General features: G+C 34.8%; 1 long non-coding RNA gene and 1 pseudogene across 2 annotated transcripts; one reads left to right on the top strand and one right to left on the bottom strand.

Annotated features, from left to right (window-relative positions):
* Positions 1-38,183: 38,183 nt before the first annotated feature.
* On the top strand, positions 38,184-91,760 carry LOC149542905 (large ribosomal subunit protein uL3m-like; annotated as a pseudogene).
* Positions 91,761-98,716: 6,956 nt separating this feature from the next.
* LOC149542904 (uncharacterized) lies at positions 98,717-128,199 on the bottom strand. 2 transcript variants are annotated; one of them, XR_016355556.1, is made up of 4 exons: positions 128,132-128,199; positions 116,087-116,167; positions 114,918-114,960; positions 98,717-99,813 (listed from the first exon to the last, which is right to left on the bottom strand). It is a non-coding gene; the product is annotated as an uncharacterized LOC149542904 (long non-coding RNA). The 2 variants fall into 2 exon arrangements; XR_016355555.1 differs by lacking the exon at positions 128,132-128,199 and having other exon boundaries at positions 116,087-116,787.
* Between the last annotated feature and the right edge of the window lie 15,980 nt (positions 128,200-144,179).

Here is a 144,179-nt window from a genome sequence, read left to right as displayed (position 1 = left end):
TAATGTTTCCATATTAAAATGAATGATTGGAGGCCACTTAATTACTTAGGGAAAACTCTAAATAGCATTCATTCTATAGAAAACTTGCCAAGATATTAGAAAAGGAAATCAACTATGTCAAAACACAAATGATGTTGAAGAATGATGATTGTTGCTGAAATGAGCACTACCTACAAATAACAATGTCCTTCAAGGATTGATGAGAACAAACCTAGAAAAACCCAAAGACTAGTGTTAAAATGAGTGCTTACTATAATTAGAAATTTTCTCTATGAGTAGAGAATAAAATTGGAAAAGTCTATAAGACTAGTGCCAAAATAGACACTAACTATAAATAGAAATGTTCTTCAAGGGTCGAGGAGGAAGATTAACCCAAAACACTTTAAAGACTATTGTCACCATCTAGAGTAAGATTTCAATTCCAGCTATCATCAAGTGCAAAGAAAACCCTCAAAATTGAATCAACTCCATTAGAACAAGAATGTGTTGAAATGGGAATATTCCAAAGGTAGTATTGGAGGTTAAGGAACATAGTATCACATAATATTTGATTAATTGGAAATACTTATCACTAGATGATGCCACATGGGAGGGTTAAGTAATTATACAACATTTGAATTTTCAATTGCTTGAAGACAAGCAATCTCAAGAAGGGTGGAATGTGATTCCCCCTTTCATTGAATAGTCAAAACTGACCCTTTTGGCTGATATCATTCTTTAGGATAATTTTGACGTTTATTAGGGAATAATTGATTAATTAAATAAGATTGTCCAATAATGCATATGTTCCAATGACTTTAATTTAGTTAACTTAATAAAGTGACTTAAGTGATGTAAAAGATAAATATTATACTATTAATTTATAAGAGTATTTTAAATAGTATTTGAGCAGTAAATTGATAGATCTTGAGGAGTATTTGCATAAGCTTGATATTATTTTTTCCTTGGTGGAATCTTGGCTCTTTTAATGAGAGAAAATCCAAGGATTAAAAACTTAAGGAAATTGGTTGTGGTGGCAAGACATCTATGCTAGCCAATATGCAGCTATAATTGCATAGGAGCTGAATGATTGAAGACTATAATTTTTCAGAGGTTGCAGGCAATCAAAAAGAATTGTTTCTCCAAGTTTTGGATAAAAGGTTCATCTTTTTTATTATGTTTCAAAAGTTACACTAGGTAGAGGACATGAGAATTTTGGACACCATGGAATGATGACATCATGCTAGATGTGAATAATAGATCTTTTTGGGTATGGCTAAGAGATTTTTTTGATTTCTAAATTTCTCAATTGCTCGATGGGGGAAGATTTGGTGATTTTGAGCGATTTAAAAACCTATTTCTAGCCGCCCTTTCCAAAGGTAAGTGGGGTGTGATATTCTTTTGTGGATGGTTGTATACCTTTTATCTTGTTGGGCATTTAAAAACCTTGTTAGGCTTGAAGATGTAAATAGATTAAGGTAATTTGGAGTATCCTTGGTTGTTGTTTTCCTAGCTACACTTGCAAGGCATGATTTACAAGACAAATTCTAAGGCTTGAAATGAGATTTTGGTAGCTAATAACATTGATAAGTAGGAGATAATTTCCACAACAAGTCAAATTGTGATATTGCTATCAGGATTTAACTGTTTGATTTTTGAGTCAAACTCATTGACTCATATTTCATGAGTAGTGATTCAACATGAATCCATCTCTTATGAGAATAAATTGAACACTTAGCACTCATTGGATCTAGGTGATGCTCACAGGGGTGAAGCACTGGGATTTCCTGGGAGGTCACCCATCCTAGTACTACTCTAGCCTAAGTGCACTTAAGTACAGAGTTTCCTCCATGGTTAAACCCAAAGCTTGCAACCCCATTTGCAAAACCTTCACCAAGTATTGTGCCTTATGAAGTACTGGGATGGGTGACCTCCCGAGAAGTCCTAGTGCTTCACCCCTATGAGCATCACCTAGATCCAATGAGTGCTAAGTGTTCCATTTATTCTCATGAGAGATGGATTTATGTTGAGTCACTACTCATGAAGCATGGGTCAATGAGTTTGATTCAAAAATCACACAGTTAAATCCTGATAGCAATATCACAAGCTAATAACATGTTGTTGAAGGTCTAAAACTCATTCAATTTTTTGGTGCAGTTCTGGAATAGATTCTATATGTGATTGAAGGTGTGGTGTTGAATTTGGAAGGCCCTTCACTTTTGAGGATGGGAGTTTGGTGTTTAGATGCACATATTTAGTTATATTGCATGTTGTGAAAGGTCAAAAAAGTCAATTTATTTCTGTAACTAGCTATTGAACAAAAAACTACAATCTTTAGTTCTCTCTATTGTGCATAATGATTGTATGGCAAACATTTGTTGTAATGTTTTAACACTTAATAAATATGAGTCGTCATGGGCAATGAATTATGTTGCAAAAACTTTGTTAAACCATTAAATAGTAGCAAATATATATTGAATAAAATTTCATTGTATTTAAACTATTTGACAAATTATCTATACATGGGCAAAATACAAATTTTTGGTACATAAATTTGCATTATTTCATTACAGTATAATCTCAATTGGATTACACCTCACTAGAATTTTTTGTATCTATTTTCACTGTATAACTGAGGAGATTTTGTTTTGAATTAAGGTTGACCAAGGAGATTATGTTTGACATTTGCTCATGTTCCTAAGTTTTTTTATTGCCAAATGCTTTTAAAATGTAGTTTATTTCAAAGTCCTTGCTCAGAACATTGAGTTACTAGTGCGAAGAACTAAGTACTCACATATCACTAATTTAGTTTTTTTCCTTAGGGTGCCAATCATTTCAATGAATCATTTTTAGTGAGCAACATAATGTTTTAATGAATGATAGTATTATCTTCCATTTTGTCTATATCAGAAATGTAGTTATTTTTTTCTAGAATTTTTGTTTATACCAAGATTATGCATGGCATTGAAAGTTTACAAAAATGAAGAGTTTGATAGAAGTGTGGATGTTTTCTCTTTTGGTTTGGTAGTTTATGAGGTATTTTAAACATTAAGGAACAACTACTTCATGTTAAATGATTATTAAGTTGAGTAACTAAGGCAGCATTGTGTATCAAGTGTTTAAATTCTCCTAATTAGGATAGAGATAAGGCATTAAATGCCAAGTGATTACAACCTTTCTATTATGTTCATTGAATGATTTTTTCCTACTGTTGGATTGTCTTATGAAACTCAAACATGAGATAATACATGCATTTTGGGAAATGAGTGGAGACACATGAATGCCTTGTTATTTTAAGATAATTGCATATATCACAGGCCATGCTTGTGGTAGAGTCCTAAGCTTCATAGAAGAAGAAGTGTTACATGCCATTAACTAGGAGGTTAAAACCTTTAATCTTTTTATATGTTGATTTTCTGCTCTATACATCTTTTAGGTTTAATATGACAATGTGTCACTAATGCTACAATTTGATCATTGATGATGTTAGTAATACCTTTAGTTGCAAAAATTGGGTTTGAAATGTAATAATCCACACCCAAATCCTTACTAGGTTACATGTTTATAGAAGGATGAACCAATAATTACTAAACTATAGAATGCAAATTTGCACATTGGAAAGTACTAAGATGAGGCAATGTATGGTGAAGTAACTATGGATGCCTACCAGGTTTTGCCAAGTAAACATTAGAAATATGAAAAAAAATATCAGTGAATGATGGGAGAAATAATACGTTCATGTTCTCTGAGGATAAGGATGTTTGAGTTATTTTGCTTGCAAGAAGTGGGAGAATGTAGTAAGTGCTTATTTTTAGTAAAGAAATCTGAAGTGGAATTTGAAATTGAAGGTTAATTGCAAGGAAGGGAAGTCTACAATGTAGAAGAGACTCCATAAGAGGAGGATTCCTTTAATGGATGACCTTCATCAAAAAATGAAGGTACTTAAGTGCAACACGTGAATTTGAGATATGAATTAGTATGAAGGGTGTAGTAGCCATATAGACCCATTTGAAATTTTGAAATTTTGGTTTTCCCTTGAATCCATGGATCCAATTAGTTCACATTATATTTAGTTTGGTTCAATAACGGGCCTTGAACTGCTTTGGGCAAGTTCAAAAGTGGTTCCCTACAATGTAGAAGAGACTCCATAAGAGGAGGATTCCTTTAATGGATGACCTTCATCAAAAAATGAAGGTACTTAAGTGCAACACATGAATTTGAGATATGAATTAGTATGAAGGGTGTTAGTAGCCATATAGACCCATTTGAAAATTTGAAATTTTGGTTTTCCCTTGAATCCATGGATCCAATTAGTTCACATTATATTTAGTTTGGTTCAATAACGGGCCTTGAACTGCTTTGGGCAAGTTCAAAAGTGGTTCTACAAGTACAAAGGATTCACAAGTTCATCGAGTTCAATTGTTTCAAAGGTTCAAAATGCATGGTTTGAGTTGAAAGTTCACTAGTTTTGTGCAGAGGTTTAGTGAGTTAGAGTTTGGGTTCGAAGGCCAAGTGTAGTGGTTCAATGGGTACAATGTAGTTCATCTAGATTAAAGAGATTCACAAGTTCATCTAGTTCAAATATGTCTAGGTTCAGATCACAAGGTTCAAAGGTTCAAATATATGGATGGTTTGTTGGCTTAATAAATCTAGCTAGTCCTTGACCTACATAAGAGTTCAAATAGTCTTGCCAATTCCAGAGTTAGGTATCGAAAGGCATTTGATTAATCTTGAGCCCTACCTTAATCCAAGAACTCTGATCCTTATGGCTCTTGATTTTAAGAAATAATGCCAAAACTAGATACTTTAATTGTGATTTTTGGGGCATAAAGTATGAACTTACAATTCGTATCTTACTCTTCCAAACTCTCATAATCACTTCATGCCGAGCATAAGAAGTAAGTTAGATTATTAAAAGATGTATCTACCTCCCCCTCAACAATCTATGAGCTCTCACAGCCATGATATTCATAGAAATGTAAAAGTAAAGGGATGAAATTGTGATAGGTTCTCTAATTAATAACAACAGTTTGTATTTGGATTATAGAGTTTCGTAAACAGGTTCATGAAGTGCTATGAGATAGATAATGACCCAACATGCTCAAATGAGAATAGTTAATGTGATTGCATCAATTTGCACAAAATCTTTATATCCTATGCATTTTCTCATTGCCAAAGTACAAAGATAAATGAGAACCATAAATTCCCTTTCCAATTGGGATATGCAAGAAATGTTTGAAATGAATTTGGTTAGGCATTTCAAAACCAAATGGTCAACATGAGATGTGTCCTGCAAGATTGATGAACTTGGGAACTTGAAAAATCGGTGCCCAACAAGTGTTTTCTCCTCATGGCACTCGGGTAGTATGGATGGAGAACCAAGCTATTAATATGTTCAGGAAGCAAATCTTATGAACCTTAGCATCAACCAGGCCACACAACCTTCGTGGGAGATAGATTGAACCTAAATGTAAAGGGAAAGTCATGAAGCCCAAAAAATGGTGGAGCCCATGTTTTTGTTAATTCACGAGGATGTGTGCAATCTGCTCCACATAATGCCAAAAGAACATCATGTAGAGATCAACACAAGCATCATATTCCATCAAAGCCAATGGTAGAGCTATTATCATCATGGAATCATCCTTCAGTGGTATACATCTCAAACACTAAAGATAATGATATATAAAGGCATGAGTCTCATCTATAGGTCAAATTATGGAGGAAGGGAAATTAAAATATCAAAATATAAGTGTGAGCCACCATTATCATTATTGGTATAAGAGAAATCATGGTAATGACCAATTGAACCTATTAATGTAGACCTATGCATAGATTGCACTTTGTTGAAAAGCCAACACCATGAACTTGAAAAGATAACTCCAAGCACATGAGGAATTGCTCAATAGAAGATTGATATGCAACTAGTTTGATTAATGTTAGAGATGATCATAGACCAAGTGAAAGAGGTGTATGCAAAATGTTTGACATAATGGTCATTGTGCCAATCAAAACTTACCGCCAACAATACCCTATGTTTTTGCCCCTATGTCTGTGCCCATGCATTGCTCAAGGGAATACTCAGTGATCCATTAGGGCGTCTAGCTTCTTAGTGTCCCTTTTTAAAAAATTGAAATTTAATTAGACCGTGAATCTTCAAAGTGATCCCACCACTTCCTAGATTCCACGATCTTGCACACTCTAGAATACTAGAGTCATTAATCATCAAAAACTAGGAATGATACCACACCTTTGTTTACAAAGACACGTACTAGAAGATTCAAAGGAATCTTGGACTAATGTCAAGACACATCATAATACATTAGTTAAATCATGAATCCATATTCCTAATATGTTGCATGTTCATACGAGAAGCAAAATGGAATGAAAAGGGAGGCTCAATAACGAAAAAGGTTCGAGTAAGGCAAAAACCTAAAAATTTATCCAATTACATGACCAAGTTCTCATCATTAGTGTTAAAGGAAGCATATCGATAAGGATCATATCCTTGCATACACTGCTACCATAGGGTCAGACATGGGGGATAAAAGATCCCCTTAATAGGACACAAGGAAACTTTTAATATGCCACATGTTAGCAAATGTTGGGATCGACCTCCTAGGATAGATATTGCCTTGCCTACAAGAATGTTTTAAAAGATATGTGATAATCAAAATTGATGATAATATTATTGTGTAAAGTTTAGTCATGATAAAGGGGATCAAACATTACAATTGTGGAAGAGATATGATTTTAAAACAGTTTTTGAGATTCAGTTATGGAATTGAATAACAACTTCTCTAGGCTATTTATTGTAAATATCTTTTAGAATCTTGCTTATGCTCTTTGCCAATGAGAGAGGGAGGATTTTTATGGAAAGACAAGATAGGAGATAGATTTTTCATTTTTGTTTTCACATGTAATATTGATGCAAAGAAATTTTGCCTTTGATGTCAATTTATTTTGTATCTTATTCAAAGGGAAGAATTCATTTAATCTAGAAATTATAATGTTTTCATTAAAGTGAGGATTGGTCTTTGAACTATTTTGATTGTCTTTGAATACACATTGATTATATATATTATTTGTGTAAATCTTTTGATTTTCTCCATTTGTATTTTCGAAGGGAAAGTTTTGAATCTGTTTCTTCTTCTTTGTAGTAGAAAGTTGATCGAGTGGTCTTTGTGTCTTTTGGTCTCTCCTCCATCTCATATTTTCCTTTACAAGTTTTACCTACATTAGCATCATGGGTATGAGTGGATTTTAATTTCCTTTATTGCTTTTGGGTCAAAAGCATTTTAGTTTATAGTTTAGTCAATTCATTGCAAATAATGCACAGGGAGTTGTACCCAGTAAAATTTTGAGGAAGGTTAGCAATTCAATGATAACTTATCCAACTATTAGTGAGGATTGCAATTACATTTGGGCATAAGGAGTTATTCTAAAGTGCAAATCCATTGACTAATAGATTTTTGGCGACACTACTAGGTAAAGAAACCAAAGTTCCAATGCTTTCTTTTTCTTAGAAATCTAAAAGTGCCTCCTTGAGGATGGAGGTTGGTGACTCTATCTTTATCTGGTAGAATAAGTCTAGTGTAGATCATGGCCTTGATTGTGGCCTATTCATGGTAGTCACATTTGGGCCTTTTTGGTCTGCCTTATTACACGACCATACCTGCAGGATTAAAGCTGTACTTTCAAAAGTTTGTCAAAAGAAGTGACCAAAATCTTGAGTCACATCCGAGAATTTAACATAGCTCATGGGATTCTTGGGGTTTTGGAGGAAGGTATCTATGTCTATTTGTTTTTTAAGTCTCTTATTGGTGATGCCATTACATGGTTTCAACATCTGGAAGATAGGTGTATCACAAGTTGGAATGTGCTGGAGGAAACATTTCTTTCTAGATTCAAGACATCAATCGATATGGGCTCACTCTTGTGCCAATTTTTTCAAATCCAAAAAGAGGAGAGTGAGGAAATAAGAGGGTTCATGGAAAGATTCAATCAGACCTTGGCAAAAATTCCATAGTTGATTAGCCCAGCCAAGCTAACTTGCTATCAGCCTTTATTGCAACATTACATCCTGAGGTTAGATTCTATCTTAAAAAGAATGAGGTATGTGACTTTGAATTTGCTAAACAAGAGGATGTCCAAATTGAAGATGCTCAATTATTATCAGAATTAATTGAGAAAAACAAGTTACCAAGTCCTCCAATAAAGAAAGTGCAAGTAGTTATTATCTTGAATTAGAGAGTCGTGCCTTTTTATCTAACACAACTGAAAGATCAAGTCTAACAAATCTTAGCCAAGAGCATTCTCATAATGATAGAACAAATCATTTAAATGATAAATTTGAAACAATCAAAATATTAAATCTTGTTTCTAATTATGACTATGATAGCTGAAGTGATGAAGAGGAAGTTGATAATACTGCCCCATTGATCATGTCAACAACATCTACCAGCATCTCAAATTGTAAGAGAGAAGAAAAACTAGTTGAAGTAATTGTTGATGTAGAGAAATCTACTTCAGGTATGACCTCAAATTTTGAAGTCTCAATTTGTAAGTGTATAAATGTTGCTACTACTAAAAGCAATGCAAATGCAAGTACTTTTCCTTTGACAATAGAAAATAAAATTGGTATATCATTTAATGAAAATGATCGGGTGGAAGATAGTGTAACCATGGATGAAAAATCTGGGTATATGTTACCTCTTGTTAATCCACTTTTCTCACTAGAAAACCTTTGTGAAGCTTTTGAAATAAGGGATAACCCTCTCTTTGAATTATATGTTGATGAAGATGTGAAGGAGGTAGAAAGATATGGCCTTCAAACTAATTTTGTGGAAGATAACAATGCTAAAACAATATGCTATGAATGAGATGAGGAAGGTCATATAGATATTAAACTGAAAGCTTCCAACCTCTAGGGAAAAGACTATTCAGGTGACATCTAAAATAGATCAACAAGCTGAATTTATTATTGTGAGTGAGTCATCCCCTTCTCCAATCAATATTGATCCTATGATTGGTGAATCTGAAACAAGTTGTAATTCCTTTGATCTTAATCAAGATAAAGATAATTTAGACCAGGCCTCACAAGCTGGAGTGATTAAAGATGAAAATTCACTACCTCTTCTGCTTAAGGGTGATTCCACATTTGAAAAAGTTAAGAAAACTTGCAGCATTTTAGATTTTGATCAAGATGAAGTTTATTTAGATCATGTTATGCTAGCAAATTATCTATAGATGAATGGCTTAGGTTTATATGAAATCAAATGTGGACTTGTAACAAGCCATAACTAGAGAATATATGGTAAAAAGGAGATCCTAGATAAATACTTTGTTCGCCAAGGATTCTTGCATATAGTGAGCCTTTGGTGGGTCCTCCTACTAAGCCTAAGTGCACAAATATACTATGAAGGAACACATCTCTCTCGTAGTACATACTTCTCCCAGCCAGTGAATAGTTTCATGTGAATTTCTTTTTGGCTCATATCATAAAGTAGGTTTTCCTACCTGTACATATTTTAAAATATTTTATTTTGGCTTGTTGAGTTTTGTTGTGCATTGTGTTAGTTTGAATAACTCTTGGTCTTTGGGCTTGCCACTAGTTTGGCTGGTTTGTTGGTTAGTTTTCCTTGCTTTTAGTTTTGGCTTGTAGTTGCCTTGCTCCCCTTTGCCTACTTTGTAAACAACTCCCTGCACTATACTTTTTATTGCTTTGATGAATCTATTGCCCAATATTAGGAACCCATTTTTTCAATAAGAGATGTTGGAGTTGTTTGTTTTTGATAAAAAATAGTTCCCCTCTAAAGAAAATGTTGGTAGCCCTATGGACCCATTTGGAATTTTGAAATTTTGGTTTCCCCTTGATTCCTTTGATCCAATTAGTTAACATTATATTGAGTTTGTTTAAATAATGGGCCTTACTTTGGGCAAGTTCAAAAGTGATTCCACAAGTACAAAGGATTCATAGGTTCATCGAGTTAAATTGGTTGAAAGATTCAAAATGCATGGTTTGAGTTTGAAGTTCACTAGTTCTGTGCAAAGGTTTAGTGAGTCAAAGTTTGGATTTGTAGACCAAGTTTAGTGGTTCAATGGGCATGATGCAATTCATCTGGTTCAAAGAGATTCATAGGTTCATCTAGTTCAAATATAGTTAGGTTCAGATCACAAGGTTTAGAGGTTCAAATATATGGATGGTTTGCTAGTTCAATAAATCCAGCTAGTCCCTGACCCACACAAGAATTCAAATAGTCTTTCCAATTCTAGAGTCAGGTATTGAAAGGCATGTGGTTAATCTTGAGCCCTACTTTAATCCAAGAACTCTCATACTTGTGGTTCTTGATTTAAGGAAATAATGACAAAACTGGATGCTTTTATTGTGATTTTGTGAGGCATAAAGTATGAACTTACAATTCATATCTTACTCTTCCAAACTCTCACAAAAACTTCATGCTGAGCATAAGAAGTAAGTAGATTATTAAAAGATGTACCTACCCTACCCTCAGCAATCTATGAGCTTTCACAGTTTTCCTTTTGGAAATCCCATGATATTCATAGAAATGTAAAAGTAAAGGAATGTCATTGTGATGGGTTCTCTAATCAATGACAATAGTTTGTATTTGGATTTTGGAGTTTCATAAATAGGTTCAGGAAGTGCTATGAGATAGATAATGACTTGACATGCTCAAATGAGAATAGTTAATGTAATTGCATTGTTATGCACAAAATCATTATATCCTATGCATTCTCTCACTGCCAAACTACAGAGATAAATGGGAACCATAAATTCTATTTCCAATTGGGATGTGCAAGAAATGTTCAAAATGAATTTGGTTAGGCATTTCAAAACCAAATTGTCAACATGAGATGTGTCATGCAAGATTGATGAGCCTGCGATCTTGAAAAATTGGTGCCCAATAAGTGTTTTCTCCTCATGGTACTTGGGCAGTATGGATAGAGAATCAAGCTATTAATATGACTGGGAAAAAAATCTTATGAACCCTAGAGTAAGCTTGACCATGCAACCTTATGGAGATAGATTGAACCTAAATATAAAGGGAAACTCATGAAGCTGAAAAATAAGGATATCAAGATTAAGCCCATGTTTTTGTTAATTCATGAGGGTGTGTGCAATATGCTCCACACAATGCAAAAAGAAAATTACATGGAGATCAATGTATGCATCATATTCCATCAAAGCTAATGAAAGAGCTATTATCATCATGGAATCATCCTTTAGTCGTATGTGTTCTCTTGCATTTTGTCACCACAAAATGTAGGTAATAGTAGGAAACTTTTTCAACTTAGTTTCATTTTTTCTTTAAGTTTTAGTTTTTTATTTAATTGGTTAGCATTGATCAACCTATCAGTTCTAATTGATATAATGAATAATTTTACTGAAGGCTTTTGTCAAGTCTTTTTCATTTTTCTATTTGTCGAGTCTATGATTGATTTTTTAAAGTATGACAAGGTAGGCAACTTGCCTAGTCGTTAGGTCATTTTCCTCAAGGACTTTCTTGGGCTTTCTCTTACCCAATTAGGGTTCCATTTGATACCCTAATCCCTAGGGGATCTCTTCCCTATCCCCAAACTACTTCCTACCTAGATACACTGATGGAATTGATTCTTGGACTCATCAATGCCTGTTCAAGCCACTTTGCCATTTGCCATTTTTTAATATTTCTTTACCATTCCTACCACTATAAGGAGTGAGGGGTTCCCTTATGAGTTTTTGGACATAATTCAACCTTCTAGACTCAAAACCATTACGGTTCCTATTGATTCTTGCAAAATTACCCAAATTGTACCAACTAGGCCTAATTGAATTAGCCCTCCTACTTGGGTTTTTGGGTTTTAAATCCTATTTTCTTTGAACAAGATGGAAAAAAAACTTTATATTTAAGTACCCTTTTGGAAAACCTCAAGTATTATATGGGTATCAGGTCTCCAAGCCATCTATACACTGGAGAGAAAATTTTATACCTATAATTAAGGGTTTCACAATAAGGATGATTGGTCTGACTAGGGCTTGATCTTTCCGTCAAAAAAACTTGTCATGAAACCTTCCCCTTTGGAATATGATGAAATTACTGACCCCTCCTTTTGAAACCATTGGTTTGAAGTATCCTACACATTGAAACCCCAGAAACTCTCTACCAAAACTGTGATCACCTAACCAAGTATCAAAGACTTTCCTAGGGCATCACATTTGAATAGCTTAGCCAACTTACTAGGGCCCCAAAAACTATGTATAGTATGTGCACTAGATCCTCTCTCATTTCCCCTAAAGCCATGAAGAATTCATAGTAGGAACTCATGGGAGAGCCATTCTTGCATAGAGGGTTAAGACTGGATTAGTACATAGGGAATTTACAAATGAATTTCAAAACCTAGTCTATTGAACACCTACAAGCTTGTAAATTGAAAGGAAAAGTACTATAATAACACAAAAAATAAGGATCTGACACAAGAATTAATAGTTCAATCCATTATTCCATACATACATCCAACAAAGCTCCAAAAATGTTGAAACTGTAGTGTAATTCATGGATTCACTTGCACAAAATTGTTGTTTACAAATACCAACCATTGGGATGTGATTATTTCATGGTTTTATAAGCTCCCAAAGATGTGGCAGGAAATTGGACTAACCATCAACCTCTTTCCTACATTTTGCAACTTTTTTTGTTAAAAAGTTGTCAAGCAACTTTTCCAAAAATTGCACAACTTTTAGAAATTTTTGAATCTTTGAGCAACTTTTCTTTCCTTTTCTTGGGAAATTCCAAACCTATATATTTTGATCCATTACTGATGTCTAGGCATGATTTAGCCTCTAGGACATCAATTTGCATGATTTTTTTCCATTTTTGCCTTCTTAACAACTTTTGCACAATTGTTGCACAATTGACATCCTTTTGACATCTTCTCCCTTTCTTGCTCCAAAGGACATGTTAGGAGCTCCAATCCATGCAAGAGGATGTAAAAGCATGATAGAGGATAAGATGGGTTAACAGTTGTACCTTCCTCATGCTTTCATGGTCTTAGACCCACAACCCCTAACACAAATAACACTAAACAAGCACACCATCTCCTAGAATGGAAACTTCACCTAGGAATAAACTCAAACAAAGAGATGACCTGTAAAGGTCCAAACTGATACTTCTAACTTGGGTAGAGTCTGTACATGCCAAAAATCCAACTAGAAACCAAAATGAGAGGATTTGAATAGGTGCTCCTACACTATTTTTGACACGTTCAAAGTCCTTTTTCTCATTTTTGAGTGTGTGTTTATTGGTTTTTGGCCCTTTTTTTTTTCTCAAGTCATTTCTTTTGGTTTTCCCTTCGATTCGGTCTATCTTAGGTCTTAATCGGAGTTGGCAATCAAAAGATATGACCAATTTAGTTCCCAAAAAGTGGACTTTTTAGGTGCAACTGGACGAATTAAAAATATCATGTTATATTTTTAAATTACTTTATCATTTTGATTTTTCACTTAAAGTAACTATAGTGCACTTTATGTTATATTTTTTTAATCAAATATTACTTTTAAAATGATATTTACGCATTATATTTTAAATATGACAGTGTAAATATTATTTATGGCCCATTTAAGTAAATATTTGATCAAAAATTATATTGTCATGTGCTTTTTCAAGTCACTTAACTTATGCATCTCATTCTCTAGACCCAATTGCATTATTTTAAAACATGCAAAAGCATTTGGAGAATGAGCTTTTGAACTAAAGGCATGTGAATGCCTCTTATTCAAAATATGCAATGATGTCTCAAGAATGAGCTACACATAAAGTACATTCTAAAAATATGTATATGCACTCTAAGAGTGCGTCCAACATGGGAAAGCACATATGCATGTTTAAAATATGAATACACATCTTTAGAACCCGTTTTTGATCAAGATGCATATTTTTAAAATGTGTATATGCACCCCAAGAGTGTGTTTTGGCTTGGAAAGGCCAAATGCATATTTTTAAATAAGTAATAACATCTAGAGAATGTGTTTTTAAATTAAATCCATGCATTGGCCTTTTAAGAACCTGTTTTTGGCTCCTAGGGCAAAAACATTTATGTTATTGGCCCTCAAGAACCCATTTTTGGTGATTTCTCTTAGATTTTTCCATGGAATGACTTGAAATATTTCCCTCAAGAGGTGTTTTTGCATTCCTGTGCATTTGGCAACCTCATTCATGCAATTTAAAAAAAAATTTCAGCCCATTTGAAGCCACATTTTGAAGAAAAATGCCCAGATTTGAGCCTTCAAAATTCATGTTTTGGCTAATTAAGGAGTTGTTTTGGAGTCTTAACCATTGTAGATTACATTGGAGGGCACATTTTTACATTCTAAGGTAAAAATTGATCCATGTAATGCCCTTTTTGAACCACCTTTTTGACAAAAAAGGGTTTCTTTTCTTGCATTTTGTCAAAGACGTTGTGTGTTTTGGTATTTATTGGTCATGTTTTTGGGCACATACATGGAAAATGCCTCTTTAGATGCTCATTTTGAATTCATCATTGCAAAGTTGAAAAGGTCCAAGTTTGTTTGAGAAATTTTCAACATTGGAGTTTCTTTCTCCTTTATTTTTGGCACACAATCATTAGGTAAGTGGACATTTTCCTTCTTGCTAATTAAATTGGTTCATTTTCATGTTTTTGGTTTTTTCCCAAACTCCAAATTTTAATTTTCATATTGGAGTAGCTTGCTTGTTGACATGTTTGAGTCTTTTGCGAAAGGTATATTTTTCTTTTGTGTTTGTTTTTGTGCTTTTCTTGTTTGCATTTTGGTTTTTCTTCATTTTGAAGAAGTTGCAAGTTCTTTCCCAAGAACAAGACCGTCATTTCTTTCCACCTCCATCATTCCATGGCATAATGCTTTGCATCTCATTGTTCACATGCAATTATATGTATTTCCATCCATCATTCACACGTACATGTAATCTCATTCTCCAACTATGATTACATGTGATCTCATCATTTTCCCATATACCTTTACATGATATCCATCTTTCTAAGTCCCATTTTAGCCCTCTACATGTACTTTCCATATCACATCCAATTTATCACATATGTTCCATGAGTATCTAAACAATACTCAAAATATACTGTTCCTTAAAGATCCATTTCTTTTAATCGCAATAGATTTCTTTATCTAAGCACTTGCAAATACAAACAAAATTTCTAACGATATATTGAATTATTATATTTCTAATAGACATAAACCAAATAAACTCTAACTTAGTGTTGTCTTTCAAACTAAATCTTACCTTTCATGAGATTTATATCGGTGTAGTCTGAAGTTGCTAGCCCCCACTTAACTACTAGTTCTTTGATATATTAGTAGATTGTAGAGTTTTAAGTTGTTGAATGGATGATAGATTGTTGGTTTCATACGGCCCTCCTATCTTTCATTCAAGAAATCAACTATAATTCTCAAAATATTTGACCTTTTTTGTCTTGATGTTTCAACTACATGTAGAATAGAGTTGTTGGTATTGATGTTAATTATGAGGAAAGAACCTGCAACATAAAAGTGCTTCTAATGAAGTTTAGGTAATATAGTAGTTCTTGTGAAATATTTTTCTTTTTCATTTGCATTCTTTATTTTACTTTATACATTATCTTTACTTGATTTTAAACTGCATGCAGAGAAATCATATGAAAGAAAAATGAGAAAGAGAAGATATTGTTGATAGTGATTATGTTGAACATGAAGACATCTTGCATGATATTCATAGTAGTAGCCATTCTAAACTTGAGGTGAGGTATATATTTTTTTTTCAGTTTTACAAAAAAAATTCATCATTCTTATTTTACTGTAATGATCCTTATCTTCTCTTTTGACTATATTTATGAAATTATAATAGTTTGATACCATCTGTGATGTCTATTACTTTGCATAAAACCACACCGTTTCAAGTTTTAATTAATTTTTCATTATTTGATTATAAAACCATTAAAACTTGTCACTATTCTCCTCACACTCAATTATTAGAATCACCATGAATAATATATTTATCAATATCTTCTCCAACTACTAACTTTATCTTTGAAAATAAAATAATCTTATTATTTATATATCCATCTGTTTGAAGTTGTAACTTTTCAAATAATAACTCACTTCATTTGAACAAGTTGTAAAACCAACAACACCTCTTGCAAACCTTAACCACAATCCTGCAACCCTTCTTGACCTCCAGTTTTTTAAAACCTAAATGATGATAGGAGGAAACAAAAAACAATATACCCTTGGATATGTTGTGCTCTTCTTGATGTTGTTGAAGTGCAAGAAGAGCACCAAAGATGGTCCTGCACTAGCATATAATATGAATAAGCTATTAAAAACCTAGATTTCAGAGTAATATATTGCAATTGAGTGATTATAGGTCTGAAATGGTAAAGTATGTGTTCAAGAGTTAATATTTTTAATGACTTTTGCAATAAAAAAAATAAAAATTCCTCTACCACATTATTCTCTACTCATTAATACCAAATATAAATCTCTGTAGACCTGTTGAATTCTCATAGTTAATAACTCAATAGTACCATTATTACTCACAATTCACCTCTTAGGATAATGATCATATCACTTTGCCCCATATATATATTATTAACAATTTGACATGAAGCCAAATCTGCACATGATATAGCATTTCCTGAAAAAGTGTAAAAATTAAGGTCTCTTGTTTTCCATTTATTTTTAATGTCAAACAAAGTAAATTAGTAAAATGTTGGGTTTAGAAGAATCCATGTAAAACATAGAAATCTCATAAACAACTATGATACCAAATTCTAATAGAACTAAATGTCAGTGAAAGTTCTTAAACATCCTTGTAGCAAAACTTCATCAACTCTAACTAGAGAGCATAAGGGATTAGCGCTAGAATAGTTAACCATTGTATTTGGTATAGAAATTTGGATCCTTGAGCTTTGCTCAAACTTCAAACTTTTGAAGATTATAGCTATGATAGGGATCTTTACCTATGATATGCTAGAGAAGAGATTTGTGATGATATTTCTTTATAACTAAGTAAGCGTAATGTGGTATTCAAGGTGTGCTAGGTGTCTCATCCTAAATATCTAACATTTTAAAATATGAAGAGACATGCATTAGTACTAGAAAGTTTTTTTATATGCAACTACTTTAGAGAAGTGTTTATGTTATACTTCTATGTGGTTTGTTCCTTTGGTGACTCAAAGATGACTCATCAATGACTTGATTCCTAGAATTACATTTTATGCTAGCTCATGTTCAAAAACCATCAAACAACTATGAATAGTTATAATCTATCATTTGTGATTGCTTGACACTCTTTATAAGGTGTTGGTTCATTCCTTAGCCAAATTGTATATTCATAATGGAAGAAATTCTTTAGATGAAGTTTTTTCTTAATGGATTCATATTACTTGATCTTACCTTTTATGCAAGCTCTCTAGGTGTATGTTCATGTGTCTAATAGTACATATTTTTTTGGGAAAATATTGAAGGCTCTAATCAGTTATTATATTCTTTGAGTGTGTCTCAAGCTTCTATATGTGTCTCATGTCATGTTTCCTAAGAGTGCTTCAAATATAAGTTTTGAAATTATTCATTTATGTATCATCTATTGTACCTATGCTTATGATCATTAGCAATCAAGCATAGTTGATTTTGTTTTAGGGAGGACTCAAAATCTTATTGACTGTCTAGCAATGGCATCAGTAAGAAAGCAAGTTCTTGTATTTGGCCAAATATAGGTGAAGAACTTATGTTGTCTTATTGTCGACCAAGTAATTATGTGGTCCATCTCAACTTTTATAGCAATTCTACAATCTTCCTTGTACATCATGGTTGTTGCTAGTATTATCTAGTTGTCAATGTAGAAGAGTTTTTAATGTTAAGATGCTTTGGGAGTTTTCATGTCTGTCATCAAGAGTTTTTTATTATATCCTATGATCATTCACTCTATTTGTGCATATTCCTTTTATGGTTTGTGATTTAGTTATGATATGGCATCCAAAAAACATTACATATCCTTGCTAGTAGGCTCTCATATTTTGGTGGTTGTTTTGTATGGAAGTCATTGGTTATGGAAAAGATGTCATTTGAGTTTGATTAAATATTTATTATGACTATTCCTTGTTCCTTTATCCTCAAACTTCATATTTTGTCAAGTGAGGTTGTTCAATGTTTGGCAGACTACAATTTGATTTGATACATACATTGACTATTCAACCTATAAGTTTCATTTACACTATTTTATTATCCTTCTATCTTTATTATCGTTGCCACACACACATTAAGGATAACTCACTCTTTATGATTAATCAAGCTCCATCACTCTATGCATATATAAGATTACCTTATGACATGAGACCATCTCAATATTGTTTCTAATACCATTTTTTTCATGTTTTTAATTGTTGCCTTTGTATTTATGTGTTCCTTGTATTGGCTTATACATTTATCTTGGTTTAGTTGTAAAGTGGGTTACAATAAGATTAATTGAAATGATAAAAAGGACAACTAGTTTTGTGAATAATAGTGATTCAACCCCCTCTCAATACTGATTGGGACCAACAATTGGTATTAGAGTGCAGATCCTTGTTACAACAAGTCTAACAACTTGCAGGGAGATCTAATGGCATCATTAAGAGGACAATAGGACATGTTGGGAGAGTCTTTAACTAAGAGGAAGAAGTTGATGTAAAAGATCAGTTAAATCCATGAAATCATCAAACACTATCACAACATCTTTGAGGAATTAGAGGAAGTTATTTATGACTTAATGGCTAGAATAGAGTAGCTGAAAGGAATTAAGCAAAGAAAAAGAATAGTTGGCCAAAGAGGTTGTTAAAGCTTGAGTTGAATGAGATGTTTCCATCCTAACAAGAGATGAATCCATTTTAGTACAAAGGGGAGCGGGTGAGATAAAGACTGAGGAAAGAAGCCATCCCAAGATGGAATAGTTCACAGAACTAATCCAACAAGTTTTCAAGCTTATTGAAGAGCCAAGAAGCACAAATGAATGAAATGAAAAGTTGAGAAGATTTAATAAAAGATCCAAAAAGATTGATGAGCAACTGCATGCTCAAAGAAGAAATAAGAGCATAGTTGGTCTTGGTTACCAAGGTGATAATAAAATTGAATCCCCAGAGTAAAGAACTTGAAATTGACACATTACACTATGTGTCTCCAAAAGGTAAGGGTATTGCTAAACATACATATAGACTTTGTGGTAAGAAAGGGCACACATATGGTGTGTGTTTGTGTAAGGAGATTATGCCTATTTAGTAGTGTACCTATGAAGGGTAATGCAATAATTTTCATCTCTACATCCATACTACATAATAGTGTATATCTCATTTTAATGAGAAAAGAATAGATGAACATTTCTACTATTGCAACAAGTATGGGCATAGAGAAGAAGACTCGAACAAGAGCCAAAGATAATCAAAGGTCTCCCAAGGTATTGAGTCCTATTGAAAGGGATAGGTTTCCCATCTTGGTATGTTTGACATGTAGAAATGAAGGTCATCATGTGACTCAATGCAAGTTGAGGATGAAACTAGGGAACAACACAAGACTATGGAAAGGCACTAGAATGACCTATTACATCTGCCACAAGATAGGTCATCTTGCAAGGGACTATATATGCAATAGAAGACAAGGAAATAAATTCCCATACAGATAGGAGAAGAAAAAAATCATCAATCACTCAGAGAAGGACTTTTCTATGTAGTGGATGAAGAAGAGCGAAGTGGCTGAAAGAAAGCCAAGTAAGGTAGAAAACTCACTAGTTAGTGGTGAGACCGAAAAACATGCTAAACTCACAAATCTTAGAGGGGTTAGATGATAAAGAAAATAATCATAAAATGGCCCCCCCAGTCTAAAGCCAGTAGTCATATAGATGAAGATAAGAAATATTGACATTGAAAGAAAGTGTAACCTTATATTGATGGAAGATCAAGATGCCAAAAAAAAATCATTGTAGAATGATCAAAAGTATTAATGAAATGTCCTCTTGTAGGTAAAGTATTTTTCTAACCATTGTAACCCTAATGTTATAATTTTGTGTCATAAATACAAATGACACTTTTGTAACCCTGATTGAGAGTCATTTGACACTTTTCTTTATTTAAATCACTTGTGCTCTCATACTACAAAACCTTAAGAGCTCATAAGAAAAGTTGTAAAAGTATCACTTGCGGGGAAAATTCCTCAGAGTTCTTCTTCGTGTATAATCTTGAATCAAGTGAACATAAGGGCTGAAGAAATTAACAAAGTGAATCTAATCAATAGTAGAAAAAAGAATGTTAAAGATGAATATGTACTATCATTGTTGAATGACAATGCCTTGCTCATAGAAGATGTAAGTGCATATCTAGAAGTCAAGATACAAGATATTGGAAACAAAAATATGAGAGATTTGTATCACAATTTTCTCAGAAGGATCCCTAAAAGAGGAACATAAAGATCTAGTGAATTCCATGCTAAGCAGAGAAGTGGACATACCCAATTTCTTTCATGAGAAATTGGTAAAATTTGTTCTATGCAGAATTCATGAGAAATAGTATGGTTGGATAAACCATACATAATCACAAAGGTCCTAATTGAAAGAGTAACTAGGTTAAATGCATCTAGCTTTGATCTATCAATAAATGTGATCTTAGTGAGGCAAGAAGCTTTGTTGACTAGAGAGAAGATGACATAAGACATAATGGGTTGTAATGTATATGATATTCTAAACCCTAATTTGAGGTTTGTGGTCATGGTGTTGAGATATAAGCTGTGCCACACCAATTGAGAGAAGTATGTTCCAAGAAACATAGCATATGTAGTGGTTCATATCATGCACAACAAGTCAAAGGTTTATCTATGTGGTTATTTGCATAGGAAGATAATGGAAAGCATGGAAATTCTAATTTGTGGCTTTTTCATGGGCTTCAATTTGTGGCAAACTCCATCCTTTGTTAGAGAGTATGTGTTTGCATGCCCATCATGTATTGCATGTCTATCAAACTGCCATGGTCTACCCAACAATAGATGGAAAACATCCATTGGAATAACATCACAGAGAACTTCATCATGGTAACTCCCAATTTTGAATTTCACTAAACATTGTTCACTTACCAGGACCTTATGATCATCTTTTACCCAAGCAATCCGATAGGGCTGGGGATGTTTCTCCCTCTTGAGCTTCAGCTTAGAGACCATCTCTTCTGATACCAAGTTATCAATGCTACCACCATCAATAATCACGTCACAACATTTATCTTCACACTTGCATCTGGTACGAAAAAAAATCCTCTGTTGTCCTGGTTCAATCTCACCACTTAGTAGGACTCTTTCATTTACCAAGGTCTCTCATCTTTCTGCATCCTCTGAATGTGATGATTGTGCATCCTCATCCACATGAGCAACCCTAGCTTGGCCCTCAGCTCTCTTATCTGTCCTTCCTTGTCGTAGAGGGAATTCAAAGGCACGATGACCTTCTTCATTGCAATGAAAATAGGTACCACGTCCTCTACCTCTTCCTCTCTGATTTCCAAAGTCTTGATCATGAGAGCGGTTGAAACCCTCATTCCTCTGGTTCTTGCTAGTACCCACATCTTCATTTTTCTTTTGGGTTTCATTTCGGCCTCCAGATGATCTACCGCTTCCCCTTCCTCCTTGACTATGCCCTCTTTGTCTTTCTTCAAACCTTTTATTCAGCTTCTCTTCAACTCGCAGGGCAAACTGGTATGCCTCTTCAATGCTAGTCATTCTTACCAGACTTAATTCCTCCTGGATGCTAGGTCGCAACCCACTAATATAACGAGCAACCTTCTCCTTATTTTCTTCTACATGCCTCTCTCTAATCAAGAGTTGGTAAAATTCCTCTATATATTCTTGGACTATTCTTCCTGCTTGCTTTAACCCATGCATCTTCTTAAACAAATCAAGCTTGTAGTCCACAGGAATGAACTGCTTCTTCAATTTGTCCACCATGTGATCCCATCTTGTGATCTTCTCCTTTCCTCTTCTGTTTCTTTCCAATTGGACCTCTTGCCACTAGATTTTGGTATGGCCTTTCAGTTTGGCCTTTGCAAACTTAACCCTATTTGGGTCCCTGATATCCTCATACTCAAAGTATTCTTCCAGTTCATTGATCCAATCGATCAACTCATCTAGTTTCAGATTTCCTGAAAATACACCCACTTCAATTGTAGGTCTTTTCCCAAACTTAGTAATGGCCCTAAAAAGCCTTTCCTCTGCATGATTTGGAACTTCCCTATCAAATTCCCCTTCTGGTCCAATTTCATCTTCTTCGTTGTCATCTTCACTTTCATCACTTGCGGCCACAGTTGCTCCTCTACAGAGCTCCTCCTGCAATGCTTGTACCTACCTTTGGAGGGCTCTAACCTCCTCAGGATTAATAGCTCTGGCCCTTCTACCATGCTCTCTTCATGGAGGCATCTTCTTAACTCAAACCCATAACCACACAGTCTTGGTGCAAACTTCCTCACAGTCGGCGCTCTGTCTACAAGCTCAGGAAAACCAGCTCTGATACCACTTGATGGAGACACAACCCAAGAAAAAAATGGACACAATAGAAAAGGGAAATTATATTAACTAAAAAATAAACTAGTACATTCATTACAGAGAAAATAAACTTCAAAACATGCCCTAAGGGCTTACAATAGCATAAATGTGGAGATAATTTCTCCTTTCAGTACCTCCTCTCAAACTCCACTTCGAACTGCCTTTTACAATGCTAGAAATCTCCTTAAATAGACCCTAGAGGGTTAAGAACTAGGAGTACATTCTAGAAAGTGCTAGTAGGCATCCACCGCCCAAATAGAAGGTTCCAGAAGTTGCGTTAGAAATCGATGCAAATCTAGAAGAATCTAGAAATGGTAACCAAACTTCTAGGAGGCATAACTTTTGAACCGTAGCTCCGATTGACAAACCATTTACATTTTCGAAAAGCTCTCAAAGTGCTCTATAGCCCTATTGGTAGCTTAGCTTGTCCCTCATTTTTTGACCCTTTTTGAGGTCATTTAATGCCCCTAACCTAACTTTGAAGCATTCTTAGGAGGTCTCCACAACCCAAAAAATTGCAATAACTCTCAAACCGTGGGGCCTTTTGACCTGATTCTTTTTCTAGAATGCTCTAAATTACAATTACATTCATCTACCCAATTTACACCTCCTAGTTCACCAAAATGTTGGCTCAATTACATACTCCTATTTTTTCAAGATTTACACGAACACTGATGGTGTAACTGTGAGAGTTGGAACCTTTATTTGACCCAAATGGGTATCCAAAAATGAAAACACATGAAATAGAAACTAAGTGTAAGTATTTTTTTTCGGTGACACAGGATTGCCCTTATACCTCTGGATGCTCTTGCATCAGATCATTAGGATCAAAGCCTGAGGTTTAGATCCATACTTGTACGTATTTTCTTCTACCTAAGGGGAGAATATCCTAGATCCCCAAATATCAAGTGGGGTGAAGAACAACCAATCATGGCCCAAATAGGAGAATTGTTCAAGAAATTGGAAGGCAAGGGAAATATCTTGTTATGAGAATACTTCAAAGGATTCAAGAAGGAGATGAATCATAGAGAAAAGAGACAAGTTTTTTGGAAAGCTACAAAGACAATTTTCTTTTTAGAGAGCACAAATAAATGTATTGTCTATTCAACTCAACCAAGAGCTCTATGGTTGACACCCTTTAGATATGAAGTGAAAGACAAGGAATCTTGATCCTATATAGAAAATTTAATAGCATGAGATGAAATCTTCATAATACCAAGGTTTGGTACTTGCATAGAGATAGGAAACATGCTTCTCTTGAAACAAAAGGAAGCTCAAAAGACAACTCCACAAAGAGTGATAAGGAGTTAGGAACCTAGGTTGTTTAGAGAAATGTAATTCAAGGTTATGAGAAAGAAATGGAAGAAGAATTAGCAATGATCCCCCCTCATAGAACTCGAGCACCAGAGAAAATAGAACCATCCCCAAAGCAACCAGAGGTTGAGGAAACTAAATCTGAAGATAAAGGAAAATTCTATGAGAAGGATGCTAGAGTGGTCAAAGGAAAGGAGAAACTTGATGCACTCATAGCTACAAAGAAAGAAATGATTAAGGACATGGACCTTGAAGAAATTAATGAGTATAAGTAGTAATTCAAAAGGAAGGATCAACTCAAGAAGTAGCAATGAGAAAGATCACTATTAATTACCAAAAACATTGTTATAGAGTTAGCTTAAGATCTCCAATATGATCCTAATATGGATTTCATCAACCAACTCTCCACATTGGTTGACAAGGTAAAGGATGGTCAAGGAAGTGTAGAATCACTGGTAGAGAAGAAGCATGAAGCCAAAACCATGAACACATTGCAAAATCTGGTAGAACAACATAGGACCACCCTATAGGATGTAAAGGACAAACTGAAAAAAACTTTTTAGGCTTCAACCCTGGTCATAAAGAAATCATCCAATCCATGAGAGCTTTCATAGGATCTAGAACATAAGATCTACAAGCTTAACATGAGCTACAAAATCTGAAGGATAATTTCAATGTTGTGATTGACTCTATAGCTGACTATTTGTCCAAGACTCAAGGGACACTAAATTTGATTCATTAGTTCAAAGATGAGTAGGAGAAGAGAGCCATAAGACTAATTAAAGTACAATGTAAACTATCCCCAATGAAAAACATCATCAAAATGCACATTACACATATAGATTTACTTATTAGCAAAGTTTTGGGCAACACCATGAATGACCTTGAAGCACTCTTGGGCAAGGTAAAGAGTGAGATCATTGCTCTCATAAATATAGAGGCATCATGAATATACATCATGCCACCATACATGGTCAATAAAAAGACATATTCAATAACATGTAGCCACCCCACAAAACCCTTTATCATTGATGACAAAAAGTGGGAGAATATATACTAGGGGAGAATGTACTAGGAGGAAAATTAACAAAGGAAAGGAAAGAAATGGGGAGAATACACAAATAATTCAAAGGACAATTCAATCCCAAAAGAACAAGAACACCATCAAAAGGATACAAAGAAAAAAGAGAAATGAGGCAAGATAGGCACATTGTTAGGGGGAGTCTCTAACAAATCTTGGCCAAGTCCATCTACCAGAAAACATGATTCTCTCTGATACAGGTGAAGGATTGACAACAAAATTTTCCATCAAAGGAATTTAAAAAATAGGGAGAATGTTGGTAAACAATGTTTTCCCATCAATGCTAAAGGGGGAGATTGTTGATCCTATAAGTATCTTTGGCATGGAGAATGAAAGAAGAATAATTTTTTTTCATTAATGGTCAAAATTATTTAATTGGTAAAATGTGTCAAAACTAGACTACTAAGGAAGAAGAAGGAGAAGGAAGTTGACGATACTGGTTGTGAGATGCATACACTTTGATATATCCACATTGGTACGAGAAGTTATAAGTAAGTAATAGTTTATCTAAGTCATCATCATAATGAGTCACCAGTAAAGTGATTAAAGGTAAGAGAAAAGTGGTGAAAGAAAGAAAGCATGAAAGGCCACCATTGGTTCACAAAAGGATAGGTGGGGCTACCAATCTAGCCCCTAGGCATAGGGACCACTAGTCTTCTATGAATAAAAAGGAATGTAATTCAAGAATGAATGGGATACTCTAGTCATGGGTAATTGTGCCTTGAAATCAAATAGGATATAGACAAATCAATGAGTCATAGTTGAGAGTAGTTGTTGAAGATTGTTTCCACTGAAAGATGACAAAGAAATAACTGATAACAAAGAACTCATAAAGAAGGAAACTAGAAAAATTAGCTATTATAGAAGGAGAAGGAATAATGACAAGTTGTTATAGACAACCAAGGGAGAGGTAAGAAAAGAGTACTCACCAACCAAGTAGGAAAATCAATGAATTTTTGAGATACAAAGCATAGATCTACATGGAAAACTAGTGCCACATTTGAGATCAAAACACTTAGTATGCTTTCTTACCATTGTATCTATTTGTAATCTCTTAACATGGAAAGCTTCATTGACAAAATTATTGTAAAATCATCTAACAAGGTGTCTCTAAGAAGAAAATTTTAAATCCCATAACCTTATAGCTTTCACAAGATTTTGTAACCCTAATTAGTTATAGGCATTCCTAATAGGATGCACTTCCAGAAGAAGCACTTGTAGTTCTTAACGGGGAACCCCTATACATGCATTATAAGGGCTAGTGGGGATCTTATCCCCACTGTGGTTTTCATCCTCTCATCAAGGGTTTCCACATACAAAATGTGTGTGTCAGTTTGATGGATGCTTTTGTGTGTGAAATTTTTTTTTATCTTATTGCATTTATCTTATTTTTAGCTATAAAGTGGGTTATGATAAGATTAGTTGAAATAGTTAAAAGGACAATCAGTTTTGTGAATAGTAATGATTAACCCCCCCACCATCCTAAGTACTAGTTAGGACCAACATCATGTTCATCACACCTCAAAGAGATATGATGCCTAATTCATATTAGATAGCATTTGACTATACAAACAACATAGAAGAATATGAGTCCCTTATAACATAATTAAAGTTAGCTCTCTAATGTAGCATAGAACATCTAAAAGTGTATGGTGGTTCATAGCTAGTCATCTAAGAAATCAATGATGACTATGAAACTAAAGATGAGAATTGCTACCATATAATAAAATGATGGATATCCTAAAGTATAAATTTGTCACAATCAATTTCCATTAGTTTTCAAGGATACATAATAAGCAAGTTGACATTATGGACCCAATTACTTCAATGATTGGTATGTCACACAATGTTGAACATTGTGAGTTCTTAGTAGAGGAAATCTCACTCCCTCTATGTGAGCTCTCTCAATCAAAGTTCATGTGTGAAATCATTTGTCCTAATTGTCCCTGGTACCAAGAAATCTATGACCTATCTAAAAATAGACACAAATCCTTTATCCGACAAGATGCTAGATATGTCATCATTGGTGACACCCTTTATAAGAGATGCTTTGACCAAAATCTCCTCATATACCTTGATTTGAAAGAAGCTGACATTACCTTACATGAGGTAACTTCACATTACATCAGGTGCATGGAGGTATATGTGGAGGCCATTTCAATGGTTTGAATCTAGCCAACAAGTTGGTCAGAGATGAATAATGCTGACCCATTATGGAACAAGATGTTCATAATTTTACAAAGACATGTCATAAGTGACCAACACATAGTAATCTAATTTACACATCAATACAAGAGTTTAGCCAATTATTTCTTCATGGACCTTCTCTTAGTGAGCATTTGATCTCATAGGGTTGATTACTCCTACTTCATCTGATGGTCATAATTATATTCTCATTGCAACTGATATTTTACCAAGTGGGTTGAGGTCATCCCTATAACTTATACTACCAGCAATCAGATTTCTAAATTTATCTTCAATTATATCATATACTACTATGGAGTCCCTCTAGTCATTATTACTAATTGTGGTAGTCCATTTCAGAATAAGGAAGTTGATAAGCTTTGTGATAAGTACAAAATCTACCATGGATTATTTAGTATTTACCATCCACATGGTAATGGTCAAGCTAAAGCATCTAATAAGACCATCATCAAGGTACTCCAAAAGATTGTCAATAACTCTAGGTGAGACTGTCACTTACAACTAAATCCAGATATTTGGGCCTACAGAATAAGTATTTATGCTCCCACTAGTGCAACAACATACTCTCTAGTAAATGGCACTAAGGTCATCCTAGCTATTGAAGTCAAAATTCCATCATTGAGAGTATCCCTAATGACATCATGGATGATGAAAACTAAAGAGTTTCTTAACTTCATGAAATTGAAATGCTAGATGAGCAAAGAAGAGCCACCTTAGTTCACTTGCAAGATTAGCAAAATGGACTCAAAAGAAACTATAATAAGAAATTTAAAAGACATCATTTTGAGATTAGAGTCTTGGTTATGAAAATGAATTATAAAACTTGGTAGCATAGAGAAAAACTAGTCAAGTTTGAACCAAATTGGTAAGGACCCTATGTAGTCATTACAACATTTGTCTCTACACTCTATCAACTTGCAATGATAGAGGGTGAATCTCTGCCAATAACATGCACCTTTGCAAGTATCACACATGATTTTTTTTTTTTCAATTTTCACCTCTTTTTCATAGCAATTAGCTTTGCTTGTTGCGTATTTAAGCCTTTTTGGGCACCAATATAACTCTAGGACCCTATTTAATCCCTTTTGACCTCCCTAGAGACCTAAAAATGTGTAAAATGCATAAAATACATAGAGTCCTAGAATTACTCACTTGTGGTCCTACACTTTCTTGTCTTTGGTAGTTGTGCATTCATTCTCCATGATGCTTCTCTGTAGGTAATCCATTTTTATTGCTCCAAAGCTCTTTTATTTAAAATGAAAGGGTAAAAATGACCTCCAAACCACTTTTTAATCCATTTTCTATCCCATTTTCTACCTACATAGATGTGTAAGAGGGATTTTCTATGTTGGCCACGATGTTTTTTGTAATTGAGCCTCATAACTTTTGCATTGTAACTCTAATTTTTTATTCATTAGTTGTTATCAATTCATCTCTTTTTTTTCAACAAATTGACCTATTATTTGCATTTCTTGATCAATTTCTAGAGGGGGGACCCATATATTCTTCCCTTATTGGGGAATATTTACGTGTCTTTTTCATTATTATTCTTTGACACAATGTTCAGAATTGCACATTGTATCAAAGAGGAGCAAAATGTAGATGCTCAAAAATTATTTGTGCCTACTCTTTCATTACCTTTACATGCTAACACATCTCATTTTCTCAATTCACTAACTTTAATCTTTTTACCAATTTGATCATCATTTCAACCTATTTCTTAATGTTCTTTAAACATATTTTGACGTGTTTTTCATCATCTTTAACCCTTTTTAGTCAAATGCAGATCATCTTTGAATCTATTCATATCTAATATAAAACTTTCAAAACCAATTCAAACCCATTGCAATGTCATCAAAATTACTTGAAACTAACCCTAATCAATCATCATCAAACTTCTAGGCACCTTATCCACAATCATCAATTCATGCCATGTGCTCTTGGCATGTCATCATCTTAGCATCATCAATCCTTAAAGAAAGTCCTTAAGTTCCCTATCAAAAATTATTAATTTATGTCATGTGTCCTTGGCATGTCATCATTTTCATCAATTTGATACTTGGAATTTTCATGTCCCTTGGTGCTTTATCATCCTATCCTATCATTATTTTTCATTAGCTTGATGATTGACATTTTTGCATCCCTCAATATCTGGTCATGTCCTTATCCATCTAATTCAATAACATTGATTGTGTATGTTGATGTTATTATGATCAATCATATCATTCAATTCCAATCAACCTATGGCATTTACAATATCTATTAAACGTCATATGTTGTCAATCCTTGTCATGTATCCTTGACAAGTCATAAATTTTTGTCATTCATCTAACATCATTTATTGCACCAATTTGATTACTAATTAGTTCCAATCCAATATCATTTCTTTTGGTCTGCATTTTCATTATGACCCTTCAATAAGAAAATCTTGCATTTATTTAATCATTTTGGCCAAACAATTCACTAATTTTTCCTATAGAATTATATAACCCATTGCCTATTCCTATGTCTTAATCATTTACTATTAGTTCACTTTATTAATTATTCCTCTTTAATAACTTTCTCAATTACTTGTTCCCTTTTCTTGAATTATAGGAATTTCATATTTTCCTAATTCCTAATTTCTTATTTCGTTAATTCTATTTTCCCATTTCCTAATTCTTTTAATTTCTTGATTTCTAATATCTATTTGTGATGGAATTATGAGCTTTTAAAATTTAAAATTCAACTCTTACACCCTCTTATTTTGTATCTTTCACTCTCTTACACTTTCTATGCATTTTTCTTATGCCTTCTTCTATTTTTCTTACACAATTCTATGACAATTTCTTACACTTTGTCATAATTTTCCAATTCTCACCTCTTTGTCATATAAATTTTCCATATTTCACACCTAAGTATGACATATTTCCAATTTCTCACATTTCCTTCCATTCTTGCATTTGGCTCTCAAATCCTATAAATTGAGCTCTTATGCACTTGTTTTGGTTAACCACACTCCTAGTATTATCATTATTATCTTGCCATATTGCTATCACTTTGTCATCATATCATTTTTTTTTCAAGATCATAGGTACTTCATTTAAAATTGAAGAGCTACATGAACTTTAATTATGGAGAAGAAAGGAGAACATAGTAACTGAACTTGAAATGAGCTTCTTGTGTTTAATCTCTTTCATTTCAAGTTACTTTTACTATATGTTAGATTGGTTTGCATATATTTTATGTGATTTTTGGTTCTTTCATTTATGTATTCTGGCCTATTTCTAGTTCCATAGTATTATTCAATGAAATATACATGCCAATTTTCTTGTGTTCTTTCCACAGTACTCTCAAATTTCACAATGTTGTCTTAAATTTGTAACATTCTCAACCAATACTCAACTATTCCCTATTCATTATATAATGTTGTTAATTAGTACATCACAAAACTAATTGTGCATTTTTCTTAATTACTTAGGTGATGTAATCGCTAATGACATGTAGTTAAATAACTCTCCAAAGAGCATAGTTAGTTATCTAATGTATTCACATTGTTATCAATGACTACATTACAAAACAAACTATGTATAGTGCACAAAAAGTTTTCTTGTGTCATCAATGCATTCATTTACTTGTTAATCTAGCTAAGTTGTGATCATTGTACTCTATGATTTCACATTTCTCTTTTTTTTTTTCATGTTTCTCAATGAATACCCAAGAATTCCCTATTCATTTATATAATGTTGTCACTGTTGTCAATGAATACATTATACATCTATCATACCATTTTTTTTGATCGATTTTGTAATGGTCTAGAGAAATACATTATGAAATTAACTAAACCAATTTGTATTATTGTTTTCTAATGTATTCATTGAAACATAATAATCAATAATAAAATGAATTTATCCAATTAGTAATTTCTTTTATGTCAATGAATGTTTACTTTATAATGCAAACCTTCCCCTAAGTAGAAAGGTGGCAAAGGGGCCATTTTAATTTAAAAACATTGCCCCTAGCATTAATCAAAACCCAATTTTATTACGCTTATTTGAGAAACCCTCTTAACCACAACCAAGCTAAAACATGTTTACCAAATGCTATGTTACCACCTGCAGTTAACCTAATTACTAAGGCAAAGGAGCCATGAACTGATTTATTTTTTTCTTGTAGAAGACACTCATAGATCTCACACCATCACTTCTTGCCCTTTCTCTCTCTAGAAATTTTTCTCAAGCTTGTTGTTGTTCTTCTTCTTTGAGGTGATAAATCATGAAATAACAATATCTCATCATTATTTATCATTCACTTAGTATTTTTATTGACACTCTTGTGTTATTTATAATGGTTCTCCTATGTTCATAGTTGTATGTTTCAATCTTTCCACCTTCAAATCATTGCAAGTAATGTGATAGAAATAAATGATTACAGGAAATGATAAATAACTAGTGTACATTATTGATTTAATCATCACTTGGTGTTGTATTATTTGTGAATATCTATAGTTTGTTCCAGTCTTGTGTTCAAAATATGGGGATTTATTTGTGTTCATCATTGTCTTCCACATACTATAATTGTGAAAACTTCAGCATCCATTATGCTTTTGACCACTCACATTTACAATACTTACCTTATCTTTGACCTTTCTTAAATTTTCATTCATTTGTTAACACCCCAAATATACTCATTTGGATACCTCTATGTAATTGCATTGCCTCATTCAAATAACTATTGCATTATTAGGTTTCCATTAGTGTATGCATTGTCCACTTAACATTGACTATGTGGATTGTTAAGTTGACATTAACTATTTAAATTTTTAAGTTGATATTGACTATATGCACTATAACCTTGACATTAACTATACAATTTTCTAGGTTGACATTGATTGTACTCATTCCTCAAAGTACATTTACTTGTATGTATTTTTTAGTTTGCATCTAGTGTATGCATATGTATAAGAATGTATCTATTATTCAACTTACATGCATTGTATGCATTACTCTAGCTTCTAATCTACTAGTTCCCATTCTTCATCTAACATTCTTTCCATAACAAGTTTACATTGACTTGATGTGACAAAAATCTATGACAATTCAAGCATTCTTGTCTATAGTTAAGTGATAAGCATGACATAGAAAAAGAAATCAAAGGATAAAAGTACACTAAATAAAAAAAGTACATTAAAGGAAACAAGTAGAGCAAAAGGAACAAGGACAACAAAGGGATCTCATAGACCTATAATAGTGTCACCTAGTGTTATATTCATAGACACAGATCCAGATATGCATAGGCAAAGAAGTGGGGAATACCTACATCTAGTTTTAGGGTGTGGTTATTATTCATTACAACAACAAAGGTAAAGGGACCCAAAATGGTGCAAAGAAATGTCTCAAGTGGGCATAGTTGTACAAGTTCTGGACTTGCAACAAATGGTTTTCTAAATCAAAGTAGGGAAGGGTTAGCCCTTTTACGAATGGACTATCAGGAAGATCATGGTGGCTTGGATTTAAACATCTCCATAACTACATGAGCCTTAGAACAATAGAAGAGGTGGACATTGATAGAGCTATTATGCTTCATCCCACTATTTTTGTCTTCATTTATAATAACCTAGAAACAATGTACAACCTCTACAATTATAAATCATGAAGAATATGGAAGCGTGATCAAATATGAGTGCAAGTAGGCTATAACTATGGAATGAAAGTTATTGCATAATATGGTGATAGAAACATTCCCTAGATCATTTCAAAAAGTATAGAATGGATCATTTTTATGGCATGTGTCACAAAACTCATGTTGGTCAAAGCATACCACATTTTTATTTTTTCAAGGGCAAGATGCATATAAAAACCTACATTGTCAAGTCTAAGCCTAGGGCCTACATGGGAGTACAAGAATATGCATGGATGATGAAAGAATTGTTCTTGAATTGACCATAACAATTTTCAAGAACAATTTTTGATGGGGTATCGTCCTCAAATAGATGTCTTCTAGTATTTGACAATCAGGACAACCATATGACATGGCAAAAAATTGATAAAGCAAAGCAGTTGGACTTAGATTTTGTTACACTTGTCATGCATACCAGCCATAGGTGTCTATTAGAGTAATAAAATATTTTCTTATTAATTAAATCATATTGATTTAATTATTAAGTCACTTATTATCTCTAGTTTGCTTAAGCTGAACTTTAGGCATATAATAATTAATTCTTTTATTAATCATTATCATTCAACCTAGGTTTGTTACGTATTAGGGTTTTGATCTCCTTCATTAGGATGATCTCTCTTTGTAATTTATTAACTCACTTATGATAATAGCAATCTCTTTTTTTGCTTATCAAGAATATCTCATCTATGGATCTGGGAATTTTAGCCTCCATAACTTTTGCTTCTCTCTTTCTGTGATAGCTGTTTGTGTGCAGGTGATTCTTGGGAGATGTGGGGTTGACCTTTCATCAACTTCAACATGGTTTCAGAGCTCTAGATCTTCATACCCCTATTTTATTTATGAGAGGTTTGGCTTGGCTTTCAGATCTATGATTTTTCTTTCAGATGGTTTCATTTTTCAAAGAATTTTTGTATTGGATCTGGGGGTCACCTTTTTTCGGTATATTTTGAGCCCAAACAAACCTCACTCTTGAGCTCAGAGAACCCAAAAACCTTTATTTTCATATTAAATTTATTCATTTTGGACACACTTAGAATTTGAGGCAAAAACATATTGCTCCCATATTGGACATGTTTCCTGAGACAACAATTTGATGATTTATTAGCATGGAAATCAAGATTTTTGGCACGAAAAATCAAATTTTTTTGGCACAAAATTAGACTTTTTTTCGGTATGAAAATCAAGAATTTTGGCATGCAAATTGATATTTTTGGCGCAACAAATCAAGAATTTTGGTACACAAATTGAGACACTTTGGTGTGAAAATTACTAAGGTTTGGCATGAATCCTGAGGTAATTTATGGTATTGGTTAGCATGCTTCCCAAGGCATTCTGGCACAGATCTTGAGGTAGTGATTTTTTCCCCTTCCAGCTTTTTTTTGACCCACTTGTGGTTTTTTGGCCATAACATGCTCATCTGGATTCCGTGTTTTGCAAACAAGATATCGTCAAAAAATTGGTTCCAAGCCTATTCCAGTGATACATGTTATTTTAAGTTTTGGTGCTCTTTTGATGGTTGTTTTGGTTGTCAAAGTTAGGATATCTATGTTATAGATTTACCTCCAATAGGATATCTATGTTATAGATTTACCTCCATGCCTGTCCTAATTTTGCCATCCAGCAGGATATCTATGTTATGGATTTGCCTCCATACTTTGCCATCTGTTTGTCTAGAGATTTCACAACAAAGATTGGTGGTTACCTATCATCTGATTGGTCCCACATGCTTTTAGGACTAGATATGGCACAAAAGTAACGATTAAATCTGAGTTACTTGCAAAAAACCACATAGAGCCTTATGTTCCTAGTGCTGTCAATGCAAACCTGCTTGCATTTGACCAAGCAGAGTGTTATACAGCTGTTGAAAATTGAACCCAGCTAGACGATGTACCAGATATTCTTCTTGATGAATGGGCATCAAGTCAAACGTATGAAAACCAATTTTATCAGATGACGAGTGCCGACTTGGGGACCTATATTATACATGAGAAAAATAAAGTTGTTCCCAATCTGGTCAAACCTGCCAATCAGTTGGGGGAGTCCCAAGATTAGCTATGGAGCATGTTTTTTGATGGTTCAAGGGGTAAACAAGGTACTAATCAAGGCATCATGCTAGTTTCACCTGACAATGATAGGTACTATGCTGCTTTCAGATTCAATTTTTCTTGTACCAATAATACAACAAAGTACAAAGGGTTAATTCAGGGATTAGAATGGGCAAGAAAATGTGGTATTAAGTGCTTGAGGGTATATGGTGATAGTAAACTGGTAGTAAATCAAATCAGATGTCTGAATGCTGCCAAAAATGAAATTTTAAAGTCTTATAGACATCGTGTTTGGGATTTACTTAAAAATTTTGATGCATTTAATATACTAGTTGTGCCTAGAAAAGAAAACCAGCATGCTGACAGACTGGCAGCTGTAGGAGCTCAGTATGATATTGTTAAAAGTGTTTTAGCGCATACTGATCAGCAGCATATTAGAATTATTACCAAGCCTTCCATTCCTGATAATGATGTTAGTTGGCAAGTTTTTGACAGTGATGAACAAATTTTGCAATTTTTGCTGGAAGAAGATGTTTTTTCCAATTCTAACCAGTAGAGATATAAAGATCAATATGGTGATCAGGTGATGCAATTGAAGAACAAGAAGTTGCCAAAGGGTCTAGTAACACTGGAAAGCATTTTCAATTCAGATGATCAGCTGAAACTTGGAAAAGCCAACTTTCTAGTCAAAGAAAACCAGTATGCAGATCTGGAAATTGCACCCGGTAAATGCCTAAAATTTGGCAAAGTAAATTCAGCTGAAGAAAAGGAGGCTTTTCTTCATTTTTTCCAAGAATTTAGTGATGTCTTCACTATGCAATACAACGACTTAAAAGGATTTGATCCAGGACTTGTACAACATACGATAGAGCTAGAACTAGCAGTTAAACCAATTCGGCAAAAGCAAAGGCTAATCAATCCTAAGGTGGAACCTTTGATGCAAAAGGAAGTGTTCAGGTTGATTGAAAGTAAGATAATTTTCCCTATAAAACACACGAGCTGGGTTGCTAACTTGGTCCTGGTAAGGAAGAAAAATGGAGAGTTACGACTGTGTGTGGATTTCAGAGACTTGAATAGAGTCTCATTGAAGGATAGACACCCACTTCCATCCATGGAGAAGATATTATAGTGTGTATTAGGGGCTAAAAGGTTCTCTTTGCTGGATGGATACTCAGGTTATAATCAAATCCTAGTGAAGGAGGAAGATCAGTTCAAGATAGTGTTTACAACAAAATGGGGAACAATGGCATACAAGAGAATGCCATTTGGATTGTCCAATGCTGGAGAAACATTTTAGAAAGCCATGGAAATGGCATTTAGTAATCTAATGTATAGATTCATCTTGGTTTATTTAGATGATGTCACTGTTTATTCATAGAAAGCAGTAGATCATATTGATCACTTGAGACAGATTTTTGAGCACTGTAGAAAGTTTGGCATCTCATTAAATCCCAAAAAGAGTATATTTTCTGTGCATGAGGGAAAATTACTTGGATATATTGTATCTAAGTCAGGCATTACAGTAGACCCTGAACGAGTTGCAGCAATTTTGGAGCTGCCTCTACCACAACACAAAAAAGGCCTTCAAAGTTTCATCGGCTGTATTAATTTTGTGCAAAATTTTTTGCTTGATATCGCAACTCTTCTCAAGCCATTAAAAACCATGCTTAAAAAGAATGCAGTTTTTACATGGACAAGGGAGGCCAAGGAGAATTTTTAGGCCATTAAAGATGCATTGGCAGCAACACCTATTCTAATCAATCCTAATTTTGGTAAGGATTTCATTCTTTATGCATATGGTGGTCATGATGTGATTTTAGCCATGTTGGTACAAAAAAATGTAGAGGGATTGGAGCAGCCAATCACATTCTTCAGCAAAGGACTAGAAAAATATGAGAAAAGGTACAATTTTGTTGAGAAACATGTCCTTGCTATTGTAAAATGCCTTAAAAGATTTAGGCACTTGTTGACGCATAATAAGGTCATTTTGCATGTTGCGCATCCAAGTGTCAAAGAATTCCTTGCGCATCCAAGTGTCAAAGAATTCCTCTTGAGTAAAGACTTGAATGAGAAAAGAGCAAGTTGGATCATACGCATCATGGAATGTGACGTAGATATCCAGATAACCAAGTTGTTTCGAGGAAAGGGGTTGTGTGAGAAAATTGCAAATAAAGACATTTTAGAGCTTGAGGAGCAAGCAAATGCTATTTTACTCATCGGTGTTGCTGGAAGAAATGATGGAACAACGAGCTGGTTATAGGATATGATCCATTTTTTGAAAACCAGTCAATGTCCAGCCACCTTAGATTGAGCAAAGCGAAGGTATTATTGCTTGCAATCAGCCCCTTTTGTGCTAATAAATGACATTTTATATCGAAAATATTTCAATGGAGTCCTTCTTAGATGCATAGATTCAGATCAGACTGCTCAAGTGTTGCATGAATTCCATGATGGGCATTCAAGAGGACATTTTTCTCCTAGAACAACAACCTATAAGATTCTTTGAGCTGGTTATTATTGGCCTAATTTATTTAAATACTGTCATGCACATATTAGAAAATGTGCTAAATGCACCATGTTTGCAGGAAAAGAGAGGCTGCCAACTTTTCCCTTGCAACGAATTAAGACTGAACAACCCTTTCAAAAGTGCAACATTGATTTTATAGGGGCCATTAGTCCTCCATCAAGTGTGGGTCACAAGTGGATCATTATAGCCACTGATTATTTCACGCGTTGGACTGAGGCAGTAGCGTTAAAGGACACAAATGAATCAACAATCTTAAGCTTTTATGATGACATTGTGAATAGATTTGGAGTACTAGATTCCATTATCTCTGATAATGCACTTGCTTTCATTGGAATGAAAGTCACTAATTGGGCTTTTCATCATGGAATATATCTCAGTATGAGCTCTAATTATTACTCGCAAGCTAATGGATTAGCGGACTCTTCCAACAAGAACTTGATAAGGATCATCAAGTGCAATTTTCAAGAGAATTAGAGAGATTGGCATTCAAAATTGAAGGCCACCTTATGGGTTGACAGGATCACCCCAAAGAAAATCATTGGAACCTTTCCTTATAGGCTGGTTTATGGGAAAGAGGCTAGATTGTCAATTGAGACAAAATTACCAGCGCTTGATCTTGCTACACAGCTGGTTTTATTTGAGGAAGGTGACCCTATGCTAGTGCGGTGTGCCCAGTTGATGGAGCTGGAAGAAACTAGGAAAAAGGCCATGGAAATCATGGAATATCAGCAAATTTAGATAAAGAGGAGCTTTGATAAGAGAGCTCAAGCTTGAGAATTCCATGTTGGCGACATGGTACTGAAGTGGGATGTTCTCAAGAGCAGACCCAGCCAGCACAATAAATTTGATCACATGTGGGCTAGGCCATTTCAAATTGCTGAGTGTAAACAACACAATGCTTACCAACTAGCTACCATGGAAGGAGACATCCTACTGATCCCTGTGAATGGGATCCATCTCAAACCATGTTTTGAGGTATGATTTTCAGTCCTGCCTTGTACATAATAAGTTAGTTTCCCTTGTTTTCAATAAGTGTGTCTGCATTTTAGTTTAGTTTAGTTTTTGTTCTAGGTTAGCTTCCTATTTTGTTTGTAGTTTAGTTCAGTTAAGTTTCTAATTTATGTTGTGGAGCCATCATATCCACTCATTTCATTCATGCATGCATAAATATGTGTGCTTAAACACATACACATATCCAACATACACATACATACACACATATATATCGCTGCAAATAAATGTCTAGCTGCAAGCCATACATATCTGCATACCCATGCATACGCTACATACATGCATTCATCCAAACCCACACGTCCACCCATGCATCAACCAAATGGTCGACTATGACGGTTTCGACTCCTAAAGTTGATACTTGAGTTCTGACCTTGCATACCTGTCAATCCAATAAGAGTTTTTGGTCTTACTGAACTCACATGCATGTATTCAAAATTGAACCAGCAACTTTAAAAGTAGCTTTTTGTCAGGTCTAAGTGCTAGGAATGCATAATCAGACTATGTGCCTGATGAATAAGAGCAAACTAGTCAAATGTCAAGCAGGCAGACATACAGCAGAAGTCACCAAAAATGTTACCAAAATTTCACACATGCTGAATTTTACTTTAAGTAACATCACTAAAAGAATTTTGTAGGAAGAAAAATTCACTTTCTATTCACATTTCATCATTTTGCAGTCATATATGAAACCATGTGCAAAAGAGATACAATGTTCATTGTATAGATCATCAACTGATACGTACAATTTTCATTTTTACAATATGAAATGAATTAATGTGCTGAATGGAGAAAATCTCACACAATCCATGAGGATAACTAATTAATTTTCTTTCATCTAGAAATACACTAATAGATAAATATATACATGAAAGAAATAGGAATAGAGATAACTAGTCATTGCTTGTTGCTTTGACTGGTTATGGTTTCTTTTCCTGCTGCACCTATCTAGCTCTAAGCTCCATGATCCCCAGCAGCTGCAAAAAACATAAAAACAACTGATGTTAGATCTTGAGGGATCTAAGCAATGACTACCTATCTCTACGACTACATATTCTATCTATCAATGCATTCCATCATGAAAGAAAACAAACAATGATATTGGCATTTAGTGCTAAAAGAAATAAAACCATTTATGAGTGTCATGAGCCCGTGCTTGAACCTTATAAGATATGCAACAGGATAAAGAAGATGAACTGACTAACAAATCTATATTATGAAGTTATTTATGAACATGTGCAACAAGAAAACTGGGATACCGAGGAATGCTGTTTGCATCTTATTTTTAGAAAAAATGACAAGTACCTCAAATATAAATTGTATTTACAGCAAGTCATTTATGTTTGTATTGAGCATTGAAAACATCTATTCAGATTTTTCCATCCACAATGGAAACATGCAAATTGGCAATCAACGAGAAACATCTTATGCAACATGACAGTAGGACAACAGAAATCAGATGAAGTATTTATCAAGCAATGTGATACTCATAAAGCATGTACAACTACAACTACATCAGAGTTTAGCAACATGTGAAATCATCAATCAGTTCAAGTTGGAGGACTTTGGCACATTAATTGCTGCATGGAAGCTTTCACAAACAAATTAAACATAAAGGAGCAGCAAAGAAAATGAATGGTGATGTCTTCAGAATAAAATGCCAAGGGCATTACCATCCTGATTGACAAGGTATTGTTCATAGGCAATGAAATATCGAAGAGACAAAACTTTAGTTTTTTTTTGAAACTTATGTTTCACATATGTAAGAATGAAAGCTACAAGAGGAGGTTGTTTACCACAAATAACCATTTTCAGTCTATAAATGGTTCATGATTCTTTAACCAGTGACCAAATGTTCTATGATGCAATAGGTGCCAGTCGTAGCAATGACATAAACATAAGTAATGTCCATCAGGATACCTAAAAATGCAACATTATATGAAGTTTCAAAATTATTTCTCAGGATTATGGACTGATACATCTGAATAACAGCTTCAGTTGGGGCTAGAAACACAAAGGATGTACAACTTAGTAGCCATGGGACTATATAATAGGTGAAACAGATGACAAACAGGGGGAGCATCTTTTCAGCATACATGTACACAATTAGGAGGGACTTTATTACAATAAATTGTGTTGCCTTTATCACAACAAATTATGATTATGGTGTACCAACAGGTGAAGCTATAGTTTCTTCCTGCCACTCATCCATAAGGTATGAGAGTAAGATTAATTGCCAAGGATGCAACACATGCAATTATAAATGGAAGAAGACATTATTTTAAATTAGCAGAATGGGCTGATGGCAATGATAGACCAGGAACAACAAAGGGGCTTCATGGGATTACAAAGGAATTCTTCATCAGTCAAGTGCAAGGTGTCATTTTTACTAATCTATGTGCCTCCGAAACCCATGTTATTTTTACAATGGAGGAAGCATTACCTATAGGTGTACCCAAAAGAGAATTGAATAGTTTCCAGCTTCAAAGGGAGAGACAAAGCGTGGCTAACGAATTCTTGCCACTTAGGTTTTTTTTTTTAAAAAAAAAAACAATTCCATAAAAAGAGTTATAGAAGGCGTCATCTTTGGATGCCTCAAACGTTTTGCTGTAGATATCAACCAAAGTCAACACTCGCATATTAGAAGAAAAATTTGTATGTTATGATCTGCATGAGAAACCCAACTTGGGTTTTGTTACAAAGTAAGAGGTATTGCAAAGTCCATATCCCTTCAAAAAATCCAACAGCAAACTCGAATATGGAGAGTCAAATTACTACTAACACATATCATAGTGACAGATGAGAAAAACAACATGAAATTATGCACAGGAACCCCATTCGGATATTTTAAAATGTAACAACTTCAACATCAATGGCGGCCAACAGGAAACAATTAAATAACCAAATGCATTGAGCTACTTTTCAAACTCTTTCAATGGCAGCAAGTAATTAATTTTCTCATTCCAAAAGCAATCTACAGGTGTATCAAAAAGAGAAAGAACATATAACAATAGAGTTTTTTGATACCTTTCAGAAAATACATCGCATGGCGGCTTCATTGAAGAGAAATAACCTACAAATCCCTCAACAAATGGTGGCTTCCCCTCAACAAATGGTGGCTTCGACTCTCAAGTGACAGTAAAACTCAAGCATCGCGGCCATCAAACTTTTCATGGCGGCAAATAACTCCAAGAAACCCTCCTAGCCGCAGTCCCAAAATGGGCTTCCAGAATATTCAAATGTAAAAATGGATGACACTTTAGGGTATTCGAGCCTTCTTATGCCCTGATTTGTTTTTCATAAAATTTTGAAATCCGGAGGGCATTCTATGGGATTATTTTCCCTTTGCACTTGTCTTTGTAATTGCTTTGCAAGGGGGGGAATTTTACCCGTGTTTAGTATTTTTTCATTTTTGTTTTGCATATTGTGTGTCTTTTTATTTCTTTTAAAAGGTTCAAATTAATTTTATTTCCTTGCAAAAAATAAATTACTATAATATAATTTATTTGTGTTATTTTAATAAGTATCAATTATTCTAATGAAATATTAGTTGATTTAATTATCACTTAATATTTTATAAAATAATTAATATTTATTAAAATAAAAGGAATAGATCGTATTATAATAAATTATTATTTAATAAATACTGAATGATTTATGTCTTATTTATAAAATATAAATCATTCAATAAATATTGTTGTGCAAAGAAATAAACTTTTAATTTCCTTTTAAAAAGGGTTAAAAGACAGATATTTTGCAAATCATTATGACTAAATGTTGAGTCAGGGGTGAAGTTTTGTTTAGATGGAGGAGTTATTGCATTTTAGAGACCTTTTGGGAGGCCTTCTAGGAGATGTGACTACAGTTATGAGGGGTAGTTGATGATATTATCAAGCCATGTCTTTTGGGCCATTTTGTACCCCTTTTTGAAGTCTTTTTAGGGACTAAAGTTTGGCCTTTGGGGCTGGATCCGACCCAAAATTTATGGTTTTCTAGAAATGCAGTTGGGAAAAGGTGTTAAGTATGAGTTTTTCAACTCATTAAAAAAGTTTTGATTTGGTGGATGGAAGTTTTGTGGCTATTCTCTGAGTCTTGGACTTCATTCTATAGAGTCTGTAATTCATTTCTGGAGATATAATACAGGTTACAATAGTGTGATTATGCTTGGTGAAGTTATCAGTGAGCCCTTTTCCTTTCTACAATTTTTGTGTGCATTTTAAATGATTGGATAGGTTAACTTGTGAATGTTTCATTATTCCCTGTTCTTCTGTCTCATTTCAGCACCTCTGTGTAGAATAGTAAGTGTGTTTGCAGGTTATAACATGTGTTTTTAGGTGAAATTAGTCAAAGGGAGCTATTAGTTTATCTTTCTTTTTGTAGTTTTAGTGAAAAACCTTATTATAAATCATTTGTGCAAGCCTTTATAGGAAGTTGTGCTTCATCTACATTTCATAAAGCTATATAATCCTCTTTGTTGCATGTGGGTTACATTTCCATACCCCTTTTTGGTGTATCACCTACTTAGTTTAAACTTTAGGTTTAGGTTTTTGTTTTCAGTAAATTCTTCCCCTTTTCCCTCAAAGTTTTCTTTAACTTTTAAGAGGTTATCACTGAGAGATTCAATATGAGCCAACCTAGAATTCAGAGGTTTCATCTCACTGTCCAGTCCCATATAGTGAAGTGAATCCCATGTTAAGTAAGGGTTGTTGAATGTTTTTTAGTTCAGTAAAGGGTGCAAATCCTGAAACTTAATAGTACTATCTCTTATATCACCCTCATGCTTCTTTTGATCTTTGTTGACATCCTTTTGTAGTATTTTTGCAAATGCACTAAGATAAAGTGTGACTCTATTGCATTTTAGGATCTTGCACATCTTTGTGTTGTTTTGTACTCGTACTACATTATAAAGTGTCTTGGGGGGTTTCATGCTAGCCATATTTTCCATCTTTTTTCAAGTGAGTGCTCCTTCTATGACATTAGCCTCATGATGTGTCAATGACACATGCCATTATATGTGTTTGTACTTCTTTTGCACTCTCAATGTTCTTGGTTCTTCTTTCTGTAGGAGATATTGCATTTAGTTTCAATCTTCATGTCTTACCTCTCAACATTATAGGGATGTTATGTTGGTTCTCTTTCTTTCTTGGTTTGATGGAGTGAGCTATGTATTTAGTATTTGACCTATGTACTAGCCGATTGTAGTGGCTGGATACCTATGCATTTCAGTGAGATGAATTATTTACCATATAGATAATCTCTCATTCTTGGTTTTGGAGGCCATGAAGATACCTTCCATCTTCAATTGAACAACTATTTAGACTTAGTCTTCTCTACCTAGTCATGTTCTATACAGTGGAGGTTCTTTTGATCAATAGTTTGGCAGTGTTTGCAGCTTCATGCTTCAATGGTGTTCTTCACGATCATCCTTTTGTTCCTATCTTCCAGAATAGTCTTTCCATCTCTTTTTGGAGTAGGATTTTTCCCATGTTTTTTTCTATTCTTCCTCTTTTTAGAATTTGGTTGTGCTTGGGTACCTCATTAGGCCTTTGTTGTCAGGACCCAAATCTTCGTTTAGTAGTAGTTTCTAGGTTTTTAGCTACTCAAGTTTATCTTAAGGGAGGGGTGTTAGAGTAATAAAATATTTTCTTATTAATTAAATAATCTTGATTTAATTATTAAGTCACTTATTATCTCTAGTTTTCTTAAGCTGAACTTTAGGCATATAATAATTAATTCTTCTATTAATTATTATCACACAACCTAGGTTTGTTACCTGTTAGGGTTTTGATTTGCTTTATAAATATGATCTCTCTTTGTAATTTATTAATTCACTCTTGATAATAACAATCTCTTTTTTCTCATCAAGAATGTCTCATTTGTGATCTACATGAACTCCAACCTCTATAGCTTTTTCTTGTCTCTTTCTATGACAAGTGTTTGCATGCAGGAGATTCTTGGGAGATGTGGGGTTGATCTTTCATCAACTTCAATAGTGTCAATCATTTGATGTTAGTGTCTTCTTACCATTCAAATGTTACTTCAAATAGTATAGCAATGTTTGGTTGTCCACAAACTCACAAGTTGATATTGGTCATGAAGAGTTGGCAATACTGGCAAGCAAAGTCTTCAAATTGGATTTAGCCCCCAACAATATAAGGAGTGGATTCTAAAAGATAGGGATATATCCTTTGAATAGGGATTCCCTAGTGAGTGATATGAGGCCAAGTGAGGCCTTTATTGTTTGATGAGGATAGCAGATATGGAGTGGTTTACATAGAGCCACAACCCACAAGTAGTGGATCATAAGTATATATTGTTGTTGCTAATGAAAATATTGATGATTTTTAAGGTGAGGGTGAGGCAATTGATGTTGAATCCTTTATGCAAATTAGAAATTATACTAAAGATAAGATCAACACTTTTATGAGAATAAAATTATGTAGGATCAACTTGGTGCAAGAGCACCTAGGATAGGTAGGATAGGGATAGGTCATTAGGTAGAAATACGAGTCTTGATAAGACCATAGTATGAATAAGGAGTCATGTATGGGAAGCACACATGTAATACATGCCAAGCAACTAGTTGAAATGTTTCATTTATTAGAAATTAGGAGCAAAAATGCAAAAAGTTGATTTAGAGGGCTAAATAAGCATAAAATGGTAGTTAGACATGAAAATGGTCTAAACATGGCCTAAATACCTTCCATGGATGATTTGGAGGCATAAGGTATGGTTGTACCTAGTCAAAGATGCAAAAGTACAAAAAATTATCAATTTTGCAAAAATTGCACATTGATAAATTTTCTTGTCAAAGTTGCAAATATGGCTAGAGGTCAAAAGGTGGTTACCAAAAAGTAGATGTTGGTTTAGTTAGTTGTGAAATAAGTATGTAAATCCCTCCAAGTCACTTTTTTATGGTTGGGAGTTTTGGAGTTGTACAGATGCATACAACAGACAAGAAAATCCATGACAGTTGAAATGAAAGTGAAGTTTTGGATTGACATGTGATTGAATCAATGTTTTTTCTTTGGAATATAGTTTTTGTATAGTTTGGTTTGAAGTTCATAGAAAAATATTGGTGATCTCAATAATTGTTTTGCTAAACTGCCTATTTGCTGACCAATACTGGGGCAGACTTGGCAAAATGGTGTCTACCAACATTCCCCACAGTTGAAATTTCATGAAACCTTGAAGAATTATAGTAGACACCAAGGAGGGAGCTAGGAGGGAAGGGCCAAGCTATTTCCTTGGAAGCCCTAGGCGAGATAGTATTGTACTGCTAGAAATTAAGCCCAGGTGAGAAGATTTCTTGCAAGGGTAAAGTGAATTGGTTGGGATGGGTGTTATGGATGGATCGAGGATAGTGTGAAGTAATTTTTTCTACAAGGAGAAGATTTGAAGATTTCTAGGAAGTCAGAAAGAGAAGATTTGTTCTTGATTGGTTGTAATTGTTGATTAACCCTAGAAAACCCTAAAAAATAGGGTTAGGGCATGTGGTAGGTGTTGAGAACCTAAAATTTGATGCAAGGACGGATGAAATAGCTAGCGCTAAGGGCACACCCAGCTATCCAAACCACCTTGCAAAGTAAACACAATGGAAGAAAACAACAGAGAACAACACCAAAGAGAGAGAAAATACTTTTTTGATTTATCAAATAATTAGTATACATGCCTAGTTGTAAGGCCTTATGGGTTACAACCAGATACAAAATACATTCAAGATCCATGATCTAGCTTCAAATTTGGATTTCCAGACACATATGCTTCCAATTTTTTTTGAAATCATCTAAGTCATACCTTTAACCTAATCCTAAGCACTCCATTTATACTTGCCAAAATGGCTTATAGAAGATTCTAGAATATTATATAATAGAAAGGCCAACCCAAAATGGTCAACACTCATCTCTAAATAAGATCCTATCATTAAATTCATGATTGAAATTAAATATGCAAGTTGGCTCCCACTAAGAACCAAAACATAGGCAACTTGGCTAAAGAAGGAACCAAGCATTAGCAAATTACATGCTCACTTGGTACATGAAGGAACACTCGATCAATACTGGATAACTTGGCACACACTAGGTAACTCGGCACATACTGGATAACTCGGCACATACTAGATAACTCAACAAGAACTAGAAATTGGAACTCAACAACAACCAGAACGTGGCAACAATTGGAAAAATGAACAAAAAGTGCAGGATTACAAGGCAACCCAGGATGCTCCTGCATCAAAACCTCAAGATTCTTGAGGGTGCTAGAGAAGGGTATCAACATCTAAAGTTTATTTGGAGTCTTCTTGAGGAAAGTTTTTCACAAATTTAGATTTTGTCCATTAGGAGGACTAATTGAGGGCTATTAGGCCTAATAGGAGATTTTCATGAGTTTGAAGGAATCATATATAAACCTAATGAATTGATTGTGGTAAATGGATGGAAAGAAGTCTAAGACATTCTAGGAAGAGCCTCCAACCCTTGCAAGAACTAGTAAGTCATTAAAAAGGCCTAAAATGAAGTTTTTAGTTAGCGTGCAAGCCCGAAGAGATACGATAGCCTAAGGGAATAGTTGTTTCTAGTTGATTAGGGTTAACTTGTGTAGTAGGGGATACCAAGGAAGGTTTATCAACTATCTACATTACTCTAGACTACTCCTATCAAATTGGTATCAAAGCAAGTTTGATTTTGGGAGAAGTGCATGTTTGACAGTGAAGGGACATCCTCTATAGGATCCATCATGGTGACAAATATAGAGTTGGCTAAGAAGGTTTAGGAGCAAGATGAGGAAAACTTGGAGTTGAAGGCTAAGATAACACATCCTTAGAGACAACACTTGAGAGAGCAGCTCTCAAGATTAAAGAAGTGACCAATAAGGTCAACCAATAGGAGAAACGTAGTAAGCATAAGCAATAGGTGTCTGATGAAGAGGAGGTGCCCACACCTAATCTTGAAATAGAAGAGGAACCATTTCTTAGGGCAATCAAAGCATTGAATCAGAAAGCATTGGAAGGAGTGCTATTTTTTAGTGGAAAGTTGGATATAGACAATGTCTTGTAATGGTTGGAACACATGGAAAACTACTTTGAAAATGAAAATGTGACAGAAGCCAAAACGGTTAAAGTAACAAAGACAATGAGAGGAGAAAATCTCACATGGTGGAAGTTCATTGAAGAAGAAAGAGTGAAAGAGGTAAAGAAACCCTATGCAAATTGGAAGAGTATGGTAAGCCAAACTCAATAGACCTAACTTCATGAAGACTTCGAAGTGTAGATGCATATCAAAAGGCACAATCTCAAACAAAGGGATAATGATGTGACAAGTTATATTGAACAGTTCCAAAAACTATGCCTAAGGTCCAAGGTGCAAGAAGTTGCAAGCATCAAGATAGTAAGATATGTTAATGGCTTGAGGTGGAACATTCAAGAGGAGATTCAATTGCAGACTTCTAGCGCAGTGCAAAAGTGTTACCAACTAGGACACCCCTCTTATACGTGTCCAATGAAGGCTTCTACCTCAGGAGAAAGAAAGGAGGTTTATGCTCAAGAAGATGGCAGAAATAAGAAGATAGTTGATCTTCCACTTGATTCAAAAGAAGGGAAAAATCTAATGTTTAGAAGAACACTCATTAGGGAGCCCATGAAGGAGGAGCCAAGCCAAAGGAGATCCTTGTTTAGGGTTAAATGCAAGGTACAAAATAAGGTATGTAAGGTTACATTGACTCTGGTTCTATTGATAACATAGTGTCAAAAGAAGCAATAGATAAATTGAAACTTAAAAAGCTTCCTCATAACAGTCCTTATAGTCACATGGCTAAATAAGGGTCAACATGTAGTGGTGAAGGAACAAGCCTGGATTGACTTAAACATTGGTAGGTATAAGGACAGAGTTCTTTGTGATATATTTTCCATGGATACATGTCATCTCCTTTTAGGGAGGTCATGGCAATATGACAAAGAGGCATAGTATGATGGCAGGAAGAATGTATAAAAATTCAAGAAAGGAGAAGAGTCTTATACCATTCAATATTTGTTGGAAGGGGAGAGCAACCAATTGATGGAACTTAATGGACTCATGGTAGGAGAAACAAAATTACTACACCTCATGAAGGAAGGATAATGCACAAGGTATGCCATCATTGTCAAACCTCAGAATACAAGCAACACAATCAGATCACAGTTTCCTAACGAAGTGCAGAACCTACTGAATCAGTTTGATGACATTGTAAGTGATGGGAAGCACACATTGCCACCTAAGAGAGCTATCCGCCATCAAATAGACTTCATCCCTAGAGCAATGTTTCCTAATAAGGCATTTTATAAGATGACACCTACTTAACATGAGGAGATAACCAAGCAAGTGCAAGAATTCATTGTGATATATATTGATAAGGAAGAGTGTGAGCCCATGTGTAATACCAACCATCTTGGTGCCAAAGAAAGGAGGTACTTGGAGAATGTGTATAGATTCAAGGGAAATCAATAAGATAACAATTAGGTACAAATTACCAATCCCAAGAATTGAAGATTTACTTATTGCTTGGGCAATGCAAAATACTTCACCGAAATTGACTTAAAGAGTATTCTAGGGCTAGGCTAGGGATTTGTAACTGGGGGCCTATAAAAAGAATGGGTTGATTATTGTAGGGGAATGCATGCAAGGGGGCCTAGAATTTTAAGGTAGGGTAGGCTAAATTCTGATTCCCTTAGGACTACCCAATGCACCATTGGGTGGGATTGGATGCTTAAAAAGTACCTATAGTCTTATATACTCCATATCCAACCAATGACTAGCTGAGAAACCTCCTACTGTGGTTATCTACATGAATCAAGTTTTGTCCAATCAATCACCCTACCAGACATTAATGTTGGACCTGGGTCGAACAACTAGGCCCTTTACCCTTTCCCCATAGGGGCCTACAAGGGTATGCATGTGAATGCACATGATTCTTTTGGCTGGCCCTAAAATTATATGTGCCAGGGGTACCACCAACTATGGAAATTGTTCTAACTTCTTCCATTTAACTGGCACTAAAGCGTACCTTCGTTAATGATATAGAGGGAGGGCCGACCTTCTGGTTGTCAACTCATTGGGATCAACTATCCATCAAGCCATCCATCTTGCATGCCCATTATAATAGAAGAACCATGACCAAGGCTTCTTTACACACCATCCTTTCTTTGTTTCCTATCCTTACAATGCCCCATAGAATAGTAGGGCCTTTTGTTCCATGGTCAGGTGTTGATACCATGAGATCGATATTTCCTCCCATCCATCTTGAACCTCTTGTGGGTTGTAGCTCCACCGTATCCCTAATAAGATGTCATTATCTCCACCCTACTATTTTATGGCAAACCTGGTTGAGTTTGCTAGAAAAGAAAATGGAAGAGATTGACGTTACTCGAATTGCCCATTACAATAGTAGGGCTAGTTGCTATTTGATGAGAACCATCCTCACGACATTAGTAGTTGGCCTAACTAGTCCTATATAGTAAAGGGCCTTTGCATACACCAACCTTATGTAGGTTGGGATGGGTGGGAGGAAATGGGCTTGTTCATTATGGTTGAGGAGCTACCTCATCCTATAAAATGGTAGGGTTCCCATACAACAATATTATCATTTGGTGGGGGTGGCCCTTATTTTAGCAGGCTTGTCATGCTAGTTGAGAATAATAGAATAATAGGGGCAAACACTCGAGGTAGGGCTGGGTGTAGGGGTTATCCCTCAATTTGGTTTTTTCCATAAACTATCGCAGTCAGTTCAGGCTGAGTTCAATCTTCCTTCCTACTAGCATTGACACCCTTTAGAATAGTAGGGTAGGCGGTCACCACTTTTTTGGCTCTAAACTACTTTCTCATTGGTCTAGAATTATCTAATAATAGGGGCTCCCCCTACCCCCTTCAGGGAAGGGGCCTAATGCCCTAAAAGTCTATGGCTATTCTTCTCGATTTGATATGTAACATGCCCACGCCCAATCCCACAGTAGATTAAGTAGATATAGGGGCCTATAAAATTATGGGGAATATGGATGTATAGGCCCCCAACCCCAACCTATTAATAATCTGGAAGGAGGAAGGATTGGGGCCCCTACTCTGTAGAGCTATAGGTCTTTATCAGCCTAGGCATCCATCCGAATGAATGCATTCCTATTTAGGCTCAATGGAAAGCATCTACTTCAATGACTAATCTCTCCTCTTGCCATAGAAGTCGTAGGGGCCCATAGAATAGTAGGCAACAATTTCTCATCAGCCAAATAAGGATTAAGGAGGGAGATGAGTGGAAAACAACTTTAAAGACTACTAAGGGGTTATATGAGTGGTTAGTGATGCCCTTTGGTTTGTCAATGTAAAAACCCCCAATAGGCTATATCCTTAACAAACATCAAATTTCTTTTGTTAATCAACAATTTGATATTTTCTCAAACATTTGGTAAGCAAATTATTATCACTCAATAAATAATGCTTTAAATAAACAACCAATTGCTCACAATTTTAATAGATGAAGTCTTTATCAATTTGGACAAATGAACACCACTAAACAATTCAAAAGTAATTCTATCATTGATGGCAATGCTACTACTATCCAATTTATAAATTGACTTCTAGAAATTTACAAGAATGCAACAATGAACCTAGAAATTGACTTCTAATAGATGAAATATGGATTGTAGCTCTCAAGAAATAATCCAATTTACTCATAGGTTCAGAAATACCTGCTCCTTGCTTATAATTGTAGGTGCTCTAAAACTTGATTGCTTCCCTCCAATAATTGATTGTAACCTTCCACAAACTCTAAAATCGCTGCCAAATATAGGGATGATAGCCTTAGTACATTTCTCTTTAACCACACCAAACAATAGACAATAATGCCATTACAAATCACAAATTCTCTAGCCACAATGAAATTCTCAAGTACAATACATAATAGTCAGGAAATACTATGATTTAATTAAGACAACTCTTAGAATTAATTCACAATACCTCAACTATGAATTACAATGAGGCACTTCTTAATTCCAAACCCTTATACTTTAGCAAGGGAAAAGAAATCAACAAACTCAAAAACTCTTCGCATGCAACAAAAGAAAATAATCAATCGAATGCTTTACTCATTAAATGGGCTCATATTTATAATCTCCTAATGACACAAAGTTTCCCAAATGAATTTCACTTAAGAAGCTTTCGACACACAACATTAAAACATAATAAAGTGCCATTATAAACTAAATTATTAATTGCTTTTAGATCTGAAAATGACCTAATCCACTGTAACCTCAAATTATGAGATGTAAGGCCATTGTTTCTTGTTTCTAAGATTTATAACTTTTCGTCCTGGTTCCAACGAGCTATGATACTAAGGTGACCAACCAACAACACCAAAAAAGAAGAAGCTTAATGTATTTAGATAAATAATAATAATAATTCACTCATCTTGGAAAAACAACTTAAGAAGCATCATAACCAAAATATGAAAACACCAAAGTGATCCTGATGATGGAAGACGATGAATGAACCTAATGGGGTGACTTACTATAAATAGACACTCCCTCGAAGATTCTTGGAGCCCAAACCAAAAGCTCAAAATAAAAATTGAGAGCATCCTCCAACTCCTCTAACTCAACAGAGCTCATTGGAACCAATGGATTGACTTACTATAAATAGTAAGTCCCTCAAATGGAGCCAAAACACACCATAGGTTGCTAGAAAGCCTATAACCAAACAAATAAGACCCTCAAATCATATTGTTAGTACATGAGGGTTGCGCTAGTGAACTGACCTAGCCAACTATAGGAACTTGCTAAAAATGGGGACTTTACAGTCAAATGCCCCCTCCACATTCATGAGGCTCATGAATGAAGTCTTTGCTAATATTGGGTAAGTTTTTTGTAATTTACCTTGATGATATCTTGATTTTTAGTAGTACAAAGGAAGAACATTTAAGGAACTTAAGTCTAGTTTTGAAACGGTTATCTGATGCTAAGCACACCATCAACTAGGAAAAGTGTGATTTTATGAAGGACCAATTGGTCTACTTGGGTTTTGTCATCTCACAGGGACAACTCAAGATGGATCCTAGCAAGGTGGAGGCTATACTTAGTTGGCCAACACCCACGACTGCCTTAAAGGTAAGGAGCTTCCATGGTTTAGCAAAATTTTATAGGAAGTTTGTTAAGCAATTTAGCCATATTTGTGCACCTTTTTTGGAGACCATTAAAGGTGGAGTTAGAGCCAAGTTCAAGTGGACTGATGAAGCCACTAGGAATTTTTGAATTTTTGAAACAAGAAATCACCACTCAACTCATCCTAGTTTTTCCTAGCTTTGAAAAGTTGTTTACTATTGAATGTGATGCCAGTAACCTTTCTATTTTTGCATTTTTACATCTTTGACTGGTTAGGACCATACCTTATGCCTCCAAATCATTCATGGATGGTATTTAGGCCATGTTTAGACCATTTTAATGTGTAAGTACTCTTCTATGCTTATTTAGCCCTCTAAATTTAAAAGTTGTCTAATGCTAAGCTCAACATCAACATGGAAAAGTGTGATTTTATGAAGGAAGAATTGGTCTACTTGGGTTTTGTCATCTCACGGGGACAACTCAAGATGGATCCTTGCAAGATGGAGGCTATTCTTAGTTGGTCAACACCCAAGACTATCTTAGAGGTAAGAAGCTTCCATTGTTTAACACAATTTTATAGGAATTTTGGATTGTTGAAACAAGAAATTTCCACTCAACCCATCTTGGTCTTGCCAAGCTTTGAAAAGTTGTTTACCGTTGAATGTGAAACCTTGCCATTTTTGCATTTTTACATCTTTTATTGGGTAGGACCATATCTTATGCCTTCTAAATCAAATTTTTGCACTTTTTCTCCTAATTGCTAATAAATGCAACATTACAACTAATTGCTTATCATGTATTACATTTGTGCTTCCCATGAATGACTCTTTATTCTTACTAGATCTTATCAAGACTCTTATTGCTCCCTAATGACCTATCCCTATCCTAGGTGCTCTTGCACTATACTCCCCCAATGAGTTGAAAGGTCCTTCTAGGACTTTAAGAGGGGATCAGATAAAGGTCAATGCCCTTCTTCTTGAAGTTTGCTTCTGTAACCCAAGTGGCTTCACTATCTAGTTTTCCCTACCACTTTACAAGATGCTTCATGTAAGTCTTGTTCCTAGTCACCTTGTGCACTTTAGAGCTTAGAATCTTCATAGCTTGTGGCTTGTTTGTAGATGGCTTAGGTAAGGTGGCTATAATGTCTTGCAGGTTTGCATCCTTTGCTAGAGTGGAAGATGGAATGGGACCCTTGTAGGCTACCAAATCTGCAAATTAAATGTAGTGGATATGCCGATATCTGTTGGTAGGTCAACTTGGCATGCATTTTATCCATACTTGGCTAGAATCTTGCATGGCCCCACCTTTCTCATCTGTAGTTTGTGTGATTCTCCTTTGAGAGGCTATGCTTATTAACATGGACCATGACATAGTCCCCAACTACAAATTGCACATCTCTCTTCTTTGTATCTACACATTGCTTCATTCTTGTTGTATTCTATTCCAAGGTGTATTTCACCATATCATGGAGCTCTTTCATGGAAAGAGCAAAATCTTTAGCCACTCTACTGACCTCTACACCTTCTTCATGTCCCTTAGCTCAAGAATGCCTTTAGGATGCACTCTATACACCACTTCAAAAGGACTCTTCCCAGTAGATCTATTAATAGTATCATTGTAAGCATTCTCTTCTTGTGCAATAATGTGGTCCCAACTCTGACCATATTCTTTGGTCAAGAACCTTAAAAGGTTTCCCAAGCTCTTGTTAACCACCTTTTTCTACCCATCTATTTGAGGATGGTAGGCAGATCCAAATGAAAGGTTAGTGCCCAACTTATGCCACAAAGTCTTCCAAAAATTACTCATAAATTTAGTGTCCATATTAGACACAATGCTAATAGGCAATCCATGTATCCTTACTACCTCCTTAAAGAACAAATTAGCAATGACACATGCATCATGGGTGGTTTTACATGACACAAAGTGAGCCATTTTGTTGAATCTATCTACAATGACAAACACTATCATAAACCTGATTTGTTTTAGGTAGCCCCACCACAAAGTCCATGCTCAAACATTCCCAAGGTCTTTGAGGAATTAGCAATGGTTGGTATAGCCTTGCACTGGTGGGAACTCCCTTGGCCTTCTGACAAACAATGCAACATTCAATATACCTCTTCACATCCCTACTCAAAGTAGGCTAGTAGTAGAACCTTTGGACCAAATCCATTGTTTTATGAACTACAAAATGCCCACTTAAAGCACCATTATGCTTCTCTTCCATCTCTTCGAGAGCTTCATTCATGGAAACATATATGCTCTTCTTATGATTCCTATAGCTATAGTTGTTGTATTTTTTCTTGGATATCTTTTGTGTGTCATTATCCTATTGCAGGACACCTAACAACCCTTGTTTTGGCTTTGTTTGTGTTGTTGTTGCTACTTTGAGGCTTGTTGTGGTTGTAGCCAAGTTAGGGTGGTGTGTTGGTATGCTTAGATCAAGTTGGTTTGACTAAGTCTTTTTTAGGTATGTGCAAGGTACACTAGTAAATTTAGGCTTAATTTGCGATGCAAAAAAGTCTCAATTTTGACAAGAGTACGTCGCTAAAGTGACCAAAGTCATTGTCGCACAAATTTGGTCAATTTTCTGCCACATTCATTTCGCGTCAGAATTTCGACTACATAAACATGGATTTACTGACACAAATTTCATTGAGTACTCTAGTCAACGTAAATTGTTATTTTCTCAATTTTGATGTAAACTTGCCCAATTTTTCGTCAAAATTCTGACCAAAGACGCTTAGCTTTTGACGCCGGTGCTATACTCGCGACCTAAAAGGTTGCCAGTTTGGTGTCTCAATTGCGACAAATATTGGTCGCAATTGAGACCAAAATGTGTCGCAATAGAGACACGTTGTCCCATTTTTTTTGAAAGCTTTTCTCTCATAGGAGCGTTCAAAACTACACAAAACTTGATTATAAAGCATAATTGCTTGATGCATGAGAGTCAAGGTATCATGCACATTTCTTCCTCCACACCATTATTTCGTTTGTCAAATGATTTATTTTATTCAAAACAATGGGAAGGAGGAAGAAATGTGCACGATATCCTGTTTCCGCCGAGCAATTATGCTTTACAACTCAAATTTTGTGGAGTTTAGAAGGCTCCTATGAGAGCAAAGGCTTTGCAATAATTGGCACAACGCATCTAAATTTTGGTTCCTGCAGGGAAGAATAAAATTAGGAAATAATTATTTATCAGGAATGAAAGCCAATAATTTCATCTATTTTTCAAACAGATAAACGTGACAAAAAAACTTATAGTCCCAATCACATCATCATAAGAGCACATATATAACTATAACTATAACTGTCTAAAACCAACATAATTAACAAATATCCACAATTCAAATATTATCCCTTGATGTTTTCTTTAATAATGCTCCAATGCCTTAGGGCATTCAGTTATAAACTTCAAAATTAATGCTATCAAGTTAGATGTTGTTTCATAGCCACCAAGGATAAGGTCCATAATAAGATTCAATATCTCTTCATCCATAATGTATATTAATGCTATCAAGTTAGTTTTTATATTAATAAGATCCAATATCTCTTCATCAATATACCTCTGGTTCTCGATGGAGACGTGCTCCAATCAATAGGACACGTCATCATGAAGCAGGAGGTGAGGTTGAAGGATTTTATGGAGGCATTTGGAAGTTAATTACAGAGGAAGAGATTTTAGCTTGGAAGAAGTTGTGGCCAAAAGAATCGCTAGAATGATTGATTGTTACATTAGAATTATCTTCATTTAACATTAAAGTTGCATGCATATTGGAATGGCTGACATCATTGTTAAGTGCATTTGATGATAGCACATTTGTTTAGGATATACATAGAGAATGTCAAGAGTGTTGTTGACAACTTTTGTATTTCTTTTGGCTTTTTCATGTTGGTTAGTCTACTAACCCTAACTCATCTCATCTAGGTCATATCAAATCTTGATAAAGGCTAGTTTGAAACAATTTAACTTCTAATAGCTGGTTTGTAAAAGTAGTTAAAATAACTTGTTAGTAATACAATTATCTTCATAAGGAGGTCTAATTTGCATTCTCAGTACAACACTCACCCAAATATGCTTTCAAAAGGTATTTAAACAACAATTAGATCTTGACAAAATTTGATATGAAAGTGGAAATGATAATCAGATCATGTACCTCTTCTTCATCTCATTTGCGCTTGTTTTCCTTAACCTTTTCGTGAAGATTTGCAATGTACTTATCAGATATCTCCCGAGAGAAGCTTTCATCACTAATTGCCCTAAATATTCATATCCAATATATTTATAGCTACTACTAGCGTAAGGTAGATGATAACTACCTTTAATTACTCACAATAAGATTAATTCCTGATAGTGGCTCTTTTACCTATATGCTTCCGTATCTTTGAGAAAAGGTATGCAATCCTCCCATTTTGAGGAAGCAACAATTTCTTGAAATGGAAAAACAATATATAACTAATTTACCGTTACATAGATAGAAATTCGTTTATGATAAGAATAGAAATTCATTCATATTCAAGATTTTTAATGTACAAAACTCTGTGAAATTTTACTCCAGGTGTAAAAGTAGTAGAGGAAAAAGAGACTGCATTAGAAGGATTTTTTCCAAAATGAATAATGTAAACCTTCAGAGAATAAAACAAAGCCGTGAAATCATCTGCCAGCCTTTCCCTCCTTTTTGCTTCTTTCTCTTCCTTTTCCTTTACTTGTTCAATCACTTCTTCAAACACAAGCTGCAAGCAATACATAGGATGTCAGTAAGACCTAACAAAATCATATATCCCAAAAAAACTTGCATTACTTTCAACATTTGCAATTGTTTCAGTTTAACCTAATAAAAATCCATTATCCACTAATGAGAACAGACTAATGCATTTGTGATAGCGATTCACTTCCAGCAACTACTTACCAGTGCAAATGAGTCAAAACATAATATAGCTGATGCAATGATCGAATCAGTTAGGAACCAGAGTCATATGGAACATAAGGATAAGATCCTTGTTTGTATAAATAGTAGTTACTAGGAACATAATAATATGTGACAACATTGTTCAAAGGCAAATACCAAATACTTTTATTATGAAGTCTTCTGTAGCTGAGACAAAAAATCTAGAAATGTAATCAGAACAAACCTTAAGATTTGTTTCAGATGCAACAACCAAATCATATAGTTCCCCAATGGAGGCTTTGAACTTGTCAAGATTCCATGCTGATGTTACTACGAGCTGCAATTATTACATCAAAAAGATTACAATATATTTTACATCCAATGGAAAATCTTAAAGCACAAAAGACACACCTTTCCTGACTCCATAGCATCTTTTATGTTTGATTTGTCCTCCTGGTACTACCAAAGATACATATTCAAAAAATGGTTACATCAAAGGAATCAAACATACATTGCCTTGAGTAATAATGATTGCAAGCCTGATTGTGAAAGTGCAATTAAATCTTGTAATCAAATCATTAAAATATATGCAACTTTCTTACCTACTTTTTCATCCCTTCTGCAACATCTTCAAACAAATCCTTGGGTGGTGAACCAGATGTATTTGAAGTAGGCTCTTTGCTTTATGATCCTCTAGTTCTTTGCTTTGTCAAAGAACTGGAGGATCATAAAGCAAAGAGCCTGCTTCAAATGAAGTGTGTCTTTGCTGTAAGCAAGCCAATTGCTTTATGATCCTCTAGCAATCTTCAAAATTCATCCCAATTTTTACGTTCTTTTTGGCGCAGTTCTTCCTGCATTTAAAAATATTCAAGTCATTCTAATATACAAAAATAAGACAGATGAAAACTATGGAAGCACACTACTCTCTCATTCTAGACAAACTTTTGAATCGTTTGTACTTCTTGCTCCTCCAAATCAGATATAACACATCAAAATTTTAGGATGTTCTCAGGTCATTAGGTATGACAACTTTTGGAAAGATAAGATGCCTGTAACTGAAGCCATTATCCACATAATAACATCAAACTATTCATTAATCAAGATAAAAACCAAACAACTTTCCAAACACAGGCATTTCACAGCTATGCCATCTCCAGCACGCCTTCCAAATTCGAGTACAACAATATGGGTTCTAAGATTACACCAAAAGCAGGTCCAAAGAAAAAGTCAGATAAATTCGTAGGTTAACATGTGTATTCAACACAAGATCACAATTTCCTACAGGAAAGACTTTAAGATAGAAAAAAAAGAATGTGAATTTGAGATTTGCTGGGATACCTTGCAAAGTCATTACAATTTCAGAGATTCCTGACTTCAAAATTCATAAAAGAAATGGAATAATGTTTTAAGGAAGATCAATTGGGGTTATAAAACCCAAGCATGAAATTGAGGAATAGGACAAAGAATGAAATGTCATTAGTTTATCAATCTAATTTCGTGTTCATGTTTTCTGGTCACCATAACCTTCCTACCCATCTCAAATATTATAATGTGAGCAAATGCCGAAAACTCACCATGGTTGAGCAACTTGTCCACCCTTTTGATTCCCTCCACTGTTGAAAGAACTAAAATATATCAACAAATTAAGTGTTAGTGAAACTACTTGAACAAATGAAAGGGAAAAGTTAACAAATTTTGTACAATCTAAGGGATTTATTGTGAATTGAGTAGACTTCGAGATCGTTTGATTTCTAACATATGATAATAGATCACACTATTGAAACATTGATATAACAAGCATACAATATATTGAAAAATAACAACAAAAAGCATTACATATTGTAAAAACAATAATATGTACTAGAGATGCAAGGGGTGAGGATGCCATCTCCTATAACCATACAAGTCCCCACAAGGGCTAGTATTAACAAACATCTCTTGGCAAAGTTACTTTGTTCAAGAGCTTCCTTTATCCTAATGGCTCTATTGGGCTGTCTACCTGCAACTTCAAGTGTATATGAGGAGAGTTTCCTATCTTCTTCCTGGTGATTGGGTATCATGCTGACATTTGCATGGCAAAAAATCAAAGAATAAAGAGAAAAAATTCCACCTGCAAAAGAAACCGTCTCTTTAAACTTAGAACACATGTTTTCACATCAAAAAGATCAAAATTTGACCTAAAAACAAAGTGAAACTAGAGCTGTTATAATCTTACCATCTCCATTATCATTGGCCCACAATACAATGATGACGTATTTGATGAGGGGCAAAAGAGTGAGAGAATATATGATCAAAGACAAAGCCCCAAGAACGTCATTAGGATGTTTGATGCCATTAGGAAAAGTACTCACATACACATAAAGTGGTGATGTTCCTATGTCCCCATAAACCACACCAATACTCTGAAACGCCAATTGCACAACTGCAGCCATGCTCAACATCTGAGAAACATGATTTGTCATAAAGCGATGTTAGAATAGTTACTAAAATGGTCATAAATTATGTTGTTATAGTAAAATAATACTTTAACTTAAGAGAAAAAAACTATACAATATTAAAACATGATATCGTGCTTTAAAAACTAAAAAGGTACCTATAACGAAGAACTTCATTTCGACTTGCTAATTGGTTGTCACTATTAACTATAAGCTTATCTTTAAAGTTTGAGCTTCACTTGGTTTCGAGAATAGTTAAATATTCTCTACTTAACAGGGCCAACCACGTGAAGGTGGAAGCTCATTTGGCCCCTCCCCCCCCCCCCCCAACATCACTCTAAATTCCCCATTAACATTTAATAACATTCAATTCATCCATTTTTGAAATAGAACATTCAATCATTATAATCACATGATAACATTCATTAACACATAAAATTCATAAACACACAACATTCACAAATAATTCATTAACACACAACATTCAAGAGTAAGTCATTCATGAATAATTCATTAACACAATATTCATTAACAATATTCAAGAGTAAGTCATTCATGAATAATCATCTCTTTTTTTCTTTCTTACCATTTCTTTTTTTCATAAAATTTCTAAGAGGAATATCAATGTCCTCATTAGGATCCCCCTCCTCTACTGGTTCTAACACATGTCTCCTCCTCATCCGTTTAGGAACACCATGAGGCCACTGCACCAAAGGGGGGTCCGCTAAAATAACAAGTACTTCATGAGGTTAAAATCCCACCATTTTATATTAGTGAATTACGAGTTTTTATTTAAGTAAAAGAACTATAAATCAAAAAATTAATTTAAAAGAACAAAACATAGATTTTCTTTACCTAAATGTGCCACATGATCTACCCATTGATCAGTCTGAACATCCTCTGGCACTCGTTCAGCACGACATGATTCTATATCCTCAACACAAAAAGGTTATACCAAGTTCAATTAAAGATGTTAAATTGTATTAATAATTACATAATTAGTTTTAAATAACAAATGAGCACCTCCATGATGCTATGTATGATGTGTGTCAGCATTAACAGGCTGCATTGCAATGTCATGCACATTATTATCAAATAAATTGTTGCTCAAGTATTCAATTTCTAATATATTTTTTGGCATATTTACCTGTGCACATGATGCAGGAGACTGTTCGATTGGGGCAATGGAAGCTTGCCGTAGGCGTTCAGCCACCGCTGCATAGCTTTTCTTGAAGGCAATTTTTTTGTGTTCTTCTGTGGCCTCTAGATTAAAATCAATGCCCTACATTTTTTTATTAATTAACAAAATTATTTTCATTTTATAAATAATTTTTCTTTGCAATTCATTTATTGCTACTTACAACGCGTGCTTTGATTTTTGAATATCCCCCAGAGCCAAGTTTGTGCTGCCCAACCTTTTCCAGCCTCGCCTTTGTTGCCTTTGATGTGTCCTGCAACCTATGAAAAGTTTGAAATATGTTAGATGATATAAAGAGAATACTAGAATCATTGTGGAAACATTTACTTCACTTGGGTTTGATGTCTTTGGAGGAAAAAATGCGCCATATGTATGGGTTCGATTTCCTGGTCAAAATTCATGGGATATTTTTACTCTGATCCTTGAGAAAGCACATATAGTTAAAACTCCAGGAAGTGGGTTTGGACCCGCAGGTGAAGGTTTTATAAGGGTGAGTGCCTTTGGTCACAGAGAGAACATATTAGAAGCTTCATTTGTCAATATATCTTATGTAGGATTTATGCCTAGATTGAGATTGAGATTTATAAGCAATTGTGTCAGCATATGAATTACATACCTTTCATATTTACAATAATAAAATTTAAATACCAAAATTGAGGATTATGCATGGTAGTATGTTGGAGAAATAACTCCTATTTTAGGGATTTTGAAAAAATAGCATAGCGAGAAATATTGAATTCAAAAAGATGAGAATGTGAAGGAACAAGAGGTGCAGGTGAAGGTTCAAATCACATGAAAAGTCATTTGTACACACTGTGAATTTTTTTGTACATTATGTTGTATTTTAAGAGTGCTCCCCCAAGGTAGATGTGTTAGGCTTGGTACTTTGTCTCTTTACTTCACTGATATATGTGTTTGAATTAGTCTAAACACAAATAATTAACATGTTACCAAAGCTGATACGCCTTTTGTGAGCTTGCAAAGAGCTAAGGAACGGAAGAGAAAGATTGGAAGCAGGGTGATATTAGGAAAAATCTCTTAATGAGTTTCCATCTTTACAGTTTCCACATGAGAAAAAGCAGGGATTCCCTAAAAAGGATAATCTATTGGTTGGGTATAGACACATAATCCATGTGATCAAAGCTTCAGTAGCAACGAAAAATACTAAAAAAGAAGAATGGATTTTAGATGTGGTGGAAATGCTCAGCTTTAAATTCTTTAGGATTCTCAGACTACATTGTTATCTGAAGATAGAGATTAGATTTTGTGATGCTTCACACTTAAATCTGATGTATAGTGTATATGCACTTCTTTTTTGATATGCAACAAAGCACAAAATAGAATTGATGATAGTATAAAATAACAATCACTAATGACAACATTATATACTATTATCATAGTTAACAGAATACTATAGAATATGGGATTTGATATCTTCAATGATGGATTTCATCAGGATTTACATGCAGATTAAGTGCAGATTTGATGCACACATGACCCAAAATAAAATAGGGATAGGAAACTCAAGATAGCAAGCAATTATTGTAAAAGAAAGGGAAAGTCAACAAGTATAGTGGTCAAGGTGTTGCCTATTTTTATGACTCAAAATCTAACATAGTACATCATATCACAAGATTCGATTGTCACAACTTTGAGTAGGAATTTCTTAGTTGAATTAGAGTTTGAGTTCAGAGAAGATAAAATTTGAGAAAAGAACCCATAGGAGACATAGGCTCTAAAATTTGTCACTAAATATGAATAAAGGGCTTCATTTTGTCAATATATCTTATGTAGGATTTATGCCCAGATTGAGATTGAGATTTATAAGCAATTGTATCAACATATGACTTACATACCTTTCATCAATAGACAGATTAAATTGAGCTAGTTGAAATTGTTGATACTGAAGTTGAACCCTAAATTTTCTCATTAATGTACTAGTAGTTAATACTATTGCATACCTTTTTGGATTTTCTGGTGCACTTTCTTCTGGTGGACGTTGCCCTTTTTCCTTTGCATCCAAAATGAACTCATTCCAGTCCCTCGCTGAAACAAAGGGAGGACGCTCGTACTTCAGGTTGTGGACGAGGCTCTTTCTATATGTGTCCCTCACAACCTTGAGATGTTTGGCAGCTTTTTGTAATAATTTCTTACAATCAAAAATATTACTACCAAACTCATGCTCTATATCTTTGATGAGTCCATCTTTTAATTTTTGAGATTGGTAGTTCCACCTTTTAAGAAAAAACACAAAATTGTTAGATATAGCTAGTATAAGAATAGAATCGAATGAAAGGAAAAATGTTGCACCAATTAATGATATGAAAAAAAATAGTGGGATAAAATTAGTTTAGTTATGATGTACAACAACCTAGTACGTATGGTGGGCCCGAATCTTCGCAGCGTGAGGTCATAAAGCCTCCTATAAAATGTATCGTTTCCTGCAAAAAATGTCATGGGATAATTAATAGTAAAAACCATTAAAATGAATCATATGAAAGAAGACTCCCACTTTTGGTTCTCTGTAGAAAAATTAGTTAGTATCTTCTACTCAAAGCATGAAATTGCAATGTACCAAATTTCTAAACTAGAGAATTACTGGTATAGACAAAAGGTCATTGATAATTCAGATGATCCTACCAAACCCCTAATAAAAAGGAATTCCAGAATAATTAAACAACTTGCACAATACGATACACTAAAGGTCATGAGGCATCACTCCACATAAAAAGCCCTTGCATTCACCACTTCCTATCATGTTTACATCTTGCAAGAAAATCCTTATTACAATATAAAAATAATTATTTAAAGTACCTGGAAGCTTAGGAGATTTCAAAGGCATTAATTCATTATCGTCAATCAACAATGATGTCTAGAAACACGGCTAGCTCCAAGAAATGACGGTGAATTATCACCAATAGATGTACTATGATCCACATTTGGCAGCGTACCAGATGGTGCATCTCCTACCACAAAAAAAACAATACAATGTGATGCATCCCAAGATTAAAGTACATATTATCAACTCATAATTAACACAAAACCAAATATAGAAAAACAAGGATTTACTAGTTGGATGTCCCCTTGTTGCCAACATTGCAGTCGGCAATCTCGTACGGGCATCCGTCAACCTCGTAGGAGTCTCCTGCACTAGATGACTTGAACAATACATTGTTAGCAAAGACATTCTGAAATAATAAAAGTAAGAGTTAAGAAGTTTTGAATGATTGAAATAAAAAATTCCTTCTAACTTGTCAACTAAAAAATTATTTTACTAGTGGCAGCCGAAACTCTGCTACTACCGCCCTCACCGCGTTGTCCTTGACCACATTCTGGATCAATTCCCAAAAATTCCTGTATAACAAGAATTTAGTAGTTAAAGTTTCTTACAACTCTTTAAAAAAATTGCATCAATAAAGTATTTTTGCACATATTTCATATTTTACTTCACAACATAAAAGATTATAAAATATAAATCTTTATTGAACTTTTGTTATAACTAAATATTCATTGGAGCTTACTTCATAACACTGAGCTTGCACTTTCAATTCTGATAGCCTCTTCCTCATCTCCTCGGGTTCCATATTTGCCTCATCCAAAATTTTCATTTTTTCTAAATTAATTTGCCTAATTTTTTTTTCAACATTTTTATAAAATTCGGAGTATCAGCAATATCGGCCTCATCAGAATGCATAGCTAGTGGCTCGGTGGTCACTGCTACTACTTTACCCTTATCCTGAACATCAAATTGTGAGAGGAATATTAGTAAAACTATCATAAAAACTCAAAAACCGTAAATAAAATAACGTAATAATATAACATTTTTCAACTATCTAATTTGTACAATTTCAAAAAGGTTTACCCTCACTGAAGAAGGGGTGGGAGTAGCATCCTACTGACCTCTATCATCTGTCAGATCTATATCATCCTATCACAAAGATTAAACATAAAAATTTCAGCTAACTGAAAGCAATAGACAACCAAAAAAAACTTATTAACAAAATGGTAAATAGTACTTACAGCCCTCATGATAGTAACATTGTTTGTATCTATGTGATTTAAATGGTAATCAATTAGCAGTTCTTCCCCTGCACTTATTGATTTTATTGCACAAACAAAAAATTCATTCCCCTCACGCGCCTCAAATATGCAATTGGGTTGCTTACTAGTTGAAGTAGGTCGCGTACTATTTATAAAACCTGCAATATTACCTATTGCTTTTGGTCTCCCATCAATGTACATAGAAAATCTTTTACTTTGATCATTTTCTTTCTGTTTTATATAATTAGCTAATACCCCATACCTACGCATACTTTTTTTATATTGAACAATCTGCATCCAATCATTGTAATTGTAACATGGACCGACATACTTGAACAATTCGACAACTTTTTTGTAACATACCTTTATCCCATCCATGGAAAATAGGCCCAAACCACGTAATGAGGATGAAGCAATGTGATATATCCTCTCATTAACACAAAAATTTGTGTTAATTGGAGGTAGCTCATTGGGTATCCATTCTTTCTCAATGTGTGAGTACCGAAAGGGCACCTTGATGTCGCCTTTGGTCTCATCATCATAAGAACATGACCCCCCATTAGCAAGGAAAAATTGCATGCGTTTATCAAATTTTTTTCTATTCTTTTGACCTCTAGTTGATCTCCCTCTTTTAGTCGTACTACATGTAGAGATTTCATCTACCATTTCCTCATTTCCCTCATTCGATGTAGATAGATCTGACAAGTACCTATTTGGTGGGTCCTGCAATCCATCAAATGGAAAGTGAAAGTGACATATATAAAATGTAGTAAGTTGAAAGTGATTATACAATTATATTTCTATACGGATCTTCTTTGTCTATATATACATTATATGATTATATAATGTCTATTTATAACATACGTGCTCAATGATAAACAATAAGAATATAAGAAAATTATGTCTATTTATTGACTTATACCTGCTGATCCATGTCACTGTGCACAATCCACGCCAAACGGGTCAAATCTCCTGTAGTCAATTGACTGTTTGCAAAAAGGGTGACAATCAGACACAATATAAACATTGGTAATTATAAATAACCTATGTTGTAATCATTAGAAATGAACACAATAAATATGTAATCAAATTTCCTAAATATGTTAATCATTTACCTTAAGTTAGCTAAAAATTACATGATACACGTTTGCTACAAATAACTTAGAAGACAACATGAACAATAGGCAACATCACAAACATGTCAATAGAAGGGGTGACGATGTACCTGTAGTCAATTGATTTTTTGCAAAAAGGGTCATAATCAGACACAACATAAACATTGGTAACTATAAATAACATATGTTGTAATCATTAGAAATGAACACAATAAATATATAATCAAATTTCCTGCATATGTTAATAATTTATCTTAAGTTCGCTAAAAATTACATGATACGTGTATGTTACAAATAACTTAGAAGACAACATGAACAATATGCAACATTGTAAACATGAACAAATTTACCTTATATATGGAATGCAAGATTGTCAACAGAAGGGGTGACGACGTTTGTAGTCATTGATTATCTTCTTCATCATCATCATCATCATCGCCATCATCACCATCATCATCACCATCATCATCGCCATCATCACCATCATCATCACCATCATCATCGCCATCATCACCATCATCATCGCCATCATCACCATCACCATCATCATCATCATCGACATCATCATCATCATCATCACCATCACCATCACCATCACCATCATCGTCATCACCATCATCTTGATCTTCATCATCTGCTTCTTCATCATCTTCAATATCTTCTTCTTCCATAACATTATACTTTATCGGCCTTCCTCTTGGATCATGTCTAACAACAAATGACCAAACCTGTTTATTTGGAACCTCTGAGTAAAACACTTGCTCACATTGGCTTGGAAGAACATAGGGCTCATCTCCAACTGGCTCAAACAACCTTGTATTGATCATTGTAAATCCATTATTGTTGAATAACTGTTCTATCTGGATAATTTTGATTTAGTCGTAACCTATACCATTTGACGACAAATAGAACTACTTTGAAGGTGTTAAATTCACACTCAATTATATCATCCAAGATGCCATAGTATTGATTTTGAGATTGTTGAGGATGTATGTCGCTTCTAGATGATATATTGGTGACCTCAAAAACTACATTTATCCTAGAATCACAAGTTTTCTTTGTGTCATCCAACCTTTTTATGCGAAATTTGTGGCCATGATAGTACATAGCTTTTTGGTTCTTGACCTGCAATTTTTGAAGTCTTTGTAAATTATTTGCATCGTGAGTTGATACGAAACATACGTTGAGTTATGATCATTAATAAATTTCTACGTACCTCTCCACCTCTTAAACCATTTACTAGATCAACTACCATCGACATAACATTGGAATTTCCATTATGATGAGCTTCTGTAACCAATGAACCAACACCTTCCCATGTTAATGAGCAACCATTTTGTTGACATCGTTCAATCCATTCTGTCATCCAATCAAGATTGTTCGCAATATACAAATGTATTGCATCCCACTCTCAACCACCTGTTTCAAATAAATACGCCAATTAAAAATAACTTATATTGAAGATTTATATGAATTAATTAACTACAATAAAATCTTAGATTTACCTCTCACTTTCCTCGATCTACCTTTTCCCATCAAGTACCCCCCTTCAAATTTTTTAATTGATTTGGAATCCCAAATACGATCTACATGGGTGTTTGCTGCAAACTTAGGAAGATATTCAGTAATGTACACCATGGTTTGGTATACCATATATCCCTCCACCATGGAACCCTCGGGATGTGCTCTCTGGCGAACCAAGCCTTTCAAAAATTTCAAGTGCCTCTCAACCATCCACATTGACCTGGTTGGTCTAGGTCCACACAATTCAATCTCCTCAACTTGATGTATGAGGTAGTGTTCTTGTGCATTGAAAAAACTTGGAGGTAGACACTTTTGCATTTCACACATCAGAAGAGGAATTTTTCTCTTCCAATATTTTATATCTTCTTTATTGATTTCTTTAGATGAAAACCACCTCATGTATTTTCCAAGATCATATATGACCTCTTTGACATTGTTGGCAAAGTGGTGTGGGAGAGATAGAGGTAGAACATACTGAAATATTTGTAAAATGATCTTGTCAATATTTTATAAAAGAATGCAATTGAAACTACATGCAGTATATAAATATATAGTGAATACAAAATAACATGAATTACCTTCATAAATGTATGCCAATCATGTGTTTTCAACCCTGGCCCAAATTCACTTTTATTTGATATGAAATTGTTTATGTTCGCAGCAAATCCTGTGGGAAATCGTATTTTTTTTATGACTTCTTTTATAGCATTGCTCTGCTGCTTTGACAATAACCAACTAAGGGCACTTGTATCAATCTGGTCTCCATTGTTATTTGGTCGAACACCATTTTTCATTGCATGGTTGGATTCTTCAATGTCACTACAAGTTTTGACAATTTGATCTTTGTTATGCCTTCCATCCAAGATTTTCCATAATGTCTCTACTACATTCTTTCCAATATGCATAGGATCAAACAAATGCACAATTGGGAGTTGCTCGTAGTATGGCAACCTAGTAAATTGTGTAGGATAAATTTTTAGTCCTTTTGGAAGTTGGACATTGATGTCTTGACGACCTTCACAACCATCAATCACATCATCAGTAAAAAAAACACAATATCGAAATATAAATTTGAAACAAAAAGCATCAAATGGAATGACATTACCTCGACGATTTATTTTATTGTATGCCAACTTCCATAGGCGAGGTGTCATTCTCTATGGCTTTGATGTAGTGTGTCTATTCTCATCAAACACCTGCTTTCTTAAACTTTTTGAATGACGGGATTTCGTCTTTGGACCACAAAATAGACATACAAATTTACCCTTTGTATGAAGACCTACAAGATCGTGTATAATTGGATTAAATGTGTTAACTTTGACATACCAAAAAAGAGGTGTCAAGAAGAGAACATACCACAAAAATGTGTTAGCCCAGGGGCATCTTGTATTGTCCATACAAGCATTGCATGAAATTGAAATTGTCTTCGTCCTATTGGTCTACAAATGTCATACATAGTAACCCCATTCCATAACACCACCAACTCGTCGATAAGGGGTTCAATATATACGTTGATATCTTTGACTTGGTACTTACCTAGTTGAATGAGCAAAAACATTACATAATTATTTTGACCATTTGATGGATTAGTAATAATAAATTAATTTAGATGACCACTAAATCAAAATATACCTGGAACAATTAGTGTCAACATTATGTGCTCTCTCTTTATGGACAACCAAGGAAGTATGTTATTGTTGATAACAAAAATAGGCCACACTGAGTAAGTAGATCTCATCTCTCCATAAGGACTGACACCGTCTGCTGCCAATGAAAGCTTGAGATTACGAGGTTCTTCTTTAAAGTGTGGCCATTTTTCTTGTATTTCCTTAAATGTCGAACCATCTGCAGGCATTCGCATAATGTCATCTTGACTTCTATTGCGTGCATGGTAATCCATAAATTGTGCCAAGCTATGGAACTTGAATAATTTTTGCAGACGTGGAATAATGAGAATATGCCGAAGAACTTTGCGAGGCACCTTTTTTGTTAATCGATCTGATTGATATCTACTGATATGACAAGTAGGGCATTGTGTTGCAAATTCATGCTGTTTATAATATATAATATGATCGTTTGGACATGCATCTATTGTTTGATACCCCATTCCAATATCTTTCATGATGGAAAATAATTCTCGGTACGAGTGAGGTAGAATGTTTGATGGTGGTAACAAACACTCACCTATCAATCTACGACCAAAAATATAATTTCTTAATTTAAAGAATATTAATTGCTACACGAACCCAATGTTAATTGTAAGGGAACTACGAGTAAAATAATGAAAGAAGATGGCATACCTTAACATACGTGTCATTGCTACATTGGATAAACCATTCATTACCTTCAAGTTCACCAATAGCAACACAGCGGCAAGAAGAGTTGTTTTGGAGCCTTCATATAGGGGCTGCTCTACCTTCTCAAGTAAAGGTACATCAAACTCTGCATCATCATCAGCATCATCATCATCATCATTATCATCTTGATCATCGTGATCTTCATCATCCTGATCTTCTTCCATGGTATCATTACCTTCTACTTCAATATTCACACCTCCATGTTCCCTCGTTTGGAAATCCACATTCTCCGAATTGTCATGGTCCATAAAATGAAACTCAGGGATGTTGACCTATATGAAAATGATTACCTTATATTAACCATGACCATGATGTCATCATCAAATCATGTCTCATGTAATTTATAAACTATTAAAATACATACCAATGGGCGATACTCGTTTCCCCCTTTAATGTGACCATGTTGCCTACAATGTTGCTCAGCTGTTGTGATTAGATATCTTCGAGTCTTTAAGTGCTTACACATTTTGCAAGGACAATAACATTTTCCATCACCTTTTCTTTTTAAGTTAGACCGTAGTCTAGCAATTGCCTCCCTATTTTTTTGTGCGTTGATATCTTCAGACATGGTCTTTCTTGAATGGAATGACTTGTTGGTGGAAGAAGGATGATTTGTTTGCAACCTGCAGATGGAGTAGTAAGAGAAAGATAGATATAAAAAGGAGTATGGTCTCTGAACCAAGTAGGAGTTAGGACATGTTGGAGTGGGGTCAGCCCAAGATATTTTGGAATCTTGAAGAACCTGGTAAAGGGTATCTGAAAAGGTGAAAATAAACAAGTATTTTTACAGCTACAAAGGAGGAATCAAGAGCATTATAAATAATGAAGAAGAAACTTAAATCCATACAAGTTCACCTCTATTTACAATTTGACCTTTGTACAAGTGAAATATGACAATATACAAAATTTTCAATCACAGTTTCACTTAAAAAAGAACACCAAATATACCTTTGCTACAATATCTTCTTCAAATTCTTCGCTATCAGATTCTTCAGAACTACAAGGTCCTATGCAGAAAAAAGATGAGATGTACTAAGTAATTTTTGATGGGCAATATTTAAACAAATCGACTATCAAAAAAACAATTTATGAAATTCAATCGCTTTATTATGTACTAAAGACTTGGCAAGATGTTCCCAAGTCTATCTATAGAATGCCTATCTACATGGTTGTTTGCAAATAGTCTAGTATGGTGCCGCTTTTGAACAACAACAAATGTCACTGGGGCTGGTAATTTGGCTCAAGAAATGAACAAGCCTGTTGACACCACATAACTTTTAGTTCATCATATAGCATTCAGCTGTCCTCTTTATCAAAATCCAAAGAGAATACAAACAAACTAATGAGCCATATCTATCTCAATTGAATAGCAAGTACTATAGTGAGTGTTAGGAAACTAACCTTGCGAATAGCATCCAGTTCATAAAGTATTAGGAAAGTGACCTTGCTGATTAGTTTAACATAGATTGGTGAACAGAAAATTCATAATAAAAATTTGATTTTTTTCCACACTTGTTCAAACCATATAATGAAACGACAAAAAATGAATTGTATACAAAGACCATATTGTAGGTTGTCCAAGTTGAAAGTGAATAGATGACCTTTATGGGGTGCTGTACCAAGTAGAGCAAGTATGTGAGAGCTTGAAGATGAAGGGCTCCTATTTTGGGGCCAATATTTGGTGGTTTCAAGGTGCCTAGGGAGAACCTTTGATGCTAAGTCTTAGTTATGTAGACTTTGGCGAGCTTTCTACGAGTTTGTACCTGTTGTATCAGCATCCACTATGCCCTATTCCAGACCTTCAGTATTCTGATTGACATCAATTATAAGTGTGCATCCAGATGTTAGCTACAATTGATTAGGGTGGCTTTTAGTGTGTATCAGTCTAATTTGACATGTGTGATGGCAGTATCAACTTGTTATCAGCATCTTACATTATTTAGAAGAGGTGTAGTCCAGTGGGTAAATGTTCGGTCATTGTGGGAATGGTATTCTATGCTTTCTGTTAGGTTAATTTGTGTTGTTGCAGCAGTCTGATTTTATAATCTGAATGTTGTATCAGTTTGTTTCAATAATATTCTTGTTATTTTGCTATATTGTAATGCATCTCACTATAATGTCCCCTTTTTGACATGACATTCAATAATAAAAATAAAAAGTAAAAAAAAAAAAAAAAAAAATAACATGTAATATAATTATAATTTAATTAAGTTTAGTGAATGATCAAAATGAATGCAATAAAGAGTTATGAGTATTGAAGGATTAAGATATAAAGGAGAGACCAGTCAATATTTAAATTTATATTGGAAAAGGTAGAAACGAATACTTATTGATTTAACTCAATTTATAATTGTTATTTAAATATTTCTTAAAATAACATGATCCTTAATCTTTTTTTTAATTCTCTTCCAACTATCTCTATTTAGTGCCTACCATGTTTATGTGCATGTTTTTTATGTGTTTTGGATAATAAGTCTAATTTAATTTGTCTATGGACTAAGACCTTAAATTATTGAGCTTCTCTTTGTTTTGTGAAAACTATAGCATTCTCTACTTAACAGGGCCAGCCATGTGAAGGTGGAAGCTCATCATGGCCCCTCCTAGGAGTTTCTTATGACCCTTTACGACATTTTAAGAGCTCTAAGATTTATTCTTAGGGATCGTAAATGGTTGTAAAGGGTCATAAGGGATCTTAGGACACAACAACTAAGAAATATAATTGTAAGCATCATGGTCACACTTTTTTGGAATCAATGTAATTGAGTTGTATACCCAAGCGACGAAATGCATCTAGAAAATGAAACTGCAACCTATTGGGATTGAGACAAACCTTATAAAACAAAAGCAGCTAGGAATGATCGCTTGCCAATATCTGTTAAATAGATTTGTTGGAGGACCTTGTATTCATGAGCTAGGAATCATCGCTTGCCAACAGTTGTTGAATACATTTGTTGGAGGACCTTGTATTCATGAGCTACAGATGTATTCAGCAACTGTTGGCAAGCGATCATTCTTACAGATGAATTCGACTTGGAATTGAAGGTGTGGAAGTTGCTTTGCATTGCTTGGGTACACAACCCAATTATGGTTCCAAAAAAATGTGACCATGATGCCTACAATTATGTTTCTTAGCTATTGTAAAATCTACATATTTGATAGGAGAAGCATTTGAAGTTTATGTTGTGAATCCACTAAATAGGGTCAAGATTTGATTTGGGAATGTTGGTCAGATGATCTGAGAGAAAGAATGGACAGACAGATGGAGACAGAGATAATACAAGTGGTAGAAAGAGCCATGCCATTTGTAGGACGCCACCATCCTTTTGGTAGATCAAAGGAAAACATGGTAAGGACTATAATACACATTGTCCTCAAGAATATTATCTAGGAGTCTTTCTATCACTTGTATTATCTCTCTCTCCATCTGTCTCTCAACTCTTTCTCTCAAATCATTAGACCATCATTCCCAAATCAAATCTATTAAATCAACAAAAATAAGTTTGACCCTATTTAGTGAATTCACAGTTTCTTTTGCATTCAAGACCACGATTAATGCATACGCAGTAGCCTGACACCAATCACCCATTACATGTCAACTATTAAAGCTTGTCAAATAGTTGCTGAGTTGTACTTCATAAGAGTTAGGTGCTCCTGCACCATAGACGGAGATGCTGATGCAAGGTATGATGTTACTGACTTCCCTCTTAGCGCCCTAGTCCACCAACTCATACATGAAACCATGGGACAAAAAAGAAAAAATGTTGGATTTAAAAGCTTTTTCGATCGGTTATTAGGAGTATGAACGAGGTTTGCATGTCAGATTCGAATGAAGCCCTAATATTCATTCAATACCCCCACACCAATATCGGCATGGAGGCTTCGAGTGAAGCCCCTTGGGACCTTCATTCAAAGATTTGGCTTCATTTGAAGCCCCTAAAATTTAGCTTCCCCACTTTCCATGATAGAAGCCAGTTGTTTTACAAGAGTTAAAAATAGTTTGTCCTCCATTGTAGAAGCCACTTGTAATACGCAGTTGTTTCATGCAAATCAGAGTCCACAGAATTTACCATCAATCTCTTTCAATAGCTTAGTCCATCTTATCCACTACATAATAATTTAGAGGAATGTGCCAAGGCATTCCAAATCTTTGCCAATGTATAGACATGTGTCTTAAAATGGACCCACATATAAAATAAGATTCAATGTATATCTGCACGAAATGAAGCTGAATTCTAAAACCATTTAGCTTTCATTTATTTCAGTATGGCCCATTTAATTTTCTATATAAATGTCAAAATGCAAGAGATATTGAATTGAGTATAATAAAGTAGAGAGGAAAAACCAATGTCTTTGGTAAATGCAGTGAAATTGAAGTGTGTAGCATTTGCTGCACTGCCATTATTACCAACACAAGTATCTCAGTGTGAAAGGAAGAGAAGGAAATCAAGAGGTCAGGTGAGGTATGCATTCAATGTGAGTTTAAGTAAAAGTGTGGAAGTGGAAAGAGAGGAGAGGATTGAGATTGTGGAAGAGATTCTGTCTGGAGAGTGGCCTGAAAGTCTTTCTATACTCAATTTTGAGGATTTGTCAGTTTACTATGAACCACTTGTCTTCAAAGCTTAGGTAGATTTTGTTATAAATGTTTTTGTTATTATGTATTAAGTTTCAATAGATTCAAATCTAAGATTTCCAAGATGAAAAATTTACAATTTAATTTGATTGTCTCAAATTGCTTTTATCAATTTTTGAAATCACACCCATCATCAGAATTATATAGATCTCAGAAAGTAGAAAAAAATTATGAACTATAATTAATTTTCATGATTCTTAATTCAAATATATAAATCAGAATTGAGGTGTCTGTAAGTGTGAGGAAGCCAAAACTTATGGACAAGAGATTTTTCTATTGAATGTTTATGGCAGAAATGATCAAAGGCCCTGTATTTGACAGTCACAGGTTTTTGACAATTTGTATAAAGTTTTCCCTTTTATCTAATACAAGCTTATGAATTTTGAATCTATTTTAGTAAAAAGAACAACAATATGGGCATCCACTTTGGCTTCCAATAGAATCCTAGGTGGATCCATTTACCACTCAAATTTATGTTTGCAGTAGACTGTTTGAAAGCAATTTCAAATGGAAATAGAAATGAAATGCACCCAATACATTATTTTAAAGGCACATTGCAATGGTTTTCATAAATTATTCTAATGGAATCACATGGAACTCCTCAAAATTTCAGACGTGCCCTCAAAATTTCTACAATCAAACGCACCAGATCAGACGTACCCTCACGCCAAGACATGCCCTCACGCCAATGTTGATGGAGACCCTCGCGCCAAAGCCAGATGAAAAGGATCTGTAGCAGAGCCAATGTTGATGGAGACCCTCGCTCGCGCCAAAGCCAAATGAACCTCGCGCAAAAGCCAAATGAAATGTTTTGCCCTTTTTTTTTTGTTTTATGCTTCCCTGTGTGTCACAATTTCGACCAAAATAATTGGTCACAATTGCGACCAAAATAATTGGTCGCACTTGCGACCAACACGGGCTAGTTATTAAAAAAAAAAAAAAATTTGCTTTATAATGCGACCAAGCAACCCATTTAAAAAACTTGGTCGTAATTTTTGGTTGCAAAATGACCTCAAATGCACTAGTGATGTAATAAACACTAGGGGGGACACTAAGTGGTCAAAGTGGGTCAATGTCTATACAATGCATTGTGGAGGAGGAACCTTCTAACCTTGCTACTCATGAGGAGGGAAAATTGAAAAATTGGGTAGACAATTAGATGGTTCCACTGTTCTTCCATTAGGAAAGGGAGTATATATAGGAGGAAAAGTCCATGAGAGGGAAAATCGGTGGAGAGATTTCTGGAATATAATTCGTGATGTGTGGAACATAATTTAACTGTAGTTGGAATGGAGTTGGAACAATATTGTATGATATCAGCTAGGTTGCATTCACTGTTGGAAGGGAAATTGGGAAAGTGGATGGGCGTGGAGGGAGAGTCATGTATTATATTGTAGGAGGAATGAATTCTTGCACCCATGGATTCAAATGACAATCATGGCTTTCTACAATTGTTGTGCTTCCAATATTCCTCAAAATATATCTTTGTAAGGGCAATGATAGAATGAGAAATCTGATTTTGAAAGTCATAATAGGGACATATGTTTCTAAGTGGCCTTTTGGTGGTAATCCGCCTATTTTCATGTCAAGTCCTCAATAAACTAATGCTGCACACAAAATATATGTTGAATCCACGGCTTCCTACATGGAGAAATAATCATGACATTGGGCTTCTTATCTACAGTAATATAAAAAGGAAATGGAAATGCAACACTATTTGTGAAGTGCTTGAGCAGAAGCAATATCAATTAGACAACATAGAAGAATGTCAAACACAATCTCCGTGAGAGGGGCCAAAGAGGAAACTGCATTAAATGTTGAAGTTTTACCTTGGATTAAGTTAGTTCATGTTTGTACAGTAATTTTTGCTTCATTAAACTTTCCTTTAAGTGTTCAACTTCTTGTATCTTTTTCATTCTTCCAAGTATTGACACACAATATTTAGTCTCGTAGGGTCAATTGTGTTGGGCATGTTCGAGAACATTCGAGTGGTCAACAAGAAGGGACAAGCTTGGGACTAGCATTTACTTGACCACTTGAAGCTAACAGAATAGACAGCTCGATCCCATAATGAATGATTAGAGAGATTCACTAGTTGGCGACTTTGTATTGGTCAACACTACAAGTTTTAGTATCACGCGAGATGGGGACGCAAAATCAAAATGTAATCCAATCTCCAAAAGTGAGAGAGGCTATTGTAGGTGTTGACAACACGATCCTGTAGCACCCAGAATTGCATTCATACCTCACACAAACTCCAAGATATGCTCCGTCAAATATCGTTGCCCTATGACATTTAGTGACTCTTAGGGTCATTTCTGTTTGGCATGTCCAAGATCATTTGAGCGGTCAATGAGATGGGATGAACTTGGGACTAGGGTTTACTCAACCACTTGGAGTGAACGAAACATACATTTTGATCCCATGACGAACGGTTAGAGAGATTCACCAGTTGGTGACTTTGTACTAGCCAACACTACAAGTTTCAACATCACTAGTTATTGTAGGTGTTGACAACATGATCTTGTAGCACCTGAAATTGCATCCATACCTCGCACATCTTCGAGATATGCCCCATCAAATATTGTTTCCCTATGGCATTTAGTGACTCGTAGGGTCAATTCTGTTCGACATGCCTAAGATATTCGAGTGATCAAAGGGATAAGATGAACTTGGCATTGGAACACTTGGCCACTTGGAGCTAATGGAGCAGAAAGTTCCATCCCACGATGAACATTTAGAGAGATTCACTAGTTGATGACTTTGTACTGGCCAACACTACAAGTTTCAACATCACCCGAGATGGGGCCGCAAAATCAAAATGAAATCCAATCTCCAAAAAGTGAGAGAGGTTATTGTAGGTGTCAACAACATGATCTTGGAACATCTAGAATTACATCCATACCTCACACGAGCTCCAAGATATGCCCTATCAAAGATCACTACCCTATGGCATTTAGTGACTTTTAGGGTCAATTCTGTTTGGTGTGCTCGAGATTGTTTGACAGGTCAACGGGACAGGATGACCTTGGGACTAGGGTTTACCCAGCCACTCAGAGCCAATGGACCAAATAGTTTGATCCCACGACGAATGGTTAGAGATTCACCAATTGGAGACTTTGTACTAACCGACATTACAAGTTTCAGCATCACCAAAGATGGGGTCGCAAAATCAAAATGGAATCCAATCTGCAAAAAGAAAGAGAGGTTATTGTAGGTGTTGGCAACATGATCATGTAGCACTAGGAATTGCATCCATACCTCACTTGAGCTCCGAGATATGCCCTGTCAAATATCACTGCCTTATGGCATTTAGTAATTCTTAGGGTCAATTTCGTTCAGCATGCCCGAGATCGTTTGAGTGGGCAATAGGATGGGACGAGCTTGGGACTAGGGTTTACCCAGCCACTTGGAGCTAACGGAACAGACAATTTGATCCCACGACCAACGGTTAGAGAGATTTACTAGTTGGCGACTTTGTACTAGCCAACACTACAAATTTCGGCATCACCCAAGATGGGGCTACAAAATCAAAACAGAATTCAATCTCCAAAAAGGGAGAGAGGTTATTGTTGATGTTGACAACATGATCCTGCAACACCCAAAATTGCATCCATACCTCGCATGAGCTCCAAGATACGTCTCGTCAAAGATTGCTACCCTATGACATTTAGTGAATCTTAGGGTCAATTCCATTTGGCATGCTTGAGAACATTCAAGTAATGAACGAGATAGGACGAGCTTGGGACTAGGGTTTACCTGGTCACTCAGAGCTAATAGAATAGACAGTTCGATCCTAAAATGAATGGTTAGAGAGATTCACTAGTTGGTGACTTTATATTGGCCAACACTAAAAGTTTCAGCATCACCCGAGATGGGGCTACAAAATGAAAACAAAATCCAATCTCCAAAAGAAAGAGGTTAGTTATTGTAGGTGTCAACAACATGATCCTGTAGTACCCATAATTGCATCCATACCTCACACAAGCTCTAAGATATGCCTCGTCAAAGATTGTTTCTCTATGGCATTTAGTGACTCTTAGGGTCAATTATGTTTGGCATGCCCAAGATCATTATAGTGGTCAATGGTATAGGACGAGCTTGGGACTAGGGTTTACCTAGCCACACAGAGCTAACAGAATAAACAGTTCAATCCCACTAGCGCTCAAAGAGATTCACCTGTTGGTGACTTTGTATTGGCCAACACTATAAGTTTTAGCATCACCCAAGATGGGTTCACAAAATCAAAATGGAATCCAATCTCCAAAAAGAGAGAGGTTATTGTAGGTGTTGACAACATGATCTTGTAACACTCAGAATTGCATCCATGTCTCGTACGAGCTCTAAGATATGCCCCGTCAAAGATCGCTGCCCTATCTTTTTGTTGTTTCTTTTATTATCTACTAACCACCTCTTTTGTTAAATGGGGTGAGGTTTCTGATAAAATTTACAGTATTCTCCCTACTACTTCTGGTTAGCCCCTGAGGGAGTGCATGCAAAAACAGTTATAACATATTTCCCCTATACCCCCATGCCCTCAAAATTCATGGAGAATATATAAATGACCAGTGGTCTATAGTTTACATTTTTGTAATGACCACCATCCAAAATAGAATCTTTAATAATGCATTTAGTTATTCATTTATTTTTAATTCTTAATGAACCAACATTAATTGGTTTAATAAGAGAGCCAGATGGTCACAGAAATATCCAATTATTTAAGTATGGGATAAATGAGTCATGATAAAAAACCTCCTTAAATGAGCAATGATATTGTAAAACATTTTTAGATGCGAGGTGTTGCTCACCTGGTCGAAGCACCATTTTTGCACTATCTAGAGGACTAACTACATAGTTTCAACTTTTTTGGACATTATCACAATGTCAATCAAATATAAATCTTTGGCACTCTACATCGTTACCCAAATCACTCATGTTTAAAGATTATTTGGGCACTCCCTTAGTGTATTTGTTAGAAATGGAAAAAAAAATCTGTAAATAAGCAATACCAGGAAAGAATCTAAGTGAGTAAATGCATGAAAAGATATTACCATAAAATAGGAGAGAGAAAGCTTCAAGTTCCAACACCATGAGACAAGATATTTGGAAAGGAAAAAGCAAAGAAAACCCCTTGTGACATTATGAATGAGGCATGAAAAGCCTAAGAAGAGAGAGAGAGAGAGAGAGAGAGAGAGAGAGCAATGCTCATACAATAATTGAGAAGAGGAAGAAACCTCATTGTTGAATGAGAGAAGAGGGTCATCTCTTAAATAGAGATGAGAGAGAGGAGTTAGAATGTAACTCCCATGTCTATGAATGCCACCATTCATAAGTGTGTGAGGCCAAGTGTGAGATTCCTCTTAAGGAGGAATAATCTAAAATTAGAAATTACAATAAATATTTGTCCTCACATATTCCACTAGATGACAAAATAAGATGTAGTGGAAAAAGGACAAAAAAAGAAATATATTAGGATACCTTGGCTTATATCCTAATATATTACAACAATAAAGAAAGGAGTTCTAACCTTGGTTTATAAATATACCAAGGAAAGATTACAACTTCTAACACCCCCCTTTAATCTTTACTTGGGGTAATTACATCAAAGGGTATTAAACCCATAATTTACAAAAATCTGTAACTTGATCTTCAATATGAAGTAATTTGATTGTCTTCAAGCCATATGGAACATTTGTAGATCCAAGAGAAGTACACGAGTCCTTTGAATGTGATCATGTGGAAGCATAGACACCTCCAAGAAGGTTCCTTGATGGATCACCTGAAAAACAAAGAACAACAAGACAAATATCCACAAGTAGAATGCCATCATATATGCAAATTCGAAATCTTTTTGAATAAGGATAATAAAATTCTCATAGAGAAATAATGAGTAAAACATGTTACCCAAAAACAATGGAGATAACCTGATATCAAGATAAAGTGTATGCTCAAAAATTGTCAACAAGGACAAATTGAGTAAAAAGCTTGATCAATGCTCTCATGAAAAGTATATTATACTAATGCTCAAATGACAAGGCCACAATGATACGGGCATCAACATTGCATCAATCATGTGGATATAGACAGTCCACTTAATGAATCATCCCACTGCAAGTTAATGGGTGAACAATCCATAACATGCATGACTCATGATCTAAGCAATAATGTATGCAGATCATTATCACATTAATATATATGAAAATAAAGTAAAAAGAGAGACATGCTGATCAAAGTAGAATAATGATGATTTTTGTTAGGATAATCAAAAGAAGGGATTATGAGGATATAACAACATATTGCCTTCAAATTGGATCAAATTATCTGAATTTGGAGGGTAAAACTCCAATAATAACATCCTCTTCATTGAGGAACAAAAATGAAACAACATGGAGGGAAACTCCATAAAAATATTATCCTATCAAAATGGAACAGATAGGATCAAATGGAGGGAAACTCCATATAAAATGAGTGCATACCAATATAGGATGGAGGGATACTCCATGGGCCAGATAAGGAAACTATGTATCAGTTATACTGAGGGGACCTACATAGTTATCCTTGAAAAAAAATTGCTCCCTATGCAACTCAAAATATCATTTAAATCATGTAGATCAATGGTATAAAACCATAAAGTGCCAACATGGGCATAGAACAATGCTATAAAAGCATAAAAGTGCAACTATGGGCACATCATAATAAAGTTGAAGGAAAATGTGTAAGATAACTCATAATCCAACCAGAATTAGGATAAATGCATAGATTTAAGGAAAATCAACTAAATATAGATATCAGGTATAAAACTCCATTGAGTGTAAACATGAGTATTTAATTCATTTTGCAAAGGTATATATTAATTTTTGAAATATTATAGTCATAAATTATATATTTATCTGGGCATATATGTGGGCCCCCATATATACTCAAATAAATATACGAAAATAGATTGGTTAAAGAAAATAATCACCTTTCCATACTTAATATTTTGGAAAGTTAGAATTTATAAAAAGTCACAATATTTACCTTGGTTCAAAAATATAACCTCAAAGTAATAAGAACATAAAGTCATGGGGCAAGAAAAGATCTCCCCATTTTTCTCATACTATGCCTTCAAGATTGGAAGTGATTCAAAAAGATTTTTTTTTGAATTAAAACATTAAGAAAGATATAACTAAAAAAATTTAGTAATTAATGATAGAGGTTAGATTTGGCAGATAAGAATATACTAAAAAAAGTTAAAAAACTTTTCTAAAAAAAGTTTGAATAAAAACTTGTAATGAGTAAGAGAGATTTAAAATAGAATATTGCACTCGTCTGACAATAAATGATTTCATGCCAAAAATAGGTTGACAAGAGGCAATAATAAAAGTAAATGATGCTTCTGTCAAGAGCTTAAAAAAGAAAAAAAATCTTGCATGAAAAGACAAGAAAAGATGAGCAATGATCTGTTTTTTAAAAAAAGACAGAGAATAATAATTGCACAGAGAATATTCTAAACATGCAAGAGACAAAATTAGAAACTTAAAACGTGCAGACATGAAAAGATGAAAAAGCATAGTTCTAATCATGTTTAGAATATGAAGAATGTAGTAATTATTATGTTGCGCGGAATTATTATCATCTGCGGCCTGCGAACAGAGGGCTCTGTGAACCACAGGTTCTACAATGAATATCTGTAAAGGGAATCGAACTGGGGAGAATTGGACTGAGATGTGACGTTCCTTACCCCGTTCGAACTCAGACATGATAGCAAATCATCTCTCGTCGAAGTGGAAAAGATTGCTGACGAGTTGAAGAGCAAAAAGAGAATGCAGATTAAGAAGTTCATGATGGGCAGTTATGTTGGACCCATTGTTTCGCTGCATGTATTTATAATCATTTCCGCCATTGTGATAAGGCCAAAGATTGTGAAGCAGAGATAGAAACGAGCTTTAACAAAAGACACCCAAGTGGAACCGGATTTGTTTTCATGCAGGACTAGGTTCACAATGTTTTTCAAAATACAAGTTTCCATTTTAGGGTGGGTGCTCTATGGAGAGAGCCTCAAGAGTCATCGACATCGAAACCTTTAAATCAAAAATGAAAACAGCGCCGCAAGAGATGCACCTCAGCGCATAGCCATCTTAAGAGGAGAAAATTGGACGGCAAAGGCAATCAATTTACACAAATTGGCGTTGGAAAATAGCCAACTCAGGTTACTTCGGCTTAAGCAACACAACTCAACTCCGCAGAATACGACACAAATAGAATACAACAAATTTCACAGCATACAATTCAAGCCAAGGCTTGCCACACAAATCCCCCAAACCCCTAAAATGCACAAAGCAAAAGCAAGGTCAAATAGTTGCTCCCCTGAAAAAGGTGATGTTGGATGATGGAAAGTCTGAAAGGATACTAATTGCTGACGGCTCTGGAGCAGACTCAGGACAAGATGCTATAACAGATTATCGAGTGATAGGACCTTCAGTTTATGGCTGCACATGGCTTGAGCTCTTCCCATTTACTGGGAGAAAACATCAGATTCGAGTTCATTGTGCTGAAGCCTTGGGGACACCTATTGTGGGGGATTTTAAGTATGGATGGTCTATACACAGGACATGGTTGCCAATGTCCCAAATGGACCTTAGTCAAGGGGTTGCAACAGAGTACAGTAGGACTGAAGAGGCCAAAACTGAAACGGTCCCTGACAAGGAGCCAAAAACTTAAGAATGTGAGCCAAGCCTATGCAGGAAACCAGAATGCTAATAAAACGCTTAAGCTGAAAGGAGGATAGGCAAGACAGATATCAAAAGAGCACAGAGTTGCTAATAAGGAAAACCCTTTGGCGGCAAGCCTTCAAAAGGGGGTTAGATGAAAAACTAATATAAAATAAGAAGTAACCTGCACAAATTAGAGCACACAAAAGTTAATCGGGTTTGGCGGTAAACCAGCCAAATCCAAAAAAAATTCAATTTCTTCCATCTTAAGAAGATTAAAGAAGAAATTAGTGAAATCTCTCTCAAGAGTCTCCTTCAAATCGTACCTTCATGCAAACACTCAAAACAAAGATTAAACTGCTCTGATACCATGTTAAAAATGAAAAAAGAAATCTGTAAATAAGCAATACCAGAAAAGAATCTAAGTGAGTAAATGCATGAAAAGATATTACCATAAAATAGGAGAGAGAAAGCTTCAAGTTCCAACACCATGAGACAAGATATTTGGAAAGGGGAAAGCAAAGAAAACCCCTTGTGACATTATGAATGAGGCATGAAAAGCCTAAGAAGAGAGAGAGAGAGAGAGAGAGAGAGAGAGAGAGAGAGCAATGCTCATACAATAATTGAGAAGAGGAAGAAACCTCATTGTTGAATGAGAGAAGAGGGTCATCTCTTAAATAGAGATGAGAGAGAGGAGTTAGAATGTAACTCCCATGTCTATGAATGCCACCATTCATAAGTGTGTGAGGCCAAGTGTGAGATTCCTCTTAAGGAGGAATAATCTAAAATTAGAAATTACAATAAATATTTGTCCTCACATATTCCACTAGATGACAAAATAAGATGTAGTGGAAAAATTACAAAAAAAGAAATATATTAGGATACCTTGGCTTATATCCTAATATATTACAACAGTAAAGAAAGGAGTTCTAACCTTGGTTTATAAATATACCAAGGAAAGATTACAACTTCTAACAGTATTCAACATTAAGCACTCATGGGCAGGATGAAGAGGAAGGAAGAGAAATATTTCTAGCTGAGGCACAAGGGCCATGGGGGTGGTGTCATGAAGAATAGGTACCATAGCTGTTAAACACAGAATGACTAGTCTTTGGGATAAATGGTGGACTACAATTCCCATTACCATCCTTTGGCTTGATGATAACATCGTCACTCAAGTCAAGACACACAATAAGGAATGCTACAATGCGCTCCAGGTATGATATCATCAATTCATATGCTATAGATATTATACTTTCCATAGACCAACAAGGACTTAAAAGTAAAACCTTCTGAGCTTCCTTCATCTTCGCTCCAACTTGTATCGTTCTTTGAATAGTGCTTATGCTTGCAATTTTTGCTCCGAACAATTGTTCAAATTCAAAATAGTCGGTTCACAGCATGTTTTCTCTAACACCCTTTTCGATACCACATCCAATACATACACCATGCATTCAATGCATACCTTGAGCAATGAATTAATTAGAATGTTTTGATATGTATTTTTTTCCCCATAATGTTTCACCTCAAAATATAGGACTCCTTTGCAATTTCATACCTACTAAAAAATCATAACCATAATGGCTGTCAAGAAACTGCAAGTAAACCGCGCCTCATTGAAATTTTTATTTTTATATATATGTGCTAGTTAGAGTCTTTATTTCATGATTTGGTCATGGATTTTTCCTCTTAGTTGTTTATATATATGAGGGCTTTCAGAATTGGTACTATACATTTTGTATAACGAGAATATGTGAACTGGATTTCTATCAAAGAATTTGAAACCAATTTGATTTAATAAATTTACAATTGCTTCAACTATTGGGAGTATAGAACGAGCTCCTTATATGTTTAAAGAATTAGATTGGGTTTATAGCATGGTTTTCCTATTGGTAGGGTACACCAGATAGGGGCAGGGCAGAAGAAAGGAAAGCAACTAATGAAGCCCGCGTTAGGCTTTTTTTAGGTCACAAGGAGTGCCATTGAAGAGAGAGTTGAAGGAGTTTCGTGTAACGGAGGATACCCTTCTTCCTTTTGGTAATCCCATTACTAATCAACATTTTGTTCCTAGCTAGCATGTTGATGTGACTAGAATCAGAAAAGGAAAAGGTTTCCAGGTCTATATTTACCTTTAACTAAATGGTTCATGTTGTTTGTAGGCAAAGCACATCAAAATGACTTTTTAAAAAGATCTATCATCTATGCACACTCCATAATTGTACATCTATAAGTGATGATTAGAACACAACTTGTTGGCTTGTTTTGCTATGTGCAAGCACCTTCAATACATCTTTTTAACATGAACATCAGAAATTGACTAGCAAGATAAACAATTTTATAGTTGAAAAATAAATTCCATTAGCAATGCAGTCTGAAAAAATTACCCATCTAGTTGTTGTTAAGGTCTTACTTTCTTTATAATGTTATTTCAGGTAGGAGGCACTACACAAACATTGAATTGTAGTATCTCATAAGATTTTACGACTGAATTTTCTGCTTAAGACTATTGAATGCATGTTTGTTATCTAATTCCTCAAGGAGATACTAGTTTGTCGTGTTAGCACTGCTTTAAGTACACTGCTCTTTTATTTTAAATGTTGCCATAAAGGGATGCTAACCGCTCTTTTATTTTAAATGTTGTTGTGGCTACACCCATGATTTTATGTTTGTATGTTATTAATTAAGCCGAGAGGCTTTCTACAGTGGAAGCATTCATCAATGTAAACTTTTACTACTTTAAAAAAAAATTGACATTCATTTAAGTGTCATATTTAATAATTATTTTTACATCTGTTCATTGTAAATATAACTCATAATAATGCATACAATCAAAATATAACAGCAAAGATTAAAGAGTCACCTGTTGCAAACAATAACCCCCCATGCTTTAAGAATTATTATTAATATTTAATGAGAATGGAGGAGAGTGGATGGAATAGTAGATTAAGTTTATTCATAACCAGTGTCTTTGAAAAAGATGACTGGAGAGTATTATTCAGCTCTGCAACACATTTCATTGCATATTTTGGGCAAAGATAGGCTTCTTGAGGCACCTCTTGTCATAAATTATCTCAGTACAGCAACGCTTGAGAAGGATATCTCTCGGCTTATTTTATATATATTTAATATATATAAGCTAGTTGATGCAACAATGTGATACTCAAGAAGCCATGAAATACAAAAAACTAACTATTTTTTGAGTCACATATGTCAAATATATAAAGTTAGACCATAGCTTGCCTGCTAATCCATATGTTGCTCTCTATCCTTTCCTTCCTTCTCAAACATATTTCATCATTCTTACCTTATGGAGTCTGTTTCTACTATCTCCACCATTATGACTGTAAAAGTTAAACCATCCTCCTCAAAGGTGTGACTGACATCATCCATTTCTTCTAAATTTAAGGTAAGTACCCTTTTTTTAATTCCTTGAGAATATACGTAAACTAGAGCTTTGAAAAACTTTAGAGCTTTTAAAAACGTTACCTTTTGGAAGTAAATATATTTATTGCTGATCCTGGTGGTAGCTGGAACCTCAATTGCAACACAATCATGCCATGTTCGACTTGTTCTAGTTTAGAGATTACTGTGGCTTCAAATGCATTTTTTTGTAGTAGATTAGGGAATCTAATTGTCTGTTGTATAAAAGTCATTTCCCTTGCAGTCATTCTTCGAACTATTTTGGACGAGTAATTCACATTTTTTTGACATAGATGTTTAGTCTTCTGAACTGAGTGAGATCTTGAAGCTCCATCTGCCCTTAAGTCCAAGTGATGGATAACTATGTAATAGCTTGATCTTTTTGAAAGTAAGGAATTTGCTGGATCTAGATTCTTCAAGAGTTGTTGGAAAAGTGACAATGGGTTTCTTTGTGGTTGAATTGCATTTGCTTTCACCTTTTAAGAAAATGTAAAATTGTTGTGTAATGAAGATTCATATTGTCAATATTGAAGCCTTATTCAAGTAGTTTACAAATATCTTTATGAGTTTTCTTCCTTGTCCAAGGTCCTAGTAACTGTTTCTCTTTTTTAAAATTAGAAAAGCTTTAAATTCATTTCTAAATCAAATGAGTACCTTGTTTTCATTGATCCTTTGTTTCATACTTAAAAGATAAATGATTGATTGATAATACTAGTGCAATTACAATTCTCCATGGCCAAAAGAGACGGTTGATTAGGAGATTAATGCCAACCTTATTTGGAACAGGGGTAATGAAAAGGTGGGGATTTCCAGCCCAACATCTCATGGTTCATCAAAATTCCACCAAAAACCTGGGTCAACTAATGGCAGACAAGATCCTAGAAAGGTATTGTTCACTCTTCTTAATGATACATTTCTCATTTTTCTGTTGCTAGTATCCCTTATCTATCTTTACTGCGGTATATGATATTATGTGATTTTACCATGCTAACCGATTGAAAGATTAAATAGTAGATCGAGTACTTATGCAATTAAATATTAAAATATCACTAGAGTTAAGACTTCAAGTAGGTAGACCACTGTGCAACATTGCTGTAGTGTTTTTAATTCATACAACCATTTCTTAATGTGATTGTAGGTGATGGCAAAAAAATTATAATTTCTCTCATGCGAATAACACAAATAAAAATACACATCTAGTTATAGATCCATTTTCATCTACTTTTGTGGTTTAGTGAGTGGGTGTATTACATTGCATTATTTTAAATCTGATCTGATACACACATCCAATCCTAATTCGTTTGAGCCTTTGTCTTACACATTTTCTATATAAAGATAGTATCCAATCATGCAATGTATTTCTGACCCATGTAGATGTTATGATGCCAATTAGTGTATGCTTTTTTGGATCTCCATCTGAGGTATAAAAATGTGTGGACCCTCTAGATCACTGATAACTCAACAATTGGTTTATTTCTAAGGGCCTGTAGTCGAGAACAACAGAGTTTCAGCAAAAAGAATTAAATGCACAAAAAATACAGGATGTGCTATGCTCTATGTTTCTTTTGGGTTGTTTTATACTTAAAAATAACAAAACCACTTTTGAAAGAAGCAGGTTTTTGTTTTATGGTTTAGATACAATTGTCTCAATAATTGGTGGGCAGTTGCATATGTTGAAATCCAGCCCATTGCATGCAAATTCTAGATGGAGAAGAACCTTATCAGCAAACTGAAACGTTAATCAAAACTGTCATCTTTTGAGTACTTCAATTGGCATAAATGAATAAGAATGAATCTGCTTGCTGAAATTACAAAACCAATAAGTACAATGAAATCAAAATTATATTACTTCCTGTGTAAATATTCATCTTATTTTGAATATTTCCGTACTACAAAGGTGAGGGCCCACTGTTTACTTGGGTGTACAAAAACAAAACTAAAGTGCTTTAGAGATGGATTTCTAACACTTTCTGTTTTTCCTAGAAATATGACATAAAATTGTCATGCACTTAGAACAAAAATTGGAGATAAAGAGGATAAAACAAACAGAAAAAATGTCAGATTTGACATGACACTGGTGATTAGATTTAGGAATGTTAACTCTAAATATAAGTGCCCATCTATAGGATAGGTTCTCCAATTAGTTGGGAGTGGTGGTAATGGAGATGGAAAATCACTGTTGGCATATTCAACGATTCATGTGCTTTATGAAGTCTCCCAATCAGTATTCATGTTCCATCGGTTAGTGGATCTGGTCTTACTCGATCAAATGGGGCTTCCTGGACAGGCCCACATATGCTCATTAGTCTGCTAGCCCTCCTCCATAATTTTGTGTCCAAATTTAATATTAATTGCCACTGGGCTAGCTGGTAGAACAATGACAGATCATAAAAAAGTATAACTAATAACCCCGCTATGCAAGGAATGTGTTCACCAAATCTAACTTAGCTCAAGATATCACAAACTTTACTTTTAACAAGGGCTTCTCAAAACGTTTACAACCATTTACGGGTGGATGCTGAATAACAGCTGCAATCTTTTGAACTCCATATCCAAAGAACACATATCTACATGCTTGTAGCAATTATGAAATATTGGATAATTAGTAGTATTTAGAGAGCTTTATTTAATTTTGATTGGCACAATGTGGTGTAGTTGGCTTCAATAATTAATCAGTATTTTCTGCTACCTACCTATCAAGATGGATTGCATCATAACTAGAAAAAGAAGATTCCATATATTTACCTCAGTTGAACTAAATGGTACTTTTGCCTATTTCTTGTTGAATTGAGATATCATACTTGATCTCAAGCTGAAACAAAATCTTGAAGTGCTTAGCTAGCATCAACCTCACTTGCTCTGTTTGAATCCACAAAGATGCAACATTAAGTCTGTTCCATAGCAGGTCAATTCATAAGAATAGTGACCCTCCAATATCACAGCAAATGTTTTGCAGTAGTCTAATGAACTTACCTTGGCTCAACCATAAATTGACTTAACTTATTTATAGAAAAGCGAATATCAAGTCTATCTAAAAGGATCCACCAAATTTGGTTCTAAAAATTATAGTTGTAATTGTTGATTTTTGTAGCTAGGCCGCATCCCTTCTTAGCCGACTCTGTCATGTCCCCAACTCTCAAATAAGATTTAAATAATAACAATAATAAAATTTATAATAATTGATGGAAGAGTATATATTGTTAGTATTAAATTCATAATAATTAAATATATAATAATTATTAAATTTAATATATTGATAGTATTAATAATAGTAACAATATAATATCTTTACTAAATATATTATACTATAAATCTTTTATAAACAAGAGCTGTGTTGGAGCTGTAGTCCTTGCCTTTGGCATGGAGATGGAGGATTTTGTTTTCCAGATTTGAGAGTCTTGCTGGTGGAGAACTGTTTATAGTGAAAACAATGAAGAACAATTTCATTTCAACAGGAAAATTTAAGATAGTTGGGTATAAGTTAAACTATTAAATATTGATGAACAGTTATAAAATTGTGTAAGTAATTTTTTCTGTAAACTTCATCTATTTGTTGATTGTTTATGCAAGTTACCAAGTTTTGGAATTATATACAATGCTTACTTTGGAAGAACACAAGACTTACTACCATAAGAAACGAAGACAGAAATGTTTATGAACCTGAACAATAGGCAGTGGCTAGTTTAGCAAAAGTTGACTTTTGGAGAAGTTATTTTTAAAAAGTAGCAGTTTATACTTTTTAGAAGTGTATAAGTTTATTAGCAATTTGTTATGTTGTCTAGTGCAAACATGTAGCAAACAGGTACATAGAAAATTTGTATCTATAGACATGTACGAAACATATACATGACTCTAGTATTTACTGTGTTTGTTCAGAAGAACCCAAAAACTGATACACATGTCTGATTTCAAAGTGGCGGGCAATTTTTGCAAAGTTCATATATTTGAGAGCTTGGTTTAGAAAAATTGAAATCCATGTCTGTCTTCGAATGGGAGAAAGTGGTCTGCAAAATTGTGGCACTCGTTGGTTTTGATATGCATACCATTCCTACAAAGTAGACTGTGTTAGTTAGGGCCATAAAGTATTGTACTGTTATTAATGCTATCTATTACTGTGCATGTTTGAATAGTGGGAAATGTTAAAAATGGATGGTTACTTTACCTTGGGTGTTACTATCTGAGTTGTCGCAATACTCTTTTGAAGGCTATGTGCTGCCTATGTTCCCTGTAAATAGTGAATAGAAGTTAATATTTTCATTCCATTTGTTTTCAATAAATTTGATTGTTGGTAATGGAAATAGTAAAGAATTGTGTATAAGTGCTTACGCCTATTGTTTTTCTTGTGATCGAAGTAATTGTATGGTCCATTGCGAGTGTGAACGTGCCTTGTATCTCGAAGTTGCGCATCATGTAGACTGCTATAGACATGCTTTTTGTATAGTTGTCAAAGTGGATTTTTGTCAATTCTAAGTAGTCTTGCAAGAGCTTGCCATGTAGACTGCATTCAAGGATGTTGTCTTCTGTCTCGATGATGCATTGGAGATAAGGTTCGAAGTGAAATGTTGTATCTGTTCAATAGTTGGTGCAGGAGACTATTTGTTGGCAGACTGTGCAAAGTGGCAGGTATGGCGAGCTATGGACATATTTTGCTCTTAATGTTCCTATTACCTAGAAGCAACAAATGTGTCATAAAAAGTAATTGATTTTAGTGATCTTTTGAATGTTACTGAATATTGAATTGCAACTGTTTGTTGTTTTTTGACTTACTTGAGTTCTTGTAGTGATTTGTTGTGCACTTGTCATTCAGACGGTCTATGTAGGTGGCTTGGCCTGATATGAGAATTGCTGAACCTCATGGGCCAGTCTGGGTGACATTTTTTAGGAGTAGCAACAATGTTCCTGGTGATACAGTTGATTTGCATATATTTTCGAAGCTTTTGTAGCTATATGTGTGTGTTTTTGGCACAATGAACTACAACAGCAAAGGGTACTGATGTTAGGGATTGGAGGATGAAAGTTGCATAAAAGCGTTGAGATAAATGTTAACGCCCAATATTTGTTACTTACAATAGCTGTGTCAGATGGCCACTGTCCATCTCTAATCTGTAGGTGGAACTCTATGGCATTTCGTAGATGTGATGTTATGAGGACACCAAGACTGCCAATTGGGTAAGTATTCTGAGACTGAATCAGCTACAAAATTTTAGTATCAGGTGATAGTTTTTGTTGTTTATAGACAGTAGCTATTTTTTCAATTTCTGTCTCTGCCTTGAACTGGATGCAGTAATCAGCATCTCCTCTTTCATATTGCGATTTTTTCTTCTTGAATCCAAATTTTTCAATGTGGATGCTTGTTCCAAGAGTGAGCTAGTGCAAATATTTGTCGATCAAGGCATTTGTAATGTTTGCTGTTATAGTCATTAGACCAGCTTTATCTATTAAATCTACATGTGCATGCAATTGATGATCTTTGTTCATTTTGTGTGTAGTTCTTGCAAGCTAGTCCATATGTAGCGGGAATGTCACCTTCAAACACTATTGCTAGCTGTGTAGTGCAGATGTCAAATATGGATGTTGGGGAACTGGCTATCAACTTTTGTCAGTAGTAAAAGTGCTTGAAATATATTAGTTGTCATTAATTTATGCCAATGAATTGGAGGCAGAGAGAATCAAAGTAGTATGACTACTTGCGTTTTTTGCCTAGTCTTTGGGAATTGGTGGAGACCCTTTCTTCTATTTTGTTTCCATTGTCCACAGTGTTGAAGCTGCAGTGAACATGCGATGGTGGTTACATGATTACAAGTAATCTATGAGATGATTGTGGTGGGCGATACAATGATTTATGGAGTTCCATGCTAAAGCTGAAATTGGACTGCAGCCACAAAGTGGTCAGTCCAAGATGTGTCGAAAATAGTGGCTCTTGTGATTTGCATGTCTATGTTATGTATCCAGAGACGGTCGAGGTTGCTTCTTGTTTGTGTTGTTGCATAAAGTCAAAGAATTGGGATTGTTTTCTTGTTGTCTTTAGTGTGTCGATGTTGAAGTCTCCCGCAATTCCTAGTTTTAAATATTTTGGTAATGTATAGTGATGCTTTTTATGAAAGTAAATAGATCATTTGTTGATGTAGTTGGTGTCAAATATACATTTGCAATATGCAAGGATGTTTCCATGTAACAAATGTCAATTGTTGTAGATTCAAGCTGTCTTGTTGCAAATGTTTCTATTTTTTGTACTGTGGTAGTTTTGGTGCAGCATGTTAGTAGTCCATGAATAGCATATACAGGATAGAAGTTGAATTTTTAATTGAGTAGTGGCAGTTGGTCAGTGTGAACAATTATTGTTTCTTGCAAACAAATAATATTGCAGTATGCAAGTTGTAGTCGTGGTCTATTTCCTGCGGATGCAGTTGAAGGCTTCTGGTATTTAGGGTACATACTGTGATGGTGGCTGGTGATGTACGATAAAGGCTATAATTTAGTGGCCATTGTGTTGATGTTTCAAGGTGTTGCATTTCATCTTCAACTTTTTTTGACAACCTGAAATTATTGTGTTGTAGTTTGTTAATCAAGTACAATTTTTCAATGTCTCTTACGCGAGATAGAGCAGTGTAAGCAAGGCCATGTTGATAGACTTCAATGGGGTCGAAAGCAACTGCTTCCATTGTCAGGCATTGTGCTCTATGAATAGTTCTTGCAAATTGTTATCATGTGGCTATGTTTGTTATTGTTCGTACCCTTCTCGTAATTTGTGTGATTGGTGTCCATGTAGGTGGTATTGTTTCTCTGTACATATTTTGCATTTTCTGTCTTCATAGTTTTCCAACTTGAGGGCCATTGAACTAGATCCAAACGACGTCTTCAATTTCATTCATGTGTAGTTGGAACGTGCCATCATCACCATTGACCAAAACATCTTGTGTGTCAAGGTTCCTTGCTATAAGGTCAACATGGATCCCTGGCTTGACAAGTATGGTGGAGGGAAAGCTTGTTCTTTCTACTTGATAACGATTGTTGTCAAAAGCTCTGTCTTTCTGGTCAACTGCGTCAAGTTTGTAGAGTGTTGTTGGGAGGAAGTTTAACATTCTTTTGTTATGGTCATCGACAACTAAGTTGCATCGGAACAAATGTGAGTCTTGGATCGCTAGGTATAGGCTTCCAACATGTTTTATTTATGTGCTAGACGTCTTCATCAATTTGCTTGCAAGTTCTTATATGGTTGACAATGAATACAAAGTGTTGGTTTCTTTGTCTGACTACAGTTTTCAAGTTGTAGTATTTTATATTGTTCGTCCAAAATGTGTATGAAATTTTGTCGCCATTAATTGTTGGGTGTTAAAAAATCCAAGCATCACATACTGGTTGAGCCTAGTAGAAGTCACCACAAAATATGATGTCTATGTTACCGAAAAGTTGGGTTGGTGTATGTTTTATTTGGCGTAGTCTTTGTCTATGTTGTATAAGGTTGTTGAGCGGACTAGTGATGCCTCGTCGATTAGTAGAAGTTGTAGTTGGTCAAGTCTTTTGCTCAAGTTGTTCAACATGTCTGAATTTAACGTCATTTTTGATGAGCTATGCAGTAGTTGAAATAACAAATACGCAGTTAGCTCTCCTATGTTGTATGCAACTTTTCCTGTTGGAGCAACAATAATGCCTTTTGGTTTGAGCGGGTTGCTCTCTAGTTGTTTCTCATATAGGCGGATCAAAGCCTCATAGAATAGTTTTTCTATAAAGGTCTTGCCAGTTCTAGCTCCTCCTGTTAGGAATAAGTATATTGGTTTATGTGGTAAAAGTCTTTTTGTCATGACCACGTCTTTTAATACTGCTTTGTTGCTCTTTGTTTAATTGTCTTCGCATGGAGAAGTATTCGTGGGTGCTTTGCAAGAGTGGATGTGCAAGTTTTGAGTATAATGGGTCATAGGTAGTGTGCTTCAAAGTTTGGGTCACTCCTACATAGAGGGTGGTTTAAAGACAATATTTAAGACATGTTTTTAATAGATTGTCATAACTCGAGACAAAATAAAAGTTGTATATTGTCTTGAATATTGTCTTTGAGCGAGTGTCTTAAATAATATAATGGTAATATCGTCTCTCTAAAGACAATATTCACATTAGAGACTGTCACTTTTGTCTCTCTAAGAATTATATCAAATAATGGATCTAAGAAAAACATAGCTGCAATATGAATGATCAACTCATGTGAGGGCACAGTGGAATCGAACCACCAACCTCTTGCTTATAATAAAGCAAGAACTCTTCCATTGAGCTAGAACCCTTCCAAAAATAAATATATACTTTAATCTACACATTGACCTAAGACATTATCTCCATAAAAAATTATAAATATGTGGCATGCTACTATATTTCATATTTACAGATAAGCATTTACCTTGTGAATAACTATGTTACATGAATTGCACTCTTCTCTTGAATACTTAGTCCACGATATTAAGGCCAACAACATGTTGGTTGTATCTATGCCTGATCATCATCACATATATTAATAACTGGAACTAATGTCATGGCCCCATATTTATTAGATTTTATAATAAATAAATTAATAATAGAACAAATTTTTTTTATAAGGAAATTATAATATGATATATTATTATATATTATCAAACATAATAAGGAAAATAAAATCATAGAATATAATTCATTAGTAAAGAAATGAATTAAATGATATAATAAATAAATGAATAATAATACATTCAATTATATAATATATGATAGATACAAATTAAAATGTTTATCAATAAATTAACATTAATTATGAGTGAATAATAATCAGTTATAATTATAGTCTTTAATCCAATGGACACCTCTATTCATAGCGGGAAAGCTTGAATACTTAAGGAGCAACAACATTGAGGAGAAGAGGGGGGCAGAAAGGAGAAGAGGGGGGGAGAAAGAAGGAATTACCTTTCCTGACGAAGGAGGCAAACACCATGCCCACACAGCATCGAACACATATACAAGCAGCTATATCTTAAGGTTATTAATCACAAGTGATCGAATCATAGCAAATATATCTTGCAAATACTACTGCAGTCAACGTACAAAACTCCGCATAAAGCATCTAACTCAGGAAATAGGCATAAAACGTATGATACAAGTGCTTCAACAAAAAACCTGCACAACAATATTGACAAACAACAGAGAGAGTACTCTTTATACATCTTAAGTCTGTACAAGCAAGGGAAAGGATGTGAGTACGCAGCTCATACATCATTATCCAGTTTAAACCTTCCCATCGTTGCCGTGAGAAACTATACATCTCGGAGTTGTCCAAGTATATTATTAAATCGAGTGTAGATGAGTTAGATAACACGATGCGAAGACCAAAAAGCAATATAAGACATCGATTCCAAGCATAGAGGTAGAACTGTGATATTAGAACAATTTTATTACATATTCTGGAGTGGATGATAAAGGGAAATAGAAACACGTGAAAGGAATAAGCATCTGGTCGTAACAGTGAAGATGTATACATCAGAAGAAATAAAAGATTAACCTCTTCAGGGCATCGATCATCATCAGCAAAGATGTATACATCAGGAATAATAAAAGATTAATCCCTTCATACTATTTAAGAGGATATCTTCAGTGGCAATAAGGAAGAGATAAGAGAGTTTCATTCCAGCAAACAGTAATCAGATAATTAGACTTAACTCAATGCATGAACCATACAAGGAGAACAATCCATCAACACTGTTCATCATAGCCCAAATGACTATAGTCAGTGCTGAAATAGCAGAATATGCAACAAATAGCATTCAAATGATCTACAGTAGTTACTTCATCCATAGAATGGGATAAAACAAAAAAGGACGAAATGATATCATTTCATAACATTCTAAGAGAAATATCCAACAAGGAAGGGTTCACAAAAAGAGAAGGCAAAGTTCCACCTTTAGACACATCATCATAAAGAGATAAATTAATAAAAATAAGACAGTTTAATATATATGAAAGAACAAACCCATAAATCTGAAGGACCTCATTTGGGAGCATTAGTTTAATCTTGAAAGAGATCAATATCATATTCATATGCATACAAATCAAAGTTTATATCAAAACTGAAGCAACTTACAGTAATCTACAGTTATTATTGTTACTTAATTTTAACTCATGTTAAAATTCAGTTCTGAAAAAGTCAAATTCGTATTCAAAGTTGCAGAAAAATACTTTTCATTTGTATTAAAATAATAAGAAATGTCCTTGTATTATTCATTCTTGAATATACAACTGATATTTACAAAAGAATGAAATGATCAATGAATATGCTGGAGGTACATACACCTCTCGCACAACTGACTGTGAGAGTAGCCTACTGATAATAATGCTTCTTATCTATGCAAATGCCAAGGCATGAAAGGAAAAGAAAACAAAGATGTAGAAAGTCAAAGGGACCAGCCATTGCCTAATGAAATGACTGGTTATCTTCTTCTTTTAGCCCAGATATCTTGCCACTACATTGAGTTGATTCATCAGCTGTGTCCTACAAGCATGCAGAATTGGTTAGATTTTAAGGAAAAAATCTAAGCAATAGAGGTAACCTCATCTCATGCATTATTGTCTACTTTATTATCATATCATTACACTTGCATAGAAAGGAAAAATAAAGGACATCAGTCATTATGCTCAAGTACAAAGAATTTCAACAGAGTTTCAGGTTTATAAATGCATATTGATTGAAAGCAGCAATATGTCTATGCTGAAATATAAAGACAGTGAGCTATTGTTGTTTAAAGAGCATGATCACACTATCAACAAAAGAGGAATCATTGAGCTGAAAGCTAAGTTTTAAACAATGGTGAAAATTCTGCAAGGAAGGATGTTTGAAATGCAAACAAAAGGGTTCAGAATGAGAACAACAGCAGCAGATTCTGGAGCAAAGAGTAATAATCTAATTCATGTATTTTAATGCCTCAGCCAGCCTCCAATGGCAGCAATATAAATACAAGAGAGCAGCAGGAAGCTATAAATTCCCTCCAAAAATGGTAGGAGGAGGAGATGTCCCAACTGCAAATAAAGTTCCAGCAGCCTCCAAATGAAGAATACTATGTAACGTCCCGTAACCACAATGCCAACAGCAAATGAATGAGATGGGAACCTCAGTATTCTAGTCATGACGGCAAGAGTAACCTATAGCAAGCAAGCAAATGCAAACCCCATAGTTCCAAACAGTAGGGTAAGAATACAGATAAGAATACAGGTTAGATGCCAAAGTGTGCAAACAAAGGGGAAACAACAAGTGCAATTTGGAAACTTTAATCATATAGTCACCTGAAAAATATCCAAGTCATATGCATAAATGGCAGAGACAACAGTAATATTCCATCAAACAACAACAACAAATCCAAATATGGTGGCTTAAGCCTAAATGTGCCTAGAATTACAGCTCAAGTTCAAAGCCTCCAAATGAACAGCAGCAATTATAATGTCCAATAATGCTACAGAAAATGAAGGAAATGGAATACCCAGAAGATGGGGTTTGGAGCAGCAATATATATATATAAAACCGCAGGAAGAAGACTCCTCCTACGTGAAACATGGAGTCCCCGTCATGGCAATATGAGAGTGTGAATGTGCTTGTAACTTTCAGAAATTTCTAGAAAAAACCATGTGAAAATACAATAATGGTGACTCCAAATGAAATGTTTATTTCAACAATGGCGGCTATGAACAACAAAAACGACATCCTTCAGAATACCAAGCAATGGCAAAAGGAGTTATGGCTTTCTAAGTGCCAAGAAAAGATCATTTAACTTACAGCAAAAGAAGCCATAGAGATAACAACATTACCTTACAACCATGACAGCTGCAAGTAAGGACCCAAAAAATGGTGATTCAAGGAAAGAGAAGGAGATAAAACCATGGCGGCTTCAAGTTCTCACCGTTCCAGTCATGGCGGCTCAAATTCCAGAGGTCTCCAACACAAAAAAATCACGCATTCTCTGAAAAATGCAGAAAATTTCCTCAAAACCCTCATTCATGGCGACAATAGTAAAGTTTGGATATGGTGGCCCAAATATGAATGTGCTCAGCAGAGAGAAAATAAAGAAAAGCTACAGTAGTATCCATATTGCATTGAAGATTATACGTCCAAGCTGGAAAAGAGCAGTAAATCAAGAATGGCGACTCTATAATAATGGTAAATAACATATTCTTTCAAAAAATTCAGAAAATGTACTCTATAACCTAGCAAGGGAGAAGCATTTATAACTTTCAGCAGAGATATGCTTGAATAGAAACCAAAATGGCTTCCAAATACGACCAGTCATAGCTTGCAAACACACATTCCCCCATGAAACTAACAGAGCATAATCTCAAATATGGCGGCAACAAACAATAACAGCATTACCTTAACACCAGAAACCAGTAATGGCAGCCACAAGTCAAGGGAAAACCCTAGCCGTATTTCCTTTCAAGCTCTCCAAACAGATGCAATATGCAAAATGAAGTTGTTTTAGGGTTATCACTAAATATAATGCCCTCAATTGTTTTTCATAACCCTTGAAATCCAAATGTGAGAAGTCTTTTCTTTTTTTCTCAAAAGGTAAAAAATGTAATACATATGTCGGGGGGGGGGGGGGAGGGGGAAGTTTGAAGGAAAGGATTGTTAGTGTTGTTCATTTTTCACACATGTTTAAATGAAGGAATACATGCTTATTACTTCCAAGTGATTTTCAAAAATATGCATCAAAGAAAAGTATTTTATTCATTTTTTAAAGAATGTTCAATATTTGCATGATGGAGCAAGTCATGACAGGAATTAAATGCTGAAAGTAAATTTCTCCCACACATCTGACTGTGAGAGTAGTCTATACATGCTGACATACATCTACACCCTACTGAAATCAATAACTGAATAGAAGAGTAAAAGGAGAAAGGTTCATAGGCACCAGTCATTGCCTGTAATGACTGGTGATGTAGCATCCAGCTGCATCCATCCTCTCGCTGCTCCAGACATTGCTCGTTCCGTGCTTCCAATCCCTGTATTTGCAAAGAAGAAAATGGGTTAGATCCAATGGATCTAAGCAATGCTGATGACTCACTCAAATCTCGCTTTTACCAACCTACAGGCTATTCATCTCAGTAAGATACAGACATACGCCAGCAAACAGAGACGTCAATCATGAAGTATAAAAGTATTAAAGGGACAAACTGTCAAAAGTTTTGAAAACCTTTTGTTTCACTCATATAGCAAGAATGAAAGCTACAGTAAGAGGCTACCTATTGCAATAAAAATAACCATTTTCAGCTAACAAGGAAAGCACAGCATATGATCAATTTGATATAATAGCGAGAAGCAATAGGAAGATGCAGAAACAATACTGATGAAGGTGTTAGTTTATTTCCAAAAAACAGATCTAAATATGGAAACTGGAAAGAGAAGCTGTCCTAATATGCCATGCCAAGATTTTGATCAGATAGTATGCAAATAATCATTAAGAGATAAGACAGTCTAATAAAAGGAGAGACGCCGTCAAAAGGAATGTGGAGTCAGCTGTAGAATACAACTACTCAACACCAATTGGCACCGCATACCAAGATCTGAACGCTTCATGGCGGATAAGGTTTGGGGAGGTCTAATAGAGATGTGAAGCAAACAGTAGAGGGACCACCAATTGGAAACACAGATGGAATTCACAATGTCATGATTCAGGATTCAAAGCGTCGCAGGCAGACTCAAGATGCAGTGCCAATTAAGGATTTATTGCAAGAAAGAGATACTAGGTTTGAACAGGAGAGTAGCAAAAAGGGCTCTGATCCAAAATTTCATGAGGCATCCAAATCAAAACATGTGCCAAATGCAGGATCCTTTTTTCAGCACGATGACAGGAGTGCAGCACAAAATAGTCGAAATGTGAGGCGAAGATTCAGTGAGCATGGGGGTTGGAATGACTCCACTAAGGGTCATCCTAGTGACCGTTTCAGAGACATAGCCAACCATGTAGATTCACAAGGAAGAGATAACAAGGGATTTTTGTTGGCAAAAAAGGAAAATAGAGATAGAGTTTGGCGTCATGACAGATTCTTTGAATTAGAAGCGAGCGGGCCTCATGAAACACGCAAACCAGCATTTACAGAAACAAAGATGTTGCCACGTTTTGTGGGTAGTGGAAGCAAATCTGCTGTGGGCATTGTCAATGATGATCGGTATGGTAAGATTGCAGACAGCAAAAGAAGCAGCGGGAAGAGGAAGAAATTTGTGGGCAGAAAGGCATAATGAGAGGAAGTAAAGAAAATTTCAAAACTCAGCAAGAACAAAGACGTCACCAGAAAAAATTGCCACGTTTAGTTATAAACAACGATTCCAATGCTTAAGATCTGAGGTAGAAAAAGGAAAAGCTGAAGTCGTCTTCATACTTACCCAGTCCGCTATCAAGGGCCGTGGCTGGTTGTGACAGCACAAAGAGCAGAAAAATCACAGAGCTGAAAGTGATAATGACGTCCAAGGATCAAATGCAGCAAAACCCCTTTATTTCATACCAAATGCGTATCTCCAGCCATGCCAACATCAAGAAAAGTGAAGCAAATTCAATACTCAGCAAAAGGAGAGACGCCGTCAAAAGGAATGTGGAGTCAGCTGTAGAATACAACTATTCAACACCAATTGGCACCGCATACCAAGATCTGAACGCTTCATGGCGGATAAGGGTTTCTTCTAACCCTAACGTATTTCCTGCTCATTCCCGAGAGTTCCAAATGAAGAAATAAAATCGCAATCTATTCTTTTAACCTTTCCTCAATAACATTTTAGAAAATTTCGGGTCCAGGTAATATGGAGTTTTTTTTATGCACTTTGAGATAGTGCTATAGATTTATAATATAATGTCTATATAATTATTATTAAATTGCATCAACATAAATATTGTAATATTATTTGTTTTTAGTTGATAATATATAAATCAACTAATAAAAAATAATAAATTTTTATTGCAATTTAATAATAATGTCATTTTTTAGTCTTGCATTCTTTTTAAATACTTTTAACTGCATAATATCAAATTGTAATAATTATTAAATAATTGATATTCTTCAAATCAATTATTTAATAATAATTTTCATGCAGTTAAAAATATTTAAAAGTCAAAAGTCAAGACGAGTTTAAGAAGAAGTTGGTCAAGAAAATGCCAAAATTCAAGGGGGCAGCTGCAGTTGAGTTCAGAGGCACAGTTCAAACGGAAGGTTTCAGAGTTGCATTATGGAGTAATTGTGGGCGATTTGGGGAGTTTTTCTTGGTTTTTCTCATGCATGGTTGGTAGAACTTCAGTTCGGGATATCTTGAGCATGTCTTTAGACTTTTCAGAGGTGCTTAATAATGAGTTAACTCATTATTTCAACCCAACTTTTTGCTTTGAGGCAGTTGTATTATTTATTTATACTCCTCTTATTTTGGAGGAAGGGGGTTCAGATTTTGAGGGGGTTCAGATTTTGAGGGAGGACGCTTATGTGATTTGATCCTTAAGTGTAATTTTTTATGATTCTGATCCATTATGCAGATGTACTGTTTTGAGGACCTTTGATGAAAATAGAGTTTTCATTGGAACCAATTTTGGAGTTGACAGATTTAGTTGTGTGCGTTAAGGTGATTGATTTTATTCAAATTGTGTTTTAATTATAATCCTTTCTGAATGATGTCTTATCTTGTACCTTCTTTATAAACAGCTATTCATAGGTTTTGAGTTGTGTTTAAATTATTGATGTATTCGATTGTGATCAAATTCCTTTCGTATATTTTCAAAGTTCATAGACCTCTTAAATTATTGATGTGAATTAGCAGATTTTCAAATAAGGTTTCTTGTGAATGTCTTGTCAAATCTTTCATTGTGTCTCAAGTATAACAGTAATCTGTGTTATCAATTTTGGTGTATCACCTTACTTCTTTAAGTTTTCCGTGTTTTAGGTCATCTTTTTACCCTTTTCCCTTTGAAAGTTTTTCACATTTCCATTAGTATAAGTAAGGTATTAGATATATTATACAGGAACCGGCCTAGGATCCGGAGGTTCAGCCAAGTTATAAGTTACCCACAACTTTTGGCTGATCCCATGTTTCTCCAAAATCGCTGCAAGTTTTAGGACTTAAAGCAAATTTCAGGGTGCAGATTTTGGGAGATAACAGTTAGGTGTTAGGTTTCAAGGGTTAAGTTATTTGTATCAGGTTATATTATGAGTCAAACATGTTAAATGATATTTAATAGTTTGTTTTAAATACAAATAAAGGAATACTGAATATTTCCTTAGGTACTAATGTATTTAACATGTGCCACAAAACTTGGTCTTGGGAGTTACTCGGATATGAAAGGAGGACCTAGTATTAGGATTCAGTTGAGATTATGAGGAAGGATTGTAGGAGCTAAGTATAAGGTCGGATTTGGACTTTGACTAAGTATCCTAAGGGTCTTTATGATCTGTTGGAGCATTTTTGGACCAGTTTGACATGGGTCATGGGTTTTATTATGACTTGGTGCAGTTATCAAACAGTGAGTCATCATTTTTGATGAGGATTGACTCCTTTTTTGGAGTCTTTTTCCATGATTTCGACCCAAGGTGGTTCCTTATTTTGAGGGTCATTTATTGGCTATTGAAGAAGGTTTTTGATATATTCTGTCATTTGTACTTGTAGAAGGTATTCAATATTGAGCAAAGGCTTTTGGTTATTTTCATTGTGTCTTCAGTATTGTCTCACATTGAAATTGTATTTTTAGAACCTTGAAAGAATATATTGAGCATCGGAGATCTATTTTAGGTGTCATTTCTTGTATGCAGATTTATGGTTGATATTTCTTATAAGTGTTATCCTGAAACCTTTAAGATTTGTCTCGTTAAGCATCTTTAGGTGACTGTTATTGTTCTATGCAGGTCAAAAATCGTACCAGTTATTGTAGGTGTTGAATGTGATCAATTTCCACTTATTACTTTCAAGTATTTGGTCTTCTTTTGAAATACTTATGTGCAGATCAATGTGTCATAAATTGAATCAGCATATCCACTGTTAAAAGTATTTATCCCGTGTTCAAGAAAAAACAGTTTTGATCATAATTTTTTGGTGTATAGCCATTTTACCTAGGAAGTTGTTTTAAATCAGTCTCTTCACATCCCTTTTCCTCACAAGTTTCTTTTCTGGTCATCTGTTCACAAGTGATATACCATTGAAATTTTTTGATAGAAACTGGCCTAGAATCCGAAGGTTCAGTCCTGTTTTTAGGTCACCCACACCTTTGGACTGATCCAATGTTATCCAAAAATCTCTAGTATTTTGATGCGGAGATAGGGTGCAAATTTTTGGAGTTAACAATTATATCAACTATTATTGGGTTACTAAGTGGAAATAATTCCTAGAAGGGGACATTACAACTAAGAAAGCCACTATATTTTCTTACTCAGCCTGTTAAATAAGGCCAATAAAATATTGAGTTTATTTCTCATTATCATTGCATTTATTAATTGTCACAACTGAAAATGCACAATATTTTCTCTCTTCTTTGTAACAATAAGTAGATTTATATACTTGCAAGATAGGCCCTATACACAACCATTATGTCTCTCATTTGTATTCTCTCCAACAAAACATAGGTGCATAGAAAAATGTATTTCACAAGCTATGGAAAACCTGCATTACAAAATAATACAACATTGATCAAAATTTTAAGAAATTTTCATATGATCAAATCTTTGAAATGGCAAATTTTATGTTATCTACTACCTCTATTGGCAAATTTACTATGGATTCTAAAATTTAATAAACCACCAATTATTGCTTGTTAAAATGTGTGGAAATTTAGAAACATATCCAATGTCCATGAGATCATTGGTATCACCACTATCATAATTTCATGGAACAAATGTCGACAGACAGATAGGATGCTTACCTACTGCTGCAGGTAAATTATTGGTATGTCAAAGTTATGACCTAGCCATTTAACTTGTGAACAAGATGTGACTCCTGAACCTAGAACCATTTAGATTTTTAATGGCCTTCATGAGACCCCTAACAACCTAGTACTATAATCCAGTACCAAAATGTTAAAATAAAAAATGTCCAAGAGGTAATGTGTTACTGTTAATAGTATCTTTCAAAAAGAGGAGTGATGAATGATGTACAAGGGATGTAGATGAAGCTACCATTTAGGTGAAAACTGTTCGAGTGGAGGCTAACTATAGTTTCTATTTTAAGACAAAAGATAAGTTATTTCAAATATCCATGAAAGCAGAAATAATATTCTAGAGATACAGAACATATATAATTTCAAATTTATACGAAAGAAGGAAGATATATTTGTATGAGATAATTTAAGCTTTCTTTAAAAGAGAGGTTCCAAACACCAATTTTCAGTAGAACTCATAGCTATTTAACAATTTGAACTTGTCGATAAAGAGAATTGGACAATATCCAAAATAGTAGCATTTAAATGTAGAAGCTTGAAACTAAGATAAAATTTGTGAGGCCTCACCCAATCCGTCAAAGTATAGTTGACATATTTGCATTATGACACTTCTAATTTGACGTGTTGATTTATTTTCAAGACTATAGAGTTATGTTATCTTAATATTTACATTTTGATGATCCACACTTATGTCCACACATGAAGACCTAAATGATATAATTAATGATTTCGTTTACATACTAACCTTTCTCAATTGCTTTGATAGAAGCTGAATTTGCAGAAAAGCTTGTAATGTAATGTTTAAGTGGGGGCATGTTACTTGCATTTTGATATTCGGGATTTGGATATTTTGACAATATTCGAGACTTAGAAGGACAATAGCTTATTGTATTTATTGATTTTGACATTTACAATAGTGTTCTGCATCTATGATATGTACTATGAACCTAATATTGTGAATGGAATGATCGAACACATAAGGATGCAGCTTTATGACATGATAGAATTAGATTATGATATGATGATTACGATGATTTATGACTTAATATGATATGCAGGTAAATGTTGATTTGTTTTCAATTGCTTTGATAGAAGCTGAATTTGCAGAAAAGCTTGTAATGTAATGTTTAAGTGGGGGCATGTTACTTGCATTTTGATATTTGGGATTTGGATATTTTGACAGTATTCGAGACTTAGAAGGACAATGGCTTATTGTATCTATTGATTTTGACATTTACAGTAGTGTTCTGCATCTATGATATGTACTATGAACCTAATATTGTGAATGGAATGATCGAACACATAAGGATGCAGCTTTATGACATGATAGAATTAGATTATGATATGATGATTACGATGATTTATGACTTAATATGATATGCAGGTAAATGTTGATTTGATTATGATGGTTTATGATTTAATGTGATATGCAGATAAATGTTAACTTGATAATGATGATTTATGATTTAATGTGATATGCAGATAAATGTTGATTCGATTACGATGGTTTATGATATGCAGATCTTGATGTTTTGACATTTTGAATGATTTATTTGAAATGATTAGGAAAGGAAATTTAATTGAATTATGTTAATAAGATTATGTAACATTTGAAAATATATGCATTTATGATATATATTTATATGACCTCCTTGGACTATTGATGATCGAGTTTAATGTGCAGGAAGGGGGAACCATGGAAATTTTGGGAGAAAACAAAATCGAAACCTATGTGAATATAGTTTAACCAAGACGAATCTTTGGAAGATTCAAAAGCCTCATTGTGAAAATATTTTGCTTCATAAATGTAAGTTTGCTTGTATGTGGAAATGTTGAATCATAAGAGTACATTAGGGTAATGCCATGGTGATGTGGAATGAGCTTTTATGTGTCACTTGACACTTGTGAATTTTGTGTACAATGACATGTCATCTAGGGTTTTGGTCAAGGTGACATTTTACCCTAAAACTAATCACCTTGCTAATAAGTAAGTAAAACCACTTGACAAAGGGTAGGGTGGGTCACAATCAAAGGAAATTCGAATTTGGATTTGACTAGGGTTTTGAGGGGTCTATAGGTGGTCCCAAAGTGCCTTTTTTGTGAAAATGAGCCACCCATATGATAGTATAACATGTTAGGACCCTAATTTTGATCATGATGTTGACTAGACAGCCTAGGGGTCCCTTTACCCATGCATTCTCCCACCGATTCGAAATTTGAGTTGTCACATGTGTTCTCTTCCATGTTTCCCACTAAGTCAAATATAGCAAATTTAGAGGAGACAAGTTTGTAAGAGGGAGTGGCTTAGTATCTTTCCTAAAAAAGTTAGTGAGAAGGCCTTATTAGAGTCTTGGACAAACTAGTGGGGTGTTCACCCACTCTCTAAGTTTAGAGACAGTTAGGCTTTGGAGGGAGATTAAGGGAGCTCTACAACAACTATCATTGCCTTTAGCTTGGACCAAGGTTGGTGATGCAAAACCATGTTCTTTCTTTTAGCATAGCATAATGAATCTGCAAGTATGGAGTAATTGTTTTGTGGGATCATGTATTGTATAGTGAATCTTGGTATTGTAGATTTTAACATTGCGTTGTGATGGTGAGAATGTGTATTGTGTTCATGTAATTTTCTTGGTTTTTCCTTCTTGATCCTTTTGGTTTTGATTTGAATGTCAAGTGTTGTTATGGGTGTGAGGGCTTCACTCACCCTTTGGGAAGGGAAGAGAAGTCCAGGGTGAAGGGCATAGTTGGGCTTGAAATGTAGTTGAGAACCTTGGACTTACTTTGAGGGTGATAAGGGAAATGATGGCGTAGAAAGGAAGATTATAGAGTATGGCTATTCAAGGATGCTATAGTTAATGGTAGTATGTTGGAGGATATTTGTGAAAGCCCTGAAAGGGCATGAAATTGTTGATTTGTGAAAGCCTCGAAAGGGCATGAAAATTATTTATTGCAAATATGTGATGATGTGGCAAGTCTCCTTCTTGAAAGCACACCTTCACCCTATGATGGTTCCAATGGTGAATCAAATGTGCAAGCCATGGGAGGGATTGTTTGTGTTATGTGATATGTTTCATGTATTGGCAAGTGGTGCATGTGTATCTCGTTTGGGTCTTGTTTCCCCTGCTCGGTGGGTGGCTTCAAAGAAGCCTAGGATGGGAGGTGAGCTTCCTTGGTTCCTAGTTTGTGTGTGTATGCAGGTTTTGTGAAGATGGATGTCTTGAAGATATTAGGGTTTCACCCTCGACAAAGTTGAAAAAAAATTCAAGTGTGTAAAGAGAGACCAATGTTCCATGTCATTTTAAGTGTGTTGTGATATCAAGTCTCCATTGTTATTTCATTTGTAATGTAAAAAGGGATTGGTTTATCACTAGTTATTGTTTGAAAATTGTGGAAGGAAAGATTGAGAAATTGCATATATCTTACTTGCAAGGAAATATTCATTGTAAGTTTCACATTGTGTATCTTTATGTAATATGGAGAAGTTAAGTGATGAGACATTCCTTTTATGTAGGTCTATAAATCAATTGTTAAAAACATTTCATGAGTTGTTGTAAATCCTTATTGATATGATTGGTTCAATTTGAAAACATAGGTGATTGAAAAGTAAGATCATGTATCATGTTTTAGGTACAATGAAAGGGAAGTGTTATATTTGATAGTTTATTTCAAAGCCATGGAGAATGATTCATTTGTTTTTAAGTTCCATTAGATCCTTAGATGTGATACATACTTTAGTAATAATAAACTTGCAAAGTAAAATTAGTAGAGTAGTCAAATCAGAACATTGGCAACTCATCAATATATGATCACCAAGAAAAAAAAAGAGGAGAAATGTATCAAACTTAGGGAGAAAACTTCCTGTAGATTCACTTTTATTCTCTGGAAAATGTATGGGGAAGGAAATTAATTCCTTCCCAAGATTACAGACGAATAAAATATAAGAGAATATACTTGATGCTCCTAATAGGAACCTAAAGATATAGGGGTTATAATATAAATTGACTAACACTAGGACTCCTAAGTCTTTTACAATGTCACAAGACTTCTGAATGAGACATCTATACATATGTACTAATCAAAGTGTAGTACAAAAAAAATAAAGTAAAATAAATAGTAAAAGTAAATTAAACACACTAATAAACAAATAGAGAAACCCCAAAAAAACGAGCCCTAGACAAAACTTGTTCCCCCCCCAACTTAACTAGGCGCTCATCTTCCTAGGAGTGAATAAAGTTTATAAAGGGTCAAATATATATATATATATTAAAAAAGCAACAAATCTCCCAAGTCTAAGCGCCTTCATTCATATTGGCACATGTGACAAGTTTTAAAAAGGGGACTACTCACTGACATGAAGTCAAGACCGCTCGCCAAGGTTTCTCCTACTTGGAATAAGACTTAAAAAAAGGACTACCTTGGATTTAGTGGTTAAAAAGGATGTCCCTTGTTTTGAAAATGTCTACACTTCCTTCTAAGCGTGTATGCATAGGGATCATAACCTAACATAAGTCAGAGATACTCCCTAGTCGACTTTACCTTTGGGGAAGAGTAAAAAGGTGACACCTCGTTCCTAGTGCAAGAGATGGAAATGGTTCCTTGGGGTAGCCGTTAGGGGGTCAAGAAAGAAAAGGGATATCATGTCAATGAGGTTAGGCACCTAGTTAAGGTAATAAGGTCTTCTTTGTTTTAGTGTTAATGTTTAGGGTCAGTTGTAAAATGACATGTGTTAGCGGTTAGAGGAGTATTTGACATGTCTTATGCTTGGAAAAAGGGTAAAGTCTTAGGTGGCTCAAGGGAAGTGGGAAGGTTAGTTAAAAGATTTTAGGATTATGCTAATTTTTTTATGGAGGGTGTTAATAATATTTTTGAATTAATTTAGTAGTAGTTAGTAGTAAATTGTTTTTATTTTTATGTTATATGTCAAGAGTGTATTTTAAATTAAATGGGATCCTTTATTAATGTTTAGGGGCAAGATCATATGTGGTAGTGAGTAGATGGGAAGGTTAGAAAGTTAAGGAATAGGTGATTAAATTAAGAAGTTAATAGATCGGGTTAAGGGAGATAGATTGGTGAATAGATAAGATAATTTTAGACTACGGTAAAAACAGGTTTTGAAGGGACCCCGAAACCCTTTCACATCCTCAAAAAAGGAAAAAACAAGCTATCCATCAGGAAAGAGTCCTTATAACTACTAGAAGCAGTACCAAAATCAGGTTTTACAGGGACCTAAAACCAATAACAAAGTCCAAATAAAGTACCTAGGTTTTACAAGGACTTGGAACCATCAGTACAGTTTAAAAACTAAAAGCCAGAAAACAGGACCAAACATAGGAACCAGAAGTAACAACCAGCAAACAGGACCTGAATAGGAACCCAACCAGAAAAGAAGACCTAGGAAACTATTGCAGTTCCGTAATCATCTTAATTGCCTCCTTGCCAATCTTAGCCGTGTCTTGGATGGAGTTAGCAGTCGAAGAAGCAGCAACAATCAAAGCTTTCTTCCTCGAACTTTGTCTTGTCCTCTTGCTAGGGCCCTTCGAAGATATGGTTCCTTCATTTGCTCTTTTGCCCAATGTCGTCACAACTGCACAGATGCTTGAGGTTACCTACTCCCATTTTGTTCCACTTTCCTTGATGAGCATTCTAAGATTTTGCTCATAATCCTTAAGTTTTTTTGGGATATCTCCCATTTGCACCTCCATGTGTTGAATAATAGCCCGGTCAGCCTCCTGGTTATGTTGCAAGGTTTCCACTTTCTTCTTCAGCCCCATTATTTCATTATAAATCTAGGAGTCGACCTAAAGGAAAGAGTCGGCTTTTTGTTTGGCAGAGTGAAGGAAGGAGGAATGGGTAAATTATTTAGTGATTGGTAGAAATTATATTTGGCGCCTGTTTTGAAGGAGGAATGGGTAAGTTATTTAGTGATCTATTTAAATTATGTTTTATGGTGCAAGAGTAGTGATAGTTAGTAATTAGGGGATAGGTAATTAAATTATGATGGGAACCATATGTAGTTAAGAAAAAAAGTGGAAAGTTGTTATTAGGGATGTTTGGAACTAGGGAATAGCCATGTCTTAAGTTGTTGGGGAGAAGGTTACCTAGGTGTTATAACATATAGTTAAAATGGTGGGGTGGTTAGTAAGACAATTTTTGTGGGGATGTATTAGATGATGAAAGAAACTAAATTGTAGTTAGATTATAATTAAAAATTCATGATAAATTTATTAATAATTAAAAAGGTAGTAATGTTTTAAATTAGTATAAATAATTAATAATTGATGTGTTAATATATATATATATATATATCATTTCAATATATGTTAAGTCATGATAATTAATCTCTTCGCAAACTATGACCAATAAACGTAACACAGTATAAGTAATGTGTAATAAGATTTATAGGTAAAGGTACAATATGACATTGGAAGTAATATGTTAGTTAGGACGTGGGAAAAGAAAATATTAATTAATAGGTAAATCAATTTTGCTGATATATAATGATGCATAACATGAAATTATAATTCCTAGATTTAGGCAGTCATCCAATTAGGAAGTCACGTAGAAAGAAGTTGAGTAAAGTTAGGGTTTGCATGTTGATTATTTTTATGTTATATGTCAAGAGTGTATTTTAAATTAAATGGGATCCTTTATTAATGTTTAGGGGCAAGATCATATGTGGTAGTGAGTAGATGGGAAGGTTAGAAAGTTAAGGAAAAGGTGATTAAATTAGGAAGTTAATAGATCGGGTGAAGGGAGTTAAATTGGTGATTAGATAAGATAGTTATTCATCGGTAGAAATTATATTTGGTGCCTATTTTGAAGGAGGAATGGGTAAGTTATTTAGTGATCTATTTAAATTATGTTTTATGGTGCAAGAGTAGTGATAGTAATTAGGGGATAGGTAATTAAATTATGATGGGAACCATATGTAGTTAAGAAAAAAAGTGGGAAGTTGTTATTAGGGATGTTTGGAACTAGGGATTAGCCACGTCTTAGGTTGTTGGGGAGAAGGTTACCTAGGTGCTATAACATATAGTTAAAATGGTGGGGTGGTTAGTAAGACAATTTTTGTGGGGATGTATTAGATGATGAACGAAACTAAATTGTAGTTAGATTATAATTAAAAATTTATGATAAATTTATTAATAATTAAGATTGTAGTTAGATATATAATTAAAACTTGTAATAAAATTTAGTAATAATTAAAAAGGTAGTAATGTTTAAAATTAGTATAAATAATTAATAATTGTTGTGTTAATTAATATATATATCATTTCAATATATGTATGTTGTTAAGTCATGATAATTAATCTCTTCGCAAACTATGACCAATAAACGTAACACACTATAAGTAATGTGTAATATGATTTATAGGTAAAGGTACAATATGACATTGGAAGTAATATGTTAGTTAGGACACAGGAAAAGAAAATATTAATTAATAGGTAAATCAATTTTGATGATACATAATGATGCATAACATGAAATTATAATTCCTAGATTTAGGTGGTCATCCAATCAAGAAGTCACGTAGAAAGAAGTTGAGTAAAATTAGAGTTTGCATGTTGATTATTTTTATGTTATATGTCAAGAGTGTATTTTAAATTAAATGGGATCCTTTATTAATGTTTAGGGGCAAGATCATATGTGGTAGTGAGTAGATGGGAAGGTTAGAAAGTTAAGGAATAGGTGATTAAACTAGAAAGTTAATAGATTGGGTTAAGGGAGTTAGATTGGTGATTAGATAAGATAGTTATTCATTGGTAGAAATTATATTTGGCGCTTGTTTTGAAGGAGGAATGGGTAAGTTATTTAGTGATCTATTTAAATTATGTTTTATGGTGCAAGAGTAGTGATAGTAATTAGGGGATAGGTAATTAAATTATGATGGGAACCATATGTAGTTAAGAAAAAAAGTGGAAAGTTGTTATGGGATGTTTGGAACTAGGGATTAGCCACATCTTAGGTTGTTGGGGAGAAGGTTACCTAGGTGTTATAACATATAGTTAAAATGGTGGGGTGGTTAGTAAGACAATTTTTGTGGGGATGTATTAGATGATGAAAGAAACTAAATTGTAGTTAGATTATAATTAAAAATTCATGATAAATTTATTAATAATTAAGATTGTAGTTAGATATATAATTAAAACTTGTAATAAAATTTAGTAATAATTAAAAAGGTAGTAATGTTTAAAATTAGTATAAATAATTAATAATTGTTGTGTTAATTAATATATATATATATATATATATCATTTCAATATATGTATGTTGTTAAGTCATGATAATTAATCTCTTCTAAACTATGACCAATAAACGTAACACACTATAGGTAATGTGTAATATGATTTATAGGTAAAGGTACAATATGACATTGGAAGTAATATGTTAGTTAGGACGCGGGAAAAGAAAATTTTAATTAATAGGTAAATCAAATTTGATGATACATAATAATGCATAACATGAAACTATAATTCCTAGATTTAGGCAGCCATCCAATTAGGAAGTCACACAAAAAGAAGTTGAGTAAAGTTAGGGTTTGCATGTTGATTAATATCAATGAAGCTAGCGGAGTATTCCTCATCAGTAAGCAAAGCTTATTAGGGGCATGTATGCCTAGTTAGTTTTGGTGTTAGGATTATTGAAAAATTAATCATTGATTAAGGATCGGTGAATGGTCATACAAATAGTAGTTTGGAAAATAAATAATTAATGATTAATACTACATATTTAATAAGGAATAGTCATTATGGGATAATTGACATATATATATAAATTGATGTATTATGTAAGTTTCATTAGAGGTTTTGAACTATTCTGATTAACTTGTTAGTGATTTATAAGATGAACGTAAACATATTATATGGCACTCAACAAGAACAAGTAACAAGTATTATTGAATTTTTATATACTGGACCCTATGTAGTACGATGTAAATATATATATGAATATGTAAGGGAGACACATCCTCATGTAACAAATACTAAAACTATATGTCCAACTTAAGATAAATCCACCCAATTTTACATAACCTATGAATTGAGTGAATCCCCAAAAGTGTATGTTTCATAAGACCTCCTAGAGAGTAGGTCCAAGTTAAATAAGGCGAGATAGACATTAACTATTGAGCATATTTTATAACTCGTATTTGAGTAAAAAGAGTACCTAGGGGTTGGTATTATAAATGTTTAGGATAAATGTTCACCTGATATACTCCATTTCCTTCGATAGATCATTTGTCACTATAACTTATACTTTCATAATTGTAGCATACCCCGAACTTGTAATTAGAGATAATCGAGTTAATAATGAATAATCCTTTATGAGAACTTCTAAGTTATGTAACAAAAAAAAAAAAAAAATAGTTGTGTTTTGCCCTATAATTTTGGGCACGACAAAATTAAAGAGGTCAGATTACCTTTTATAAAAAACTAGAGCTGGAAGTTCGTCCAACCATCAAATGATCCTATGAAGACGGATTTGGATATGACACTCTCTTCGAAGGCTATTGTGACGAAATTTTAGGTGTCATTACATGAAGATTATTCGAGTCTTGTAATGAGCTACCTAATTTTTCAAATGTTATATCACCGCTTCTACAATGATTCCTAATTGGATTTATTTGTTATGTGAAACACAAGCCCAAAATAATTAAGGTTAATATTGCACCAAGCTTCTTCTGTATGACCCAGCCATCTAAGAAATTCCCGTGCTCCCATTGCTTGTATTAGGTAATAACAATAAGCACAAATAATATTTATTCATACAAGTAACATATCAACTTGATGAATTTCTTGATAATAGGACTATTAGTAATGTAGAACTATGCATAGAACATGGTGACAACGGAGAATTTTAAGATGGAACTAAGATCTTCAATGCCCTATGCATAGAATATGGTGATCCAGAACTAAGAATTTTTTGCATCTCTTTAATGCAAGCGAAGTAAGAACTTCATTGCCCAGTGGTGAACTGGTGAAAATCAACCAATGCTACATATGTAAATTTAAGGCTACAAAAAATTGTGACCTTTATAGAGGATTTCACAGCTTTTCCATATGCTTTACATTTTGACACAAAGTTGCCGAATATAAGAAATATACTAATTGCAGAAAATATACTAACATGAGATTGACTTTCAGGTATAACAAAGTCAAATAAAATATATCATCACAAAATGCAATTTAGTAGGAGTTAATTCCATACCTACTACAGATAATGTCTGCCAAAGCTGTCAGTCATCCTTGCACTGTAAGCAACAACATGGAGGAGAAAAAGATTGTATCATTTAATTTTTTTGTATTCATTAGGATTTTTAAAAAATTAATAAGTCTTAGAGAGGAGAAATTTTCACAAAATGTTCTATCACAGCTATTTGAGGGCCTTGAAATCAAGGGTATATGTCTCTGATCAGATAAATCACTTTCCTAGCCAAGAGAAATAACAGTTTAATATCCCATAAAAGCAACATATGGTGAAGTAGTGTATGCATAGGGACACTAGAGCCCATGACTGCTGTAACATGATGGGGGTGAACTTGGCTCTTGTAAGTATATCATAGAAAACTTTGAAGGAAGAGTCTTCTTGGATGTGTTATGTATGCCTAGGGTATAAGAGAGAGTGACACATAATTAGCTGATTCCCAATGTGCATGTTGTTATCCTTGAAATGCATATGAGGTCTCTAGAGTGATTTTAAGAAATGGAAGCTGCTAATTTCCAAATGAAATAGAGTAACAGTGTGATTCTCAAATTGAATTGCACAAAGTAAACTACCAAATTCCACATGAATTAGACAACGGAATATAATCAATGAGTATGAAAAAATATTAGAACCATGATGAATATGTAGTTAAGTTAAGATCAATAACTTCTTTCATTTCATTTGGGCAGTGGTTGCATTTTACACTACAATCAGAACTAATAAGATAATATCAGAGCTCCCATTGGCTAGACGTAGACCATTATCTAAAGATTAATTCAATTTAATTTAAAAATAGGATGCAAGCAATCGTATTGGCTGGTAGATAGATGAATGTCTAGAAGAAACAACATAAATAACCTTATGTTGATCCAAATGAATACCATGCAAACAAATTTAAGTTCTGTGAAATATCAAACTATTGGGTGGTATCATGGCACTAGGATTTTAATTTTTTGTAAACCTACACCACAAAATGGGCTTACATTAATCATTAATAATAGAAAAAGGCTTCAAAATCAAGTTACAAAGGGTAAAATTATTTTAAATCTCCACAATCTAAAAAAATTCTATGTAGAACACTATGCACAAGAATGAACAGCATTGTAGGACAGACACTATGCCAAAGCATACACTATTAGAAATAACGTGAGTATTAAATTAAGTTAGCATACCTAGTGAATAAGCTCTCTGATTTGTGGTGCTTAAAAACAAATTCTAGGCAGTTGTTGAAGGATTTGCATACATCAAAGATCCTGGCCGACATAGAACACATCAAACTAACACATTTTAACAAGAATGTCATAATTTGTGAACAAGTGGTAACAGAAAAAAATGTATGCCAAGCTTGCAGTGGAAATTCTCTTATTTCACTTGCATTAAAGAGATATGATGAGCATAGAACATGGTAATCTAGTTGATAAAAGAAAGAAAAAACATAATAGTTTTAGAACATCCAAAAGGCAACCTGTGCAAAAAGAAGCTTCTCTTCACAGTGAAACCTGCACAATGTTGACAAGGAACAAATCTAGAATGCCTAATATAAAACAAAAAATCAAACACAATACATTAACCTCTACAATAATATTGGCATCTAAGGTTTGAAAATATACTAAGCTCACCCTATTTTAGGTGTTCTAACAAATCCCCATGTAATAAATTCCAGAGTTTGTCATAGAGCCCATTCATTTGGCCAGAGTCCATCATCTCAAACATAATATAATATAAGCATTCAACTGAGGTATACGGAAACCAGAAGGCACACATTTTTGGCACTTGACAATATCAGCTAGTCTCTACACAATACACCCATAATAGGACAAAAATATTTTGTTCAAACTACGTTGTATGTAGAGAAAAATGTTTTCCCTAAGGTGAAATAAGCTATTAACAGATCAAGGTAATAAATTCTTATAAATATTGGGCTCTTTGCAACAATTAATTCAAGACACCATTGAATCCAAATCACGCCTATCTTTAAAAAAAGGAATAAGAGTTTCCACGATGTGAACAATTAGCTGAGCCAAACCAAAAGAGTAAGCGGTATAGAAGCTCCCACAAAAGAAAAGATGTAAAAAAATAAAATTTCAGTCACAATTTTTTCTGCACCTCCATTTATAGTGACATTTTGTCTACTTGGGTAGCGAGTTACAGGAACTTAGCTTTTTATGCACCAAAAAACTCATTTAAATATGTCTTGAGTGACAGAAATTCATGGAAGATGCATAATATTTTCAGAAAAACTTCAGACTATACAATTTATTTAATGCCTTCAGAACCACAATCATGTTGAAACTACAGAGCAGCAACCAAAAAGGAATAAAATAGGAACAAAAATAAGTAGATCTGAATGCTGAATAGAACAGAGGATACTCTGTTTTAAAAGCTAATAAAATACAGAACTATTATTGCAGCTTTTGGTGATCAAGAAAAGGTATTACAATACTCTTTATTTATTACATAATATATGCAAAAGAAGAAAAAACTGCTGGAGAAACCTACAAAGGCAAAACAAATAGATGGCTGCTTCTTACAATAGTTTAAACATTAAAACTACTCCAAAAACTATTTCTTATTTTATGGAGACTAAAAAATCCTATGATGGTGATGGAATCATGATGGAAGACTGATTTCTAAACTAGAGAAAAACTCCTCATATCAGTGCATCAATCATTCAATCCTAAACTATTTGAAAACTGAAATCATGGTGAGTGTGCAGTGGAACTGAAGTTCTGATTTCATGCGGATTCCTTCAGGCACAACATCAATCTTCAAATCAAAGAGTAAAAATACATAGTATGTCAACAATGTCAATATCTAAAGCTTGTGAATTGAACCATTTCTTGTCTAAACTGAAAATACATCAAGAAAAAATTGTATATAACTCCAAATAATAACAGTTTTTCCACTTGGGCAGCGAACACAAAGTTGCACAAGCTCATGAGCATCATTAAAATGGGATTTTTAGGCACTAAGAACATTTTAAAAATTAAAAACTATAGCTTCTATATAACCTTAGAATATTTCATTTTCATATAGAGAGTTGTCACATGAGTTTCTTCTTTGTTTTATCACTAGCCATAAAAATCTCTGACTTGCCAACAAATTTTTCATATAGATTTTTTGGACATTAATTAATCATATATTTATTTTTTCCGAACAAGAAAAGGATTGCAAATAACCAATTAAGAATATCATTCATCATCCAAAATTCTGAGGTTTAAACATTGATAAAATCTTATTTTATTATATTAATTATTCTCGTTATGAAGTTATAATAATCAAAGAAGCGGGGCTTGTTTTCCTCTTATTTAGTGCATTGTGATTACTATAACTTCTTATGGGACAACTATATTCCCTCTAACTGATTTAATTTCAATGTTGAACTCCATAATAATAAAGACAAACTATATTAATAGTTTGACACAACTGTGATATTGTGTTGATTGAGCACCTTTGTAATGAACCAAGAAAGAAAAGACTCACCCATTCAACTACATTCAAGCCTTGGGAAATAAATGATAGATATGTTGGCTATTTCTCGTAGAGAAACTCTAGGAGAACAACTCCAGAACCATATACTTCAGATTTTTCTATCACTCACCTGCTTTGAAGGTATTCTATTATTTCACACATAGAGGAACCAAGGTATATTAGAATCTCCTAAGATTATTGTGAATCATTACTCATGAAAGATAGGTGTTGTGAATAAATAATAGTGTTGAATTACTTAAACCCTACATAAGTAAGAGAATTCATACTTGGAGCCAAGCATCCAAAAGTGCCTGCTACTATACTGGTCACATGGGATTCATTATCTTCCTCTGAGTTTCACAAGACAAAAATATGATACATGTAAATCCTCAACTACATCTAGTATTATATTGCTCAACTTAACATTGTGAAATATATTATGAAGAGAAACAATCGTGATGCAGATACGTAAAACCTCAAGCCACTCCAATTGATATCTTAAATAAGGCATTCGACTATACATATCTCCTCCTTATTTAGCCATACTTTGTATATCCTTAGATATGGAGAGGGATAAATTTGGAAATGTCACTGATAAATCTAGATCCCCATATAAATTTTAGGAAGATTCTTGTGGGTTTTCCCGTGAATCCTCATTCACAAAGAAGCTTGTAATCTGAAAAAGAAGAGGAAACAAAACAAAATTGGTACTTTATAAAGTAAAATCTTTAGGAATCTCGATTAAGTTATGGAAAAGAGAGATTTATACATTTTGAGCACGTGCTCACATATCAAACAGGCTTGATCGAAGTTTTGGGTGGCCACTTGTGTTGGAGTTCTAGTTGTAACAAGATTTCTAGTTATCCCTCTCCAATCACCCTTCCCAAGCTTTTCTAGTTCAGCCAAAAAGCTCCTCCTCACTCCATGGCACCCCTGTAAAAAACACCCAGAAATTCTTGGAACTTTTTTATTCCTCCCATTGAAAATAAAGGTCCTAGAAGAGAAATTAAAATTGAGTGAAGAGATGATGAACATTCTTCTTTTTCTGGCAATAGTTGTTGTAAGATAATATTATGAACAAGTCTTGCCAACTTCAAAAGATAATTTAATCATTTTTGGCAATCATACTATCTAAAATTATCATTCAATCAAGATATGTAAGATAATATAATGAACAAGTCTCCTAACTTCAGAAGATAATAGTCATCTCTGTCAATCAGACTATTTATATCACAATTCAATCAACCTAACCTATCTCTGAGGAATTTATATTGTAAAGATATCAAAACCTCATATAATGATATATCTGTACAGTTAGAATAAAGGCTGCAAATTTTTAGCACAAAAACACCTAGGATTTAGAAGACAAGTACCTTTCATCAGACATATACCCTTCATCAGAAAAATACCCTTCATCTCCAGTTGCTCTAGATCCTGCTAAACCCAAATTATTGAATAAGGTCCCTTGTCCTAAAACTATTTCTCATCTGCATATTCCCATCCATTGTAGTGAACTTTACGCCAAACAATTTCACTATTCTAGAACATGTTATTGAATTGTTTCCATAATGCCTACGTAACATTCTGTGCTAGCAGTGTAGTGTTTAAACACAATGAGCGAATTGTTAGGTACAAATGGCCGTATGTGTGCTTCAAAATGGGGTTCGTACAATGGAGGGGCTATGTTGAAAGTAGATCGTACAGTGGAGAGGGGAGAGATGTCGCAGGGTAGTACGGATGAGTCTGTACAGTACAAGGTGAAGGTTGTACAACGACGGGAGGTGGGATGATGTACGGTGGTGGTAGGACGGTGATGAGAATGGTAATACGGTGGGCCAAGCTGGCCGTATGGTGGGGTTATGGCAGTGTGGTATAGAGGTATAGTTGCAACAATAATGAAGACCATACGATGACTATATGGAGGTCATATGGTGGGAATAAGAAGGGTCGTACGGTTGTGTGGGTGGGTTGTACGGTGAGCAATGTTCCAAATAAAAATTGTACTGATTGGTACGGAGGGAAAATGGTTTAGCCTGGTACCTTAAATTATTAACCCTGAATTTATCAAATAATGCCAAACAAGAATGGAGATTTGAACATGAATAACCTTCAATTAATATTTTTCAAGAGATGGCTGCTCAGATTTGCCAGATCTGAGCAAAGTATTACATGCAACAACGAAATAGGGTGAGGGTTAAGTCCCACTAAAACCACACAAGCCAAATAGGGAAGATCTTTCACTTCCGAAATGGCGAAGAAATCCATAACTCTAACAGGAATTCACAGTACAAAGAAATAATTAGAATTGCATACCTACAAGCTGTGCTTAAATACTCATCGGGAAACTTTCTGAGGGTGTACAAAGATAGCCAACGGAAACAAAACTAAAATGGGTCCGAGATATTTTAAATCAATCGGCCCATTAATAAAGGCTTGATTAATAAACTATTTTATAATGGGGATATTACAGCCTACAATGAGAACACTTCCTACTTAGAACTCCTTTGCCATTCAACCAAAATCAAAAATCAAAAAGTAAACCTTTGAACAAAAATAAAGCAGTCAGTCAACCAAGAACTCTACACCCAAGAGAAAGAATAGTTTGGATTATATATATGAAGGACTGTATAGCATTAGTATTAGAGCCATGTTTTCCTCTTGAAAGTTTCAGTCCCTTATAAACCACAAAGAAGAACTAAATGTATCCATGCTAATAAAGGAAATCTAGAAAAAAGTTGAAGTGGATAAGAGATAAATTTGGAACTACTGCTAATAAATCTAAATCCCCATAGAAATTTTGGGATGATTCTTGTGGGTTTCCCAGTGAATCCTCATGCACAGAGAAGCTTGCAAAATGAAAAAAAATTGAGGAAAAAAAATAAAAATTGACACTTTACAGAGCAAAATCTTTTGGAATCTCTCAATTAAATCATGGAAATGACAAATTTATACAGTTTAAGCATTTGGGAACATATCAAAGAGGCTTGATTGACATTTTCTTCTTGGTAGACTGCTTTTCCTGAGATAATATTTCTGGGCATGGCTGGCCACTTGTTTTAGACTTCTAGTTCTGATAAAATTTCTGGAAATCCCTCTCGAATCACAGAGCACAAACCAATAGATACTTAACATTCCACTTGTCTACAATCCACTGTGACACTTTGATGATTGCATTACAAACACCAAGCTTTTAAGATGCAAAGATAAATCATGAAGATATTTTTTTTTATGGATGTGATATTTTAATGAGAGTACCCAGTCAAGTAGCCATAGACTATTGTTTCACCCAATATTCAAAGCTTGTACAAATGTCAAATTGAAAAAAATCGTATACTTCTTTAATTCACTTTAGGTTTTCTGAAACAAAAACATTGGCATGTGGAAAAAAATATTACATGTACAATAATAAAAGACTTGATTTTTCAAGAATGATCGAACTAAAATATTGTAGAGAGATGGTTATCTACCTCACTACTTCATCCTAAGAAATATAATTTGAAGTTTCTAATACTGTGGATAAGAAGAGTAGCAAAGGTCCCAACAGTGAATGAAAAACTAGGAGTAAAATATGCATTTTTATTTAACTAGACTGTTTCAAGCGCTACAAAATACAAATAGAAGCAAACATGCATAGATTTGTTGAAGATTTTATGCTTTGATTTTAAGCCTGTGCAAAAACCTACAAAAATTAGAACACATTCAAAGGGCCAAATTATGCGACAACCTGCACATAGCCAAATTATAAATGGTCATCAGTAAAACCTTGGAACTAATTTCATCAATAGCGAAAACCCCATTTTTGATAGCCTTGGATTTTGTGTAAGCTAGCAAATTATTTTTAAAAACACGATTTAAGAGCTTAAAATGCACAGAAGACTCAGAGATGCATATCTCTAAGTGCCCAACATCTACTACTCAATTGAAGAAAGTGGGATTTCTGTAAAGAAAAATAATGACTATTGGAAATCATGCATGCCCTAATCTCAATGGCAGAGTACCTAATAATCTGACCTGCGGCCATTGCAAAGCACTTACTGCCACTGCAAAGCACTTACTAAAGTCCCCATTGACGCCATTTATGTCATCTCTCCCTGGTAAAGCTAAGCAAAGCCTATTGAAAATCTATTTTTAGCAAGAACCTAGAAAATGGTGTTAAGGTTTCATTGAAAGCGTTGGCATTTGCATATTTAATCGGACTATATACATGATTGGCCTCTACAATTTTCAAATCGGCTTGTAGATGAAAAACAAAATTGTGTTCGGCTTAAATAAGAGTAGATCTTGTGATTTGAATTACAAGGGCACATAAGAAGGCGAAACCTTGAGGCTTCAACCATTCTTTTGTGAGGGAACGTGAGAACCAAAATAAACCTTATTATTTACATTCTTAAACATAAATGAATATTTTGAACCTGAATTGACAAGTGACTAGCTGGGAGGAGTCATTCCATCCCCTGTCCCTTTTCATAATACTTGTTGTGGGAAGTGCGCAGATGCAACAAAGCGAAGAATTCCAAGGCTAGGTTTTCAACTTTTCAATATCGGCCAGCTTATACCTTGGATGAAATTACTTTCCTGTCAACGAAAAATACAAAATAAAAGTTATTAAAGTAAATACAATTAAAATAAAAGAGTATATTAAGACGATAATTAATTTTCGTCTTTAAAATTTGTCTTAATAAGACTTGTCTTGTGGTAGTGGGTTTTTTATCGTGCATTAGATCATTATCAATGTCGTATTGTTCTTACATTGTAGATTCATTGTTGAGTTGTAGGTGACAGTCGAATATCATTGTTGGATTTTCGTTGCTATGTACCTCCTCTACAGCATCATCTATGCTACCCCATGTGGAGTCAATTTGTGCATTGAACATTTTTTCAATATTTTTTATTTGTAGTTTTCTTGGATTGAAGGCATCAACCCATGTGTTGTGTTCTGATAGCAAGGTTTGCTCATTTACTCAAAAAGGTACATAAAACATAAGTTTCTCTCGACAGTAGTTTTCATAGTATATGTGTGGGTTGTATTTAACAAAGCGTATAATTTGTGCTTTTCATCTTTTTTGGAAATTAGTTAATTTGTTGTAGTAGAATGCAGTGCACTCAACAAGTGATCAATTCTCTAATGTGCTTGGTCTTGATGTGTATTTTTCTATCACAGAAGCATACATGATGTCCTCAGAGTTGTCGTCTTCTTTAAGCTAATAGTTTTGGACTTTTAAGCATGATGACTCTAGTGTTTGATGGTGCAATGTTGATGAACATTGTTTTTCTTGATGATCTTCGCAATGCTAATGATAATGCAATTTGAACTGCTTGAAGGCTAGACATTTGCTAGTAGTTGAGTAGTGCATTTCCAAGTTTGCGTATGAATTGGTTTTTATTGTCATAAGTTGTTGTTTGCTTGCGCAATTGTTGAAATGGTAATGTCGTCGTTATATATTGCTTTGCCATATAAGAGCAACAGTAAGATGCAGCAATGTAGGCGTCCAATATAAATTGTGTATCAGTGTTTGCATACTATAGTGCTGGCATTTTCCTTGCAAATGCATTTGTCCAAATGTCAATTGGGTCTCTTTTTAGCAGTAAGACTCTTCTTCTTAATGTCACGCATAGCATTAGGATGTAATTGGTTTCGGTGAGGTGGAATTCATTGAGGAGCTGGTCAAATGTAACATTTGATGAGTACTGTTTATGCTCTAATTGTCTGAAGAGCTCTCTCGTTTTCTCTTTCATTCTTGTATCTGGTGTTAGTAAAGGCTCTATGATAGTTTTTTTTCTCATTGGAAGCATAGGAAAGTTGAAGCGACAAGTTGATGTCTCATATTTCTTGCAGCTTCTTGTGTGATGGTGTGTTTGTATTTTGGCAAGGTTCTCATCCAGCAAGCTAGAATTAGAAGATATATATTGGTCGACAAAGTTCTCGATTTCTTCATTTCTGCATTTTCCATATACTGGTGCATCTTGAATCCAAAGCATGAAGTCCACATGTTCATTTCCTCTATTTTGGAATTATGTGACAAAAAAGTAGTCCACCACTTTGCCAAACAACTCTGTATTTCTCACCATCATTCTACAAAATGCATTAAGTCAATGATTGAAGTAGCGAGTCCATAGCACTAGATTCTACCTTATTTGGTAGTCTAAATTTTTATCTTATATAGTTTCACTGTCTTTAGAGTTATGGTGAGCATAGATGTAGTCTAAAGCTTTGACTAGCAGCGTCCACAAATGTTCATTACTTGTTAGTGTGGCGAAGAATGTTGGAAACCCTAATTGCCTTATCATCACAAATATGTTTTTCCTTGTGTTGTCAAGGTAATTAGGAGATGTACGAATAGTTTTGAATGACCTAAAACCAATTGGTGTTCTTAATATTTGTTCAATGTTGGTAGGGGTTCGAACATCTTTTACTAGTAACTTTTTACCTTTTAGCTCAACTTTTCTTATGCATACCCATGCAATGGATGAGATTTGTTGAATTGTAAGCTCAATTGCTTTGAAGAAAATGTTTGTAATGTGTGTAGCAAAATCATTGTCCATATGCATAAGCTCCCATTTTGCTATTTTTTGGAATGAGAAATTTGCGAGCATATGATTTGGCCTTGGATAACCGTAAAAGAGTGTTGGGAAGTTCATTTCTTCTGAGTTTGGATCTTAGAATATTCTAAGAGGTCTGATACCTTCAGATGGAGCAATTTCAATTATAGTTGTGTCAAGATCTCTAATTGAGTTTGTGTTGTTGAACCAATGGATAAGGGATACTAATACTGGTTCTTTACTTAGGTCGTCATTGTCGTTACAATCCTTGATTTCCATACTATTGAGCACTTGCATTTCTTATTTTTTTCTCGTAGAATGGTCTCCCACTCCTCAATTATGACTATGTTCTCTCTAATGTACAGGGCTGTCATCGCTAGAGCTGATAATGCATTCATTATGCAAAAGGGTCATAAATTGCCTTGGGCATATGCATTTCCATACTCTAGTTTTCGCTTTAATCTTATTGCAATTGTTCTATTGTTGTCTACCTCTCAAAGCAATACTCGTATTTTATCAATATCTACAGACTACAGACACATTAATGATAGTTCTATTAAGACCACATTGTGACCTCTTGTAACCTAGTTGCCTTATTTATGCAAAGGCGATTCGCAATGACACAAGCCTTTCCTTTAGTGAGGCTAGTGTACGCATGAATCAATGTGTTTCTTTCTTTCTATTCTCCGAGGCACAACAAACGAAGGGACTTTGCCAAATATAGCAGATTTGAAGCATTGGATACATACCAATTGTCCAATTTCAATTCTCTTTCGTTGATGTGCTATTAGAAGAGAGTTGAAAGCATGAAGAAATGTTTTGTAAATTATTTGTGTGTTTGTACGGAAGTGCAACATTTCACAAATGGTGCACGAGTGTATTGGTGTGTTATTTATAATGTGTTCATACGTTTTGATTGATTTTGAGATTTGTCTGTGTGCTGACAAGTGTTCACATTTTCGTTTTTGAGATTGATGCAAATGCATGTTTAAGTTGGTATGTCTTGGACAATTGTGAGGGTTTTGTTGGTTTTGGTTTTGTTCAACGACAACTTGATTTCTATTGTTGTGTATCACAATTTTTATTGAATGCAATGAACGCCTGGTTTTAGCATGAGATTATTGTGTTGCTCTTGAGGTTGTTTCTGATACAGTAATATGTGTTGTTGTTGTTGAGCGTAATCAAAGTGCCTCACTTTGTCTTGAAGAACATGGTGATTGCTCTTTTTGGTTTCTGTCAATTTTTGGTGCATTTTGATTATCACGTATTATTTGTTTCACACATCGTAGATAATTTGGAATTGGTACATGGTGTAATGTTCTTCTTGTGAGCTGCATATTTTGAGATGTGCTCAATGATGTGGCCTATAGTGATGTGGATGGTTTAGTTTGAATGCCACTACATTCTAATGACGTGGATTGCTATAGCTATTATGCAATCCCATTTGCAGTGGACTTGTGAGTGTAGAAGAAATCAATGTTATTAGTATTGTATATATTAGAATGACAACAGTTATATAAAGTAAGACAACCACAATAACTATTTTTTAAAAGAGCAAAGGCTCAAGAATGCTAATCTTCATTTGTTGCAACCATTGTGTAAATTGAATGTTACAAAGTAAAGATAAGTGGAAGCTATGATCTAGAGCTACACATACCTAAACAAGATAGTATTTTGTATAGAGTATTGTATTTACTTTTAACCTCCCCCCTAGAAAGGAAACACATACATAAATAAATTAGTTCGTAACTGTTACCGATTCTTACATTCGGAGAATAGAAAAAATGACATAATAGCTAAAGGTTAAGAATATTTCATATTATGTATTTCGCAATTGAGGACATAGGCTGTAGTGATCTTCTAAGGGAAGTAATCTTGGGAAGTGATCTTGTTTCTTCTGTAATATGCATTGCGCTTTACTTGAGAAAAGATTGCTTTCTCTATCTTCTGTCAGTCCTAATGCTGACCCACCCAAGTCTCTACCTGTCATTTGTATGCATAAAATCGTTGTCATGAAAACAGTTGAGTATTTTCTAAATAGATCACATATATACTGAATTTAGTGAAGTCAGTACGGTCATACAAGTACAGAAATCGTATTTTGCAAAAGAAAGTGAAATAGAAAGTATACTAATAATATCTGCAAAGTTTATCTAATGTACCCATGTCTTGCTGTCTGGAGAATGTCCCAAATTGCAGGTGACAGGAACTGAACAGGCCGTAGGGTTGTGGAGAGAGGCTTGATGGCTGTACAATTGTGTGAGAGCATGATGGTTGTACGGAGGACAGACTCAAAGCCATACAGTGTATGTTACTGCGTGTGCTATGGACTAAATGTTGGCCGTATGACTGGGTACCCGTATAGTGGAAGAAAGCTGTACGAGAATGTGGAGGGCCGTGTTGGACTAAGAAGTTTGTACGGTGAAATGGAGGAGCCATAGAAATAGTTGTATAGTATACTACCGCACAGTGATATTGCCTGGCAAGGGAGAGTTCGTATGGAAAGTTGTGAGTAGCAGGGAAGCCGTACGGAGGCTCAATGTAGCTGTACTATGAGATCATGAGATAGTGCGCTGACTCAAAATGGAAATTCAGAGCCGTACAAGAAGGGATGGAAGGGTGAGGAAGTCAGTACGAAACGATAGGAGGACGCAGCATGGAATCACACAGATGGTGATTGAAATCACAATGTTGCACATACACACAATGCAAAATATTATTAAATCAATGGTAAACACAGTAGATTTGGAACACCAATGAATCCCCGTACAAGCATGGAAAAAACATTCACCAGTAGCTAAGTATTTGCAAATAATGAGAGCACTCCAATTTGCCAGATACACACTGAAAATGAACACCAACGGAATAGGGTGAGGGTTGAATCCCACCGAAACCGTGCAAGCCAAATAGGGAAGTCTTTCACTTTCGAAATGGCGAACAATGCTGAACTCCAGCAGGAATCCGCAGTACAGAGAGATCTAATCCAAAAACATGCCTACAAACTACCTACGAGCCGTGCTTAAATACCCGTCAGGAAAAGTTTTGTGAGGGTGTACAAAGTTAGCCGACGGTGACGCAAACTACGAAAACAAAATAAAAATGGGTCCAAGATAAATAAATTAATCAGCCCGTTACAAAGATTAAATTATTATTTATTTTATAACGGGGACATTATAGTATAAAGAGTAGTATGCAATGTGCTTTACCTCAAAGAACATCACTTTCTCTGCCTTATGTCAGTCCTAATGTTCAGTCTGTACCTGTCATTTGTATGCATAAATTCGTTGTCATGAAAACAGTTCAGTATTTTCCGAATAGATCACATATATAATGAATTCGGTTGAGTATGTATATTGTATGTACACAGATTTGATTGGGAGTCTAGATATGAAAGGTAAAGCTAATGTTCTTAGCAATGTATTTTTAAATTTAATTAGATGTACAAAATTGTTATTCAAAACTTTGTTAGCAGCATGCAATCATATTATAATGTGGAAAAAATAGATCACTTGTAGACATTTCAGCATAAATCAGAATGTGGTTTTTGTCCTGACCGTATGCTTTAAACTAAATACTAGTAAGTGCTAACACCAGAGTATAATAATTCAAAGTTACCTAAATTCAGTAGAATATGCAAATTAATTAATGAGTTTAAATAAAGGAGTGCTCTATTTTGAATATTTGAGCTTCATAAGAGAATGTAAAATAAAAACTTATCTTGATGAAGCTTTGCTGGCTGTGATTTCAGTAAGTTTTGACTGAAGATCCCTTATGCTTTAAATTAAATGTTGCTCTCGTTCAATATCTGAACAATTCAAAGCAGCCAATATTGAAAATTCCTTCAGATTTGAAAACAATAAAACAAACTTGCAAAGCGGCATAATTGTTTGCTGTAAACTACTACTATTTTTTTTCCATGCACCCTTAGTTGTTTTCCACGGGGCAGCTGGGAGTCAAACCTGGGACCTTCAAATAGCAGATCCGTTTCTGTACCAAGCGTTTAAGAAAACAACCGACCACCAAAAGCGCTTCAGATGCTTATGCAGCTTCAATTTTAGAAGAATAGGCACATAGCAAATCCTTTCCGATCAAAGTACTTTTAGTGTTAGAGGGTCTTCAATGTCTTCAAGCAAAGGAAGAGGCCACATATTGCAATGACTACAAATTTATTGTGAGAATAGATATTCAACATGAACAGAGGGACATGAACATGTTGAGGTAGATATGGCCACGAGACACAATGACGTCATCTTCAACTAGATAGTTGCGAGATTCTCCACATAGGGCATCAAAGTTTAGAGGAAATCATCTATATTGCCCATGGTACAAATTTCAATTATAAAAAAATGTGCAAAAATACCATCGCTTAAACTTATTTCTCATGAATGGATTGCTCTGAATCATTTCTTATTCACAAGAAACAAATACAACTATATCTTTGACTAGAAGGAAAGATAGCTACATACCTGATGTCATTCGCTTTAACTCCACAACTTTAACACCTATTATAGAGCAATGTGGAAACTGAAATACAATCCAGTATTTTTTAAACATGCATACAATGGCGTTGTTGATGCTTAAACCATCATATTTACTACACGCATTCTTACTCACCGACTTCCTCCTCCTTGAAACGTCATAAATGAGTATTAATCATGGACGTGTTTATGCCTCATTTATTAATCGTGGACAGCTGTTTATGCCTCATATTTATTAATCGCAGACATTTGTTTATGCCTCATTAATTCTCAAAAAATCACAAAAACCCTAGAAAAATAGGGCCTCGCCAATAGAAAACTTAGAATTCTCATTTGGTAAATAGACTTTTTAAATATTAGCACTCAAACTTTAGAATATGTGCATGCTTTGCCATAATAATTAAATAGAGGGGGGGCTAAAAGAAAACATTAGTTCGCTGCCTTTTTACAAAGGCAGTGACTAATAACATAAATAACATGTTTTGAAATTGACATATAAATAATATGAAATAATAAACAATAATTGACATATTCTGAAATTGAAATATAAATAATAATAATAATAGACATATAAATTATAATAATGTATTAAATAATAATTGGGCCATTTGCATGAACATCAAACCCAATTCTACAAAGAAAATAAAGTTATCATGCTTGAAGAATAGAGACGGAGGAGTAGTAAGTCTAATCAATCTATCTTTACGAAACTATAATGGTAACAAGTAGTTGATAATAGAATGACAACCTGTACACGTTGGCAAGTGTTTATCTATTTGGAGGATTGCATCTAAGAAATAAATCGGTACAGCCCATTGATTTTGACGTCAGCATGCACAAAGCGATTTAGAAGAAGGCGTGTTGGACTCAATGCAAGCAATCACTCAATTGTATCACCCTCGGTCTTTCCTAGATAGTTTGATTAAGTGGGACTAGCAACCGACACAAGCCTCATCGCATCTTGAAAGATATCGAGAGGAGACACAACCATTTTTTATGGTTAGTAGTGAACAAGGGGGACGACTAAGCCGGTTTGAAAGGACATGTCCCATAAAATATGATCCTTCACTTAAGAACGTAGGTATAAAGAATCTCTCTCATCATTCCTCGGGGGCATAGAGTGTTTATATATATACAAGATTGACATCAAACAAGGAAAACGATAATTCACTTCGGCAAAAATTACATATTGCTAAGTCTAGGTTTATACATTAGAACATATATATCTTTGTCTTATCTGGAACTACACTCTGGAAACGAAAATTTCTCTTTATGGTAACAGTGTTCCATGATCTCAACTGGAGGAAATACTAAGAACCAGATATCGATCATCACTCAGTTGTAAAGCAAATAAGGGAATCCGTTGCATGCATAGGTCTGAATCAAAAGCGTCTGAGATTGGGCTTGGATCCACTCGAAGTTTGCAGATCTAGATGTCCAAACTCATAGTTGAATCAATCTGCCCACTAAATTACAAGGATAGGCTCAAATCTACCACAATGCTAATCTTGAACTTCCTGTTGGTAGAGCAATGCCTTGTGCTGGCTAAGGATGTCAAATTGGCCAAAGGTTGTGGATTGTTAGTAGTTGATGCTTTTGTGAAATAGATTTCGAAGGGGCTTGGCATCATATCCTCAAAGGTATGGTACAAATTTGGTTGGGAAGCTCTTAATATCTGGGCGGAGGTTCACTATTGGCTCAATCTAATAGATCTGAGTGTGCACACCAAGTAGAGATTGCATGAATTGTTGATCTGAATACAGATCTGCTTGCGTGATTTGTTCGACAAGTGCATTCATTAGAGGTAAAATTGTTTGGAGACAAAAAGGTTGTGTGGATGAAAGTAGGAGTCAGTAAATGAAGTTTTAATGATCATTTGTCCTGAATCAACAAGTTTTGTGGGAATTGAGATGAAGTGTTTCCAATGAGTCAAGGGTGGAGGCACAAATCACGAGAGATCGTAGAGTTTGGTTATGTTATAACTCTATTTTTGGATTTTTTGTATGAGTAATGAAAAGCAGATGAAATTTCTGTTCTATGCTTAGCACTTCCAAATGTGTGATGGCCAATTCATATGAAAGTGGAATGGACAATAAAACCGAGGAATTGATTTTAGTGTACGTTCTCAAGCAGTACGATGAAGTTTTATGATCTTTGTACTCATTAGAGCTCTTCCTGTTTTTAATAAAATCTAAGGCTAAAAAATGATTCTGCTAAAGAGTATTTTTGTCAAACCTTTCAAAGGACATTGTTTTTGAGAAAACCCTTAAAATTCTCTAGTCGCTCTAGGATCTTAACATGCAAGTAAGAGACTCTAATAGCAAAAATTGAATGCAGAATTTGTGTTGTAAAGTAGCTGTGGAATGTACTATGAAATGTTTGAGGGGAACCTGTAAAATTCACTGGGATGATTATAACGATGCTCTACGTAAGCTATGGACTTGTCATGCAAAATACACAAAAGATGTAGAAATGGACAGCGTGGTCATTGATGTAAAGAAAGATGATCTTACTATTGCTTTTAGCTATACGCTTCCGGAAAGTCGTCTTAAAAAATATAAACAATATGATGTTTTTCAAGTTTCTGGATGCATGTTTAAAGCATTTGTGGGAAGAAATGGGTACATCTTTCTTAAAAAAATAAAAATAAAAATTGCGTTTGAAGATGTGGCACAAGAAACCTGTAATCTCATAGCTGGTCAAGTCACAGTGCTGTTAATGACAGAATGATAGCTCCTTCGTGTGATACTGGAGATCTTGCTTGTACAGTGCCTGAAAATAATAAAGAAACCCTCTTCAACATTTTCTCTTCCTTGGGCTGTTCTTCATCCTAGTGCAGGGCTTGATATGAGAAAGGACAAGAAGATAATGGCGCATGTCATAAATGAGAAAGTGAATTTAATCTTAATGATGAAAATGCCCACAAGAGTCCTAGATTGAGAACAGATTATATTGACATTAAACAGTTAATTACTTCTCAATATGACCATATAATAGAGACTCTAAGAAGAAGCAATCTGGAGTTGCATTCACTAGTGGAAGATTCATCGACCAATGCATTGAAAGTTGCTGATAATAGTGCAATGAGGGAAGAATGTTTTCCTAGCGCTGTCTATTTAGGTCAAAAAAACAAAAAACGAAAGAAAAAAAACAAAATTGGATTTTCAACTCGGGGTTTCTCTAAAAGATCAGGGAATGTCTTCAGCAAGAGCAATGCCAGGATTTGTTTTGGCTGCCTGATTGAAAACAAGAGTAGAAAAATTGAAATGGACTTTTCCAAGTGGGGAAGCTGGCCAGAGTAGTGCTTATAAATCTAAGAGGTTCCATCTGTTGAAGATGTACAATTCAGGTCTAGGGAGCTGCAGCATATATTCCATTGTTGAGTAGAAATGTCAAGGTTCAATCTATCTCTGAAGTGGACACAAAGCTAAGAAAATGAGAAATCCAGAGAAATCCAGAGAGTGTTACATTAGAAAGTTGCTGTCATCCATAGTCTGGAGATGATATTTGCACCTATCTAGCATCAATAATCAGGATTGAAATCACAGTTCTCTAAAAGGCTTACACTTACGATTTGTTCCAGCAGTGATTTGCTCTTGTTGGGGTCTGTGCTCTCACAATCAGCAGTCCCTGTTCATGCAAATGTTGGATAATTTGGGCCAACTTCATACCTGATCTCCTTGTTGGCAAAGTCTTTTCATTGGCAACAGCTTATATAGCGCATTCAAATAGAGATGATATTATGAATCTGCAGCCTGTGTACTTTGACTAGGTCTCCTAATTTTGGCTAAAGATTGATTTGATCAGAATCATTGATTGATTGCAATTTGCATTACTGTATTTATGTGGGAATGAACATGCCTGCCCTGAAGAAAGCGAGATGACTGGAGCATGTAAACAAGTCTGATTTTATGTTGTTGGATGCTTATATCTGTCGACTGAGGACAGACCAAGAACTATAAATAGATAAGTATTATTTATGGTTGAATAATGCTCTTCAATCTTTCATGTTGTTGTTAATTCATGCTATATTATTTGAATAATGAATCATGTATGATTCAAGCATCACTATTTCTCTTGGACTATTATTAATCTTTGTGAATGCTTTCAGGGTGACATCAAGGTTAGTGTACCATATGTGTTTGGGATTCTTCTTACCATGGAGCAATGTCCTTTTGAAAGAGATAAGTATTCCATGATTATGAATTTTGCATTGATCTTTATGATTGCCTAACTTTTAATCTCTCTTGGTTGTAGGATGCAATGGGAAGATGAGAGATCATGCAGATTGCTTCCTTGATACAATCAATTGTATCTCCCACCCTTTGTGGGCAATGCAAGGTGGTAGTGCTTTTTCTTTTCAGATTTTTAAGGTGTAAGACCTCGTCCACCCTCTACGGGAGATGCAATGTGGTGTTGTGTTCTACTCTTGGAGAAGATTTGAGGTTTAAGACCTCTTTCACCCTCTACGGGCAATGCAAGATGGAACCACTACTCTCTACAGGCAATGCAAGGTGGTGTTGTATTCTTCTCTGGGAGAATATTTGAGGTGCAAGACCTCTCCTACCCTTTGCGTGGCAATCCAAGGTAGGTCCATCCTATGGAGGTATGCAAGATGGATATTATGGAAAGAGTCCATGATGTTCTTGATCACCCTCCGAGAGTGTCATGGTGATGATGTGAATATGAATCCTCCCAAGCTAAGAGTGTTGAAATTAGCTAGATCGGATTCTAACATAATAAGTCTTGTGAGAATGTTGTCCCAGCTAAGAGGGAGACTCCATTTAGAGGGATTTTGAATATTCAACCTTGGATGAGGAGGTGAGAAGGTTGATATCAGTTTGAGAGAGAGGCTCAGCTAAGAGGGAGTCTTAACATTCAAGTAACATTGAGGTGCTTTATGAATTCTTCTCCGAGAGGGAGAAGTTTGAGGTGCAAGATCTCTTTGAGTAGGTTTGGTGGATGTTGTTACATGGTTGTTCTTAAAAGTGTTAATGTTATTTACCACTTTATGCAAGAGATATGCAGAGAGTTATAAATTTGGAAAGTGGAAGTCTCTTTCAGTTCAACAAAGAGGTCTATTTTGAGTCAAAGAAGACTTTTTCAATCAATTGGAAGTCAATTGAAATTCTTTGTCAATTAGGAAATAGTTTGACTTTCTCATGCACTTATTGAGCACTTAAGTGTGTAATGTCCTTGTCATAAAATAAATGTATTTAATTAAACCTTGTTAATGGGCTGATTGATTTAATATATCTCGGACTCTTTTTTATTTTGTTTCTGTAGTTGGTGTCGTCGTCGGCCATCTTTGTACACCCTCGAAAAGCTTCCCGACATGTATTTAAGCACGGCTTGTAGGTAGTCTTTAGGTATGCTTTTGGATTATTTTCTATGTACTGTGAATTCCTGTTGGAGTTCTGGATTGTTTGCCATTTCGGAAGTGAAAGATCTTCCCTATTTGGCTTATGTGGTTTTGGTGGGCTTCAACTCTCACCCTATTCCATTGTTTTTTATAACACTTCGCTAGGATCTGGCAAATCGGAGCACTATCTTTTGGCAAATACTATTTGAAGGTTATTTGTATTTTGATCTCCATTATTGTTCAGTTCAATCTGAGGAATTGTGTTCTTTAAAATTATAGTGGCATCACTGGACTTTCCCCACCATCCGTACACATCTTGCTACTCACTTGATCTACATTCCACAATCCATTATCTCCCTCTGATACCGTATGGCTAGTATTAGGTACGACTATCATACATCCATCACTGTACTGCACTTTCTTGTGTTGTACGGCCTGTTGCCTCCCCCGTATGGCCTGCAAATACATCTTGTCATACGGCCTACCGTACCATCACCTTCCACCATATGGAAGACACCCTCACACTCACCATACGGCCTCTCCTGTGCATTACCCTACACCATCTCTTCCCACCATATGGCCACTTCCATCTCCCGTAACTCACACACTCCCTTTGGCACACCATACGACCATCTAGATCTCAGCATATAGCCATTAGTACTCGACAGTACAGCCTCTGTATTTACCCTCCATTCCAGTCTATACGGCCTTCCAGTCAATGCATACTTGGTCACATCCATACGGCCATTCTGGGTTCTATAACTCATACAGTTTGAGTTGTTCAGAACATTACAAAGTGTTATTTTTAGCCGGATATGGGGCCGTTGAGGCAATTTGAGTTCCAGATCACTTGAGGAACACCTTTTATGCAATTTTCACATATTTTTGAGCAGTTTGACATGTGAGATTTTTGGCTTGATAATCAAATCCGACCTAGGGTTTTGCATGGCTTTTAAGGAGATAGAGACAGATTTCAGTTTGCTATTAGTTGGACAGGTACTTGAGGGAAGATTTGATGGGTTTCATCATAGATTGGAGCAATTTTCAGAGATTATTTCATGCTTATTTCTCATATCCAAGTTAGGGTTTCGAGCTCTATTTATTCTATTTTCACCTCAGTCTAAGTTCTCTTCTTTTTGGGCACTGCAAAAAAATTAGTGGATTGTGGGAGCACTTTGTAGCAGAGATTTTTTAACATTGATTCTTGTGCAATATTGTGGGTTCTTTTCTATTATAGTGTGTTTATCCTTCATTTAAGATGTACTCCTTATTGCATGTTTGAATAGCAATACTTGTAATTGCAGGTCTTTGATTGTGTTCTTATTGTTTTTGCAAAAAATTGGAAAAGCTTAGGTTTTCCTTTCAAAGAAAAAGATTCTAGGTATTATTAATCATTGATATCTTGGATAATTGGTGTTGATCTAATTGAAGTTGCATGCAAATTACTGGTGTATCACCTCATTTAGGCTTTAATATTCATTTACATCTTTCACTTCTCATCCCTTTTCCTGAGTTCAAATTAGTTTTAGGTGATATCAAAAAGAAACCAACCTTTCAATCCTGGAGATTCACTCTACTCATAGGATCACCCACATCCTGAGGGTGTTTCCATGTTCCAACAAGATAGTTAAATTTTTCATCTTGCTAAAGGCACAATCTTGATTGACAACAATTTCTAGCATGCCTGGTAGGACATGAATTGCTTTATAGTTCTTTGAATTACCTGATTTAATTGTTATTTATGGTGTGAACAATAGTATTCTAGCCTTTCTGAAGGTATTTTATCAACACGTGGTGACTATGTTTTGAAGGTCTATTGCATATACAATTGCAGATTTAGTTATTCTTTTAATGACAAGGATTCCAACAAGATCAAACATAGAAGGATTTATACATCAAGAATTGCAGTCCAGTAGAAGAGGATACTGATCAGCAATAGAAGGAAGACCACCACGAGCTACAAGAGGAAGGTCTTCTTCATTATTTGCATCAGATTTCTCTACATCTGAAAATCCTATATATGAAATCAGGTTTGCATCAGATTTCTCTACATTTCAAAATCCTATATATGAAATTAGGCTACAAATTCTGTGAAACTTGAGGTAATTATTGAAGATATTAATGTTCCTGAAGAATTGAGAGTTCTTGAAAATTATGGATCCGAGTTACCCATTTTTGAGGAGCCACCAAGGGATCAATTTGCTTCAATAGCATCTACAAGTAGTATTGCAGTTGTTGAAGGTCTGAAAACATATCAGCAAAAGGTAAATCAGCCTAACCAACCTTTACTGCCGCCTATAATTCAACAAGTACCACCAGCTCATCAAATGACCCTAAATTTGCCTTCTATAGCTTTTAATGTTGGCAGCTCTTTACAAATTACTACCCATCCTGATATTCCACCAGCAGCATTGAAGAGTTTACCATATTTTACTAGTGAGAATTACGTTTCAGCAGTTGAACATACCAGGAATATAGCCACCCTTTGTGGATTACATCAAGTTCAACTTGAGCATGTAGCTTTAAAGTTGTTGGCAGCTTCTCTCATAGGTAATGTATTAATTTGGTTCTGAACTTTAGTGGTAAATTCAATTGCCACATGGGATGAGTTGGGAACCCTGTTGATAAGTTTATTTGAGGATAAATCTGACAATCTTTCTTTAGTTGAGCAACTAACTACTATTAAAAGACATCATAATGAGCATATTTCTGATTTTAATTTTCATTTTCAGCGAACTTGGGACATAATTCCAAAATTTGTCAAACCTTCTAATGATTATGCATTCTTATTTTATTTGAAGGCTTTTAATAGTGATATTTCAGTTGTCATGTCCCCATTTTGGAGGCAATTTGATTTAATTAATTTAATTAATTAGGTTGTCCAAAATAATGAATATTTTATGAGGATGACTAATTAATTATTTTAATTAAATAAATAAGTGGTATTAAGTTAATTATTTATAAAGTTATCAAATAAATAAATATTAAAAGGTAACTTTATATTTAATTAATTTAATAAAGTGACTTGAATTATAAAATATTTTATAAAGTCACTTAATAGATAAAATAAAATAATGTTCTAGAAGCTTCTGGAGAAAGTGGAGGAAAAAGAATAAATAGGCACCCCGGGCTTCATTCTAATCATCCAGATTTGTTGTTGTTGATGTGCATTGTGGAGCCTAGGGTTTCTGCAATAGTCACAACTGGCCATTGAGAACGAAAACTCTCAATTGGTACACAATTTTGAGGGTGTGAAATATCACTTGAATTATTGCAGCTGGGAGGAAGATACTTCAGTCTTTTATTTGTGCTACATTGAGAAAAAGCAGGCCGAAAAAGAAGTTCGAAAAAGCAGGCCGAAAAAGCAGTTTGAAAAAGCAGGCCAAAAAAGCAGTTCGAAAAAAACAGGCCGAAAAAGCAGTCCGAAAAAAGCAGGCCGAAAAAGAAGAACTGAAAAAGCAGGCCGAAAAAGCAGGTCCGGAAAAGCAATCCAACCGAAAAAAAAGCAATCCAAAAAAGCAAATTCGAAAAAGCAAAGAAAATTATTACAACCATCTACAATCAGGGGCGGCAGCTAGAGAGGCACGACTTGGGCACTTGAGGAGGTTATTTTCTGTTCAGTGGTATTGCAATACATCTATTCTCTAAGGCGACTTCATATGCCAGGTCTGATGTGTATTTTCATAGTTGCCTTTCACTATAGAGTGCTGTTGTAATTGTCATTTCGTATCAGACCTATCATTCATTAATAGATATATCATTTATTTTTACATTCCTCACAATGGTATCAGCAATCCATGGCTTTAGTTGTATTTAATCATGCATGTGATTAGCGTACTGCTATAGGGGAGTATTGAAGTTAGATATTTAGTGTTGCATTAGTTTTCATTGGCAGCTGTAGGTGCATATTACTTTACCAGCAATCATCATATTTTGATATCTTTGTAAATGCCAAGATTCTTGGCTAACTTAGTATGAATATTGTATTGGACACTCATTCTCAATCAAAGAGATACAATTGCTGGTCATTAATAGTTGTCTTTGAGCATTAATATATCATTTTTTATCAGCCAGTTAGCTTGCATACCAACTATTTGTTAAAATACCAGTTGGCTGTAGGTGATCATTTTCATGATTAGAACTCATATATGCATTCACTATTGCCAAAATTACTTGCATATTTATGTTAGGTCATTGTTTAGACAATTTGGAGTCTTTTGTAAGCATTCTCTTTGAGGCAAATCCAAACAAGAATCACTGCAGCAATCTGAAAAGTTATATCAGTCAGAGGACCCTTGCTTGCAAAGTGTTTGACGAAATGTCAAACAACTGAAGTATAAAGATTTTTGGTGTTTGAAGAAGTTATAACCTGTTGGGGTTATTACATCAGTTACGATACAATCTATGGGAGGGCATATTTTGCTTGATTCACTTGATACTATTGTTAGAGCTGAAAATAGCTTGATAAAAATTGTTAAGTTACCTCCTAGACCACCAATGTCTTATTTTGCAGAAATACAACCAGTTGAACTAGTTGTTGTACCCCCAATAGCTATTGTTCCACCTTTTCCAGCATTGTCAGCATTTAATATGCAAGTGGCAGCAGAGGAATATGCTGCTACAACTCTTATTAGAGAGCTAAAAGAGCATAATTTGGAGTTCAAGGGGAAAAGTGACAATATGATGAGGACTCTGCAAAGAGCTATGGAAATGAAATAACGAACTTAAAGAGGGAACAAGGCCAATACACAAAGCCTCCTCAAGTTTCTTATCAGCAAAATAGGCAATCAAATCAAGTTTCAAGTTCAAACCAGCCAAGGCAAGCTCAAGGACAACAAAGAAACTATAGTCAAAGAGTTGCTTAAATTTATCATTATGTCCTCAAAACAACTATGTGCACAATGAGGAGTGGTGCAATACTTGTAATGCTCATCACTTTTGGCTTGATTGTCCACATGCACTTGAAGCAAAAAAGCAAGGAGTTTTGAAAACAAAATAAGTAACAATTCAAAGAGAAGTTCAGCATGATCAAATGCATCAACAACGTACCCCTGAGGCTACTCTACAGAATTTTAATGAAGATGAGGCTATCATACCAGCAAAATTTGAACCAAACCAAGATTGGAGACCTATAGTAGCAAGCACAAGGTCAAAAGACAAGGTTGCGAATGATCACCAGCAAACTGATAAAGTACAATAACTTGTTATTAAGCCACAACAAAAAGCTGATAAAGGCAAACAACACCAAGTTAATGTTGCAATACACAACCAGTATCATCCAATGTGCAAAAGATCAAATGTGTACCTAAAGAACAAGTTGGATAGCAAGTACAAGCTCAAAAGGTCACAGTTCAACCATCCAAACCAATAAAAGTGTTTTTTACACAAAATGTTAATATTGTTGAGCATTTAAAAATGACTCATGTTCCCTATTTCTTATATTTTCTTAATGGACCATCTTCCATAAGCCCCATTCCCAATTGGCCTGCATATAAGGAAAAACCTCCTCCCTAAATTGTCTAGATACATAACTTGCAAACGACAAATTATGAGTGATTACATGTACCCAAGATATATCGAGGTCTCTTTTACCAACTTAAGGGCTAACTATATTACTCAAGCTATTGTTCTCTCAATTGACACAAACCAACTAAGAGATCGAGTCATTGTGGATGAAGTTACATAGTTATAGTGAAAAAATTACAATTTCTTAAAGCTATATTGTAAAGCATGGCCTTGTTGGTTTACTTATTCAAGCTTTAATAACCCTTCGGTACTACCCCAATTTACAAACTGATGCAATGGAACTGGTAGCGGGAATGGACAAGGTTCCTAGAATCCTCTTCACTGAAGGTTAAGGAACAATGAGTGTCGTTAATCCAATCAGCCCCAAAACACCTATTACTAGTGCTTGATAAGATGGTAATGGTTATCACAACCCAACCACTCCTAGGAATCCCCAATCACAAAGCCAACTAACCACTGGTTACTCTTAAGGGCATCACAAGGCTTATTTGACATAAAACCCCCCAAACACAAATAAGGACCATGGGTGACTTCCAATCATGGAAAGGGTCTATTTAGGTCCAAACTAACATGAATCCAACATTAGATTCAAACTATGCAACTTTCATTGGCTATTGCTTCACAAACTCAAGACTAGGCTTGTAGCCTTAAACATGGAAAATGCAAACATCTCCTAACAACCCAAAGAAAAGAATCACTGATTTGGATACCCTTTTGGGTTTTATACAACATACTAAAGCCTTGGGATCAGTTAGGAATGTGGGCAATTAGGCCTCCAATAACAAAGAAAGTACCCTACCCATTGAGCAAAACTTCAATCTAGAAATTGGAACATGAGGGCGATCATGTAAGATGATCACACACCAATTTTCAAGCCTTGAAACCTTCTCTATAGGGAGTTATCGAAAATGTTGCTACGGATTTCTAGCATGCACATGGATCTTGCATGCCTAGGGCATCAAGTTTCTCTCTCCAGCCTCATTCTTTTGACTTGAAACCAAAAGGAACATAAAATACATTGTCCTAACTTGGATTCCACCAAGGGCCGTTAATTTCCCATGGGGGAATCTCAAGATATGAGGGAAAATAGATGAAACCCTAGGTAATGGCACAAAATGGGGACATCAGTTAGTAAAATGGGAATATCTTGAGTTGTAGAGCGAATTAGAACCTCATTTCAAGTGCAATAGAAAGAAGATTCACAAAGCTATCCAACCATATTAGATATCCGTGCTTATATGCCAGAGGGCATCCGTACAACATGTTTCAACAGCAGGTTTTGCAGGAAAACTTGATATTTTTATTGATTTTAAGGCAAAATTACATATCTTTGCCTACCACCCACTTGAAAGGGCTAATGTAGCCCTTCCCAACGTTTATAACAACTATTTGAACCGTACATGTTTGGGTTCAATTTACAACATTTAGCAAAAAGTTGCTAAAAAGTTGCTTGACAACTTTTAGCAACTTTGCAATTTTAGTGCAATTTTGCTTAAGTTAACCAAATTGGATTCTAACTGATCCAATATGGAGAAAAACATGTTAAAACATGAAAAACTAGTCCATCCTAAGATTCTAGGATATTTGACACCTTTGACCATAGTTGACCAAGGGCTTATAATACACCAATCTTGGAACTAGGTCTCACAAATGGGTGCATCGAAATTGCCAATATTCCTAAACAATCCTAAGGATTCGCAAGACTTCAAAATTAGTCTTTCCATTGCATTTCATTAACATTTATTGGGGTGCTCCTACACCATACTCCACATGATCTTTAGAGCTCAAGTTCCCACTTGAGTCAAGTTGATCAATTATGGCGCCATGTTGAAGGATCTGCTCTTCAGTCAGCCAAGTAGCATCAATGTCAGGTAAACCTTTCCATTTAACAAGATAATGCATGTATGTTTTAGTCTTGGTCTTCCTAAGGACTTTAGATGCCAAGATCTTCTCCAATTGCACCGGTTTGCTAGGTGGAAGACTTGTGACAAAATCCGATGTATCAACATTATTTGAACTTATACCTGCAACATCACAATCTACATTACCTTTTTAGAGAATTAGATCAGCAACATTAAAGATTGGGGAAAGATAGATAGATAGATAAAATTTTAACGTCCACGAGGCTAAAAATAGCCTATGGGACAGCCAGACAACTCAAGCAGACTTAAGTAGCACTGTTCGCTTCTTGTGTAGGATGATGATGAGTCCACCCAATTGCTCAATGTACTCTTCGTTGAATAAGTTATGCCAAGAACTGTCACATATAGTATCTGCAAATTTATCTCTGCTACTCTTGTAGGCCTCACATTCTAAAATAAAGTGCTGTTCAATTTCCACTTTCCCAGAATTGCAGAATCTGCAAATTCTCTCTTCCCAAGCCTCCTTTGGCCTCTTCCAATGCCCGGTCTCACACCGAAGTTGGTGAGAGTTGTCTCTCAGCTGAGCAATAAGAATTTTAGCCCTCCAAGAAATAGACAATGTAGGGGGCAAGATATTTCATAAACATTTTCTACCATTTTGTGCAAAATTGTACATGGGCCAACTTTCTTCATCTATTGCTTAGAATACCTGTGCTTTGGTAATCTCTCCTTCCTGAGATATGCCCAAACTTTATCTCCAATCTGAAAATGAACTTCTCTTCTCCTTTTATCTGCATGTTCTTTATATTGTTGAGTTGTTTGTTGCAATCTAGTCTTTACATCTTCTTGGACTTGGTTGATAAGTTTTACCAAGTCTTCCCCTTGAGCACTAACTTTAAAGTCTGATGGTAGGTTTATTAGATCCAATGGGCCTCTAGGATGTAACCCATACACTGTTTGGAAAGGTGTCTTGCCAGTAGACCTGTTCAAGGAATCATTGAAAGCAAATTTTGCTTGAGGGTGTATAACATCTCAACTCTGATTATACTGCTTAGTGAGACACCTAAGAAGGTTTCCAAGTGATCTATTCACCACTTCTGATTGGCCATCAGTTTGTGGGTGTTAAGCAGAGCTATAGGTTAAATTTGTGCCCAATTTCTTGTTAAGTGTACGCCAAAAATGTCCTTGGAACTTTACAACCCTGTCTGAAACAATTGTTTTTGGTAAGCCATGAATTCTTACAATATCTTTGAAGAAAAAGTGAGCAATGTGTGAAGCATCATTTGTACTTTTGCATGGCACAAAGTGCACCATTTTGCTGAACCTGTCTATAATAACAAACACACTGTCAAATTCTTATTTGCTTCTAGGAAGCCCCATTACAAAATCCATAGAGATGGACTCCCAAGGCCTAGTAGGTATTGGCAAGGGCTGGTATAATCCCTGAATTGTGGATACACCCTTAGTTTCCTGACATATAGTGCAACCTTCCACAAATTTCTTAATGTCATTAGACATTTTAGGCCAATAGAAACTCCTCTTGAACTGTTCAAATGTTTTATCAATGCCAAAGTGACCACCCATGCCACCACAGTGTTTCTCTTTTATAATGTTCAGCCTCATAGGGCATCTTGGTATGCAAAGTTGAGAACCTATGAATAAAAGATCATTTTGAATAATATATTCAGAAAAATCAATATGATATTTTTTCTATTAATTTAGTGCAAACCTTGAATGCTTCTCCAAAATCTGGATCTCCTTCATAGAGATGCTTGAGGGCATCAATTCTAATGCTTTGTAATTGGATTTCTTCAATTAGGACAAAGGGCATCAGCCACTTTGTTTGCTTGACCTTTCTTGTGTTTCAATGTGAATGCGTGTGCTTGTAGCTGCTCCATCCATTTCAAATGCTTCACACTTAACTTTTCCTAAGAATTCAAGAAACTAAGGACATGATCGTCAGTATAAACAACAAACTCCTTTGGCAAAAGGTAATGTCTCCACTTTTTGAGAGCTTGCACTACAC

The sequence above is a fragment of the Cupressus sempervirens genome, chromosome 8 (genome assembly GCF_028749045.1).
Source record: "Cupressus sempervirens isolate cs-2001-9-10 chromosome 8, ASM2874904v1, whole genome shotgun sequence".
NCBI lineage: Eukaryota > Viridiplantae > Streptophyta > Pinopsida > Cupressales > Cupressaceae > Cupressus > Cupressus sempervirens.
The sequence above is the reverse complement of the archived record's forward strand: the minus strand, read 5'-3'. Positions and strand labels throughout refer to the sequence as shown.